This window comes from Micromys minutus (genome assembly GCF_963924665.1).
Source record: "Micromys minutus genome assembly, chromosome: X".
Lineage (NCBI taxonomy): Eukaryota > Metazoa > Chordata > Mammalia > Rodentia > Muridae > Micromys > Micromys minutus.
In genome coordinates, this window is record NC_137970.1 from 82,910,682 (window position 1) to 83,054,860 (window position 144,179).

The window sequence follows — 144,179 nt, forward strand, 5'->3', positions numbered from 1 at the left end:
TACCATATTTCCTGGACATTTAATGCCAAAATTATTTGCATAGATGTGTGTGTATGTATGTGTTTGTATCTCTATATTATATACATATAAAGGAATGCATTTCTATACATTGTATTTGTCTCTAAGGCATTGAATGAAACACAGTATAGAGTAAAATTTCAGTGCTACATTAGATTCTTCTCTTATAAGCAATTATTTTCAATGAGCTCATTCAAACCTGAAGCAATCCATGTAACATTTGTTATCATCCACCTTCTATTTTTTCCATCTTCTTTATGAGTATGTAGAAGATTTCCCAGATAGTCCTGCTGAAATTCAGATTTCCTAAGGTATGGTGTTTCTGCCATCTCTGCTTGTAGATGCCCAGTCAGAAAGGAAATGGGCTTAGTTAGGCATGACTTGCTTTTGTGAGCTCATGCTTACCTGGAGTTATTTCCGCTCTTTCGAAAGTCTCACAAATAACCTGCTTAACAGTGCGTTCTATACTGTTGCCAAGGACCAATGCCATGCTCACTGGTCTTGACTTTCCAAGATTTATATTTCACCCATACCCAATACTGCCGCCCACCTTCACTAAAAATTAAGCTATGTTTTTCTCTGTACCTCTCGCCTCTTCCCTAGGGCACGGTTTCTCAACTGTGATCACATCTTACATTTTCTCTCGGCTGCTTCAGATGTAATTTGTCTGGGCCTGGAAACTTGAACTCATTGACTACAGCTATGGACTCTCTTATTATCTCGTCTATCTTAGACTTTGATTCTCTTTCCAGTTCAAAGATCATGGTCTTTGATGGAGAGGTTAAGTAACTTGCCCACAGTCACACACCTAATAAATTGACAGAGCTGGGATTTAAATCTGCTCTCTCCTATCTGACTCTGCAGCCTTGATCTTCACCAAATGATTAGCATGGTCCATGAGGGGACTGAGTTTCAAAATAGGAGAGAGTTCTTCTAGCAAAAGGATAAAAGACAGGCTTTGGCAAGCAGGTAGAATTCAAATTGAATCTTAAGTATTGAGTATAATTGCAGTAAAAGAAGAAAAATGATATGTGTATGTGTAAGTAGGAACAATAGGTAGAATGAGGATGGACCACTGGGGAGAGGACATAATAAAGAAGAACAAAGCACCCTGGAATTGCGTCATGGATTACTTGGCTTATCACTAGGAACACTGACAGCACAAATGGTCAAGAGACAACCAGGATGTTCCTGCCTTCCCTTACAAAAGATTAATTCACACTCTGTTGCTTGCTAATTAATGTACCTGAAGGTTAGGCACAGTTTCTCTGATATATGAGAATAATAACAACAGACCTATTTTAGAGCATCAGTGTGAGGATTAATTCATATATCATTCTTAGAATTATAATTGAAGCTCAAGAAAAAAAAGTTTAGTTCCTGCTGCATTACTGCTGTGATTCATATATTCATTTAATAAGTGTTTTCTGGTACCATTATTTGTCAGATACCATGCTAGGTACATGAATGTAATGCTAAGAATCAAGAAACAGGATCTCAACCATCAACAAACCAAAGTTCATTGGTTTTCAGACTGTATTTATGTTGTTTAGGTAAAGTGGACTCATTTTCTTTGTCTAAAACTAACTTTCCTTTGGCATGTTCAATAGTGTTATTCTTTTTCAGTTCACACGGGCTAGTTTATGAATATAGCTTCGGAAATTGCTAGGATACACAATCTCATAGCAAATCCCCAGTTCTTCTGCTTTTTAACAATCTTTTTGCCTCCCACCCCCACCCCTTTCCACAATGTTCCATGCACCTTAGGTGCAATTGTGTTTTTTGCAGATGTATCCTTTGGAACTGGGCTTCACAACTTTGCATTTTAATTTGTTGTGGTCTCTGTCTATTGCAAAGAGAAATTTCCTTGATAAGGGGTGAAGACTATCCCTAACAAGGACACATATTTACATGTTGTTGTTAGGAATTATGGTAGTTTAGAAAATTAGTGGTTGCAGATGCTCTTCTAATAACCATGACTTCATTAGCACCATGTAGTTAGCTAGGTTTCTAGTAGCAGTTTCCCTTTTGTTGGGGGCGGGGAGAAACCCAGGAGGTCTCAAACCTATACAAAGAGTTGTAGGCAGCTGAGAAAATCTGGGAATGGGTGACATGGTCTTCCCCAAAGAACACAACAATTGACTATCCAACACACTTATCCGTAGGTACAATAAAGATTTGTATGTAGAATGCAGTTAGAAAGTGTACCTTTTAGAAAAGTGGCAGTAGTAGGTTCTCGTCTAGGGTCTTGATCTTATCAGGCATGGGAAATTTATTAGATTTACTGTATTAGGCACGGATTACTTCCTAGTAAATGAACTTTAAGCCCAGTTAGAGGACTGGTTACCTCTAAGATACAATTTGCTTTGTAGTACATAGCACATTCATACACTGTGAGAGCCAGTCCTCAGGGAGGAGGTTGAAGGTCACTTTCAGGTCAATTCCTCCAAATCTCATGTCTTAAATCTATGTTGTCTCCAGCAATGGAGTCTATTTTCAAGTTCTAAAAGAAAAACAAGGACAACAGCAATTAGTTTGTATTGTTTTGGGAGTGCCTTGTATTCTTAGCTAGCAACTTGAAAATAGGTTTCCCATGCCCGGTCCTGAAGGTTTTGTTAGATAGTGTGTGGCTCTTGAAGAGAACATTATCTACCCAAGTGAGAGAACTTCATTTAAATTACACACACACACACACACACACACACACACACACACACACACACACACACACACAAAATCTGTCTGTATATCTATATATATTTTAAGCAAACAAAATAATATTTTCCTATGATTTCTTCAAACACACTGTTTTATTTATAACTGCCCCCTCTCTTTCCCTTCATATTATCTTCCCTTGATCCTTCCCATTTAAAAACCACCCATTCCATTTTCCTAGTCCCCTTTCATAGTACCTGTATTTCACTATCTATGCCCTCTCTGGAGCTCTGATCCAACCACATACCCATATCATGGTCACTTTCACATCTTTTGTCTTAATATGGCCTTTTACAGAAATCTCTGGGGCTACTTGTATGGATACTTTAGATAGAACAGCCCGATATTTGTGGAACAAGTAAGTGTAAGTGATCAGTCTCTGTTCAATGCTATGTAGTCTGATGAAATCTATCTCAGTCTTTTGTGTCGTTTGCTTCCTCCAGCATTCAGCTTAGATGAATCATTTCCTCTATCCCAGGCATTTTCCAACTCTAGAGTATAAAACTAAGCTTACCCCATTGTACCACTGGTTAAGTGCCCACTAGTGCAGTATGGCTCAGCAGTGCAGGGAAGTCACTTTTGGCTAACTAGCTGTATTCCCTGCCTCTTTGGAGTTTGCAATCCTCCAGGGCCAGTAAAAGTGTGAACAGAAGCCACAAAGAGGATGGGTTGTCAACTTCCAAACCAAATAGCTTTGTGCCAATATGGGGTGGAGTTCAACCAAAACTCTGAGAGAGGGTAAATGGAATTTTTCCCTGTTTGGCATGGTTAACATAAAAATATGCTTCATTTGGGCAACCTCATTTAGTCAGGGGAAGCAATTCATTTGCCTTGTCATCCAAGGGTTCCAGTTTCTCAATGTGAATCAAAAGAAATCTGTCTCTAGTAATTGAAATTAAGAGTTACAGTGGCTGTTAATCTCTGGCCATGGAAAATCTACACACAAAAGTTCTTGATCACCAAGGCCTTTCCTCAGTCAAAGGGTAGTTTCCCCCACTACGTGGCTTTATTTTACCTGGGGCTTTGTGTTCCATTTCTCAACGCTAAACAAAAAAATTCAGAAATAAATATATTGGACTATGCTGAAATAGAAGTAGTACTGAGAAAGATTTGAGTAGAAGTATGTTTTTTTCTTTTATGTAAAACCTAAAGATGGCAACTCAGGTTGTTAAGGTTTTGTAACATAAACTATTACTCACTAAGCCATATAACTGACCAGGGGGTTGGGGGGTTGAAATACAGTTGCGTAGTTCTTGAGCATCAAAACTTTAAATGATAGCACTGTGTCACACAGTCAAAATGTTCAACACAGCTGCATGTTATTGTCTGCATCCTTACATCCTAACATAGAACATAACCAAGATAAAGGCAACTCCAGGGAAATAGTTCTGAGGACCAGCCTAGAGTGGGCAAAGTTATAAACATAAGACAAAGTGGGAAATCAAGAACAAAGATTATCCAGAACTCATGGCTGAGGAAACATGTGTAACATATAATGGGGATCAATATGCAACATTCCAGAACTTTCCAAAGTACAAACCAGCTATTTTCCAGTATTTCCTGTATACATACACTTTGATTCCATCTGACTTAAAAACCCCTTGAGGACAAAAGCTTATGAATGTACACATCTACACTTCTTATACTGCGAAACATAGGATGAGGGACCAAGTTAATATGTACCAAATACTTAGTAAAAACTACTAAGACATTCAGAGGGGTAAGAACATCAGCTTAACAAGAATTTGAGAGGTGAACACACATGCACACATGCATTCATGTGCATGAACATGCTCCACACATACACAGAGGGATGAGTAGTGATACAAAGTGGAAGATAGGAAGGGAGAGACAGGGAAAGAATATATCAAATAAATTCATTTTCTGGTCTAAGGGCAAATGATAGGAATCTGTCACAGTTGTACAACCAAGCTCAGATCTTAGGTAACTCATAGAATTAAGACAGAAAAGGGTAGCTTTGAGTTGCCATTAATCTAGGTGGTTGAAATAAAGACAGAGGATCAGAAACAGAATTTTGAAAACTTACCATATAGGGGGAAAAATGTCATTCATCTGGATTCCACTGATTTGGGTTAAAAAAAAAAAAAAAACAGGACAAAGGAAGACTATAGCCTTTTATCACAATATTGTGAAAAAGAAGAGTTTCTAAACTAATTAAGCCCCTTCATGCTGTGGGGAGGGATGGGAAATGAGGAAAGGACTTGTTTGACTTAGGTAAAAGACGTTTTTCCAGTTCTTTCCTTGACTTCTTTGGAAAGTTTATTAAACTACTTATAAGCCACTTTTGTCCTCCCTTTCCTTCTGCAAATATTTGGGAGTATTAAGAATTCATTTAAAAATCTAGAATTCTGACTTTTCACTATCTTAAATTCCTTTCTACTCCTCAGTTGGAGCCAAGAAAAGATTGTTATTTCAAAAACCCCAAAGTACTCTCTCTCTCTCTCTCTCTCTCTCTCTCTCTCTCTCTCTCTCTCTCTCTCTCTCTCTCTCTCTCTCTTCTCTCTCTCTCTCTTTCTCCCTCCCTCCCCCCTCTGTGTGTGTGTGTTAAATAAACAGCCTCAAGCCATGTAAAAAGGAAATAATAGAGTATCGCTTTAAAATATATATATATTTCAAACTTTAAAGCTGAACACTTTTCCTTGGCCTCTAAATTGAAAATAACCACCAACTGATAGGTGATTCAAAGGCCTTAAAAATAATTCATCTTCATTAACCACTCAAGTGTTTGAAAATTAATAGTTATTTTTGAAAAATATAGGTAATATTTGTAAGAAACTCAACTAGGAACAACCCTAGTTTTCAGAATAGATTGTTTGCCAAGGGCTGAGGATGAGCACTTCAGGGGATGGTAGGTATCCCAATGAGGGTCCTTCAGATGGTAGTGATCAGTAATATGACCATAAGGGGCGATACTTGGACTTACTGCGATGGGAATGTCTAGATCCAAATGCATGTATTCAGCTAACAATAAATAAACTCAGAAATTCCAGCGAGTGAGTTCTGTCAAAATCACTATGCTATCTTAGTAGAAATTTTATAAAATTATATCATAATATCTGAATACCCCAGAAACAACTCGCAGGTCATATGAAGCTCAAGAATAACAAAGGTCAAATAGTGAAAGCCTCAGTCCTTCTTAGGAAAAAAATAAGTGTATAGCACCCTCTCAGAGTGTGGTACACCTAGACCTTAAATCATTAATAATCCAAGAACTATGAATATAGCCTTGTGGCAATTTTTGGTATTCAATGATCATTATGCTTAATCAATACACACCAAGAAAACTCTTGACTATTTCCATGTTATGTTCTGTTCTACATGTACTTTATGCTTATGGTAACTAGTGGGATTTCAATGCATGCCATCAAACCTCTAAAAGAATTGCCAAAATGCTTTTTAAAATTTGTACATGTATCTCTCTTCTTTATATAAAGTTGTAAGATAAATGAATAAATAAATAAATAAATAAATAAATAAATAAATAAATAAGAAAATATAACAGTAGAATATCTATGATACCATAGTACAATTTTATATAATGTTACTACAAGGGAAAACTGAAGAAAGAGTAAACTGGATCTTGGTACAGTGTCTTACAACTAGAAATGAACATGCAAATTTTCTGTTTTTTTAATATAAAATAGACAATGTGTAGTGAGAAGATTGACCCATAACTCAAAAGTATGTTCTCTAATGAACAACTTTTCAAACGATATATGCATAATGCTCTGGTCATTTTTAAGTAGTTCATCTAAGAATTTGAGACACCATATTAAGACTTCCAGCTCAAAGAGACCATTCCCAAGGGAGCAGCACAGGTCACTGATCCTGGCTGAATGCAAGAGACTGGGAGTGTGGTGTGAAATTGGAAGAAACAGATTTCACGGTTGGAAGCCTTTCACTTTAGCTGAAATGTTGCAGGTCCTTCTGTTTCAAAATAGAAGACTAAACTCTACTCTCAAGATGTTACTACAGATTCCAATAGATTCTAGCCAGAAATGTCTATACAGGAGTTGTTGGACTCTGCAAAATGAAAGTGCAGGTACTTTTTTTTCAATTTAAAGACAGAAATTTAAGACAGAAATCACAGAACATTAAGTCAGGCAAAGCCTGCAGAAGTAGTCCTATATGACTATACATGTCATACAACTAAGAAGCAGACCATTACTTCTTGCTAGGCCTATGTGGCCATTTGAGGCCTATTCACTATGTAGTCATAGTGCTGGAAATCCCTACAGATTTTTGAGCACTGTCAGTTTAGTTTAGTTTAGTTTAGTTTAGTTTAGTTTAGTTTAGTTTAGTTTAGTTTACCAGTTCATTTTAGTTTAAAGAACTCTGGCTGTTATTTCACAGGATATGGGTTTGGTTCCAAGCACCTAAATGGTAGCTAACAACTATCCATACCTCCAGAATTGTGGGCTCTGATATCCTCTTCTAGCCCCAAGAGGCACTACACAAATGTGGTACACAAATTTACACTCGGGCAAAAACACTTGTGCACATAAAATACAAATCTAAAAACAATGGTTTTGAGAAATCCCTGGTGATAACCCCCTATCAAGAAGATATCTGCAACTGAACACCACCTTACAAGGAAAAATTAATTTTCTTTAATTGAGCCTCAGTTGTCATATTAATCATTCTTCAGGGTGAGCCCAGTGTGCAGCAGTAGATGACTAACAAAAAAGGAACTCAGTGGCCCTTTGGTTCATATTGCTTTGTTTGGTAGTTTTTTTTTGTCTTGTTACTCTTATGCTTGTATGTTATGGTTTCTGATTATGTGCCTTTGCGTTTGTGTGTGTGTGTGTGTGTGTGTGTGTGTGTGTTTCTTGTAGCTTTTGATTTGTTAATTTTGTTTGATTTTTTTACTTATTAGAGAGGGGGAGGGGAAGAGAGAAAGAGAGGAAGAAGGAGAGGGAGAGGGGGAGAAAGAAAGCATGGAGTTACTTCCGGGGTGGTTTGGGAGGAGCTGGGGTGGGAAAAAGCATATCCCGGATGTATTGTATGATTTCTTTTCAAAACCAAAACCCTCTGGTGATAGACAAATGAGACTGCAGCCACATTCCCAGCTCAGGGCAATTCTCTGAAAATGAAAAATCTCTAAGCATGACACAGTAAGCAAATACAGGACCCAAGGGTGCAGAGAAAAGCAAGCAACCCAAGCACCCAAGGACTTGAGTAATTGGGCTCCTTTAATTATCTGAGTTTGTTTGGAGACCGATAGAGTTCACACAAAATGCTGTAGAAGCCTCCAACCAGAAACTTTCAGTAGACAGAATAAAAATATTCCAGAGAATTTTTCCTCCAGCCACACAACTAGGAAAACATAACAAAAGCAAACATTGTATGGCAATACCAACCCTAATGCAAACATTTAATGGCAATACACACCATCCATGCATCTGATCATCAGTGCAATAATTGCTTGCCACCCCCCATGGGGTTCTTTGGACTGAGCTTGGCATATGTATGTCCTGCCTACCTATACATACACTCAGAATTTTAATCTGCCCATGAGAGTAGCAGAGCAGAGACCCGAACCTCCACCTCCATGCAGCTGCAAAGATAGTAAGCAACGTGGTAGAGGATGGGGCTAATAGGTTCTAATACTAAATACCCAATCTGGACCCTCTAAATCAACAGGATCTGTGCATGTATGAAGTCACAGAGACTGAGGCAGCACGGACAGGGCCTCCATAAGACAGCACGAAATGGGCTCCAAGTGCTGAAAGAAGTGAACATGGGCTGGCATTCCTAATTCCACATCTAATTGATAATCACATGCAAATGAAAAGTTAGTTTTCTGCTGGGTAGTAGTGACCCACTCCTTCAATCCCAGCACTCAGGAGGTAGGAGCAGGTAGAACTCTGTGAGTTTGAGGCCAGCCTGTTCTAAAAATCAAGTTCCAGGGTAGCAAGGGCTATACAGAGAAGCCCTGTCTCAGAAAAAAAAAGAAGGGAAAAGAAAAGAAAAGAAAAAGAAAGAGAAAAGAAAAGAAAAAGGAAGAGAAAAAGGAATACGAAGAAAATGGAGTTTTCTCCAAGAGGGTCTCACCGGGGAAACAAACAACTCTTAAGGGTAGACTACATGTCTAGACTAGGTGGCAGCAGAAAACGAATTCAATCGTGTCTTCAGAGGTCCATTGTTTCAATTTCATGGCTGGGTTTTTTTTTCCCTTTTTAAAAATATTCTAGCAGTGGGGGAGCATGTCTTTAATCCTAGCATGGAAGAGAAGAGGCAAAGGTGGGGAGATCTCTGAGTCCAAGGCAAGCTTGGTCAAGAGAGTGAGTTCCAGGAGAGCCAGTGCTACTCAGAGGAGCTATATCTTGAATTAAATAAATAAATAAATAAATAAATAAATAAATAAATAAATAAATAAATAAAGTAGCTTATTTCTATTTATTTTTTGGTGGAGGAGGAAAGGGTTTATTTCAGCTTACACATCCACATAACAGTTCATCACTGAGGGAAGTCAGGGCAGGAGCCTAGAGACACAAACTGATGCAGAGGCCATGGAGAAGTGCCACCTTCTGACTTTCTCCTCATGGTTTATCCAGCTTGCTTTCTAATAAAACCCAGAACAACAAGCCCAAGGATCACTCCACCAACAATGGCCTGGTCCCTCCCACATCAGTTTGTATTTTTTTAATTTGACATTTTCTTTATTTGCTTCTTGGCATTTATATATATATATAATTTTCTCTCATTTTGCCCTATGAGTCTTTTGTGTATGTATTATGGCTTCCAAGTTAGTGTTTAATGAAATTCCTTAGTGTGCGAAGGAGTCTGTCTTTGACTCTTGTGCCTTCCCTTGGGCCCTTTTCTTTCTATTTGTTTGGTTTTGTTTTATCATACTATACTATACTATACTATACTATACTATACTATACTATACTATACTATACTATACTAACGTCATTGTATTACCATCCCTTAGATGCCTGTTTGTTTTCTAATCAGAGACAGGATGGATCTAAATGGCAGGAAAGTAGGGAGAACCTGGAAAGAGCAGAGAGAGAGGAAATTATAATCAGCCTATACTATGTAAGAAAAAAAAGTTTTTTCAATAAAAAGAATTTTTAAATGAAAAATCTTAGTAAAGAAACAAAAAAATCTATGTTAACCAAAAGAAAACTTACATACACCACACACACACACACACACACACACACACACACACACACACACACACAATTTTAAATTCAAAAAGCTGAGTAAACCTCAAACAAAATAAACCTAAGAAGAGTGTAGAGCTTATAGCTCAGCACTAGAATGTGAGTTAGCATGCAGAAGGACCTTTTGTATTAGCTTTTGTATTAGCTTTTTTATCACCATTTCAAAACACAATAACCAAGGCAACAAATAGAAGAAGAAGGAAAATTGGTGGATGGGTTAGAATCCATGATGCAGGTGTTTGGAGGTAGTAGGTGGAGCAGTAGCTGACAGCTCACATTGTAATCAAAAACAGAAAGCAGAAAGACTGAGCTCAAAATTCTTTTGAAATTACATACTTCCTCTACCAAGGCTACACCTTACAATATTCCCTCAAAAGCCACCAAATGGGAAGGAATGTTCAAATGCAGAGACAAACTACCACATTTCCCCCCACATAACACTGCTCATATCACTATAATCACAAAACGTAATAGAAAAGAAACCCAGGCCAAGATAAACGAAATTAAATTTCTCAAAACTAGAAGTCATAGAAGTCTTGATTCAAAGGAGAATCTATATACATGTTAGTGTATGAGTCCCCTTTACATTTATCCTGTTTTCATTCTGTCCTCACCTGCTCATGATCTAAAAACATGCTCTGGATCTTGGAGTTAGTGACACATAGTTTTTGTCTTCAAGAATCAACATGCCTTTTTTTTTAAGGACACTTAGTACACAATGAATAAATCAGAGCCCAGACCAGGTAGACTCGATTCTTCCCTGGTGGTATGAATTTGTGCTTGCTCCCACTCTGACCTCTAGCTCAACTTAGAAAGATTACAAATGCGATGGTATCTTTAAACCGCTAAGAAAATCAGTGGGTGAACAGCAGCTCCCTGTATCAACTAATCTGATACTCAAGACAAAGCAGGAAAACTCCTCCTGGGTACTTTTGATTAAGCCTACGGACATTGCCCACCAATCACAGGGCAAAGGTTTCTCCCGTGTTGTGTAGCTTAGTTGTCACCTCAATAAGCTATATCTCTTTTAGGCAAAGCCAATCTTCAAATTCAGATTTTTCTCATGGCAGGTTCTGACTACTTGTGTCATGTGTCAAGGTTACCTGGGCCTGGATTTGGGATATCTGGGCCTTCAAAATTAACTTCTTTTTTTCATATATTCCATTTGTCCCTCTTTAGAGATTCCGACTCCTGAGACTTCCCATCCTTAAGGACATAGACACCTACAGGAAAAGGGCATTCACAAGTGCTTCTGAGATGATTGTGATCATATATCTAAAGCTTCCTTATGTGACAGGGACATCTCTTTGAGGAATATGTGAGTCTTGAGCTGGGCCTTTCAGAGGACAGAATGTCACTTGAGGCACGTGCAAAGGAGTTATTTAGAACTTTCTGGTTTGAACTCATGAGAAAATGTGTGATTATGTTTGGGATGGGTTTCAGATTCCATGCTGGCAAACAATGGGTGATCTGATGGAACAGCCTAAATGTAGAGTACATTTACATGAGATCCACAAGCTGGTATGTGGAGACAGGAGCCTGTTAGGACAAATATAGCTGTAAAGACACCATAGATTCGTTGGCTGGGCATCTGGGAATCCTGCCACTGGGTGGGGGTGGGGTGGGGGTGGGGTGTAGAATTTAAATGTTTCTGTTAAGTCCCTCTAGAATAGTCATGATAAGCAAGATCTCCCTAAAACAAAATGTGTACCCTGGGTTCTTTCCTCTCTATTGATTGACCTCACCTTTTCTAGCCTCATTCCTCATACATAAAGAGCCTTTGCCTCTTGTCACTGATGAGATATTTCTCCAAGACTACCTTCCCCAGGAACCATCCTTTTCTTTCTGCCCTTGTCCCTTTCCATCTAAGCACACAATATCACATTTTCCCCTCACATTACCAATCAAGAGACAAAGCCTCAGTAAACGGTAATGGTTGCTTATGCTCTAATAATGCTGAAATCTGAAATGAGGACATACGATTCCTTTGCTGGAAGCAGGGGGCTGACAGGAGACCTGAAGTTTGAAGATGGGGGTGGTGAGGATAGGGTGAGCAAGAGGTTAGGGGTGGAAATCTGAGAAGGTGGACTTTTGGTGACCTCCTCCTAAGGATAACCTTACTTATTTATGAACAATTTTACCACCATCCCTTATTTTATCCACCTTGTCCCTTCATTCCAGGATTCTGCCAGAGAGAACTATCTTGATTAAACAGCACTTCTATGTAGAGAAAAGTCCCAATTTGATTTGGGAGTAGAAAATCTTCCCATGCTGTTGAGGGCCCCACTGAACTGATCCTGCTGCTGTTCGAGCTCATTTCACAGCTCCCTTGGACACTAAAATTAACAGATGGGACACTTCAATAAGGGGCACAGTTGTCAAAAAACCACAGTTTAAATCAGTCACAGACAACTGTTTCATTCTCCACACTTGCCTGGGTGTAACAACTGCAAGAATGTCTCTGCTTAAATTACACCCAGTGACACCACAGGGAGAGAGACATGTCTAGGCTGCATTCATTTGCAGTCCTGACTGAGCTGCTTTTAGAGCAAGGACCAGCAGCTTTTCCACCATATTGGGCCACATTTCTGACCCAGGCTCTTTTTATCAAACCAGTGCCTGTGGCTTTATATATATGTAAACAACTGTAGTGTGGGGGAATGATGAGCGTCACGCAGAGAGGATGTAGTGGGAAATTAGTAGCCAATAACAGTAGAACTTGGTGACAACTGATAAAAAGAAATGGTGAGAAAGTTCTTCTATCTGTCATCCTAACCTATGGTCCTGCAATAATCGTTCTTCAGCTCTTCAGTAACGTGGTGCATCATTCACTCACTCACTCATTCATTCATTCATTCCTGCAAGCATTTGTTGAATAGTCACTCTGTTCAAATACTGAAGACACAGAAATGGATAAGTCATTCTTCTTTTGGGGAGTTTATAATCCAGTTTCTCTTCCTAGAAACTGAATTATTCATCTTGCCTAGAAGTCGCTGTGATTCATTTCACTAGATTTGGTTGATGCCAGGCACCTCACTGTATTGACTGGTTATATGCAGAGTTACAGAGAAAACTCAGGCTAGGTCTCTTGCTCTAAAGCTGCTAGTATAGTGGTATAGACAATAACAGATGTGTGTTCTTTTGTATTTGGTGTGATTAAGGGGCGTTTGGCTTAGATGAGCTTCTAGACAACTTCTAACTTATCTCTGATCTAGAAGACAGATGCCTCCAATTTGAGGAGGGTCAGGCCTGTGGATGAGATTCTCCCTGTAGCAGTAGGAGGCTGGTAAAACACGTGTTCTTTTTCTTTTGGGAATTCAAGATACTGAAACGTTAGTGAAATGAACCAGAGAGACCTCAGGTGAGTCTACCGTTCATGTGGCTTATGAGCTTTGGTGTTTATTAAGCTGATAGTCACCCTTTCAATTTGCTGTCACCTTGTCTTGGCAGTACTGGATCTGGGGGTCTCTGAAAGTCATAAGTAGTGCCCTAAAGCAGTTTCTCACTGTTAAGGAAATCTAATAGGAATCACACACTCAGCCAAGACAAAGCCACGGAGAGCTCAGTAAGCTATCATGTTTCTTCGCTTTTGACTGAAATTGTATTACCTCCATGTGGTTATCTCCTATGGATTAGAAGCTGGGTGAGGAAAACATTGGAAAAATGAGTTATTCTGTAATAAGTGTAGCTTTAGCAGATACAAATCTTTCCAAATGTGGTGCTCACAGGGGAAAAATAATAAAGAAAAGGATCCTTGGTGGTGAGGAGGTTGGAAATCACTAGCCTTCTCGTCTGGATGCCAAAGTTTGGCTGCAGATTCAAAGCGTATGACCACAGAATCCTGGGATTATTGGCATCTGACACCCCTGATGTGGTTCCTGTTGGAAAAGTAAACACACTCTCTCCGCAGCTTTCTAAAGTGTTATACATTAACCTGCTTACAAAGCTCCATTCATGGGGGGATAGGACTTTTTTTTTTTCCTTTTTGGATGGTGGTTTACTGTGTTTTTGTGCCTGCAGTGAAAAGAACATTTCAGAGGAAGCACAGACTTGCCTCAAGTCCACAAAGCTATGCCCTTGCCGGACAAGCACAGAGCTCCTTCTGACTTACAGAGCTGGAACAAGCTGTCCACACCTCTCCCCTTCTCATTGATGCCATTCATCAAGTACCTCTGAACAGGCTTGTTCCGTGAGCACACGCAAACTAGACTAATAATAAACGCTGGGCGTAAGTAAGGGAGATAGAAGTCTGTGGAAGATAGGGTGATTGAAAGGAGGCAAATGGGAAAGCCCTTTCCATTCTTTCCACAGCCTGAAGATTGCTTTGAAGGAGACTTAGAAGTAACACTGAGGAAAATTTAAGACAGGGTGGAGCTGAGGTTTCTAGAGAGAGAAAGCACTCCCAAGAAAACACTGACCTCAGCCTACAGTTGTAAAGAACTTTGAAAAAGTGCAATCCACATGACATGAGAATTGGAGTCTTTGTGTGTGTGTGTGTGTGTGTGTGTGTGTGTGTGTGTTGGGTGAGAGAGAGAGAGAGAGAGAGAGAGAGAGAGAGAGAGAGAGAGAGAGAGAGAGAAAGGGAGGGAGGGAGGGAGGGAGGTGCAATACATACCATATGGAATCACAAACTCAAACTATTCATTTCCTTATATAATTATCTTTTTGTGCTAAGAACAACTGATACTTTAAATTTTCTTATAAAAGATTCTATTTTCTTTTTATTATGTGTACGGGTGTATGTTTATCATGTGTATGGGTACTCGTAGAGATCAGAAATGTGTATCAGCTCACCCTAAGCTGGAGTTGCAGACAGTCGTGGGCCACCATAGGTGGTGGCTAGGAGCTGGACTCAGGTCTTCCAGAAGAACAGCCAGAATTCCTAACAGCTCTTTAGCTGCCCAGCTGACATGTTTTTAAGATGAAGAAAATGTATTTAAACTGGAAAGTGAACTCAGCAAGTATGAGGCCCACAAGCCACTGGTCTAATTAAATGATTTCTTCAAACTCCTTTGAGCTCAATATATTTGTCTTGCAGCTCTCTTGGAGATGAGCCTTGTCTTAAGTTTTGGGAGAGCATTTCTTTGTCTTTTCCTATTAATTTTGGGTTTCTTGAAAGAAGAGGCCTCATGTTTAGTTTTATTTTCTTTTAATAACCACATATTCTTTCTTGGGTTTTTCATTTCCATATTGCCTGCTTTTGTAGAGGTGGTTTATCATGAAATTTATGCAAAGAGACCACAGTCTAATGGAAAGGTCATTCAATTGTCATTTTCTGAATATGTAGCTATTGGCAGGCCAGTCCATCTATCTGAGCCTGTTTCCCATGTGTAATCACGAAAACAATGTCACCCACCAGTTTTGGTGAAGTTCGTTCTGGATAGGACATGACGGGTATGGCATACTCCAAGTGGCTCGGCAGGAAAGACACCCTGGGTAATTGATAGGCCTGTTCACTTGTCCAGTTCCACTGCAAAGCAGCCTGAGCCCCTGAGACTGAATTCCACTCTAAGAGAGCCAGGCACTTAGGTGGGAACAGGACTTTCCTATCTCTGTTCCAAGAGTACCCACAGTCTGGATTCATTAAGAGCCTCCTGAATCCCTCAGATATCCTAGTATCCTTCATCTCTCTCTGGCTCAAAGTTTCTCCTGTCATAATTCACTTCTTTTGGCCAGAATGTAAAACTTTCCTCCCTAGTCCGCCCTCCGATTTTGTTCTTCATCAAGTCCTGTTGATGCTACCTCCTCAAAATCTCAACTACATCACCTCTTATTTGTCTATATGACCACTACTCTTGTCTAAGCTGACACAATGCATCATCTAGACACCATGACATCAGCCCCCAAGGAACTTCTTGTCTCATGTTCCTATATCCCTCAGGCCCAGGATCCAAACCAATGCAGTAGGAGTGACTTTTAACTACACTTTTATCTGTTCCTACTTCAAACTCTTTTAATGACTCCTTGAGTGCTTTGGGGGGCAAGGGACCCAAATTCCTTCATTTAGCTCATAGGCCCCACATGTTCTGGTCTCCGTTTTTCCCTGTGATGTCATCTCTCACTACCCCTTCTCTGTCTTGCTGCACATTTGAACCATATTGGATTTCCTTCAATTGCTTCAACAGTTTTTTTTTTCCTTTCCCTTGGGGACTTCACACATTCCTTCCCCCTCACCTAGAAAATTTTCTTCCCTTCAGCTAACTATTCACCTTTCTGTTTCTGCTGACTTGTCCCTTCTGTTGGAAAGGATCTCCTAGCCCTGATCAGGTAAATCAGCTATCCTATGTGATTCAGGTGTCCTTTGTGCTTCGGGTGCCCTATATGATGCATCTGCTGTGTTATGCTTCTTGATGTCACAGCACTTGACACAATGTGCCACAATTAATGTCTGTTAAGATTTATTTGGAGTTCTAGGCTATATGTCACCATGTTTATTTACCCGCTAGAGATTAGCATGGGAACTGGCAATTTATTTTTCTATATTTTTCAAGGGAGTGATTCCCAGTTGAGCTTTTCAACATGGTTTCCAACTGCTCACTCTTGTACTACATACTATATAGGCTGCTCTGCCCCTACTGAAGGTCTTTCTGATCTCCAAACACGTTAGAAGTAGATCATGCCTCTTTGTCTTTGCTCATATTGGCATTGCTGTCAGAAATGTCCCATCTCACCCTTTGCCTAACAAACTTCAGCTTATTTAAACCTCAGCTCAAGTTTCACCTCCTGAGTGAAGCCCGTGCTTGAAGGGAGAGCCCTTAAAGTAAAGATTTATTCTACTTGGAGTAATTCTTAGCTCATTTTTCATCATTAATGCTTTATTACACTAGAGCTTATATCTTCCAGCCTTCATCACACTACTCCAACACTCTTTTGGGGGCTCTCAGCTCTTTGCAGCGCCTCCATCACAGTGTTTCCATATGGCTCTGGGGGCTGTGTGTGCCTGTGAATGTTTCAGCTTCTCCCTCCCCTAGATGATTGCATGGACATTGTGTGACCATAATTCTTCTCCCACCCCTGGCTCTTTGTAAGGGGGGGCTTTAGCTCATTTCTTCAATTAAAGTAAGACATAAATTCTTTCCCTTCCCCCACCTTTTGTCTTGTTCCTGCCAGTGTGCCCAGTCATTACTGAGACAAGCCAGGGCTGCTTCTCTTTCAGGAAACCTCGCTCTCCTAATTAGCCTTTGATTGGAAACAGTGCTATTTCAGCAGGCTGCTTTAAGGACCTGTTGGTGATGGGCAGCCAGGTCATATGGAGAGAGCACTTGTTCAGGACTCAGAAGTCCTCAGTGCTAGCCACCTCTGCCTCTATATTTGAGCACAAATATGTTATTTTTATTCCCTAGGCCTCCATTTCTCCTTTTTCTGAACAATGAGTGCTTTGACCTCAGTATTTTGCTACTGAAAGTATGGCCTATGGGCCAGAAGCCTAGAGAACTTAATGAGTAGCTCAGGAAAATGGCAGAACCTGATTTCCCCATAGCCTCTAAATCAGGCCTTTCATTTTCACAAGATGCTCCAGTGACACTATCCGTAGTAAAGTTTCAGGTGTGCTATACAATTCCCAGATGGAATAATCATCAACGCTGTGTACTTTCTCAGGCCGCCGGAAAGTCTAATGAGCTGGATTGAGACGGGATCCTGGCACTGGCCTTTTTAGTAACTCCTCCACGTAATCCTCCCCCACCAAACAACTTGGGGACATACTGGCCACAGTGGTTTATAAAGGCCTGTTCACCTTCCACACTGGCTCCTTTAAGGGCAGAGGAGGACGCGGGCCTTAATTCAGAAATGTAGGACTCACCTCTCTCTTTGTCCATGAAAGCATCCTCAGACTATTTACAGATACATAGACAGGGGAAAGAAAGGATTACAATGATTTAAGCTGATTCCTCTTGATTGGTGAAAATCAGCAGCCTGGGAGTTTTGAGGAGAAATTATTGTCTGGCTGTAGGCTGGCTGCTTGCAGCAGTGTCATACTGTACTGAAAATGGACTCCAAGTGAAGGGGCACTAATTCTCCCATACGGAGGTGGGAGAGAGCAATAAGCTTCTGAGGAAACCTGGGGAAAGCCTCTCTCCTAAACAAATCCTATTTTCCACAGGCTCAGTGCTGATGTGCGACCTGACAAGGGATGTTTTCCAGTTTCTGAGTGCATTTATGGAAATTCTTTTTTAGAAAAGTATAAAACCAAAAATCACCTTTAGTTACAGGTTTAACAAATCACCTTTATTTGGAAAGGGGGGCACAATTACATAAGATCAGGTCTGCCCTGGAAAGTTCAGGGTAGAAATTTGCCAGTTTTTCTTCATGTTTGGGTTTGTTTTTCTTATAAATATGCGTTAAGTTCCGTTGCTGGTAGGGTTTGGCTATGTCTGACATTTAGACAGGTGGAGGAATGTGGAAGGGCATTCAGAGGGTATTTTTCTAGGCAAGAAAAGAAGGGTAGACTGTGTCAGCAAGACAAGTGTGAATGAGTGTGGTAACGCCAAGGCTGAAGTCAGGAGGCAAGCTGTAAGAGTCTACTGAGCTGTCAAGAACAGAGGAGGCTCAGCAAACAGGGGGCATTTAGGCTAAATTAATCAAGTCTAGGTTTTCTCTATCCTGTTTCCCATTTCTTCCATATTCCAATTGGCCCACTCATTTCTGACATTTGGACATGCAAAGTCCTATAAATCACCACATCTCTATCCCTCTCAGGTCCCTAGCTTGAATCCTTGCAATAACAGGGAAGAAATATTCTTTATTTATGTAAGTTTTGTCTTGAATTTTAAAACCAACCTTTTAAAAAAAAGAACAAAAACCCCTATGATTATAAAAATCTTGTTTAAAAAAATGTAACAAGTCTCTTCAACCTGACTTTTAGGTAGAGATGCAAACAGTGGAGCCAAAGGGCTCATGAGACTGTCCGTCCTAGCTAAGTCTTTTGTTTGTAACTCTTTTCTTTTCTTTATCCCACTTTACTGTATGGATTATACTGTATGCTTTTCTAAAATTTAATTTAATTTTCTTTTCTTACTCACATTACATCCTGCTCTTAGGGAAAAAGAAATAGAATTCACCACAGCATACAGTTGGCAATCAGGACTCTCATGTAGGACTAGTTCACCTGGTTTTTACTCTCAGTTTCTGATTCAGTCTCTGTATAGAGGGCCTTGATGGTCAGCATTACCCACAGGCTTCTTAGGTGATGTTGATGAACTGTTGTTCCTCAATAGAAGGTTAAGAAAAGGAGAGGAGGGAGAAGATTGGGTTCTCTTAAGAAAATCTTCCTTCAAATACCAAAAACCTGGTTTTTACAACACAACCCTTATCCTCTCCTCATTGTCTTCATCCTTTAAGGCTAACCCACCATTTTCAGCAAACTGTAATTCAACAGAAAAGAGATTTTACCTGAAGCCATTGCAGGATTAGTTACCTTAAATATTGCTTAATTGGGATATTGGGAAAAAATATACCTATTTATTTCTGTGAACAATTTTTGCAAAAAGAATGTTTTCAATCACTAAGTTGGAAAAAGGATATGCTTCAAATCTAAATATAGTTCTTTCGAGTGTGTTGCTTCTGGAAAGACACACGTGCACACAATGTTCAACTGATCTTTCTCTTTCCACCAGAGACTGGTGAAGTTTGAAGAGATTTTTTGTTTTTATTTAAAGAGACGTAATAAGTCTAAATCTAACTTTTGCTTGAATTAGGAATACCAAGAAGTTTGATCTTGATCTACTTTGTCTCCACCAGACTGATGCTCATGGGACTCATTAAATACTGTGTGGGGGAAGAATTCCTAATCCTTTCAGTCCTGGGGAGTGCCTAGGGATGGTTCTTCAACAGTGGTTAGGTATGCATATAAGGCTAGCGCTAACAATTTTGTGGACAAAAGTGACACAGAGATCTCAGCCTCTTTTCTGTGGGCTGTTTTCTCCCACATGTTTCTCATCCAAAGCCTCGTGTCTGATGTGAGAAGTTAGTCATTATGGCCAAAGGTAATTCCAGTATTAATGAATTTAACATCTATGAGTCCCTTCTCCCACAGTGGTTGTGCCAGTAGCCTCTTAATGAACAGCATTTAAAGGAATTTTTAACAAATATTAAAAATCTTTCTACACCTTCTGAAAAGCACAGTAAGAAAAATTGCCTCTAATTTTGTGACACATACATATTTTAGCCAAAATATTTTAAAATATTTATTTATTATATGTAAGTACACTGTAGCTGTCTTCAGACAAAGGCAGAAATGGGCATCAGATCTCATTACAGATGGTTGGGATTTGGGCTCAGGACCTCTAGAAGAGTAGTCAGTGCTCTTAACCACTGAGCCATCTCTCCAGCCTCCAGCCAAAATATTTTTTTAAACAAAAGAGATTTGATTTGCACTCAACTATAGAAAGAGATCCAAGATCTTATATGCTGCAGACATGGTATGCTGTTAATTATGGTATTTCCATCATACATTGATTCTCAGCTTCCTCATCTATAAAATTAAGGGGTTGAACAATTTAATGTCTAACTTTTCTGCCAGCTTGGATATTTTGTGGTTATATGATCATTGGTCCAGTGATTGAAAAAAAAATGAGAATGTCAGCCAGAAATATTGAAATCAAATTTTATTTTTGGAAAATGACATTACACACATCTTGCAAATGTACACAGAAATCAAAATTCAATGGAGAACAGAGCTTGGGAGCCAAAAAGGATTGCAAGAGCAGCTCTTTGGCTGCCCAGTATTGAACACTGCAGATGTACAGTGCTCACAGTTCACAACACCTCACACACATGGGGGAACTTTTCTAGGCATCCTTGAAATCCTCAAACCAAAGAGCCCTCATCAAATTATGGTGGAGGAGATAAAGGGCCTGCTCTAACCAGCTTACATGGGCCTTGCCAAACATACCAGTCCAAAAAGAACAGTAAACCAAAGAAGGAAGTGTCTTCTTGAAACACTGCCTTTGTATCACTCAAAGTCTAAGGGTGTGCTAAGCGTTGCCTGGGAAACAGAGAACAATACATCTAAACTCACATCCTTGCCTTTGCTGACTGGGGCCAAGCTGAAACCCCCTGAGCATCCATTGCACATCTCTGTTTTGCTTTCCTTTTCCCCCTAAGAAACATTAGTCAACAAACCTCTGATGTCTCCAAATACCTCACAAGTAATGCAGGAATCGAGGACATCCTTGGGTTGTAGGATTCTAAGAATTATTCACTTCTGTAATGTAATCTGGCAGCCAAAGACAGTCCCAATTTGCCTCTGATATTTATGTAAAAGACAGCTGAGTCTTTGATAGCCATGTCTTTCCTTTAGAAATGGTCAATAACTTCTGAGAAATGGTTGTAAAATTCTCTTCATACACACCCTTTTTGGTTTATTTGCTCTTTGCTGACTTTACTTGGCAGGAATTCTTGGCCCCTAAATCAGTTATTTACAGTTAATGGTAAGATATCTGGGAGCAGGGAGTGGAGGGAGGGAAGAGGGCCACATGGGATAATATATTATTTTCAGAGGTTAAAATGAGTTATTTAAGAAATGTGATGTACAAGACCATGCATTTACTTTCCAAAGGTAGTCACTAGCAAGCTAACAACTCTAACACTACAACCACCAATTACAGCCGTTTTTCTACATGTACTCATTTCTAACTACAGCTATAGGGCAGAAAGGGTGGGCAATTTCCTTTTTTTTTTTTTTAACTTTCTCCCTTTGCAAATGGCCATAAAAGCATTTTCTGTACAAGTTTAATGGCACAAAAAGGTGACGAAAACATTTTAAATAATTTACTGCACATGAAAAATGCAAAATCCACTCTCAAACCATGCATTAGCTGGGTATAAGTTATAAGGGGTTGTTGGCTTAATGCTGCAATATAATACATTACCAAACATTGGATATATTTTAGCTTAACTTCTTACTTTCTCAAACCTCTTTACAAGAACTTAAAAAGAAAAGTCACTGGGAAAATAGGCAATGCATATGGTATTGCAAAGCAGTGACGTGGACATCCCAAGGGGTTCTGAACTCTGTTGAATTAATTAGCAGACTTAAGCCTGTTAATTACTCATACATGGACAGGCAGTCCTGGATCATGAACAGTTATTGTTAAAAGGAAAATGTTTAGGTAAATCTAGTATCGGAGGGACAAATATATTTCAACTAAGAATTTTTTGGCCTGTAGCCTGGATTTGTTAGATACTTTTTTTGACTTCAATTAACTTTAATTGCCTACCAGTTTAGCTTAAATAATTCAACAGGTGGTAAACACTGATCATAATGTTAGGACAGAACGCTTAATGAACAGCATTAAAATGCTTAAACAAATTGTTCCTGCTCCCCCACCTCCACTCAGTCCAACCAAATGGCAGGAACAATTACCTGTGGTCTCTCATAATATTATATTGCAGCTTTTCAAACTTATGAGCAAATTTAATGAAACCAACTAACAATAGTTTGCCAATTTGAATAAATGGGTAGACTATTTTTCCTGTTCAGCTGATTATTTATCTGAGCACATTACACTGCTCACAGAATGGCAGGCTGAAAAAGAAGCACAAAGTGTTCTGTACAATGCTTTCTTAGAAGGTAAAGACCTAAACATTCATGATCTGAAAGGACAACGTTTGAAAAGATCTGTTGGGACTAAAACAGAAAAGAAGAAAGGGCCAGAATCAGGTTGATTTCTACCAACGTACTTGTGACTGAACAGGGGTTGAACCAGAAATTGTTCTCTTCGATCCCAAGGCAAAACTTAACAGACTATGGAGTGGCATATACCTAGTAGTGAGGTGGGAAGAAGCAAAGAATTCCGAAGGAGGAGGGAGTACCGCGCAAGTCAAAGAATGGATGTTTTTGCTATGGACCGAGAGATTGATAGCAGAGTCTAAACTGAGAACAAATACAGACATCTAATTAGTGAAAGAAAACAGGAAATGGAATGACAAAAAAGCCATTTATTTCCTTGAGTTATTTCCCAGAATTGAGACATTCTGAAGCCTTCGTTCGGGTCTTTGCTTTAGTTTACAAGACTTTGTCTCTGACTTCTGTATTCTCTTTTTGACCTTTTTCAACTCACCTGCCTTCATAACCCAAGTTGGAAAGTGATGTGCTTTCAATTGACAATTTTCTACTTCCCTAGCTCCAGATATGCTAAATAGGAAAAAATTACTTCTAATTCCAGAAGATTTTAACTCCAGTAAACTTAAGAAACACTTCACTTCCCAATGATAGCCAACTTGGCCAAAGCAAGTGCTCCACACCAGCCCTTAAAGACGGGGCATACAAGTCACCACTAAGAAGCCTTTGGTGTGATGGCTAATGAAAATCAATTTGGCACCCAAGAGAGATGGAGACCTCTCTAAGCAAAAGGTAAGAACGAAAGGACAATAACCTATTCTTGCTCCAGGTGGCCATGTTTGAAAGAAGAGGAAATCCTGCATGATTCATGGAACAGTGAGTGGCAACACACATGTGGTTTTAGTAGGGCAGAGGCAGAAGAATGGCAGCCTCTGAACTCCAGACCAGCCCTAACATATTCTAAATGGCTACTCAATACTCAGTCTTCATCATCTCAGGGTTCCAGTTCCAAGTCAGGGGATCATAAGCCTTCCTATGCCCCCAAATGAGCTCCAAAATATACTTTCCCTACTTAGAAAGCCAGTTTGAGCCTAGAAGCCTAAACCTCTAAATATAGTGAAGGCAATATAGAACTGAGGCCTAGCTATGGATCCAAATGGCTCCATGTGTCCAAGAACAGGCTCCAACCATTGTTTAAAAAAGAAGAAAAGAGAAAGATTCTATGCTTTCTATTTCCATAGCAAACTAGATCATGAAGGAAGTCAGTAAAGCTATGCTGTCATCAGATTTCTGCTAGATAGGTTTTGATATAGCTGTTCCTGAGGCAATATTATCTCCTGAAACATTCTCACCAACACAGAAGTTCACTGGGGACCCATGGACATGTAACTGCTCCCATTCCATGGAGATAGGACTTATTTCCTTTTCTGTTTTCTAAATGAGAAATCCATTTGGAATCAAATGTGAGAGAAAATGGGGAAATCTCTATGTAGAATATTGAAGAAACTGGAGATGGAGACCCAGTCTTATACAAATCAAGCATTGAGTTACTTGCCTTAAACCTAGGCTGATAATTCCAGGATATAGAAGCTACACACCTACTTTATTATTCCTTGGTTAGTCCCAACTGGAGAGAAGAAAAGATAGAGAAGTTCCTGGACTTGGATAAATCTAGAAAGAGGTCTTTTAGAATTCAGTTAATATTCATTAGTTCCTTACTGCAAAGAAACCTACACATACAGATTATGTTGTCCTAACTTTTGTCATGGAAAGCCACACTAATGGGCTACACAGAGAGATAGAATATAATGTGGAAGGTCACTGTGTACTATTTTTGATATAGATGCAAGTATTTAGTGTCAGCCAGGGCACAATTTAGTGATAAAAACAACTTGTTTATGCCTGAAAATTGTTTGTACCAGGAGCATGACATGAGGGTACAGAGATTCAGGACAAAGACAAGACTTGATTCTCTTTCTCTAGCTTGGCTCACTCCCAGATTTTCAAGGAAATTGTTATTAGTAGAAAAGATAGCAAGACTAATTCTTTAAATGATAAAAAAGTCATTTTAGAAAGTTAGAATAAACAAAGCTAGTGCTCTGTTCTTCATTTCTTATTTTGTCTGCTCCGGAAACAAGTAACCACTCCCCTATCCTGGGAGGAACATGTGTGGCATGACATTGAAGGAAGCTGATAAGGGACAAAGTAGTCGTTTTGCATTCTGCATGGCTAGAGTAGGAGTTCAGAGGGCCATATGGAAGATTCCTCAAGGTAGGACAGCAACGCTCCGGTGCTCAGTGTCTCAGCACCTCCCTCTACTTAGAGTGGTCTGCAGGCCATGTGGATGAAGTAATGAGAAAGTGAAGAGGAAGGGCCAGATAAGATTGCTGTGTGGATGTCTTGCTGAGACTAGCAAAGTAGCATATGGATCTAGGATGTAACATGACCCTGGGAAAGAATTTTCAGGAGCCTCACAGAACACAACACTGGCTAATTGGGGGAAAAAAACTGGAATAAGAGCCAAGAGATATAGGTTCTAATCCCAGCATTGCCAATGGGTAGCTGTGTGACCTTAGGGGGAAATAAATTACTTTACATCTTTGTCTGTTTGCCTGGCCTTAAGAAAATGAAAAATTTGGAGCAGATGATGTGATCTTAATCCTCCTTCCAGCTAGAAAATGCTATAACTCAGTCTAGGCTAATACTAAAGTCTGAAAGGACACAAAGCAGTCAAGCTAATGGCTATCCTTTCCAAAAACCATTATGAGAAAAGAAACTTTCTCTCACTTCAATTCTACTTAGCACTACTTACGAAGTTAGTTGTTCAACCTAGCCCCATATATACATTCCCTTTTTTGCCCCTATTTATATTACTGTGGGGAAGAAAAGTCAGGAGGTAGGAACAAGCAACATGTTATGTGTGTGTGTGAGGGGGGGGTGGGAGGGAGAGAGAGAGACAGAGACAGAGATGGAGAGAGGGAGAGAAGGGGGAGCAGTTATGGGAAATGGTGGCAAATGCTTGCTGATCATGCATACTGAACTCGATGGGACCTAAATGATAAAACTGTATTAGAAAAAACTGAGAAGGAATACAGGGGAGGTGTAGGAGCTCGGTTCTAAAAGAATTTATTTTTGAGCCAATTTAAAATGAAATTATTGGAGACTTGAGTTTTCAATTATACCAACCCCTGTCACACAAAGTATCAAAAAAAGTTTTTTTATATGTATTCGTGCCTGTATATAAAGGAAAATTACTTTGTAAAGGTTTTTTTGTAGTTAACTCAAAGAAAGACAGAAAGGACACCGTTGTTATGTAAGAATGTCTGTTTGAAGAATACTCTACAGAAGATATGTACATAGTACTTTTTAGAGCTGTATTATGCTACAAGGAGAGAAATGCCCAGAGAATTGCCAAGAAGCCTGGGCATGAGGACTGTTGAATTTTCTTTGCTCCTGCACTTTCAGTAGGATCTCCATGTGTCATCCTAAATGAATACTTGGGACAACATGGGATTTGCTCAAAGAGCAACAACGAGTGTGCTGGAGGAACTGGCCCAGAGGTTAAAAATAGACCTCCTGCCACAATTTCTATCCATCTCAAATCGCCAATTTTCCCTAATTAACTCAAATATTCTGGGAGGCACTAAGAAATCACTGAGCTTCTAGAAAAAAATAGGGGCTGATTAAAATGGGTTTCTTAATCACTTCATGTGGGTATACCAATAAAGAGGGGGGAAGAGCAAAACCTCATCATTTTGGGTTCTTCAATGAGTAGTTTAAGCAAAAACCAGAACTCTCATCATCCCCCTTCTCCTGAACCAAAACCAAAAATGTTTCTTGTAATTTAGTAATTAAGGACATCTGAAATGTATCAAGGGGGCTCTAGCTACCCCTGCCATCCTACTTTCCCCTGCACATCAGCAATGCCACCAAGTTGTCATCAATCCATGTTGAGTTGTTTTATGCAGTATTTCCTAATCATGAATCAGCCTACACACACACACACACACACACACACACACACACACTAAATGCACACTCATTCTACTTAGAATGGAGGGACAACTGCATGTCATTCAGCAGCCAAACAACATGTCAGCTTTGAATGCTGCACCTTTCAAGCTATCTGAACAATTACAAAGAAGTAAAGGAAATCTTCCTATCTATTAATATCAAATGGAATTGGCATGCATGGCTTCCACATAAATTTAGTTGTCTTGGCTATCATGGGCTATTATTACAGAGAAAAAGCAATGTTATAAACCTGTACCTCAAGGACAGAGCTATTTCAAGTGATCAATCCTTAATAAAGAGAAATCCTTTCTAATGTTAAAGTCAAGTGAAAGGTCTCTGCATCTTAAGTATGAAATATTAGGATTATAGATAAAAAAGAGTTACGTAAAATATGCCATAACATTTCATTTAAAATATAATTAGAATGTCTGGTCCACATTGAAATTATTACTGAAAGTGTAACTGTTAAAAAGGTATCAAAAACCTGATTCTATTGAATTGGCCTCTAGTCATTGTGTTTCTCCTGGAGCTTTCTGTTTGGCAGTGAGAGCATGATTTCTAAACTACAGTATTCTTTTGCATTTTTTTTGGTCAATTTTCTACTTGTGTTTTTTAGACAAAGGAAGAAATCACCAGCTTATAAAAAAAGGAGCCTGAAGAGTTTTGCTCCTGAAATACAGACTTGAGTTTTTATAAAAAAGGATATGGTTTCTTGTTATAAAAAGCGACCAAAGGTGTCAGACCTGAAAACAAATTCTCACAGTGTTTGTTGTGTTGGTTGTTTACAAGGCATTCAATAGAACAGAGCTAGATGGATACCATACCATTCATGTTCTAACTTGTACGTTAGAAAGCCTTCTGGAGAGATCGAGTATGTGACATCATGTACCCCAAACTAATCAAATGCTAATTGATTCCAAATTTCCCCAGTAGAGGGGTTGACCAGGAATCCACTGTGCTTTATATAAATCCTACTGAAATTTGGGCAGTTTCCCCCTAAATTCTACCTCATCTCTTTCAGCTAGCCCTATACCACAGCCTTAAGCACATGGTGTCACATCATAAGTTGCTGGTGTTTCTCCATCTCAACAGCCAGAATGAATGCTAGACAATACACTGGGGGCTCAATTAAGAGCAAAGAGTGAGGCCAAGGATCTGACTTGCCACTCTCCTGAGATCCTCCAGCATGCTGAAGATACAGAGACAAGGAACACTTAGGGTTTTCACTTTTAGATCTGCATATGAAAGTTCTCCCCACACATAAACATTTTAAGTGATGTGTACGTAAACAGCCTTCCAGAGAAGAAAGACTGGTTTCCGAACAGATTGAGTGGGGAAAAATACAAAGGCCCCTAAGAATTCAGTAGAAAGGTCATGGACTAGCACATTTTGTAGTTCTGGAAAAGTCACTCAAAAGGATGGTCATCAATCTATCTCTTATTGGTAAATGTGAATTAGTGGCCCAGAAGAGAAGTCACAAGAAAATAAACCCTACATACTACAGAGTGTTTTGAAAAGCAACAACAACAACAAAAATTTTTAAGCACCAATAGCCTTGTTGGTCACTTGAGCCAAAGTATTCTGCTATAACAACAGGCTTTGATTTAGCCTATCGTCTTTCACATGGAATCGCCAAGCGAATCAGAGTCATCCAATGACAGTGGCAGGTACAAGTCCTGTAAGAAAAAAAGGGACAAAGTTAATTTCCCTTTACTTGGTACCTTGAGCTTTAAAATGGCTTTAGTTGTTTGAAATAGTGTTTTTCTAATTTTATTTTTAAAATAATTAATACATTCACAAGGAGCTTTAAAAGTATGTCCAGAGGTACCCCTGCATTATATCAATAAACTCGCTTCCCTAAAATGTAACATCTACCAGATTGGCAGGTTCTTATTTGGTTGTGTGTGTGGAAAAGTTTGGGAAGATAAAATATCTTCCAATAAAGAAAAGATATAACATTAGCTGTTCATGGGAGATTGGAAACTCTCTTTCATATATTTCTGGAAATGCAAGTGACTGGCTCTATACAGATGACTAAGTATATGCTTAATACAAACCTCAGATGCTCCTAATCGTTCAGTCCCAGATGATTTGCCCTTTGCAAGCAATGAGTAAAGGGCATGCTAGATTTGTCCGCTGACTAATAGACTATTGAAATAATGACCCAGTATTCACAGAACATATCAACAGCAACCTTTTACTGAAAACAATTAAGGGACTCAAACAAATCCTTCTGAATAGTGTTCACAACTGGCATACTTGTCCTACAACAAATACTAAAAGAGCAGTCTCTCAAAGAGCTATGATAATAATTCAGACCCACATTAATAAAATAAGAATCAGTACAGTAAACTTGCAAATACATTCCAGAGCTGGAAAGACTAGCTTTTGTAATTATTTTCTTTTACATTGATTGAAAAAATATTTATACTTTATTGTATATATTTTAAGTTTACAACATGCAGTTATCGGATACATATGGATAATAAAAATAGTTACTATAAAGAAATAAATAGCATCCTTAGATTCACACAGTTCCTTTCCTGTAGGAGAACAACTAAATCTACTTCATTCCTAGTCGTTTTATTAAATTCAGTCACTTTGTAGATTAGATTTGTAGATTGGTTCACAAAGCTTGTCGTCTACTATGTTTATCAAGCTTGCCTGTTATGTTGTATCCGTGATATACACACTGCATTCCCTCCAACCCTCTAGTCCCTCTAATAGCCTCTGTTCTGTTCTCCATCTCTAAATATGTGAACTTTTTTCTTTAAAAAATTCGACACATGAGTGAGATCATGGGATAGTTCTCTTTCTGTGTCTGGTTTATTTCAAAAGACAACTGTATGATCTGGTAATTACAAAAATGTGTTGATGGACATTTTGTTTATAAAGACATAATTTGCATGTTTATAAGAGGCCAAAAAAGGGGAAAAGAAACAGTGCTACCCTGTAGCAAAGATTTTAGACATAATTTAAATAAAGTCAGTATTAATCTGGATTGTATTAAGATAGGAATTAAACCATTCACTATAGAGGTGAATGTTGAGGCCCGAAAAGCCTGCAATTGGCTTTTACATTCTTCCAGATCCTTATTATTTTCTGAGAAACACCGACACAATTCACTAACTTGCAATACCCATGTCTTGTCTCTTCAGAAGATTGAAGAAAACAAAATGCAGTTACTGAGCTCATAGTTCATAAGATTTTAGAACTCAAGGGATATACAATTAAAGATTTTGTAAATCATATGACGGTCCCAAAGTATTTAATTTATTGACCTTCTATCTCATTATTCAATTTAAGGCATTAAAACTTTCATTTAATTGGGTTGAATTATCTTTCCTGATTTCATCAGTTTGCTTCATATACACTAATATAGTGTCCTTAATTGGCATAAACATATGTATAAATATATTTTCTGGGCACATTGACCCATTTCCCATGAGAAATTTTTTTCTAGTAACAAATTTGGTTGAAGTTCATTTTTTTCTAATATTTGTATAGCCATTATAACTTTAGTTGCAGATTAATTTGTATGTCAGATCTATATATTTGTCATCTGACTTATCTGCTATTTTGTATATTTTCATCTCTATTTTTCTATTTCCTTCATAGCTTTTTCATGTGATTTTACTCTCAATATATTCAAGTCTTTCAGTCATATTGCTTCTGCCTTAGACAACATAAGGGTAGGTGTTGATTTAAAAAAAAAAAAAGCACATTCTGCCAATCATAGTTTTTGAGTGCTTAATCTACTAATATTTAAAGTAATTGCTAGTAAATAGAAATTATATCAGGTATCTCATCCTTTTCCATCTTGTATGTTTTGCTCAGTCTCCTGTTCTTTGTTTTGTGTAAAATGCAGATTTTTCCAGTGTATTGTTGGTGTCGTTTTTCTTTTTCTTTTTTTTTTTTAGCATAAACATTTTTAATATATTTTTTCCATTTTTTAACAACTTTATTTTACAAAACAAAGATAAATGTACAGATTTTAAGCATTTTTTGCATAAAATTATACAATACATTTTTGTCAGTACTTTTTTTCAGATTTTAAAATAATTTTTACATAAAACTGTATGAATATATTTTTTAGTCAGTACTTGATTTTTTTAAAGGTTTGATAGTATGCATTGAAAACTTAATAGTTACAATGAGCATAAAGTACATGTAAGACAAAATGTAACATTGAAATAGTCAAAGTTTTCTTGTTGTATAGACATTTTTTTGTTTTGTTTTGTTTTGTTTTCATTATTTCTTGGACTTCATACTGGTGTCGTTTTTCTTGTGTTATGTTTTTTAACCTTGACATAATTATAATTGTTTGGTAGATATAATTAAATTAGATTGTTGTTGCAGACTTTACCTCATAAGAAATGAGGAGAGGACTAAGGGTAGATTTGTGAGAACTCTTGTAATTGCTGTGACTTTGAAAGTGTAAAGATGTGGGCTGTGGAAGGAGTCTATAGGAATAAAGTGAGGTATGAACTGCTTCTTTACCTCTATCAATTCATTTCCTATTTAAAGCTAGAGGGATATAAGGGAAGAACAATGTTCAGGAAAAGTAATTACCTCAGCATTCTCTTTTTGTTGATTTATATGTAGAAATACAGAAACACCCATATTGCTTAACAATACAAATAATTTGCACCTGATAATCATTTGCTTAGCCTCTTGGGGCCCTACAGAACAAAATGTTTGTAACAAATACAGCTGTGTTGGCAATACTACTGCGTTAGGGAAAACAAAAAGTTGGTCTTTCATCCAAGAAGCTTATAGTCCAAGAGAATTCAGGAAGGATGTTGGAGAAGCCCAGCTTCTTGTTAGGATTCACTATCCTTTTCAAACACACCCTGCAATTTCTTGGTAGTCTAACACTGCTCTTGCTATGATTTACAGCTCCCCCCACCCCGTTTGCCTCACCAGTCTTTTCAAAGCTTAGCCAGCCTTTAAGACCCCAGTTAAATAGGATCCCTGGGAAGTCTTTGCCAGCTCCCACCTTCCTAGAGTTCCCATCAAATGTTCTTCCTTATATAGTCCAAAACCATTTATATTCTAGCTAATTGTGTCTGTGATCTCAGAGTCAGGACCCTTTTTATTCATCAAACTGTCTTTCTGACCACTGCTAGGAGGGCAAAAGAAATCTGCAAATAGAAAAATGGTGTGTATTTAAATGATGTGTGAGATATATGTTCAGGTACTATGTCAGATATATTTTCTTTTTGCAGAATATTCTCAAGTTTAGAATTATGGGTAAAGTTACTAAACTGAAAATCATCATAATTAAACCAAAGAGCTTTTCTGTGTTTCTATATTTTTATACATCCTTAAACAGGGTATTATCTCCAAAAGCTGGCTTTTGTAAATATTTGTTAAATCTTACTGAGGCTGTCATTAATCTCTGTAACGTTTGCCCTCATCTCTAAACGGCTACATCTAATTGCCCTTTCTTTTTTACAGGGATATTGCAAAGATAAGCAAGAACGTGTCTTGTGAAAGGTTAAAGCAGTATAGAAATACAAAATGAAATGTTGTTCTCATTAACTACCTTAAGATGTACTCTGTGTCCATATTGCAGCCCTTGAGTATGCGGACTTTGGCTAACCCCATTGCAGCTGCATTAAAGATGATTCTCCATGAGCTGCCTAAGAGAAGCCAAGCTCTGATTACAGCTTAGAGGCCCAGCACAGCCATCAAATGTTACCAAGGGGATGCTAGGACTTCAAGATTGTTTCCAATTGCAAAGGAGAAAAGTGATTGCCTTGGCCACCTGCTTCCTGTCTCCACAATGACTCAAACCTTTCAGGTACACTTGGACTTAAATTCAGATGAGATCTGTTCTGGCCACTGCCCAGGGTGTTTGATGACCCAGGTAGCAAGCGGGGTAAAAGGACAAATGCAAGGCTCCGACCTGAGATTTGGAAGGACTGAGTCAAAAATCACAGCCAGCTTTAGCTTTATCCAAAAAGTCAGCCATTTCTGACCATGTAAATGGGATGTATATTTTCATTTCTAGAATGTACTGTCCTGAAAGATAAAATCTTAGGAATCCTTCCAGATTAAAAAACACTAAAGGAACACAGTAAGAAAAATGCAATACTTGATCCTAGATTAGATCCTAGACCACAAAAGGAATGTCGTGGAGGCAACTGATGAAATTTTAACACAAACTGTAACAGTTTTATATATCTGTTAATTAAATCTTACTACGTTGTGCCATGGTTATAAACCACTTTGCCCTTAGAAAACATATACTGGATATTTCAGTGTAATAGGGCATTATACTTGAAACCTAAATCTCAGATGACTCAGACAAATAGTAAAAAGTAAATGTTATATGCATTTATATCCATATAGAAGTAGAGAAAGGAACACAGAAAGTAAGTTAAATGGGGCAAAACTGAAATAAGTGATAAATGTGTATAAAAAATACAGTCTTTATTATTATTATAATTCCTCTGTAAGTTTTAATTGATAAAAATATTTTAAATAGTATGCTATATCAAGACCTAAATGTACATTTTATTTTAAAGTTTGACTAGAACAGTATAATATAATTTATTAGCTTGTGTTTCTGTCTTAAGAAAAATTAATCTTAAGAATACAATATCCTGAGAACTCCACAGAGAATAGTTTGACTCGGTGCTGCCACCCATGAGCTTTATCTAGTTCTTCAGTGACTAAAATTGTTTACAGAATTGAATGGGATACAAATAAGTCACACATGTCTAGAACTTCAACCAGGAGAAACAAATCTGACAATGCCAAAACTTACCAGAATGATTTACCAAGAATTAGTCCTCAACCTAAATGAACTGGATGTACATGTCAGGAAAGCTGAATGATACAGGTGTGCAGAGAAAATGTCCAAGCTGCCTCTGGCATTTTGGGAAAGGTCGATGGAAAGAGAACACTTCCCAGAAAGGAAGGTACTTGCAAAAAGTCATAGGGTACACTAAGAAGTGATGCAGTCTAAAAATATCTCCATAGAAACCACATCGTCAGAGACATCATCTTTGAATGTCTGTATTAACAAACCTTTCTACTTAGCAAATAATCAAAACCTGGCTTGAAAGTGGTTCTTGTTCATCTCACAACGTCTGGGTAACACAGAAGATATTCTGAAATCCTGAAATCCGATAGCTCAAGAAGGAGAATCCAAAGGGTTTGCTCAGGATCAATACCAGAAATTAACGGAGTCATTAAAGAAAAGAAACAGGCATTATCAGTAACAGGAAGGGAAAGGCCAAATTAAACAGGAAACTAAAAGCATGCTGTGAAGAAAGAAAAGACAAGACATGTGAGAGAGTGATATGTAATGAAATATTTTTAAAGTAATAGTTGTGTGTGTGTGTGTGTGTGTGTGTGTGTACACTTTTCTACACCACAGCACATGTATGAAGGTCAGAGGTCAACTTTCAGGTTTCATTTTATTCACTTTCCACTATGTGGGTTCTGGAGATTGAAGTGAAGTTTTTTGTGTTACTGACAAATGCCTTTTGAGTCATCTCTCCAGTCCTACAGTCCTACTCTTAAATATTTAACCACTGGCTTTGATATAACTTTTGAAATGTAAACACATGAACTATCCAATAAAAAATTAAAAATAAACAATTGGGTTTCTATAGGTAAAATGATAATCTGGATTTATTTGCTGGTTTCCTTCATCCAAATAGTTCTGCTATAACCAAGTTAAGGTTAATATATTACACACATAGTTACAAAAAAAACCTGATGAGTGTGTGCGTGTGTGGTGTGTGTATGTGTGTGTGTGTGTGTGTGTGTGCGTGTGTGTATTACTAAATACATAAATATGACCTGCTCAGTCTGTGTAAGGTAATGTTACTTTTATGCATGTATTCAGGACTGACCATTTGGTATTTGATAGCTGATTGCTGTGCTCTTCCCTGGGGAAGACTCTTCTGCTCTCGGCATTCCTTAGTTGCCTGTAGTTCTTTGTCTAAGATTGAGATCTCAAGACACTTCCCACTTCCATATTTTAAAAAAAAATCAACTCAAAGGTGAGTGTAAACTGACTCTAGCCTAGCACTGGTGGTGACCAGCATAGCATACTAGTTCTGTTGCCAATTTTGTTGCTCTAATAAGGTATTTTGTTATCTGGATTGATTCAATTTCCCTGTCTATATAAAACTTCATAGTATTATTAAAGTAACCTAATAAAATATTTCCATCTATAAAATCTTCCTTTCTGCTTACTATGATGGAGTTACATGGATGGTTAGACTTTGCAATTAGCATTCTAAACCATGACTTTGGGGACAGTAGACTAAAAATCCGAGTGGAATTTGTTTTCAAGTAATAATCAGAAAAAAAAAAACAGACTTATCCAAATTATAAGAAATTTAATGCTGTGAACATTCCAAATTTCCTACACAGGAGCAATTTCTGAGAAGGAAAATACTTGGTAATTGATCTTAGGAAATTTTTGAAGTGTTTATTAAATTTAGATGGTGTGTGTGTGTGTGTGTGTGTGTGTGTGTGTGTGTGTGTACTAGGCAAATAAAAACTCATGGAGTTTTATCTCCAACCCCTACACTTCTGTGATTTAATGATATACTTCTTTGGGCTAGCTAAGGTGTCAAAATGGTTTCCAAGTGTTTGTTTCCTTTCTGTGTATGCTGGGCAAGAAAATCCTTAGTAATGTTCACAGTGAAATGTGGGTCCATTTATTCAATGATATCCAGCAAATGTAAAGACAGTAATTTATTGCAACTTTAAACATGTGTAATGTTTTCTTGTGTCTGAGCATAAGTATGTACATCATATGTATGTAGTACCTGTGCACGCCAGAAGAAGGTATCAGATTCCCCAGAAATAGAAATAACAGGTGTTTGTGTGCTACATGGTAGGGGCGCTAGAAAGTGTGCCTACATCCTCTAGAAGAGTACTATATGCTCACAACTACCAGGCTATCTCTCCAGTCCTAACTCTGTGCAACTTTTACTGCTATATTTATATTACATCCTTTGGCTGGTGCCTAGTGACATAAGTTGCCCCCAACACCCCTTTTGCTATATGCTGGAAATGCTGAGGCAAGTGTTTTTGGTTTGCTTTCTATCATGGTTTCAGAATAAATACTTGAGACCATCATACTACTTTGGGGAAAATGCTAAAATGTAACTAAAAAATGTTAAAAGCAAAGGTTAGAGAAATCAATAATACTGGCTTGTTCCATGCTGGAATTCTTGGGACTTCGACTTAATAGAGTCAATAAAGGGGAACCTTGGCTTTAGTGTACTATTGAAGTACAATGGGTTAGCACCCCTCTAGCACACCGTTTAAGAAACTGAGTCCAAGGGGTTTTAGTAAGGTATAAGAGACATAATACCTTGTGCTTCCGCAGACTGCCAGGGCTCGTGGGGGTAGAGATAGGAGACTGCTTCGACTTAGGTGTTGAGAGTTGACTGCTCGATGTTCCATTTGCTGCCCCAAGGCAAGAAAAAAAAAGAATAAAAACCAACATATAGAAGAGCAGGTTCTCTCTTCCTAAAACACTAAGAAATTTCAAACAAGGTACAAAGTCAACACATCATTTGACAGAATCCAACCAAAGTGAAAAGAAGCAAGTTCTTCAAATATCCTAAGAACTTCCGTTCTTGGTTAATATGGTCCTGCGCAGCGCAGACACATCCATAATCACTGCCTTGCAAAGTGCTTCTCAGTAAGGGTTCTATTTCTTTTCAAAACGTTTTGATAATAATTACCAGGTTTGATCATCTCGTGTCTGGAAAGCAGTTAGAGAAAGTATTATTTTACTCTAATTTTAGGAGATAATTTTTGTACCTGACATTAAAAAGAAGAAATGTGGGTATTTTAGCTCAGGGCATATCCCCATTTGGATTCAGTTGAATAAGAGTGATGTAGAAGAGATCTACTATCAATCTCTGCTCTTCCTTATTCACTTCCTCTTTCTGGACTACCATGTCCTGGGTGAAAAACACCAGAAGGAAAAAAACTGAAAGGAGACGTGTCAGAAAGAAGAATTAAATAAATTGGAGGAGCAGAAAGTAAAACTTAAAGAAGAGGTCAAAAGGAAGAAAAAGGAACAGAAGAAAGAAGAAAGATATTGGAAGATCTGACATGAAGGCAAGAAAAATAAAGAGATTAGAATAAAAGGCTGAGAGCAGAGCAAAGGGCATAAAGAAACAGAAATGAACTCCAGATAATTGTGAGAAACATCAAGGTCCAACCGCAGTCTGTCTCCAGTCAAGAATATGGTGGAAATGAGATGATTTGCCTTTTGAACATTGGTAACTCTATTGCAATTTCAAGCTGTTTTCTAGCCCCTTGATAATTAGTATGTTTAATATGAAAAAAAAGAAAGGGTGTCACATGAAAATGGGATAATTAAATGGTTTTCCATGAGATGTTCTGCTTTCTTATGGTGAAACATTTTTAATCATAGGACCTATATTGCTAGAAAGATATTCTGCTGTGTGCTCTTAAAACAGAGGTGAGTGTCTCAGAAGTGGGAGATGGAGTGGGGCAGAAGGAAAGAGAAAGAACACTTAAGTAAAACGAAAGTGTTAAGTCTAAGAATATTGTGGTTAGGTTGGCAGAGATGGTTTAAACTTCTGTATCATGAATATTCCCTGAGGATATACCTCCTTTCTTCTATGTATGATAATGTCTACCTAGTTTCGAAAACATGTCCATCAACTAAAAAGAAAGTAGCACAGAATTTGCATGGCTGTGATAGTTTTTAATATTCATGTTCAAATGAACTGACAAATGACCACTTGGGCACTCAATTCCTTGAAAATTGTTCTTCCATGTCATTTATTCATACCATTAGGTAATAACTAATGAGCACTACCTATGAACCAGGCAGAGATTAGATATTGGTGTTTGAAAAATAAATACATAACATAGGTAAAATATATGGATTAAGGTCTTCCTTCACAATGTATTTCTAAGAGCCCAAAGGACAGAATATGAAATAAGGGGACATGGAAGTAAATAAGAAATGACAGCTGAATATTTTGAAAACAGAATCTGTACTAGGCAAGTGTCCAGAGACTGAAGGTAGATTCTGGGCTACCCAGCCTGGATGAGGAAAGGGATGGACAGAAGAGGGGTGCTTTTGCTAATTGTTGGGAGCTTTGTTTTTGGAGTCAAATTTATTCTGTGACAAACTCTGGAGCTACCTATCATCTATTGTGGTTTAAATTAGTTCATATCAATAAAGCTGGTGAAGAAATGAAATGGATACTTGCTAAGCAAAGAGGAGAGAAAGGGTATCCTAGGCACTAGAAATACATGAGACAAGAAGGTGTAAAAGAATATACAGTGTGTTTCCAAAGTACAAGTAGCTCACAGTGGCTCAAGAATAGGGTGGCAGGAGGAATTTCAAACAGATACAGAAGAAGGCTAATGATATAACCCAAAATTTGGTGGATCCCTTGTGTGACCTACTAATGCATTCAGAGTAAACCTAGGATATTGGAATAGTAGCAAAATTACTGGCTTGAAACAATGACAATAATTGTATAGTAGGGTCACCACAACATGGGGAACTGTATCAAAGGGGTCATAGCATTAGGAGGTTGAGAACCAATGTTATCGAGTGAATACCATGTTGCCTTTCATCTTCAGAGTGAATGGAAGTGACACCATTGACTGATAGTCTTCCTTTCCTCTTACTACCATTTTGAGCCCTCTAGGAATTGGGAAAGACCCTGGGAAGTACTCTTCCCTCGCTGACTTGTTTTTCCTGTTCCTCCTCAGAATCACAAAACTGTCTCACTGCTCTCAGCTTTACACACAGTCTAAAGCTCTCATTTTTTTCTTTTAGTAGAGGTCATTTTCCCCCTTTTGATAAGGTGTGTCAAACTAATTTCATCCTCTTTTGCTCCCTTATCCATATTTTGAAAACTAGGATTATTTTGACAAGGCACCAGAGGGAGAGGAAGCATAGCCAAGATTTGGGTTTATGGATTTCTGACTATGTATACTTCTTTTCTTTGTTTTTAGCTTTGAGGACATAGGCCTTTCCTCTTTGAAGCAAGTGCTCCTGGAATTTCTCCTTCTGACAGTTTTCTCACAGAGATGAGGGAGAAAAGGGCAAGTGATGGCAAAAGATTAAAAAAAAAAAAAAAAAAAAAGAGCCAAGAAGAAAGTAGTGGCAGTTACCAGATGTAGGGCTTACTGTCAAGAAGGCTTCTAGCCTATATAATCCTGTTCAAATTAGAAAGTGGTTAGCAAGAGCTTCCTTGCAATTAAGCAAACTAATTGGGCACATACACAATGTGGCAGAGCAATAGAACACAGGAGAGAGATGAGAGAGCATAGAATAACTACCCTCATGCCACAAATCTCTCTGAGAACTCGCTATCTGTGTTCTGCTGATTCCGTTAGTGAGTACTATTCAGCTGTGCATGTAGCACAGTTGCCAAACTCAATCCCACCTGGTCCTGTCTCCCAGGATTTGGGGGTGGCTGTGTCCTTGCTCCTGCATTCATCTTTATCCCCATTTCCCCTGTCAGTGCTACCTATCTACATGGAACAGGACATGTAAAACAGATCAATAGGTTGACATACTTGTATTTACAGGGATTTAAACACATCACAATAAAACAAAGAGAGCAGGATGCTCTTTCCCAGAGAACAATAGAAGGGCCCACTTTCAAGTGTGTGTAGTCAAAAAAAGAGCCAAAGGTGTCACCAGTCATGTAGCATTGAATCTGAGTTTCCAGGTGGTGTGCTCCCTTCTCTGGAGGATACAAACATCCCTGAAGACAATGATGTCTCTAAGCAGTCCCAAGTGTACTGATTAAAGAGTTGCTAGGTAGTGAGTAATACAAGTTGTATGGTACATTCTTGATTCAAATTCATTTGACCAGAATGGCACAGAAAAGAAAGGGTCTCTTGAATTGTGCCTTGTTTCTAACCCACAATGACTGGGTACTAAATTGACTTTAATGCTCATCCTCCTCATCCTGACCTGCTCATCCATTGCAATACCTTGAAACACACTTAAAATAAAATTTTCAAACATAATCCAGCCTACTCCCAAAACTGAATAATTCTACCCACCATTTGTTGTTGTATGGTTATACCTGAAACATTTTATCATATGTGACCTCACATGATTCTCTCCTTACTCAACAAAGATACAGAGACAGAGATTTGAAAAAAGTTGTCTAAAGTATATGACTCTTCCTCTCCTTTATAGATGGTGGCTTCAGAATTTGATCACACACTCAATTTCACAATTTCCTATGTCTCACCCACTGTGACCTTTGCATGATTTACTCTCAGCCTTACTCTTTGTATCTCCTTAATGCCTTACAGAGGAAGATCTCAGCCTATAATCTAGCCAGTTCCATGATTTCTCATTGTGAGATGTTCTAGACTTTCTTTTATTCTGGTCTAAATAGTTCCTGTTTCTGCTGTACTTACATAGAGACTATTAAAGAACGATATCTAAGAGGAGCCAAGATGGCTAATACTTACTTCAGAACAAAGCCAAAGACAGACCTATGGTTGTCACACATCCATTTCAAAGTGGTCTTGAGTGCTGTGTCTGGATTGCATTGGTTAATTGTTCCTGCTAAGTATAAATAATTGCTTTTGTTCCCCTTCCTAGGCTCATCCATCAAGAAAGCAAGATCTGAGTACCCAAAAAACAGTTCTTCATGGATGCATTCATTGGGCTGTTTCTCAAGCCAAATTTAATCATAGATTGTGAGATACTGTAGATTTACAAGATGACATGTTAGTTTTAAATCTAGTTCCCACTGTGTCTTCCAAATGACACAGTTGTGAATTATTTAAGTAAAATGGAGAAGAGTCTTACCTTGCAATATTTGTGGGTAGAACCTAGAGCTTCCCTTATAGTAGGCAAGTGCCTACAACTAAAAACTATCTATAATCAATCTTGCAAAATTTTCATACAAATTAGTTTCCTCAAAAAGGAGAAAATGGGGGTTCTCATCTTCCTGTAGGTCTGCCACAGATATCAGTTCCCCTTGGAGTGACATTAGGGGAATTCATAGAATATGTTCAGAGCAAGTCATTCACAGCAAAGACACCAACACCAACTTACCTGCAGCACTGGGTTCATTTCAGCACTAGATAATTACCAGAAAATACCCCAATATCTCTTGGCCTTCCCATACCCCTGGGCTGGAGGTGGGGCCAGGAGAAGGACACTGAGAAGCAAAGACCATGCAAAAGAATCTACATTAAACACACTGGGAGTCCGGGACCCTGCCTCATGAAGTAGAACTGTACAAAGAATGCCTGCTGAGAAGTAAAGATGCCTGGCTCTGATTCTGGATACTAAGTGGTTGTGTGACGTCGGGAAGAATTAAGAAACTGTACCTCAGGTTCTCAATGTTAAAAAATAAAACAACCTAGATAATTATCCTTCTGTAACTTAATTCATAGTGCTATTGTGATGGCAAGTAGAGATGATGAAAATGATTTTTTGCAAAATCCATAGTATTTAAGTTATGTGAAGAATTGTCACCTTGAATCTAATGTCTCTCAGCTAAAGAAGAAAGACAATCTTATATTGATTAACACAGTAAGAAGTCACTAGTCACAATGAAATGTGGCTAATCAGATTTCAGATGTACACATTAGGTATAAAATATAGAACAATTTCAAAAAAGTTAAGCATGTCAATGATTTCTTATATTGATCACATGCTGAAATGATTATCTTTGAGTGGATTAATAAATAAAATCTATATTAAGTTTGTTTTCTTTTAATTTTTAAATGTGACCACTAAATATTTAAATTAAACAATATGTATTGATAATTGTCATATAAACCCATTACTTTGTACAATTAGTTATACAACTTTCAAAAAAATCATATAATACACAAAGTTTGCATTATTATCATTTTAGTTCTATTAAACAGAATTAGTATGTCAGGAAAGTCAGGACAACCAGGGGAAGCTGTTTATGTTTAACAATGGACACTCCACTGATTATAATTCGTTCATAAAATCTTGCTGTTTTGTGTCCCTTGTCCCAAATGCTATTGAGATTATCACATATTAAAAATCCAGTGTGGTGGTGCATGTGCCCGTAGTATTAGCACAGGAGTGACGTACACAGGATAATTCCTGACACACGCTGGGCATTCTAGCTTAATCAGCAAGCCCAAAATCTTAGTGAGAGAACTCTGTTACAAAGCAAGGTGGAAAGGACCTGAGGAATGCATATAATTTTCTCCATACAAGAGTTTTTTTTATGTCTCTGAAATGACAGAATAAGAGATCATAAGGATACTGTTGACCCTGAAGGAAATCAATTGTGCCATGCAGAGGGCATCAGCCTTCACAAATAAAGTTAACATGAACAATAGGAGAAGAACACTCACCGTCTTGGTCGTTACCTGAGTCAGCTGGAGACTTGCTGCGGCGCATTGGGCCTGGGCTTTTAGCAGATGTCTTTTGAGGTGTTGGAGAAGCCTTTGGGCCAGCTGTGGCAGATGGATTCCCTTTCATGACTCTGCACTCTGGTGGTAAAAGAACATAAGAAGCTTAGAACGGAAAATCAAACTCTAAGCATACTACCAGCATCTCAAAACTAGAATATCCACTAAGTGGCTCAGGACAAGGTATTCCTCATTTTTTGTATGCATGTTTGTCTGTATGTGTATATGTACATATGCATATGCATTGTATATATGCCTGGTGCATGAAGAGGTCAGAGGCAATAATGGATCTCCTGGAACTGGATTTATGGATGATTGTGAATCACCATGTGGATCCTAGAAACCAAGCCTAAGTTTTGCAAGAACAACAAGTTTTCTCAATTGCTGAGCCATTTCTCCAGTGCTTTGGTCACAGTTTCTTAATTTTGCTCTGATATGAAAAGCAGAACCAAACAACATGGTAGAGGACAAACTTCTCTTCTGAGACCTCCCAGTTGATTCATACTTAAAAGTACACTAAAAAAACAGATGGAAGGTAATTGGGTCAACTGAACTTTTTAGCAAGCTGAATTGAGTGGACTGCTCATTTTTTGATGTTGTTCTACTTTTTATTTCTATTAATGGACTTTTTTTTAGTGATCAGCACCAAGAGCTGTAGTTTCATAGGGAATGGGAAATTGAATATTGCTTGAATTTGGTTCGATATTTTATGATTATTGGCCTATAAAAACAAACAAACAAACAAAACCCTGTAGAAATGACCACTTTTTAAAAGGACTCAATCTTGAATTGCTTTTGGCTTGCGGTTAAATTTTCTGATTTTTTCACATTTTACTCCTGAGTGGGAAATGTGTATTTAATATGTCTTTCCATTAGTATTCCTTCCTAGTTCTCTGTGTGGCTTAATTCACTTATCACTTGTACATGAAGTTCAAACTAATAGATGTTCACAATAGTAAACAATCCTCTAGAATCCTGAGTCACGACGTACAGAGAATGAGGTAGCAAGTACAAAGGTGGGAATGGAGCTTGATACTAAGAGTAGGATGGAGGAAAAACTTACTAAAATGTGAGACCATTACCATATACCAAAAAGCCAGATGAGAATGACTAGAAAAAAAAGGTGTATGTACAACACATGTGAAGTTGTTACTACAGAACTTCTGTCTTGATGCTGCAATATAGCTCGTATGATAGAGTATATGGTTCAAGAATTATGATCATAATTGGGGTAAATGGTAAGTATCATGTAGTATGAAGGCTTCTGGGAGATCCCGTTGACATATCAGTGTGTCATGTACACAGATACAAAGGAGAAATACTAACAATATCAGCTCATGGGGTGCCATTTTTTTAGTATTCTCCAGACCACATACACTCATGAAAATCCTAAGGGATGGAAAGGACAAGAAAAGCGAAACAAATCCCAGTGGTCATCATACTTACCATTTTCATCCAAGGAGAAATCATCTTGAGCATAGCGGAATTTTTCAGGACCACAAGCAATGAACACATCATCATCACCAAAGAAATCATGGAGACAGGTGACCTATGGAGAAAGAAGACATGCCAGATTGAGTAATTTATGTCCTTATAATAATAACTTCGTATGTTGACAGAGACACAACTTCACATCTAAGCCATCACCACTAACTCTCAGGCATCCACCCCCCTCAAATACCAATCACATTCAGTCTTAACTGTGATTCCCTGGTGAGTGAACATAAAAGTATCATTGTCTTTCCATGTTTCAGATATGGTCACCATGTCTCCACATAATTGAGACTAATATTGATATGATGCCCAGAAGAAGAGTCCGCCAGCATATGTTCCAAAGTACTCATGGTCTAGGCAAATTTTGTGTCTAGGCCAAGGAAGTGAGATAGATTGTCTGCAGCTTCTGATGTATAGACCTTGTAGCATACCCAAAGTTGGAAATTTCTCTCTTCAAATTCATGTGTTCTAAAGGGAGATTATTTTAAATTTTTGTTGCATGTACAAAAACTGGCCTCTCTGTTTAAGAAGTACTTGTACAATAATGAGGTAGAATTCCATTCCTCAATGAAAAGAGGAAATATATGTTGACCATTTTAAACCTCATCAATAGCAAATGGGTACCATAAAGCCATGTTTTCAGGACCGTTGCCTTTGAGTGTGATATGCATTGCTACTTTGGTTTGCCTGTTTGTTTGTTTGTTTGTTTGTTTGTTTTACAATGGAGACAGTCTCCCAGCTCCCTTCTGAACATATAAATGAGGGTCCCTGGGAAAGTATCTGGATTCCTGTAGCTGCACACTTCTCAGCTTTCCTAATTATATCTGCTAATCAGTCCAGCACATCAGGCAAACCCCAAGAGGAACTATGGAGTCAAAACCATGCTTATCCAACTTCTTGGCTTGTAAGTATGCAAAGCCTCTAATTGTTCAAAGAATCTCATTCAAGCTGCCAGAAAATGGTTTTCCAAAGGCACAGACCTCACAAACAACAGCTTGCTATGTGCACAATTTAGTATGCTGAATTTTAAAAAATGCTTATATTAATAACATCATCCCCTACCCAAGACCTCTTAAATCTCTTGTTTATCCACCCAAGATGATTACAAGACTTATGCAAAGTGAGAGATGCTTAAACATTACCTCTTACTGGTTAAGCCTCCCAATCATCTATGAAATGCCAAAAGAAGGAAGGGAGAGTTGGCTGACAGCCAGGGTCACTGGTATTAAGTAAGCTTCTTCCTAGTTATGAGCCTCATCTTCATCAAACACACCCATCTTCTTTTGAAGCCAGTGTGTCTATCCTTTATTAATTTACTATATACAATTGCATAATACCAATTAAAGCTACTATCGATTAATTAAGATAGGACTTAGATTGTCCAGAGTGCTTCCAAATCTGTTGTCTCAATTCAGACTCAGAAAACACTATTGTAGTCACATTATTTTAGAGATGAGAAACTTAGGAGTCAGAAGTAGTCCAGGTAGAAAATGATACATTTAAGCAAACAGATCTATCCAATATGCCTTTAACCATCCAGTAATATAGACACCTGCATAGGCTGTGGAAACTGGGAGATGGAAGAATAAGACTCACAGATATATCACAAAGATCACACAGCAATGACATTATACACATTGAAACAGAGCATGATTTGACTTAGTTTCAAGGGCAAGAGAGCATAGAGGTGTCATGCAAGCTATTGATTAACAATCATATTCAAGTGACTCAGTCTCTGGCTGACAATGTTGGTTCAACGGATATTCTTCATGTAGTCTGGGAATCAGTTCCAATAAGAGGTTCCAAAGTTAAGTGCTTTGAGCTCTGCTCTACATCTCCTGCCAATGTCTTTGGTCACTGGATTAATACAAATTGGAGCTTTAACTTTTATATACTAAATGAGTCTGCATTGTTTTATTGATTGAGGCTACCTTCATTTTTGTTCATGAGTATTAATGTCTCACCCTTAAACTTCCCTGGTTTATCCAGGAATTAGCCATTTCATTCAAGACCCAACTGCAATTTCAGGGACACTTACCTAGTCAGTCCATGCCACTGGACAAGAGATCAGGCCCATCCCTCCCTCTGAATTTCTTTATGGATCCTGATTAAGAGTTTATGATCTAATAACAATTTAGCCTCTGCTGTTTCTAGTTAGACTGAATAAGAAGAAAGGAAGGAAAAACAATAAAATATTTAATGGATATAAAATGAAAAGGAGAAAAAAGAATCAGCTATGAATGGGAACAAACACGAACATTCAGAGATCTTGAAAAGTAAGCAAAGCACAAACTTAAGAATAAGAAATGATAAATATCTACAAGTTCAGACATTGATTTTTCACAGAGCTATCTTAATGGTTAAAAATACAATACTAAGTACATGATTTTTCATCCGAGTTAAGTGCCATGTTATCTTATTCTGGGATAGCAAAGCAGTACAGAGTACTGGCTGTTACAACAACCCCATTCTCCACCAAGCCCAAGTCTCTCCCCTCCTCTCAGGCTTAGCAAAGAGCTTTTGGCTATCTCTCCCTTTGGGAATCGTATAAGAAAGGCAATGTTCCCTATGCTTTTGACAAACTCACAATGGTGTTCTGGCTTCAAACTCATTTATGTTGCAATCCAGCTGTTCAGCATCAGGTTTCTTGTGTGATCCTGCTCCCTATTTTACTGGCTTCAAAATATAGACAAACACATCTTGTGTGTGAGGATACCCAGTTTTTCAGAAATACTTTCAGTGTTGAGACACAGCAGCCCCCATCTTTGTTATATGAGAAAGTTGAACATTTTCCATCTTAAAAAGTGAGGATCTCAAGACTCTAAGAATCAAATGTTCCCAAGGATACACAGTTGGCTCATGAAAGACTAGCACTCAGGCCTTCTGCTTCAATTCAGAACAAAATAATTCAATTGCTTGGGAGAACATGACTCCCTAAAACTTTAGACAAGAGACTCTAGTCTCATTCCATGTCCAGTTCTCATTAGGCTTTCACATTGAAAAACAATTTCATCGTTAACTATATTTTTATTCCATGAACAAGAGAAACTTTGCCCATTAGTAAATTCTAAGTATATGGTAGAAAAGAGGGACAAAGAGAAGGAAGAATTTTAAAAAGAGAAAAAAGGAAAGAAGAAAAGGATGATAATAATGGGGTATGAGAAACAAATCTCAAATGAAATAATTGCTGCATGCCTTTTAAAATTTGTCTGGTGACACTATGACACCAAGTATACCTTGGCTCACACTAGAAACACATCACTGTCATTTTCTAATAGCTCTTTGAGACCATCATTTTTAAAAGAAAATGACAAGTTGGGTAACAGAATACTCATTGTGACATCACAGCATCCTTGAAGAAGAAAGGTCTTGCTGACGACAGCTCAAGAATAAGCTCTCTCGAGGCAAGAATACATAAGCATGACACCTACCTTGTATAATTAATCAACCACCAGAAAAAAATCAATAAAATTAATTCACATTAACATTGAACCATTACCTCAGTGTTCTTGCTTTGAAAAAAAGCAGGTGTGGGAAGAGGGAGGGTAGCATGGTTATACATTAGCATGAACAATATATTATTTGGATGGTTCAGTATCTTAAATGTCGAAGGCCAACTGGAGAAATGGAGGCAACAAATCACTGCTTAGAAGCAGTTTGAGTTTATTAGCTGTAAATGGAAAATTCTCTGTGTGACTTGATTTAGGGTTGATTAGATTCTCCATCCACATATTCCAGATAATGGCTATTCTTGCATGTGCCTGCTATTACTATATCCTATAATTCACTTACCTAATTCTTCAGAAAGAAGTGTTCTTCAGGAAGATTTACAAATCTGTGAGACTTGCTCTTGGCATGTGCAATATTTTTAGTGAAAGCGAAGCTCCCCCACACTGGTCATTGAGCACGTTCTCAGGCAAAGGGAGTATGTGAGAAATACAGAGACAAACAATAAAAGGTTCCTGCCTCCCCAGCTGACAACGTAATAAACAAGTGCGAACAACACAAATAATTAGAATACAACACAGGCTGTTGTTAGCACTGCTGTAGAGGCACAAAGAGTAAGAGGAAGCAGGGAAGACAAAGAAAACAGCAGAAATAAAGATTACTGTGGCCTCCCACAATCATTTATAGACATGACATGAAAGTAAAAGTGAGACTATCTGGGACTCTTGGGGGATGGAGACCACAAACAAGCTCAGAGTATACACGATAGGCTGGGAGAAAATGTGTTTATGAAACCCGTGAGTAGATATATGTTAATAAAATGTTTTAACTGAGGAAGACTTGACAGGGAAGACGACTGACAAGCTCAGTCTTGCAGCACAGACAGGATATAGGTTGATGGAAATAGGAGATGGTCTAGGTAGACGTAGCTATGGGAGCAAAGGGCAAGAGGCAGGAGGATGCCATTTTCTGAACAGCCTTAAAGAAACCGAGCTACCTCTTATTGACTAGAGTAATTGATTTTACCCCTCCCACAGTGCTGCACAGCATAACTGTCCAAATCCATATGCTAACCTGCTGTGCAGACAAGGCATCCAATTAATTGCCTCCTGGTAGAACTCAGGGTGAAGGGAAGGGCAAAGAGTGTCAGCGTTATCTATAGGGAGGACTAGCCCCAGTGGTGAGGAAATGGGAACCCCTGTGGCAAAGCAGACAAACCACATTGATTTCCCAGTCTTGCCAACAATGTGCCCTGGCCATAGAGTGTGGCTGGCAGGCTTTGCAAAGTGGGTTAATGAAAGATTCAGTAAACATTACCAGTGAGGCTTTCTAGAAGTTACTGCCACTTTCATTCTGGAACATTTCCTGCCGGCCAGCTCTGGACTGACTCCAGTCAGGGGCTGACCCCGACTTGGCTGCATATGCTATGCAATGTTTCTGGTTGACCCTAGTTTTCTTATCAAACTCTTTTTTCCCCCTTGGGGTTGTCTTCAAGTTTTGCTTGGGGGTTTATCATAACAACATTGGGGGAGGGGCAAGCAGCTCCTGAATTCTACAGTGCCTTTTGGCACAGAACTTTTTATTCAATATCTGCACTTCCCTAAAGCCTTTGAGGAAATAAAAACAATGGTACATGTATTTCTACAATGCTTTTTTAAAAACTGTTTTTGAAACTTTTCTAGGAGGGAGATTATTTGGGAAAAGGAATGCACTTAATAAAGAAGGTTGAAAGGACAGAAAAGACAGTCATAGTGGTTGAATATGGTCAAAGAACATTAAATGCACACATGGAAATTTTATATTTGCTCCATGACTGTTTGCTAATAAAAATAAATTGAGGGCTTTTTGCATTTAGTCTATCCTTTATTCTTTTCCCCACCACTAATTTTCCTCCTCCACAATGCAATCAGGAATCTATCTACGTCCCGCTCCACAAGGCTGCTCTTGCCAAGATCAAGAGTTACTTGCATCTTGTCAAATCCAATTCCGTTTTCTAGCCTCATCGTAACACCCCAGCATTAATGGTCATCAGGTGAGTAAGTTTTCCCTAAACACTTTGCCTTCAAATGACCTTATTTGACCTGGAAATTTTATTTCATTTCTTTAACCAATTCATAAAAAAGCCATTTCTGTTGTGTTTCAAAGAGCTCTAATATCTAAAGTCTATATATGCTCTTTCTCTTAATTCTTTTTTATGGCAATTCATTTCTTTGTGTGCTTACTATATTTTGTTGTGAGTTTCTATTTGGGTGATTTAAATCACTTGTAAGTTGTAGGACACAAAGATTGGATTTTTAAAATCACTTCTGGATTGGTTTTGCAACCATTTGCTTAAAAGCAATGCAATCTTTTTCTCAGCTAAAGCCTTTCTCTTGAAGCACCTTACTTCCATGGATTGCTTGCTTTTCTCTCTCTTTCAGCTACACCATGACAACACTGTCCATGTCTCTTACTTTCCTTGATTTACCTCATAGTGAAAGTCAGATTTAGTTTGTGGCCCATCCCATGGCCTTAGAAAACAATCTTGACAAGCTGACTGTGGAGTTGATACACATTTCCCACTATTTATAACATTCTCTGGCCATTCTCAACCCTTCTGTGGTAACCTGACTTATTCCTATTGCAAATAATACTAGACTAAGTCACTTTGATCTTCCAACACTAAAGCATATTAGGTCCCAATCTTTAACTCAGTGACTAGTTCCCAGAAAACCTTTTTGCAGATTCTTAGATAGTAAAATTCTGCAAGAAACTTTTGGAATATATTGTGTTTGAGGTCAACTGATTTTTCCACTGGTCTTCTTAGATAAATAGCAACTCTATTCCAATCTTGAATGTCCTCAAGGCAGAAATCTAGAAAGTCAGAACTCAACTGAGATATTGATGCTCAAATGTATCCTTTGTTCTCTCTTTATACTCATTGTCTTAGTGTGGTTAAAAAAAATAACACACAGTGGTTCTAAGTAGCTTTTGCTAATTTGCATTTGTTAAGGGCTTGCACTTTCATTACCTCATTTGGTTTATTCCCCCCTTTAATACATAATGCAAAAATGGGGGCCATCAGGTTAAGTGATATTTACAGGTTACAATTCTAGTTAGTGACACAGCTGGTACCAGACTTGATATAATGTCTTCCACTCTGCTACAGAGTGCCTGAGGCATACAGCAAAGGCCCCTGCTACATTAGACAGGGAAACCCTTCATAGGGAAATACGGGAAGAGTGTCAGGATGGCACTGGCTTAATAAAGAGGAAGCACATAGAGGAGACAGGAAGAAACAGGACATTCTACTAGATTTTACCAGGAGCTGGTTTATGAGTTAATGACCCGATCTTAGGTAATGCTGGCCCCTTGCAAACCTGGTAACCCCTCAGTACTGAGGAGTGGTTTTTCCTTAGGTTTCTTTTGCCATTTTCCCAACAGTCTATCTCAGCTCCCACTGGAAATCTCTCAGGCACGAGAACAGCTGCAGAGGTGCTGAAGTTAGGCTGTTGATTCCATGCCCAGGACTGACACCTGCCCTTCCATGGGGCCCTGGGGACAAGTTGGCTCATAGAAACAGGGACGAGACAGAACTCCATTCATCAGAGAGAACTGGGGTGGAAAAACCCTGCCTGATCCCTTGGCACCATTAAACTCTAAGGTTGGCCCTGAGCCCATACAATTTCAGGTTCTGTTTAGTAAGGTGAATTAAAAATGAAGAAGTGCATTTGTAGGGCTGATTGCAATAATCTATTGCATATGACAGCTATCTGTTGCCTCTTGTGATAATAGCATGGAAAAGGCAAAGTTGTGGAATCTAATAGGGTAAAAAAAACTATACTAAAAAAATTAAGATACATTGAAATTTATTTGCCTCTGGCTCACTGCTTTCTCTCTGGGCCAAGCTTCCTCTATTGTAAAGTAACAGTGCTCATCTGTCAAGGTTTATGTTTTCTTTGTGTCAAGAATCCTTGGGAGAATTTGACAAAAGCTATGGCTTCTCTCAAAGGGGAAAAAATGTGCCTAGATAGTTAAATTTCATTATAACTGGGAATGTGGTGGGGGAAGAGTTGTAAAGAATGTCCCTGAAGTCCATCTCAAGATTCTGAGAGTCTCTGGACTGCTTGATTTCCGAGGCCTCTTCTAGCTCTGACAGTATGAAGCATTCCAGGTTGGACACAGTTAATGAGCAGATAGACTCCAGCCAGAGCGCTGGCAGCTGTTGTGGAATCACAGAGGCTTAACTGTACCCCCCTTCCCAGGCTTCCTGAGTCTCCATTCCAAGGGAAGCAAAAGGATATAAGCTCATTCTCTGCAAACTACGTCCAAGGGAAGCAAAGGAGTGCAAACTGATTTACAGCAATGCAGAGACCCGAGTGTGCCTCGGGCCATTGCCTCCCAGGTTGCCCGAGTTTAACAAGGATACTGACTTTGGAGGAAGGAGTAGTCATGGTCTCTAAACATTTCTCATGCCTGCTTTTGGATAGCACAAAAAGCCTGACTGTTCAATCGGTAAAGGGTATAGAAGGCTACTGGTAATGTTCTGAGATTTTCCTTAGGAGCTTTTCCTTTGCAACTTCACATTTTGCTGTCCCTGCCCTAAAATGTCAAGGGAGGTACAAATCAAGAAGTTGCATCGGATTTTCAGCCAACGTTTCTGTACAAAACATATAAAACAGAGAGTGAATATCCTAAGTAGAGTTTAGCGAAGAGGACAGATTGCAGAAGCAGAGAAAGAGTACAGAGAAATCAGGGGAGATACGGTGGTATCACAGAGACATCAACAGTGTGCTCCATTACCAGTCTTTGACCTAAAGAAAATGGAGCTGCTGCCAGAATTCAGAATGGAGGAGGGGATGCTGGTTGTATGAAGCGGACTCGCTGTCAGCAGTCGTGACCTTTAGTAGAGATAGCTGGCGATCTCTCAGGCAGGGTGCCAGGAAATAGATAGCCTAATTTCACTGAGTTTTCTCCTCCTGGCCTACATTCAACTGGCCAAGAACCACTGTAATCAAAAAGGGAGTCTACTCGTTAGGTTCAGCTTACAAGGTCCTGCAGCAGTGAAGAATATGGCAGAGTGTAGAGTGTTCCCGGAGGGGGGTCTTGGAGCATTGTGTACAAAGGAGGAAGAAATTGTTGTGCCCCCGAAACAGAGAAGCAGTGTGAATGGTACTTGTACAATATTGTTTTGCATATACTATTCTCACCTCTTCTATATTCCAGGTTATGACAATCTCTTCCTTGATTTTTTCCTACCTTGGTTCCTGTAGTCCCTAAACTGCCCTGGCCAAGGTTTCTCTTCCACTTCTTCCCTGGCCTCTGGATTTGTCATTTCATCTGTTATTTACTTCCAGTGTAAAGGATGTGGTTGAATGAAAGCAGGAAAGAAGGGCGAATGAAGAAATGTAATAAACAACAAGAACATAAAGTGTATTCATATTGCTTTAGAATGCAGTTACCAAAAAAGCAAAAGATTGTTTACAGTTGTCTTCGATTTTGATGTGAACCATACAGCCTTCACAATGGCAGACTGGGAGCACACTAGCATTTGCACTTGAGTGGCTTAGGAGGGAATTCTGGCAGTTCCATTAACTGTAATGGAAGTGGTGAGCCAAAGTGAATGAAAGAACACTTCGGAAGAATGAGGTGTGAGGCATCTATACTTATCCCACAATTGCTGCTCAGAGAATGATCTAGAAAATGGTGAATCCTAAAAGCCTCAAGACCAATAATCATCCAAAGTTTAAATCTTCTAGAGCAGTGACATGAGGGAGAATCTGGAGAGCACTGTGGTCTTCATGACTTGGGGGTGTGCCGTTTGACAGTTTGTAAAAGCTGTGCGAGCCACGAAATACACCACTTTTCACTTCCCAGGGCATCTCCCTACACATGTTCCTATTGTCTCTTGCTATGTACTTTTTGACCCTTGGCCTTACTTCAAACCCAATAAAAGCTTATTTCCTAGTTCGCAACTGCTTTACTGGTTAATGACTCAGCCCTACATGCTCTGGGTTTTGGAATCTCTTCTAGTCTAGGCATCCTTCTAAGATTCGTGGTTTTATTACAAGCCTGTTTTACTCATTCCACTGAGAGACCAACAGGGCTTCAGGGCCGGTGATTACATTAAACCTGGTTCCCCCTGAATCTCTGTGAAGAAGGTGTCAGTTCGAGGAAAGAAACAAGTCAGTGCAAGACATACAAAGAGCAGCACGGGGGTGAGGGGAAGAACACACTGATTCAGCACATTTTACAAAGGTTTGTATGTCAGTTGACTATCCACAGAGGCAGGGAGATATCCTACACAGCAGCACTTTAGAGCCAGGTAAGCTCTAAAGAAAGCTGGGGGACAATCTAGTTTGGCTATGTTTCATGTGTCAGTCTCATGTGCCTGGAAAGTGGAATGACGAAGGACCTTCAAACAATTCCCAAAAGAATTACTATGATGGAGCTAGAACTAACAAATCTCTCGTCCAGAATTGTGGCACATGGGAGATTCAGTCACACACTGCAGTGTGATCAGGGACAAGCGGCTTAAATGAGCCATCTCGGGTTCTTTATCTGATAAAAGACAAGAATGCACTTTGACTACATGTGGGTTTTTAGTTTTGTTTTTCAGATGAGAACGTGAAAAGGTATTTCCTATGGCCATATCTTGAAAACCATCGATATTTTAAGACAAGCTATCATTGCTACTTCATAAAACACAAGCACCAAGAGAAACGTGTGAAGGAAATACTATTTTAGAGGAGGGAGGAATGAGGAGGGAGTGAGGAACAAAATGAGTGAAAAAAACTTCTGAGCAAAAGACATGTACATTATTTCTTTGTCCCCGTGGAACATCTGACTTTTCTACTTAGTAGTAGTTAAAAAAAAACATAATATTTTATAAAATATCTATAGATAAGGATCACTCTGAATCACTGAGATACTTCCAACATAGTTCAGAATTAATCACATAATCAAAATTTTATTCTCAATTTGTTCATTTATTGAATAAAATTCACTTAGTGGTCATGATGCTTCAGTCACTATTAGGAAACTATTAACTCACTGTTTGGAAGCAAATGCTATTAAGAAAGTATAAAGAAAAAAATGGTCCCTGTCCTCCAAGGATCCCTTTTTCTGATGGTTCTCATTTGACTTGCTGCCATTACAATTAACTTCTCTTCTTGTCTACAACTTATGTTTAGTCTTCCAGAAATTAAAATTTGGACACTGTTTATGCAATCATTGAAATTGCTTGCCTATTCCAAGTTTTGACTCAAAGCAGTTGCTATTCGAGCCTTTTAAGATTTTGGACTTTAACAATTAAATTCATACTCGTCAAGAGAGGATCTAGGAGCAATGCATTGGCAATGACAAAGGACTGGTTGCTGAGAAAGAGTCAGTTGGCTGCAGAATTTTGATAAGCTTGTTCATGCTGAAATGTGTGGTTGCTGTCCTGTCTAAGCAACCTCAGACCCCAAGACAGGATGCAGACCCCCCATGGAGGACCAGAACTGAACCTGATGTAATGACATCTCATGTCACCTAAAATCTGGTAAAATATATTGAAGAGCAATTATTGTTCTTTACCCTTTGCATCGAAACCATCTTTAGAACTGTTTCAACTCCTCTTAGATCTTCTTCACGTTCTGTCAATCTAATGAGCCAAATTTATTTAAGTTTCAGAAAAGTTCAAGTGTTTGAAGAACTATGGCTAATGTCGATACTAAAAGAGATTCTCTAACAACCATCAAAAAAAAACCAGGAACACCTAAGAGTGACACTAAGTAAAAGTTCTGTATTCCCCCTGCCTCACAGAAGGGCCTTTCTTTTTTACCCTCTAAATCCATTTTACCTCCCACATAGGGAAGCAGACCTAGTGGCAAGTTTCAGCAGGAATGCAGATTGAGGGATGTGTACAAGACAGAAATAGACTTCATAAAATGGCAACCAGTGTGATCTCCTGGAAGGCACTCAACTCAAACCTTTCCACTTTGAGCAAAGGAGTGTTGTTTACATTTGCTCCTTGAATGGGCTGCTGAGATCAGGAGTCCAGCTTTCAGGCTTTTAGCAGCAGATCAAACCCTTAGAGAATCACAGCCTGCTTCTCACTGCAGAAATTACCCAAATAAGTGCTAAGATCCACGTTGAAGGGACAAGAACCCTAGCTAGGCTCAACATACAAGATGCGATCTCTCAGTCTCAATAGCAATCAGGCCTATTTCATTTTTTGCAGAACAACTCCACAATATTGGGTCAGGAGACAAGCTGCTGGCTTTTCAATGTTTTTTTTCTTCACATTTACAGTAGCTCAAGGGTCATTTAACTAACACATAGTTGCAACAGAGTTTGGGTGAATTTCATTTTCCAGTCACTGGAGGCAAACCATTTTAAAAACTTCACTTGTATTTTCCTTTCAAATGTTGTCAAAGAAAATGCTTTAAAAATAATCTTTCATTCTTTTCCTAAGGTAGAAAATATTTTAATTATTGCAACATGTTTATTATTATGTTTCTGTATCCTCCTAATATGTAATACAGAACAGAATGCATAGTAGATTCTCAAATAGAACATACATATATGTTCTAAATATATTGATTATTAATATACTTTATTAATTCTTGATTAATTTCTTGGAATTTTTTTAATAATTTCAAAAAATAATTTCTTGAAATAATTTCCTGTTTTCTTATTATTTCAGTCATAAACATTTCCTGACCTAGGACTTAATTGGAATCTCAAAGGCAGCTGTGCATTTTTCTGGTCCCTTTTGTGCTGAGGCTCTAGCCATCCAAGTTCAGCACAGAGGAATCAAAGTACAGCAATAAGGAGAACATACAGCCAAAATGATGGGAAGGGAAAGAAGACATGAGGGCCATCTGAAATGCTGGCTGGGCCACAGTTCAGAGAAAACTGCCTTCTTAGACTTAGCTCTCTTTTTAAGCCAGGCCTCTGTCAATAACACATTTATTGGCCATCCTAACTTTCAGCCTCAGATTTGCCCAATTCAAATATACTTTTTCCAAGAAACAGCTCTCCTAGTCATGGCCCCTGACCATTACAAACAATGCTGTTGAAAGGTCCAAGTGAAAGAAGCCATTTTCTCCAAATGAGTCACCACCACCTGGAAAGTTCTTGGAAAATGGAAAAGAAGCCAGAAAGCTAAAGACAAGGAAATAGTGTCCTTATTTTTGCAAAACAGAAGTGTATCTTAGAAAATATAAATCAATAATTATCTTAATGTTAATATCCAGAAAGAACGGAAAATTATTATTAATGCATAGTTTTTAGCAGTCACTGGAAAACATTGTTAGTGGATACAAACAAGGACCAGAAAAAGGCACACCTAGCAAATTTTTCTTTCAATAAATGACATCTGGTTGTGGGAGAAAAGTCCATTGAGAAACACATTTTAATTACTGACAATGCTCTAGAGTAATTCCTCCCCTTAATTTTATTCCTGGCCACTAAGTTCCTACACTATGTAACAGTTTTTCTTAACATTCAACTTACTTCATAGGCTTGGGGTCTGGTAGCAGAGTGGAGGGGACAGTTAAGGAATTTGCAGTGTAGTAGAGGAAGTTGAATTTGGTGTTATACTTCTGTGATAGTATAGAAACGAGGCCTGTGTCTTCTATTTCAAGACTGGAAAGTATTAGCTTAGATATACTTCACAAAGTAAGTGATATTAGAGGTAATCTCCAAAAGCTGAGAGTTTTCCAGGTAAAGAAGAAATGCTGTGAAGTAGGAGACCACAGTTTTAGAAATCATATCTCGATTATGTATTTGTTGGCAAAGAGTTTTTGTATAATGAATTAGCTGTAATTGCACAGCCCTGCCAAAAAAGAAACTAATCAAATCACTGATGTTAGGTGACAAAATAAAATTAAGACTTAGAAGTTTTACAAAGACAGGACAGACAGACCAAATGAAAAGATGTTTTCCATCTCTCTAAATTCTGGACTACATTTAATACACTTAAATATCCATATTTATGTGTTAAAAATTCAGTTCAGTAAGATGAAATAAAATGATTACTAGCTGAAGCCCTTGGAAGCTAACTTATCTTCATGTTACCAGGAATCATCAGAGTGAAGTGTTAACAGTGTGGGGTGGAACAACATAGTGAAAAGGGACCTGAAATGTGAGGAGGGAAACTAAACTTTAGTTCCATCTACTCTAATAAGTAACAGTGTAGCTGGAGAATGTCACTTTGCCTCTCTGGGACTGACACTCTGAAGATGTTCTCCAGATACATTTGATTCCTTTTAGACTGCTTTGGGAGACAAAGAGGAAGCCGAAATGAAGATTCTGTAATTTCTCATCCTCTTTTTATTTTTCATTTCATTGACAGAAATCTTACTGTTGATAAGTTTAGGAACTAGGATTCTGGCTCAGATCTCATTTTAAAAGTACTCTATTGCAATATATAATAGTTTTAAGCACCTTAATCTAACATTGTAATCTTGGACTCAGAGGTAGAGTATGTGCAAATCAGTAAAATTAATTTCTATATAGTCCCTAATAGTTAGACAATATCTGAATTTTCTTCTATCCAGACACTATGCTGGGAGGAGCATTCACAAAAAAAAGAGTGTGTCATGGAAAAATGATTAAAGTGGAAAGCAATATGGGGATTCATATCATGTATTTAAGGTTACTTCTTCCACAAAACAGAAGATTGGGCTTAGAAAGTAACCATTTTAAGCATACTCAAATATTTGAAGGGTGATCCTGTCAAAGAGGATTTTCATTGTTCTGTTGAGCACTTGAAAGGTGGCCTAGAATTAGTGGGAAAAAAATTTCAGAACAAATGCTAGGTGAACATAAATATATCACAGAACACATGGGTTACATTTATCTCTTTATGTGTAAGTTAGAATTTCCCAAATTTGATATTTGTGTGTGTGTGTGTGTGTGTGTGTGTGTGTGTGTGTGTGTGTGTGTGTGTGTGTTTAAAAGATAATAAAGAACAATAGCTTCATCTCCTTAGAAATGGCCGTGCTTAATGGAGTTTTTGTTTTACTTGGGAAGTGAGAATTAGATGGCCCGATAAAATTTACTCTTATACCCTAAAATTGTTCGTGTTTCTAGAAAGAGAAATCATCACTCTTTCAGTACAGTTGAAGTTTAATTTCATCAATTGCATTAAGCTCCTAAACTGGTTTTATGAATCTAATCTTTAGGCCTGTTGGGAATTATCTCCTTGTAAACTGAAAAATCAGCCAATCTAAATAGCCAACTAAGCAAATAAACAAGTTATCTTCCATCACAGGCTCATTTGTAGCTTTGTGTTTCTTATGTAACTGGTTTTAAATCACTGATGCATCTCATTTATGGTAAACTTTACTGCTCCAAGGCACAATGCTGAGGCAGAGGTCGCCCTTATCATGGCTGACTTGTTCTTGTCCCTTGGTGAGTGATGGCAAACATAAGCTTGAAATTAGTGATACTCAAGCCAACTGCTTTATCCAGCCCCCGAGTTTATGAGATTAGCATGGTCTCACTGCAAATCGCTGGCTCTGGGAAGAAGCACTACTCTGATTAGTGGCAACTGTGGAACTGATATAGTTAAAGCATTCGAGGGTTTGGCTCTTGTTCCTGTACAGCAGAACTTGAGCCATGTGTGAGAGACTGCACAACTGGTCAGAATACCATTTGTGCTGTTAATAAAAGCAATAGGACCTTGAAAAATATTCAGAAAAGAGTAATTAAGAAATCCATAGAAGAACTGGGATGGGGTGGAGATCAAGGTTGGAAAAATAAGTAAAAACAGATGATTGAAAGAGTTAAGAAAGAATTATCACTTCAACTTCAGTCCAATTCCTTGAGAACACTAACTCTGTTCCATTTCCAACTTCTCTACGTGACCCCTGTCCACCCCCCCACACCCTCTATGTTCTTCTCATTGAGAGTCAGAGGAGTGATAACAGGGCAGATCCCCAAGACAATTATGACCCAATGTACTAGTATGCCTGAGTTTCAAATGTAATAAAAATGTGTTCCCCACACCGTTCACATCTCCTACCATTCCAGCTTCACAAGTTGCTTGTACCGTTTCCTTAGGCTCCAAGGAGCAAGAAGGATTTTTACCTGCTAATGGATTCCTGTCGTATAGACAATAGTAGATTTGAAATACTAGGAACATAGTAAACTGCTAAAGGAACCCTTCAACTTCTGTCTTTCTTTCTCAAACATCCTAGGTAATGGTACTATTGTCAGAGTTGAGCAAGGATTGTGCCTGGGGACAGACAGCCTTACTTAAGGCTGGAGTGTGGAGTCCCAGAGTGAGATGTGTTCTTTGTGCTGAGAATAGAGGTGGTGAATCACTTTGTTCCTCGGTTGCATTTTCACAATTCCCCTGCCTGAGTGTCTTGCTTTCCTCTGTTCACAGAATTCTCCTCAGGACCACAAACATTTATTTAAATTATTTACTGACCAAATGCTCGTTAGCTGCTAGCATTCGAGAGACTTTTGTGATAAGTGGAGGGAATCTTCTGAGGAACAAAAACAATATGTAACATGTTCCCATGTTGTTGACAAGACAGTTGGTGAAAAACTGATGGTAAGTGACCAAACTCGATCAAATCGATGTACATCTAAAACCAGCAAGGTTATCAAAGTGAGGTGTTTGGTACATATAACAAGAGAACCATTTTCCCACTCATCTCCTCCCCCTCAGCAGAACCCTTGCTCAATTAGGAAGGCAGAGTATCAGCATAGGAATAGACAGGGAAAAGGCTAAACTGTTTATGCTCTGGCTAAAATGTAGGAAGTGCCTTTCTCCAGCATTGCTTGTGGACCTCATATGGACTCTTCTGATCTCCACAACAGAACACAGGCAAAATGGGGAATGTAAGTAGATAGAAAAGGGGGGCTGTATAGCTGATAAGTTTAGTGAGGTCTGAAATGCTTCAAATCTACTGTTCTGTGGCAGACAGCATGGCTTCAAGGGCATTGACCAGGAAGGAAGATGTGTGGGACAGGATAAACTGGAATGATAGTGGGGACTAGAAAAGCAAGATTTGATATGTCCCAATTCAGACATACCCAATCTCAAAGACAAGTTTTGGTTAAGTCTTTGAAACTTTCCTGTGAGGGGCACAACCTACAAGTCTTCCAGATTTAAGATTATGATAATCTCCCTCCCTCCCTCCCTCCCTCCCTCCCTCCCTCCCTCCCTCCCTCCCTCCCTCCCTCCCTCCCTCTCTCTCTCTCTCCCTCCCTCCCTCCCTCCCTCCCTCCCTCCCTCCCTCCCTCCCTCCCTCTCTCTCTCTCTCTCTCTCTCTCTCTCTCTCTCTCTCTCTCTCTCTCTCTCTCTCTTATATATCATAAGGTTCTTATATAACCCACTCTACCTAGTATTTATTATGTAGACAAAGATGACTGTATTCCTGACATACCTGCCTCTACCTCTAGGTACCTGCTAGGATTACAGGCATGCATACCTGGTTCATGCTACTGTCCTCCACAAGCTTTGCATCTAGTTTTATTCTTTGGCCACTACTTATTATATATTACCTATTTCATGTGCCACATCTCCTTCTGCTTAATGCCTAACATTGTGAAAACCCAGTGAATAAAACTATTTGTAAAGGTCATGATCACCTAATTCCATCTTTGGCTTTCTCATGCATGCTAGACAACAGATGTTCTTAATGAAGATTAAGTGAAATTTAATGGTCCTAATTGCCATTTGCATGGGCCACAGATACCATCCAGTTCACACGCTGCCTTTCATGCTCTTTTATGCTTTACCACATAACAGGTTTATACGTGGCTGTAGCAAATCTGACTGGCAGTAACTGCTGGCTGCTCCGTGTTGAGATGCTGGCCCAGCAAAGGTTCAGTCCAGAGAAGCAGGCAAAAGTGGCGGCAACGGGGCTACATGTTTTGGTTCATACTCTAGCTGCTTTGTTTGGGCTTTTAGTAATGGCAAAAGAGAGTGACTTTGGTTTGAGATGAACACAGGAATTACCCAGGAACATTAAGGGTAGGCCTCCTTCCATGTTTTCTTTGCAAACCTGCTCCTGCCTTCACTGGCACATAAAGATTAAGAAAGGGATTGCGATACAAATGTAAGCAAAGCATGTGGGTGCCACTATTCAGAGGAGCGACAGGTTCAATAAAGACATGAGGAGGATCAAAGTTCTGTCAGTGACAAGAGAATACAAACGAAAACCAAAAAAACAAGATGCTATTTTTGATATATCTGATTGGCAAATTGTATGCAAGGTAGATAAACATATACTTCTGATGAATGTGTCAGAAAATTAAATTTGTGGAGTGATTTGGAGGGTCTCTATTCTCTTTCAGTAATGTTCCCACAGTCAAGTTAATCAGTAAGATCTGAGAACATTGTCATATTTCATGGGTTGAACAAAATAATAACTCCTGGTCAGGAGTTATCATTTAATGATTAATTAGTAAAATGTCATTGTGTGAATCTTCACAATCTAACCCATGTTTTCAAATATAATGCCAATATACTATCTTTCATTTGCCCTCAGATCTATATCTATATATATTCAACATAAATTTGACAAATGTTTCCTGACAGTTCTTTCTCTAAATCAGTTGATTTGGGATTTTACAATCCAGGAGTGTATTCTAGCTCCTCAGTACCAAAGCAATTAAACAGTAAGCCCCAAGTGTCTTCCCCTGACATCTGTGGACTAATGTTCAGATCATGGGTCAAAGAGTAAGGCTAGTAATCAAGAAATCCAATAAGGGCTGGAAAGCTTGCTGCCAGATGTGAGGCCTGCTCCTCCAGGAAATGTTTCACGCTACTGCATATCCAAAACTGCCCTAGGGTTCGGGGTGCAGATACGACTCTGAAATTTTATATTCTAACATCTACTCATGCCATAATACCCAGAGAAACTGCTCAGGAACCTAGAATGTAAAATCAGGGGACCACACCCCTTAGTTGAAGCACTGAAATAGACCTCGCACCCCTTATCTGTTCTGTCCTCACAGGCTGACTTTTCTTCTGCTCCCAGAAGGTGTAGAGAGGGAGAATTGTACAGTCAGATTCTGTGGCTCAGACTCCCAGTTCAAGGAGAGGGCTGAGTTCATTTCCAGAGCATAGGGAGGGTGGTTATCAGATTTCATTGTGTGAGCTTACAGCATGGGAATTTGAATTTCTGGCTCCCCAAACTCTCCCAGTGAGCCCCTGCCCTGGATTCCCCAGCTCTGAGGTAGCTTGTATGTCTGTCTACACGTATGTCTGTCTGTCAGGCTGTCTGGCTCATGAACCAGCACCATGGGAAAGCAAAGACAGGTTGAACACTTAATTTCCTCAGGGGCTGGATGGCTTCCCTGTCTGCCCATCTGGCCTTTTCCTGACAAGATGTTCCCTGGTTATTTGAAGTCTACAGACATTATGAAATTGAGCCAAGAGAGACTGACCCTGGTGTGAAATCTAAAGAGTTGATAAAAATCTCTTCCTAGCAGAAAAGGGAGTGTTGCAGGATATCATTGTGCCTTGTAAATAACCCATGCTCCTCTGCAAAGCAGGGCAAGTTCAGGCAGTGAAGCTTCCCCAATGGTTTCTTGAAAATCAGGACTATTGTGTATTGGGTCAGTCACTGGCCAAATGCTGGACTACTTCCAGTTGGCAATCAGGGGAGACAATGCTTTGCTGTGAAGCACACTGTGTAATAACTCTGCCACATGCCCACTCCCTTTGTCTTCTATAGCTTTCCTTTGTCCTGCATGTCTCTGGCATTAGGGAAAAAAAAATCTAAAGAAGTAACAAATGTTGGACAATTTGCTGTATAACAGTATGATCAGTGGTTCCTGGCAATTACTGTTGGTATTGTGAATCTCTGTGAAAGCCTGTCGTGATGTGTGTTTTTACTTCCAGAAATCACTGGCCATGCACACAAGAAAAACCGAGAGCAAAATCAAGCAGGATTTTTCCTGTTTTTTTTTTCTTTTAAACCCCTGATATCTTATTTTTCCAACTACTGACCTTAATGACATGTCTTTCTTTATGTAGGTTAGCCTAAACCATCATAATTTACACTTGGAAATTTTTATTCATCACAAGATATAAATTCTAAATTTGTGGTGGTAGCTAAATATGCTACTATTTTCTATCCAAGGTGTTACAAATTACAAAAACAGAGAGAAACAATACTTTGTACCATGACTGAAAACATGCTATTTCTATATCCAACTAGCATTTGCTCATAATTTAAAAAGGGGGTTGGGGGTCCGAAATTCTATCATTTTCATATTTTAAGTACCCTGTCAAATTGAACCTGCTGTGTGTGTTCCCACTGCATCATGCTAACTGTGAAGTTTCAGTGGCTTCATGGGAAGCTACATGTGGACAGAGAGACTCACCTCTGTCTTTGGAGTCTTTAGATCTGAGGCTAAAGAGACATGAGGCAATTCTGATACTGTAGGTCTTTATAAAGAAACAATGATTTAAGTGGATCAATCTAAATGGAAGAGTTTTCAGAACCCTAAGATAGCATCTAATTCTCTTCTTTATTAGCAATGATTTTTTTTTATTATAGGATGTCTGGCTTTGTTTGATCACTGTACTCAAGCATTTCCAATTTATTTTTTTCCAAGCAAAAATCCAATTTTGAAATATGTGACACCAGCTGTGATTATTATCAGTTAGATTTTAAAGACCATAAGTGCGTTTGTGGAAGGTTGAAAAATTAAGTACGTATGCCTTACTTTTATCAGTGTTTACCTTCCTGTTCATAGAGTCATCTCTTCTCCCATATCATGTGGGACTCCAGAGTCCCTTCAGTTAGCTATTCAATCCATCTGTATTTACTAGTTTAACACACATATTTATATGCAAGCACTTTATTGAATATATTTCATTTACTGTGCAGTTCACTTAAAGTGTTCAACTCAATCATGTCTAATGAGCTTACAGATTTGTGCAACTATCACAATAATCAATTTTAGGATGATCTTCTTGTTCCACAAAAAAAGAGAAAATTCTCTTGTCCCTCTTTTTTATAATCTCTATTCAAAAGAAGACAATCAAGTAATGTTCTCTTTCCATGATAATTTATATGTTTAATTAATGAGTTACTTTGATTTCTGAGTATTAACCACACAGCCTCACACATGCTAAGTATTATTTATATGTTTAATTAATTAATTCAATTTCAGGGTATTAAACATACGACCTCATACATGATAAGTATGTGCTCTACTACTAAGCTGAAACTTCAGCCTCAAACTCACCCATTTTATTACAAACCATTACAAAGTCCAGAAACCATTAGAAAACCTTCAATGAGGGCAATTGGTCCCAAAGAAGTTACTTCTAGATACTATGACAGACATACGAAATGGCTAAAGTGAAACAAAGATGTTCCTCCAGCTGCTACGGAACAAATCCTATCTATTAGCATTCACTTCCAAGTATTGGGTCAAAATGTATTGATTATGAGGTCAAACAAGCCACCATTACTAGATCATACCTCTTGGCTCAGTTCCTTCTCCCCGAGTCTGGGTTTTATGCCATATTACCAAACGAGGGAGAAAAGGCAAAGTATTTGCTACCCTCAACTCACCCTGTTGTGTGTTTTCCTAGTTTACAATATGAAAGACAAAAACCACATAAATATTTTAATTATTCCTGCTCCCACCTGAGGGTTGAGGAAATACCTGTGCCTCCGGGGATGCCTCCATTTCAGAGCTATTTTTCCAGGTGGGGAGTCTCTGAAGAGCATCCTTTTCTTGCTTTCCCATACCTACTGCAGTGCCCTTGCTTTTCTGGAGGCCTGTGTTTACTCCTGCAGCATCCTCTTTGTAACTGGCTCAAAAGAATGTGTCAGGCATCTATTCTGAGCCAGGCATTGTGCAGGGAAACAAGCTTACATAAAACTGCTTCACATTAATCCAATCTGGGCCCATCTAGACTTTATGAAAAACTCTGCTTTAAAGTGTCGCATCTCCACAAGACATAACCCCCCAAACCAAATATCTCTCTATTTAGCTAGGCCCAATACCTTAAATTCTCATTGATACTAGCTTTTGGTTCCAAACATTAATGACCCTGCCAATGACAAGAAAGACAATGTATATTCTTCCATTTAATAACCCTCTTGCTCCTCAGAGTAGTCAGTCCTAGAGTATATCCAAGAGAGAATGAGTATTTCAGATAGGCATAGTATGTTAGAAATATAAAGATGATAGATATAGGTCCTGGATTCTTGATGGATAGATCTGTAGATTGACCATATGGGTATCACTTAACTGCTAGTCAGAAAGAGACAAAATCTTAGACCTCACCTCAACATTTCCTGAATTAAACACACATAACAAAATTTGTGCTTGGCTGTTATGGACTTTTCAATTTGAGAAATACAGGTTTATAGCAGTGTTTCTCAATTTTGGCTCTACTAAATAATCCTTTGGGGTGTGAAATGAAACAGCCATATGTATATTTCTCATTAGAGTTACAAAGCTATTAAATCTGTTAGGACCCTTTCTGCCAGTTCCCTGTTTGGAGCCCAAATGCACTTATTAGAATATGGCTTCGAATGCCCAGAATTTGTTGCACAGGCCTGTGGTTTGTTGTTTTTATGGGATATTTTATATATTTACATTTCTAATATTACCCCATTTCTCCCCCTTACACACTCACTCGCCTCCCCTTGCTCCCATGAAGATCCTGCCACTCCCAACCACCCACTCCCACCTCATTTCCCTGGCATTCCCCTACACTGGAGAAATGAGCCTTTACAGAACCAAGGACTTCTCCTATTGATGCCAGAGAATGCTATCCTCTGCTACATATGCAGCTGGAGCGATGGGTCCCTGGGAGCTCTGAGAGGTTTGTTATTTATTGGCAATCCTATACACCAAGACTACACTTACCTTAGCAGTTATTTTCAATCTTCAATATGTGTTAGAGTCACCTGAGGTACTCAAAAAATGTAAAAACCAAACTAAGGGGAAAAAACAAGACTCAAACAGGTGTGTCAATACTCTATAATTCAGAGACACCTTCTGGCACTAATGTTAAAACAAAACAAAATGAAAAAGCAACATGCATCAACGGTGGTTCTATTCCTTCTTTGAATGCTTTATGAAAAATTTAAACATAGAGTGAAATATGTTTTATGTATTTCTACAATTAACATTTTCTCTTTTTTGCTTACCACCTTAACATTGTGTCTTATTTTTGATACATTAAGACATATTACTCTAAAAAATACACTTCAAAATGTCTGCAGGTATATCATGAATTAGAATTCAATATTTGGAGGCCCTATTGCTAAATAACCTTTAGACACAGTGAAATGCAAAAATCGTAAGAATACCAGCTGCTGAGTTCTGACAAATGTATAGAAATATAATAATGCAAAAAGCCTCATCAAGACAGACCAAATTCCTTCACTCTTCTTGCAATAAGTCCCCATCTTTTCCCCTGAGAGACAACCAGTGTTCTGTGCTAAGTTTTTCCGGATAATTCTAGTTCATAGCTATGGAAGGAAACCCTTTATATTGGGAAATTCACATTTAAGTTTCTTGGTGTCCTTAAGTTAACAGCTCTGGCATTTACAATCCAGAAGCTAAATCCAGCTCAAACAACAATATCAGTGAGATTTCAGTAAGATCACATGGGTGTACCCTCCTGGTTCTCCACCCACAAAGTATAAATAACAATTGTACCAAGTCCGGAAAGATGACTGAGAGACTTCAATCAAATCAGTAAGTCAATTGGTAAGAAGGATGGTACTTAAGAAGCAGCTACAGTTTGTTGAACGTCAAGACATTGACAAGAGTTATCTCATCTATGCATTCCTACTGTTATGATCTCTGTAACCTAAGGGGAAATGTTCAGAATGAGTACCTTTCTCAAATCAACTTCTAATACCTGGAAGGGCTTAAACATAGCTCCAAACTGGTATGACTCTAAGGACCACATTCCCACAGTTAACCATCATACTTTCCTTCCTCTGCATGAGGTAAAAAACATACTGCACATTTATTATATGTACCTTGTATTTTATATTAATGTATGCATATAAATTTGTCTACTATGCACACAGTCTATCCAGTTACAGCATCTACTAACTGAAAACAAGAAGGTTGTAACCAAAACACACACACACACACACACACACACACACACACACACACACGAAAGCCTAGAAATCTCAGCAGCCCAATGTTGTTGGTCCAAATCCTGGCATGGACTTTGAGAGCTATTGTGCTCTCAATACTGCCCTTCCAATTATTGCTTAGAAACACTGTAATAAAACTATCCATGGAAACATACGCTGACACAAAGCACTCGGGGACATCATCCTGGAAAGAAGTGGGAAACGCACCTTTCCTCATTAACACATTCAGCGTCTGGTGTTCTGTTCTGCAGCTATGCTGCAGTCACCCAGACAAAGGGCTTGCTGCAAAATTGGTTACATCATCAGCTTCGGTGCTGACAGTCTAGCCAGTAGCAGCATGATTAACATCTCCACAGAACCAGAGAATGGGCAAGACTGGGACTCACTCAAGTTACATTATACTGCCAGTCTGTTTAATGAATATTCTATTAAGTTGAACAATTATCCATATTCTGTTTAAGGTGCCTGTTTAGGCACATCAAGGGACATTTCCTGCTAAGTAAGGCAGCATCCCATGGAAGCATCGTATCACTCAGTGTCCCTGATGGCTTATTCAGAATATCAGTCTGCCTTCAGAGGTTGGATAATATTACTTGGTTGGCATGAAGAAGAGAATTGAATGTTCTGGGAAAGGGTGGTTGGTAAATGAATATCTAGTAGAAAACTCTAAAGCTAAGCTACAAGTTCTTTCATCACCACCAACCACCTACCAATGGTTGGTAAATAAGTTTTAAGATTTTGGACTCTCAGTTCTTCTAGCAAGCAGGAAAACTTGTGGCAAGAATAAATAGGAGTACCAAACATTCTAGCTCATAAGATCCTCTGGATTTTCAGAGTTCTTTCAATCATCCGAAGAATTATTGCACATATCCCTTTATCCAGGAAGGGAAATAAATTATAATTTAGCAAAGTGAGTGCCAAGGTTTATGATGGGCTCAGCAATCAAACGATATTTTCAATAGAGGAATGCTGACAACCCAGTGAATTGAAATTTAGTTCTCTTAGGGAAAGTCAGTATTTCTTTATCACAGAACCCATGGTCTTAATATCCCCAAGCAGAATCATGGTTATGCTATATATTTTCAGCTACTAGGTTGTGGTTGAAACACAGTCAAACTGGCCTTTCCATCATTACCCTTCTAGCAAAGGAGTTGATCAGTCCATCCAGATTTAAAACTGGTTTTTCAACATTTCTGTGGACTGAATTCCTCTTTCTCAATTTGTATCGATTGCTTCCCTTCTCTCACCTGTGTGGGGTTTTTTTTATTGTTGTTGTTTGTTTGTTTTGTTTTGTTTTGTGATTCACTCAGGAGTTTATTTGATTTTTTAAAAAATATATAATATTGCTCTTTAGAGTTCTTTGTATGAGATTTTTATCTAATTCACTCCCACTGAACACAACATGCCTAACTGAAATAAGGAAGAAAGGATTTATTTTGGCTTAGAGTTTGAGGGTGCAACCTGTCTCTCATGTCAGGGACAGCATGGGGACAGCATGGTGGCACTGGACAAAAGAGGGATCAAGGATAAGTCCCAAAAATATCCCTTCCCTGGTTTGTGATTCTCCAGATAAAAGATAATTATGTATGTAAATATTTATCAAAACTAAGCATCCTAGACTTTTATAACATTTTTCCTGTGTTATATGTTTTTTCAAGCTATAAAATCATATATTTTAGGGATGGCTTTGGTCTTCATTCAGTGTTATTCATACATAAAAATCATTCTTGCTGAGCCAAGGATAAGTTGCATTTCTCTTTACTCCAGGAATAATTACATGTTTCTGGGACATATCTGCCAGATACACTAAGAGCTATCATTAGGCAGAATCATTCCCTGGCTAAGAAAAAATTCTAATTTACCATGCATAACATAGATGAATTCAGGTCTCCTTAGAAGTAAAGTATTTTCCCATAAGATTCTTCTCCTTTTTTACTGTCTGTTATATACTAGGTAAATTACGGTAGTACTATATTATCACAAGAGTCCTGAGAATTAGGAATGATTCCTGACATGTAATAATTACTAAACTGTACCCACTCAGCATCACTGCATCTAATTTACAAATAAAAACACCAAGGTTCTAAATGACTTAGTAATGTATTTAGGGTCACAATACCTGCCCAAATATAACACTCCAAACTGGATGGAATCTGGATTCCTTCAACCTTGCTCTGTCATACTCAAGTCAAGTTCTTACATAAAAATCCTTCCTACAGAATTTCTGGCAATGAGTCCAACTTCCGCCAAATGACTCTGGAACTGACGTCTAGTAACACTAGTCTTTTGTTTTTTCTTGATTTTACAATTATTCAAGTCAACCACGATGGTGTGTACTTAGAATGCCAGGGATTGGGAGGCTGACAAAGAGGAGAATTCTCATAAAAGATTATATAGTGAGTTCCAGGTCATCACATTCAAATTCAAATAAATGTATATATGTATGTACTTGTGTAAAAGCTGGCTGTTAAGAATAGTACCTTTTCTATACTTTTTTGCACCTCTCCAGAAATCTCTCATAATTTCACAATAAAGAGATTTCAGTGCTTGATACGACAATTTGTGAATACTACTCTAGGTTTATGGTTATTTAAAACACCCCTTTTCATATTCATTCACATTGGCAGTAAGGCACTTGAAAGATGATCCCTAGCTCTTAGGTAAATACACACTTTATATCAAATCCTCTTTGTTAGGATAAAATACAGTTACTCAAGCTATGAGTACTGTTTCCCTGCTATTTCAATGCCAATAAGTGAGTGCATGCTGACAGGAGCCTGATATAACTGTCTCCTGAGAGACTCTGCCAGAGCCTGACAAATACAGAGGCAGATGCTCTCAATCAACATTGGACTGAGAATGGGGACCCCAATGGAGGGGTTAGAGAAAGGACTGAAGAAGCTGAAGGGGTTTGCAACCCTATATGAAGAACAATAATAACAACCAACCAGACCCCCCAGAGCTCCCAGGGACTAAACCACCAACCAAAGAGTACACATGGAGGAATGCATGGCTCCAGCCATATATATAGCAGAGGATGGCCTCATCAGGCATCAACGGGAGGAGAGGCCCTTGGTCCAGTGAAGGCTTGATGCCCCAGTTTAGGGAAATGCCAGGGCAGGGAGGCAGGAGGAAGTGGGCAGGTGGGTGGTTGGAGCACTCCATAGAGGCAGTGTGAGTGGGCATGGGATAGGGTGATTCCAGAGGGGAAACCGGGAAAGAGAATTACTTTTGAAATGTAAATAAAGAAAATAGCTAATACAAAAAGGAAAAAGAAAAAGGGAAAACTTTGAAGGAAAGCACTAGTCTATAAATAAAAAAGGCATAATTATACTCTGATCATCTTGGCTAGGTGTCATGATTTCATTGCCAAATTCATTAGGTTGTCTCAACTGGGGAACGAACAGGAAAAGGAAAAACTACTACCCAGCATCTCTTCCCTTGCCTATCTGTATTTCTCACAAAGATTTCTGTGTTTATACCACATTCAGCACCATGGACAACACACTGGGTGCCCGCGACCATGGTAAGCAAGCTGAGGGTGGTCATTAGTTCCATGAGCTGTCCTTTTTGAATCAGCTTCCCTTCCTTTCATAATAAGATATTTATAAACACAGTCGGGGATATTTTTATACTGAATTGTGAAGAATCAAGATTTAGGAAGGGAAAGTACTTTTCAAGGAAAAAGAAAAATATAGAAGCAAAGTTATCTCTAGGTCAAATCAATTTAAGCTTAGCTGAGATGTGTGTCTTAGTCAATTCTTCCTATACACTAGCACTCTCATTAAAGCCCATCTTTTGTCTAGTAGCAATATGAAACATGTACATAGCAGTCAGAAGACTTGCTGATTTTTACAGAAGCTTCCACACTGGTCTTCTACTAGAATTGGTCTTAGAAGACATTGCCAAAGTGAATATCTAAAAATAAAAAAAGTTATAAGTATAATGGAAATTGTTAAGCTGTATCATAAAGGCTGCCCTCTAGACTAATCTAGAACGAATTCCTAAGCAAGAGAATAAGAAAGCAAAGGCATTAAAAACAAAACAACAACAAAACAAAAAAACCAAGCAACAGGGCTTGCCATCCTTGAACACAACCTGATCGCTAATGTGGTCCTCTATAGCCCTCACACTCAGTGGTTCTTAAGTGTTATTGTTTCAAATTGCCAGGATGGTTGTGAAAAAAATAGATTGCATGCTCCAGCAAGCACCTAGCTTTTTATCCTAAAGATCTAACTTGTATTCTAATATTCAACATTTATAACAAATTCCCAGCTTTGCTGCTGCAGCTGATAGAAGGGGGAAAACATCTGAGAAACTACAATTCCAATCCTTTTATGAATTAGGAAATGCAACTGAGTCCTACAGGGCCAAGGATCTGTTCAAAATCCCTCCACTGATTGAGCCCATCCATCCGGTCCTGTAATTCCTGCTCCCTTGATTTGTATTCTTGTGTTTCTCATGGTGCACCTCATTTTAGTTTAATCACTTCTATATGATGAATAAATAAAAAGGAAGTTGAAAGTACTAAAACTGGAGTTTGACTTTTCTTTATGTGGCTCTATTGAAAGAAAAATATCTTCCTTTGGCTTCAGCCTACAGCTTTTGGCAGTACTAGACAATGAACTCAGGGACTCTCACAGGCTCTGCAAGCAATCTACCAGTAAACTACAGCTACAACCCTTGACATCTGCTTCCACCACACTGGTCCAAACAACCCTCGACTCATCACTTTCTTTTTATTATTTTTGTATCAATTCCATACAGCCTTCCTGCCAAACTAATTTTGTACAGATTAGGATTGACACATATATCAAATAAAACACAAGATACCATTTAACTGGAAGGTCTTATTGTTTCTATAGTGCTAATTTTTCAGACAGGATCTCATTGTGTAGCACAGAAGAGGCTCCCAACTCAGTAATGTCTTTGCCTCACCCTCACAAGACCTAGCATTTATGGGTGTATGCCACCACACACAGCTTGAACCTAAATGTCTGAGGGCATTTGCATCATTTAATTTTGCAGCTCAAATCTGAAAGAAGTGGTCAATTCATTACAATGGGAGTCAACTCAGCTCATGGTTCAGCTATGCTTTTGGTGCCTCAGGCAGGCAGTCAAAGGCTAAAAAACACCTGACCTCTCCACCTTCACTTTTAGCCTGCTCAGCTTGTTGGGGCTGTGTTGAGCTAGAGTAGAAAGGCTGTGATTTGAAGATTGGGGGGTGGGGGGAACAGCAGCACCACCAGCAGCAGCTGAACTGGTACTCCCCAGCAGTTTTTGTTTCTATGAAAAGTTTGATTCTGATTTCATGCCCTGTGATTAACCAAAACAAGAGGAAGACAAATAAAAATTCTGTACAGCTGTTTCACACTGACAGCCCTGACCTTCCCAGCTGAGGGTTCTTTGTGCTGAGAAATTGTTTCCTAGCAACCAGGCCTCGCAGCTGCCAGACTCCAAACACTGAAAGCATGACTTATAGAAAGGAAGCCAGGAGAAAAGGGGTAGGGTGGAGCCTGCATCAATCTGAGCTTTGTCTTGGGGTCTAATACTATACTATAGTTGGAGAAGATAAGCCCCTTCCTGTTGTGAATCAATGCCAAACCAGGCTGCTTGGGTTCGGCTTTCTGTCACCTCCACCTGCTTTAGCAATCACCCCTAGGTATGAAAATGAGGGGGTTTAGGGAAGGTGGGTGGGATAAAAGATTTTTCCCAATAATATCAAATACTGTGTGGTGAACGTGGCTTTTATTCTATAACAATGATGCTCATCTATCATATTTGATGATTGGATCCTTCTCTCTCTTCTCCTCCCATGTTCTCTCCTCCCATATCCTCCTTTCCTCTTCCTTCTCCTTCCCTCTCCCCCCTCTCTTACCCTCTCCTCTCCTCCCACCTGCCATCCTCTGCCTGTTTTTTTCTTTCTACTTCCTTCCTCTTTCTCCTTTTCACCACCTTTCTGTGCATGCCCAGGCACACACGCACACATGAGCACACACACACACACACACACACACACACACACACAAAACTACAGATACTATCACAAAATGGGCTAAAAGCACTTGTTTTACTCAGAACAACTTGAAATCTTGCTCTACTTAAACATTACATTAAGGGTGGTGCAGCAGAGAAGGGGCAGAGTTGTGAGAACATTAAGGCACAAGATGAAATGTTGAGACTATGTACAGTAACTGTTCTAATCTAGGCGAGCCTAAAGGACCAGTAATTGAGACTAGACAACTGCCTACAGTTCAAGCAGGGGTCAAGGAATCAATCAACATCTAAATAAAAGGATATTGTGCATGCAGAAGCTCTAATTGATCTCAGAAGGAGCCTATCCTCTCATTTTTGTGCACATATGATAGGGTTTGCTATGTGTCCTATGCTGTCCTTGAGCTCTATCTGAGAGCCTCCAGAGATTCTATAATCCCAGTGTGTATGTAATACCATGCTTGTGATCTGGCTTTTAAAGACATCACTGTTTAGAACATTTGGCCAGTGTTTAGAATCTATGAATGTTGAAATCAAAAATTTAGCTCACTGGATTTCAAACATGAGCATTTATGTGAATTTACCTTATAAAAATGTAATGTCTGAAGTCCCACACTGTAAGGTGCAAGTTAAGTCCTTAACATAAATTTTCTTAACACAACTAAATAATATTCTTCAAGTCACCAGTTAACTCTAAAATATCGAATTTTTCATTTCTGTTTTGCCCAGGCTGTGTCCTGCTTTGTTCTTCTATTTCTTTTTTCCCCATTTTTATTAGATACTCTCTGTATTTAAATGTTCTTCTTACTTCAAGGTGCAAGATTACCTTATCAATTTCTTTGAAGAAGCCAGTTAGTATTTTGTCTTTAAATCCATAGATCAATTTGGGAAGTATTGTCACATTAACAACACTTTACATTCACACTGAAGTTTTTTTTTAACACCTCTCACGTTTTAACATTGTCAGATATATATATATATATATATATATATATATATATATATATATATATATATATATATATATATATATATATATATATATATCATGACTTTATCCCTTTTGGAAAAACAATTTTAATTATTTGTGACTTAGTTAAAACTAGCTTATTAATCTCCTACCACTAATGTAAAAATCTCATCTTCTAAGAGATTAAATGGCTTCCCAATTGGTTGAACAACAAAATGATTGAACTGCAGTGTAAGCCCTGGCTCACTCACATTCAAAGGTGTCTTCCCCAGTTCATCCTTTCTTTGTTCCTGAAAAGAGAGTGTTTTGTTGTGTGTATTGGTTTGCTTTAGTTTAGGCTTGAGTTTGCAGACAGTATCTTGTTATATTTGCACCCCAGGCTGACATTGCTTTATGGCTCAGGTAGGCCTTGAACTCATTATATAATGGCAATCAACAAACTAATGTTGGAATTACAGGCATGTGCCACAGTGCACTAGTAAAATAAAGATTTTATGGGAAAGTTGTTCTTGAAAAAATTCTGTTAGGTTTGTGTTTGGAATATAATCCTTTTTACTCTTTTACTATAGTCTAAGCCTTATTAACAGTAAGTTTGACTGAACCTACTTAATGTCCTAATATTTTTAGCACTGTGGTTGTTTTTGCTGAATTTATCATAGTACAGATATTTGAGTAGCAATTATTTCCTGAGTCAGTATACTTGGAGAACCTAAAATGTAATATAATGATTTAGACAGGGTATAATGCTAAATGACAGTTCCAGTGAATGGTCCTTATCATAGCACACAAATCTTCTAGAAGAACTGTAAACAGAATTTGAGGTGCTGGAAAATTACCTGAGTATGCCAGTATGAGTATAAGGCTTTTTTAGGAGGGAATGGAGAGACTGGCATGGAATTATTCAGCATTGCCATCACGACTCAGGCATGTAGCTAGTCATTGTCTATTTTCTGAAGAAAATGACCTTTTCAGAACCTATTTTTATAGAAGAAATCTTCCTTTTTGAAAGAAAACTTTGCAAAAAGAAATATGTTTTTGGAAAAAAAAAGTAATTAAAAAACATTTTGTATGTTCAAAAAGATTGTGATATTCTATGGTGTTTATTTACAAATGGGAAATGTGTATAATAAGCCACAAGTCCTAGTAACTTGCTCTGAAAATTAGGATACTTGTCAAAAAAATGAAATCCAACAGAACACGTGAGGCCACCAGTTTTAGCCTGTATGGAAAGATATAGGTTCTTATTTCTAATCCACTCTAAAGGGCTTTGGATGATGCAGGAATATTATTCTGATTTCTTAATGTAGCTCTCAAGTGCAAGTCTTTGATTCTTGAAATGTACATGTAATCCAACTGCCTGCACATAGTTGATAAGGTTTCTGACACACAGAAATTCAACACAGGAATTCAGCTATGCCTCTGTGACAGCTGCTATGTGCTTTAACTCAAACAGATGAACAAAAGCCAGACTGGTTTAAGATGTTTCTAAAAGATTACAGCTTGCTTCACATCTGTGTTTGCAGGAACCAAATTAGCATGGACATAAACTTTAGAGATGGACTTTGCTCGATCAGTAAGCTTGCTATGGGAAAAGAACACTGACCTCGGGAGCCAAGAGATGTGAATTCTAGTTCTGGCTCTGCTATGGATCAGCTCTGTGATACTGGGTGACGTCATGTCATGAAATATCAGATTCTACATCTGTCAAACAGAGAAGACTGTTTAAACTTAACAGCATTTGAGTTGCTGTGACAATTGATAGGGAATAAAAAATAGTAGGAAGACGAGGAGAAAATCTGTTAACACTCTTCAGTTCCCTTCTTCCAGCTGTTATCAGTAGAATGTTTGCCAAAGCTCAGGGGGTACAGAGAAACTGCTATGCATATCAGATGGCAGAGAAGGAAACAAGCTTAATTAATCCCAATCATAACCAACATTTACAACGTGCTTCACATCTTACAGACCATTTTACACACATAATCTTCAATAAGATCCAACAGTAATATAAGATCCAATGGAGCAACATGGCTTTCTCAAAGGCACAGGCAAGAGAGAGAGAGAGAGAGAGAGAGAGAGAGAGAGAGAGAGAGAGAGAGAGAGAGAGAGAGAGAGAGAGAGAGAGAGAGAGAGAGAGAGAGACTGAGAGACTGAGAGAGATTGCAGCTGACACATCTTAATATATTCCCAGCACGTAGTGAAATGCCAGGCAGAATAAATGTTTGTTAAATTAGTGTATACTATTTCCTCTCTTCATTTTACAGATGTGCAACCAAAAGCCAGGAAAGGTAGTAAATATGCTGGGAAAACAGACCCAGAATATATGGAAGTAGCATTACAAGAGTATGGGAAGATCTCTGATATTCTCAGTATAGTTAGTACGAAAGCAAGGCTTGTGAATCAAGAAATGTCATGAAAGAAGGTAAGCAGACATCCAGCCTCATCTTGCTCTGTGTCATTTTTGCCTTAGGAAATCACACAATGAAAACAATCTCAGAAAGTGACAAATATAGCACAACAACATCATGTTAAATAAGGAAACGAGAAAATCCACTAACACCAAACTTCTCACTCTTTTACAGAAGTATGAGAGACAAAGAGTGCATCTAATTAAATACAGAATAGGTGGAAATCAGGATGCATCTTCAGGAGTAATTACCTTGGTTTTCCTGGCACTGCAGTGTGGTACCTAGAAACTCGTGCAAAATGGCACAAACCAAGAGCAAGGGAAGTCCCCGACCCTGACCCCCACCCAGGAAACAATGTCTCATAGTAGGCTAAAATTTCTGTGCTTCACTCTGCTTGCAAGCATGATTATGCACTCCCATACAGACAATATGCTTATACTGCATAAATAGCATCCTCTGCTAGGAATCTGTGTCCTCATGTTTTTTCATGGAGGAAAATGTAAATTTTAGGGCAGTTTATGTCATCTTTATTTACTGGAAACTCAGTCCAATAATCCATATTCTGGCAACTGAAATAGAACATGTATTGCTAACTCAGAGGCACCAGGAAAATGAGAGAACAATTCAAACATCATCTATGGTTAATATTTTCTGATTCTATTGCTATGTTGATCCCTTACAAATAAATTTTATGCTACTGAGCCCACTTTTATCTCTAAAGTTTTATAATCTAATATTGTTAGTTTGGGTCCTGATATTTCTTCAGCTCCCTCTCCCTCTCTCTCCAGCCTCAGCTCTTCCAACCATCCATTCAACATATATGCCAGATTCTAGGCAGTGCTCATGTTTTGAGGAAACATAAAGGGCAATGCCTATCTCCCTAATAGCTGTCTGTCTGGACACCTAAAATATCAAATACTTAGTTTGTGCCCTGCCATTTTCCCTTTATTATATTGTGAACACCCCAAGCCTGAGTATTTTTATTTCTGCTGCCTATATAGAGTAGAATAGTGCTGTGCTTAGCACTTATGAAGAGCTGCCAGGGATGGTTCTCATTAATGAAATCTACTATTGAGAATGACATGAACAAATTGGAAAAATGAGGCATTTTGCTTATTCTTTAGTTAAAGATAATTAAAATTGATTGATTGTCAGAACTGTTATGTGTATGAAGTTACTTCTAGACATTGCCAGGAGGTACATTGAGCTGAACTGTTTGCTCTTCTTCCAAATCCACATTTTGGAATCACAGAACTTTAAGTTTGGAGGAAATTAAATACATAGAATTATTCCATTGTGGAAAGAAGTTTGGGGGAGTTTAGTTTATTTTATAGACAAAACAGATGAAGATGAAGGGAGTGGCAACGATTTGGTATACATTAGTCCAGCTCTTTGGTAGCAAAGCAAGAGTCTCTAGGTTCCTTACCTAGAGCTGTTTTATTAATTGTTTGTTTATTGCTTTGTTTTAATTTTCAAGTCAGAGTTTCTCTGGGTAACCTTGGCTGGGCTAGAACTGACTTTGTAGACCTGGCAGGCCTCAAACTCAGAGAATCTACCTGCCTCTTTCTCCCAAGTGCTGGGATTAAAGGCCTATACTGCATTATGTGCTAAGCATTATCTATGACTCCAAACTGAAAGCTCTTCTCTGGTTGTCTAGCCTGTCTGCTGGTTCAATGTATGCCAACTTTATTATTCTTCCTAACCACGTGATCCAATTCCATAAAATAAAATCTCTGTATTTCAAAATACCCTATGGATTCTGCTTCTCTATAAAACTCTGATCAATGCAGAGTTAATATAATAAGCATGTTGGAGAGGAACATTAAGTTCTGTGGCTCTGAACTTAACAATAGTGCATTGTAAAGACTCCAGATTACTACAAAAGAACTTTAAGTAAATTCAGCCCAAAGAAATCAGAACTGTTTCAGCTAATAGGAATACTAATCACCACAGTTTTATCACTGCACAGTGTACACATATATTTTTCATCATAAATATAGACAATGATGGATCAATTTTAAAATGTGGATTTTGCAGTTGTGCATCATCTAGGTCATATTTTTAAAAATCACTTGCTTTTAGAATCTAGCATTTGATGACCTCTACTCTATTTTGAATAATGGAAGATCAAATTCTATATATTCCAAAGAGACATTTTTTAGACACTGCAAACCCTGAACAACCTTAATTCTCTCTAATTATATTCAGTCTGATTACTCTCATTTTATATTCCTACTAGCTCTGCCTCATGTATAAAGACTTCCAGAACCCATATCCTTTACACATATGCTGTATATATTACATACACAAACCTAGCTACTCCATACCATTCTGTTCTATTTCATGCTGGGGTTTGACAAGGGCAAGGGCAATATGGAACAGATGCTGTCACTCTTGAAAGCCACATTCAGCTGGAAGGAATAGGAGCCTATTGATTTAAACAGAGTTTTTTACTCTACAAGAAGGGAGGGGGATGATTGCTGTCTGACCTCAAGGTCTACAACAAGGTCCCTATAGAATAGACTAAGTCGATACAACTCATTGAACTGAACCAGAGCCAGAGCTGTTAAGCTAGTTGAAGGTGGGTGTGTGATTTTTTTTTTCTGCTAGGTTATAGCAATTGCCTCTAGAGTCCTGATTAAGGAAAATTTTAAATCAAGTATGGCTATGTAAAGTAAATTTTCATCAGAGAATTTCATTTAAATTCTTACCTTCCATATTAGTTCATCCCCAATTTAAATTTGTATTCACCATATTAGGTCCTCCTCAATCTCAACTTCCACATGGGGTTTATTGATAAATAAATAAAGCCAACAAACTCTTTATCAGTCAATATAGCAACAGTGTAGCATTCTGAACCACATGTCAGGCAACCTAAGTTGCTGCTGCTATGGAAATTTATGGTTGGGGTTGAGAGAAAAGTATCTGTATTAATTACCACTAAATACAGACATGGGATAAAAATAACTCATTCTTTTCTCTCTAGATAAACTGCAATAATTCATCTTATTGCTAATTAGCATTCATTCTACCTTCAGAGATTCCTTCTCCAGAGCTACAGGCTAAATGACAGCAATAATTTTGGCCTGGAAATGGATAATGCCCATGCCATCCATCAGCCCCTGAAGCCTCTTGTGGAAGATGCTGAGGAAGCAGATATTTATTCCCTACCTTGAGGCAAACAAGCCATAGAAAAAATGCCTATTAACAACAACATCTTACCATGATTTTTACACTGGACAGACTATATTAGAACTAGTGAAAAAGAATGGTCTATCTTGGTAATTCTGAATCATCAACTAGTAGATCCAAGAAGCTACCACTCTTTTGGATTGATTTCTCAGGCCAGAATTCTCATTCACTACAATAGAGCAAGTGGGCTCCTAATATGAGTCTAGGCATCAGATCGCCCAGAACTAATTACCCATTAGGATCAGTGGGTATGATGCCTGGACTCCATAATACTTTTGGGGACCAATAAGATATATCTGCTTTCTTTTCAGAATAGGAACAGATAAAGTTTAGTTGATAGAGCAATTGTCAAGCATATATGAAGTCTTGAGTTTGATCCCTAGTCCCCCCCCAAAAAAGTGAGTATATTGACAAATGACAGTAATCTTAGCTCTTTGGAAGTCAAAAGGTTCATAAGTTCAAGGTCATCCTCAGCTATGTAATGAGTTCAGTGGATTCTAGGCTACATAAAACATGGACTTCAGATTTCAAAACAAAGCATAAAAATATAAGTGAACTCTTAGGTTAAAGAAAAGTGTTTAAGTTCAAGAAGAAAAAAAAAAGAAAATGAAAAACCATTATGCTTAATCTTTACACACCAAGAAAACTTTGACTATTTCCAGGTTACATCTTGCTTTACATGTACTTTATGCGCACTGTAACCAGTAAGATTTTAATGCATACTATCAAACCTTTAAAAAAATTAAATACTGACAAGAATGCATTCGCATACTTTTATGTAAAAATGCTTAAAATCTGTACATTTATCTTTGTTTTTTAAAATAAAGTTGTAAAAAAATGTGTTCAAATGCATATTAATATATTCCCCTTTATAGTAAACACAATGGTAAGTTTTATGATGAAGGAGAGAATTCACAGAGACAATACTGCTTAAGACCAAGAAAGGCCACAATGCATTTCAAAGTATATCAAAGATTTTAGAGGATCTAGTATTTGAAGGATATCTTGCCCACTCACACTTCTCTCATTCATGAACATTTGGGAAAAGACAAACCTGAGATCCCAGCAGCCAACAAGCCAAACACTCGAAAGAGGATGCAAAGCAAGGGTGCACCCTCTTTAGGAAAAGTGAGAGGAAGTTCACCCATCAAGATGTGGAGGCAACTATTTTAGCTTTTCAGTAAGGCTCTAATGTCTTAGGTGAATAAGGCCAGAACTGTCCAGACATACAAATGTTCATATTTGAGTTCATTAGATGAGGCAGTCAATACGAAAAGGAAACAGGGCATACATGTGTGCATGTAGACATTCATTGACTTCAGAAGGTGCTAGTCTCTGTTCCCGAACCTTGTATGAAAACCTGTTATCTTGCTGAGTAGATGGTTCAGACTTCTGTGGTTTGACAAACTGTTGCCACCTGGAGAAATTTGGACTTGAGGCAATACAAACTATGAGGTCTAGTTAAGTAGTGTCACCTATGGAAGTTAATACTGACTAGCAAGCCTATTTGACTTCCCACAGACTCTGCAGCATGAAAGAGGTGCTGTTCTGTACAGCACAAAATCTAATATGGAAGTACAAAGCCTAGCAATTGTGGTTGCTATATCTTTAACACTGTGCTTAGGGAAGCCAGACTTTGAGGTTCATGACCAATGGAGTTTCCTAATATCTTTGATATTGGAGAACTGTAAGTATATCATCTAGAAAACCAGTCTCCTTTGTTCAGTCTCTATGATTCTAGAGGCTGTGTCAGAGATGAGTGCTCTCAGGCCACGTCTGGCCTATGGGAGGGTAGGTAGTACTTCTTGTGTTTGGCAATGTATGGGAGGGTAGGTAGTACCTCTTGTGATTAGCAATGTACTATCTAAGAAAGCCTTCTTGTTCCAGATAGTTAAAGCCTGTCAAAATGCAGTGGTGCCTGTTTTCTATGTAATTATTTCCCTGAACTTTTAAGGTTATTCTTTTTCAAGATGCTCTAATTAAAATGCAAATGAATACATAAGTAGAGGCCATTGTTTGCTTATGTGCATTCTACCATATGGTCGCCCATTTAAAAAGCATTATTGTTCAAAATAGTTTGAGGAATAATGTCTTAACCCAAATCAAGCAGGTTTTTTTGAAGATGTCCTTTTTGAGCATTCAACGAAATAATGTACTATGCAATGCCACCCCATTTATTTGACTATAGAACATTATCTTCAACTAATGTTGCTTATAATGTAATTTAGGAATTGTGCTCTAAATTGATTAGTGCTGATCTTGTGTTGAACGTTGAATTGTTAGAGGCTTACTAACTAAATCTCTATGGTGAAATCAAGGTCCTGAGAAAATCAGAACAAGGAAGAGTCTGAGCCATCCAGAGTTAGGGCATTAATTGATAATATAGACTGAGAACAATGCTGGACTAAAGGCTAGCTTGGCTTGCTAAAGTAAATATATGACATGAGGTATATATTTCAGCAACCAACTCCATATACCAGAACAAGAGAAAAGAGCTATAGAAGAATGGACAGGCACGTTTTGATGATTCTGGAGTATAAAGTGTTTCTAGGAAACCGGGTTTCTTACACTTACAACCAATCTTGGCTTAAAATCTATCTTCTTAGCCTCTCTGGATACATCTTCATGTCATTTCTGGTGGTCCTCTGCAATAGAATAAGTCTTTCATCCATTCCTTTCATGCAAATTCAGCACAGGGTCTTTGGAGTGGGTGCAACTTCTCATATATATTCTTGATTGAACTCAACTACTTGCCTGATTTTAGTTACTAACTTTTATCAGGCTAGTTTTAAATTTGTATCTCCAGCCTAGACCCCCTCTCCTGAAATCCAGACCTATATGTTTTGCTTCTAGAGTCTTTATTTAGATGAATCAAGGCCTCAGAACTCAGTATATCTAGAATCCAATTTATTGCCATGGATCCATTTACCCTTTTTGAATGACCCCAACATCTTAGGCATAAACCTTAGAATCACTGGAATCTTCTTTCTCCTTTGCCTATGATAAGTAGAAGTCTAAGAATGGCTGCCTCAACAATTCTTACCTTCACATAACTTCCTTTCCTTGAATTATCTTTATGGAAAAATGTCATCATTTTGTGTTACATGACGAAACATTTGATGGTTTTATTGGGATTTCTAATTAGTTGGCATTGCATCAATCAAAGGGGAAATAGTATCAGGACAGAAATCATTGAAATCTAAATATATAAACACTAAAACTCAGCAGAACAAAATAATGGACAAACCCTTAAGCAAGGTAACAAAAAACAGGAAAGAACCAAATTAATAAAATCACAACAAAAGTGGAGAACTCACAACACATAATAATGAAACTGAGAAAATCATTAGGTCATACCTTTTTTAAAAGAATAAAGTATTTTCCTCTTGCATATAATATACCAAAATTATACCAAGATAAAATAAACAGTTGAAATAAATATATAATGAGCAACAAGATTGAAACAGCAATACAATAAAATCTCCAATATTAAAAATAAATAAATAAATAAATAAATAAATAAGTCCAGACCCAGACCATAGTGTACTAGACTTTTAAAAAAGATCAAGGTTTCAGAAACCATTGTATATATTAGAAAAGGCAGGAATGGCACAGATATTTTTAGAAAGCCAGTATTACCTTTATACCAAAACCAGATTAAAATACAATGAAAAGTGTAAGCTAATCTCCTCAATGAAGAATATCTGCTTTTTCATTTCCATAAGTGGTACTGGAAAAATCAGATATTCATGAAAAGGAGATTGTAAAGCACCAGACTTTAAATCTGAGGGTTCATGGTTTAAGTACATGATCAGGCACTTGACTTTATAAAAAAGAAAAAAAGGGGGAGAGAGAATTAGAGAGAGAGAGAGAGAGAGAGAGACAGAGACAGAGACAGAGACAGAAACAGAGAGACAGAGAGAGACAGTGAAGAAGAGAGGAAGTTAATGGGGGTCAAGGTGGGGATGACACTGCAAAGACATACAGGTACAAATATGTTATTATGAAACACATTTCTTGTACAACAAATAATAATGCCAATACATTTTTAAAAATAAAACACATATTGCTGTCCAGGATGCTAAACACCCGCATATATCAATCATCCTTGTTCAGCACCGTGGTGCAGTGGTGCTGCCATGGTTCTAACACTCTCTCTGTTCTCTTACTTTTATCTGTGAATCTTTCTGCTCTTTACATCACCCACACTGGGAAGAAAGGAAAGACAAATAAATAATGCAAGTTTGAAAATCACCTTTTATCATGTCACACCAGACAGCAAAAAGGGTCTTAATATCAGAGCAGTGCACGTACCATTTAGAGACACTCTTACAAAATAGCAGACCCACTAAGGTGGCCCTGCAAAAATGGTGGCACGCTCTGCTGATCCTAGCACTCAGGAAGCAAAAGCAGGAGGATCTCTGAGAGTTCAATGCCAGCTCAAGCTCCAGGACTACACAGAGAGACCCTGTCTCGAAAAACCAAATCAACCAAACAAAGAACAAATCCTGAAGCTCAGAAAAGTAACATGATTGGCCCTATGCTATATAGTGGATAAAAAGCTAGAATCTGAGACTTGGAAATCCTGTCTAAGCTTCTTTTCAGCTGATGGAAGTGATTTGTCACTATGGGAGATTAGAGTACCAATTCAAATCTTTTTGAGTTAACCAGTTCCTGTCTCTATACTGTCCATATAGCATGGGCCCATTCATCTGTACATAGCAGTAACACATCCTGGTATTTCATAGCATCTTCCCTAAAGAAATTTTAACTGCTGCTTGAAGACACTGGAGAAAGATTTCCATTACTCATGGCCTGCACAGGTGGAAACTCACTCATCGTTGGACAGATAGTCACTTACTTAAGAGTTGTACGTTACCTTTTACACATTATTAGGAATAGTCAAAAATACCAAGGAATGATCAATCTTCATGCAACACTAAAAACCCATACTAAGAATAGCAGAGGCAAAGTACAGGAAGATTACTAATACTTAATAAGAGATAGACCAATAAATTGATTTAGTGATGAACTAATTGCAAAGATGGAGCATTGAACTTTGTTTTTTAATAGTGTGAGTTAATGTATGTGTGTGTGATGTGTGAATGCTTGTAATGTGTGTATGTGTGTGTGTGTGTGTGTGTGTGTGTGTGTGTGAATTGTGCGTGTATGAGGGGGCGCTTTTGTGGTATGCTTTATGTAAATACTTGTGATATGTGTGCATTTGAATGTCTATGCTATGTGTATGTGATGTGTGGGGTTTCGGTGTCCATGCTTGTGTGGAGGATGGAAGAAAATAGGTATTCTGCTCTACAACTCTCTGCCTATTTCCTTGAGATAGATTCTCTCAGTGAATCTGGGCTACAATCCATGCTTTTAGGCATCTTGTTGCACAGAAGGATGAGAAGTAGAAAGACACAAATTTACCAAAATTGCCAAGTGCATACCATGTGACTTTTCCTGAAACTTGAAATACTGCAGTATGCAATACATATCAGTAATTATGGGGAAGGACATACCTCTACACTTAAACACCCATTAGTCATTTTGATGTAGAGAAATAAACAGTTTAAAAACTATAATTGTTCAGTTATCAGAGACATTTAAAAAGGTAAGATTATGGACTGATAATAATCCACACTTGTCTTCTAATTGCAAGACCAAATGATCTTTTGAGCCAATAGAACCAGCCAGTGTTCCAATTCCCTTGGAGAATTTTTGTTATGTATTTTCAGATCTCTATGCTCAAGAGAATGGTGCATCTGTCTTCTGGAGATGCCTGGCTGCATTCTTCTCAGATACTAATATAGGTGGCACTTCAGTAGTGTAATTAATGACATGAGGAACCTGATTTGGAGGGGAACAGATGGTAGCATCTTTCTTGGGCTTATTTTAGAATCCCAAAATAGTTCTTTTCTCACACAAACCATCCATGGAACCAAGTTAAAAGAGCTATGTCACATGGAAAATGGAAATAACACTTTGCCTTAGTGTAAGGCAAAGACAATGCACCAGAACTTCAGCACTTTTCCCTTGACTGTCTCCTTTCATGTAATATGAAGGTCACTTCAGCTTCTATTCATCCAAATGGATGCAGAACACCAACATGGGAATATCTTTTAAAAATGAGTGGGACAAGCCATATCCTTAGTCATATGCATTGAATAATCAAGGCTGCATCATGCCTTATATAAATGTATATCAATTTGTAAAACCTAGTTTCGAAGTCATGTGTTTTCTTAGCCAATAAAAACTTGAGGGCTAACTGACTACTATGCTTGGTAAGCCAAAAGTAGAATGAATTTCAAAGCAACCAATTTCTGGTTCATTCCTTTGTCTTGAGAAGATCTTTTTTCCCCAAATGAGATAAAGAATGTCAGTTAAGAATGAAGGGATATGGAGGGAGAGTGTGATAGTTTAAGTATAAGATGACTCATCGGTTGGGAAAATGAGAAAAGTACTTTACACAGTCACTGACCTGCTTTCCATCAAGGGTGTAGAGTTTTTTGACGACTCCGGTTTCCAGTTTGATCGCTTCTGTGATGTCAGTGAGGACCTGCTCGAAAGAGTGGGCCGTTTTCTTGTTGAGAAGCACACGGACAGCCTTCCGAGGCTTCACCCCACTGCGAATGATGGTCACAAGTTTGGGCCGCACAAAGTCCTTGTTCTCTCTGGCTTGAGCACTGTTGCTGCTAGCCAAGGACTGGGGAGCTTTCATGTTGGCAGATGTCTTTACGTTGACAGACCAGTTGGGATTCACATTCTTGGTGTACTCAACCTTTTTAAAGAAGTTGTCTGAAGAACAGACATAGCTTTCCCCTAGGGGAAGAAATAAATGGTTAGGTGTTAAGTTCTGTAGTAAATATGCAGATGGAAATCAAGTATATGCTACAGTAAGTAGTATACTCATACTGAAATAAGGCTGTGGGCAAGATGCTGACATAATAACAAACCTTCTTACCTCCAGTTCCTAGATGGGTCCTCTGATGACTTACACAAAGTAATCAGCTAAATAACCCTTAGTGCAATGGCATAGCTGGTTGAAGAACCTTGTAAAGCTAAGGGTTATTTTAAAAAAAAGCACACACCTCTATGTATGATTTAGTAACTAGAGTTACCACAATAAATGCTTTACAGTTTCTATGATGTTCATTAACTTTCATGAACCACTAAGTATATTCAACTTGTATCTAGTTCCTGATATAAACATGTGCTACTTTTGCTAGAATATGACCGAAGGAAAACTTTCAATGTTGATTTGTTTTTATTTCAAATTAAAGTGAACCAAAAACAAAACAAAACCATCACATACAAGACATTCAGTAGACATTTGGTCAAAAGCCAACAAATCATCCTGTTGGGTTAAATAGTGAAATTATTGAAATGGGAAAGGTCTCTCTCTCTCTCTCTCTCTCTCTCTCTCTCTCTCTCTCTCTCTCTCTCTCTCTCTCGTGTGTGTGTGTGTGTGTGTGTGTGTGTGTGTGTGTGTGTGTGTGTGTGTGCGTGCATGCAGATGTGTGCACACATGCAAGCATATGTATGCATGCATAGGTGTGCACACACAAATTCGTTGAATGCCTAAATGTGTGTATAACTGTATTATTTTCTGCTTATCATACTCTAAATGAAGGAAGTATCTAAGTAACAACCCCTCCTCTCTACACACAGAGCATTCCTAATGTTTGCAAGTCTAGATCTTCTTTGGAAAATAAGTTCTTCTATTTCTGCTACCCCTTTCACATGTTTCTCCATCCTCCTAAGTATTACACACTACATCTGTGTGTTTGGTGCCATCTCTATCAGTTGCTTTTGGCTGCCCCACGTAATGAGTGGAAGACTGCATTGTGCATCCTGATTGAGTTGAAAAGGTCCAGTATAAGTTTTAGATTTACTATGGGCTGGGGAAAAATGACTAATAGAGTGGAAGAAATGCATTTGCCAGAAGCAAGAGGAGGGCATTAGGTGCCCGGAACTAAGAACTAAAGAAAATTGGAAGCAAGTTAGGCTCAGCCTGAGAGAGAAGTATATTGAGGGGGTAAAGGAGCTGAATTTGCTGAGTAAAGCACATTAGCCTCAAGGTATATGGAAGTTCATCCAGAGGTTGAACTGCAGAAAGAGTTATTTGATCGGACTTTAAGTCACCAGCAATAAAACTAAATACATAGACAAATAGATAATCCCTAGTCAGTGCAAAAAAAAAAAAATCAACACAATTAAAGTCTGATGGCTCTTTGGTCTCAGCAGGAAAACTACATAAACTACATAGGGGCATTCAGAAACACCAGACTGACAATTCATTCTCTTTGCAAATATTGGTGGCATCAATCTTTTAAGTATTTTGAATTAATAATTTCTCGGTTAGTGCTAAGATTCAGTGGCAGTCTCTAGGGTTTTGTTGAAGGACAAGTATGTGCATGTAGGAGGGAGGGTAGGACACAAGACTGCTTAGTCTCACTAATGGTATGTTACAGTAGGGGAGCCAAGACATGCATTATAGGCATTCATAGGCACTGGCCCTGTTTGATGCATATGTGCTCAGGTGCTGAAGACACAAGCTAAAAGAGACCCAAATTTGGTTGGTTTCGTGGCATACAAAATTCAACACAACATCAATGTTTAAAGACTAGGGTCTGAAAAGTGACAAAGAACAAAGGGACCCTTTCAGTTCCTCTATATATTCATAGACAACACCCCCAACACACACACACACACACACACACACACACACACACACACAAAATGATCCCTTGCCTCTACTTTGTCAATTGCTTCCCATAACTTTCCATACACTTATAAACTCTGTCAGACAAATGGTGGAGTGGAAGCATCCAGGGCTTTGTATTAATGATTTCACTCGCCCATGGGTTCTTCTGAAGTGTCAGCTGTGTGGCCCTCATTAGGGATCTGGACTTGGGTTTTGTGTGTGTTGCCCCCTCTTAAACCCCTAAGCCTCTGAACTATAAGTATGATTAACTAGCCCTGTGAAACTGAACATGATGGCAAATAATTAGAGTATCATATGGCACCCGAGAACTTTCCACAGGGCTCAGCACTCAGCCAAATCTATGTTGAGCACCTTCTGAGGGTACATTTTCATCGCTCCACTCTACTTTTGGCCTGAATGCATAGCAGTGGAAAAATAACAGCTGGTGTGATGTCAGTCAGATTGTGATTCCTGACACTTTCTAGTTGTGTGACCTTTGGCAAATTACCTGACTCCCTTGGCAACAGTTTCTTATTTTTGAAGTGTGTGTAGAGGAGGGGGGTGCTTATAAAAGCTCTACTTAATAGGGTTGCTATGGGGCACAGGTCCAGTAGTGGATAAAAAGTCCTGAGCCCAAACACTGGAGCATAGTAAACACATCATACGTTCTCATTATTATCATCAAGCCTCTAGTCTGGGGAAACAAATAACTAGGAGGGAACCAGAAAGATAAAGAGGAAGAAGTAAAAGCTGAGAGAGCAGATAGAACATGAGGAGGGAGCAAGTCTAAAGGAAAGCCAACAAAGCATCAAGATTAGCTGCCCATGACGTGCGCTGCACTGACTGCATAATGTGAGAATTGCTGTCAGTTCTTGTTCCGGTGCTTCAAAGATACGATTGCCTGTTGTAGGCTGGGCATGGTGGCACATGCCTTGAAATCTCCGTACTCAGGAAACAGGAGCAAGAAGATCTCTGTGAGCTTGAGGCAGCCTGCTTTACATAGTGAGTTTCCAACCAACAAAGCCTACCTAGGGAGACAAAGGGACAAAGAGCAGAGAGAATAGATGATAGATAGATTAGTTAGATAGATAGATAGATAGATAGATAGATAGATAGATAGATAGATAGATAGATAGATAGATAGATAGAGATGGGTGGGTAGAGAAATAGGTATAGAGAGATAAAGAGATAGGTGGATAGATAATTTCATGCTGCTAGAAAATAAGTCCCTGTGTGCTGCAAATAACAAACTTGAGGAGCCTATAGCTCACATCCAGCAAAGCCATTGTTGCCTACTGCAACTTTTGATGCCCACTTAGGACAAGCCATTTATGATGATGAAGAACAATGACTTAGCCGGACATGGTTATGCACATCTATAATCCCAGCACTTGCAAGAAAGAGGCAAGAGGAGCAGGAGTTCAAGGTTACTCTCACATACATAGCTACATAGCTGTCAATGGCCCGGGCTAGAGGAAACAAAAATCACAACAGGAACAGTTTTGCCTTGTAGCATAGCATGGTGGTCCATGTTTCTACATCACAGCACTCAGGAGGATGAAGAAGATGGATCAAATCCCAACCAGGCACTTAGGAGCCATATGGCCTCAGACATGTCACTTAATCTCCATAAGTCTTGACTTCTTTATCTATGGACTGAAGGCATTTCACTAGATAGTAGCTGGATTTTTTATGGACCTAAAGTCATGTAAAAATGAATTTCCTTCTCTTTTCAATCTCAAATAGGCTTGAAGAAATATTGTGGTAATCAATTGCTGAGAACTAGATACTCACCACCAAGAGCCTTCTACTTCTATTCTTGGAAAGACCTAGGTGTGTTGCTTTGTTATATATAAGGTTTCCTTGTTCTGACCTTGCAAATATTTCCCATGTCTATTTGCAGGGCCTAGCTTGTCCTAAGCAACCAGTTACGAAGCACTTGACTGGGTGAGGCATATTAAGCCTTTCCACAGCTGAGTCTCCACCCTGCCACAAGCTTCAGGGGTTATTTTCCACCCTCTGGGAATAGAGAAAGAAATCTGTTTCTCAGGCAAGCAAGGTGACAACTTGCTGGAATAAACCTGCTTTGGAATGAGGGGTAAGGGAGGGAAATGCTGGAAACACAGCCAAAAGCATAAAAAGGGATCAAATGTTAGATTGAAATGATCCAATGGGTACTCCTCTTCAGCTTTAAGAAGGTTCCATTTCCCAAAGAATCATATACATGTATCATCTCTTAATGTAAACATGTTTTTCCGTGGGCTTTCTCTTCTTTTCTGGAGATCCCTAACTAAAAAGAGAAAATATTAAATGATTTCTTTATTGCATTATTACATTAAAATAGTAAATGATGGCATTTGTATTACCATGCCCATTGATACATCAATTACTTCAGAATATCATAATACCACTGCTTTGGGGGATGACCTTGCTGTAGTGATTAGAGACTAAGTCAGTTTAAAGATGGTTTTATCTCATTGGAACAAGTAATGTGTGGTAAAGGAACTAGATAATACAGTGTCTCCCTATACAGTTCAATTATCCAGGATTGTCCAACTTTTAAGTATTCTTCTAATGTTCTACATAATGAACAGTGCTAAAACTTGTCTTAATACAAATAAACTGGTTAGTCACAAATATACCTTTTAAATTGATGAATGTGTATAATAAACATGAAGGTGAGGAAACACTAAGCTATGAGGAAAATAGAGAACAATTCTCTAATGAAAGATAAAGAAAAGGCAAGACAAAAGGAAATACCACCCATAGATCTCCTCATGAGGCAGCTGGGGATAGAGTTAATGAGGACCACATCCTCTGTGGCTTTTCCAAGACCCTTAGTGTATGCAAGAAGCTGTGGAAAGGTTGACATGAAAAATGAGGTTCAGACTCAAAATGTTTCCCTTGATGCTTTCCCCATCTAGTAACAGACAGTTCACCAGAGTCACCAGACAAAAGGAGTGGCAGCAGTGCCAGGAGGTCAGTGTGATTAGCAGCTGCTTTTTATATGATCTAATTTTAGGTTCAATATTTAATGTTCTGATTGTTTAGAAACAAAGTATGTTACATGATACATTCCTGTGAGATCTACAAACAAAGGGGAACAGAAAAGATGATTTCTACTTTTTGCATCGTTGTTGTTAATGGAAAGGACTCATCAAAATCACCTCATCCAATGCTCATAATACTCAATAAAGACTCTAAAAATGAATTGAGAAGTCCTAAGCTTGGAGGTCCTGTCTCAGTTGACCTAGGATGTGTTTTAAAAAACATTTGTTATTCCTTAATTGATTCTCAAAGCAATTGCTTTTGTTTGATGGATTTTAAAAAAAAAAAAAACTGAAGTTTTGGGTTTCTGCTGATTTTCTCAAGTTTCTATAGGTTAGAAGCTAACAAATGTGAATTTGAAGCAATTCTCATTTCCAATATTTCGACTGTAATCTGCTCCTGTAATCCTGAAATCTGATTCTCCACTAGGAATCCTTCCTAACATTCTCAATTTGAAGTTTAACAGGAAACAGTGTGCATTAATAATGTTTTTATTTTCTGTTCACATGATCCTAGAAGTAAACAGAGTAAAGAAGTTTCTGACCCCCTTTCCTAGATAAATATCTCTAACTAGTGAAATGAGAGACAAAAATCCTTCCCTTGTATTCCTCAGCCCGGTGCCTTTTCTCACTTAGCTCTATGTCAGTGGGAAAAATTATCACATTATCAACACTTTCTCAAAAATACCTCTGGATTTCCTCAACATATGACTGAAAACACATTGACATCCACCAAAACTTGGGCTTGCCAAAGACAAGAGGAATAAATTTAATCTATCCCTATTCAGATTCTCTAATGTTTGGAAACACATCATGGAATACCACTGCACCAAGAAAAGGTAGGTAGGTTCAATTTAGCAGGAACCATGAGAGCACATGTGAGAACAAAGCTGTGGTCTGTTTAAAATTTACACTAATTGCCTACACAGATGAAATTAAGATAGCTTATCATCACCCTTTTCTTAATACACGAATATACATGCACACATAGACATGAATAGGGGCAAGTGTACAAAATGGTGGACATCTGTGCAAAACAGTGTTATTAAATATAACATGTTTCACTCTTATTCAGAATACTATTTCTGTTAGTTCGGAATTCTGACCTAGCACACACAGTGGCCTTCAGATGTTCACAGATGATAAAATTAAAACAAACTTGGAGATTCAGTGTGCTTTGTTTGTAAAATATATTACAAAGAAATCCATCAACTTTAACTAAGACGTAGAATTGAAAGAAAGATGCGTACCTTATTGATCACTCTGTTGGACAGTTCCCTCAACTGAGCCATCCAGATTTGGAGTTGGCCCCAACCCGCCTCCTTTTATTTGAAGATATGCACTAAAATGATTAATCCTTTGATAATCAGGAAAGTCTACAATTAATGTTTACCTAACAACTTTGTATGTGATTAAATTGGCTAGACCTTCTCCACATAGATTTTTAAGGTCAACTATGTGGAAAACTCTTAGGCTTGAATCCTGAGACTCAGAAAGAACCACTATGTGCACATTGTATCTTATAAGGTGCCTGCCCAAATTACATCACACAGGTACTTTGAAAATCACAACTACATGAGGGAAATAAGACCGTTCATAAGGGAAACCTTCATGTTCCTTTGTCTAGTAACATAGGAAGCCTAAGGGCTTGTGGTACTCCTGCTATGTCACCAAATGTGCTATTTCCCTTTCCTTGAGGCTATCCTGTAAAGTACATATGAGTTAAATTGATCAAGAAAATTTAAATAGCAGTATAAAATATTACCAATATTTTCTAAATATTCATTAAGAAAACATATAGTTGAACAAGTTTTGTGGAAGATCTTGGCTTTTTCTGTTATTAAATATTTTTCAGCAAGCAACACATAGAATTCAGTAGCAATTCCAGAGTCTAGAGATAAACTGAAAGGATTTAGGCGGAGTGACTCATTCTTACTTTAATGGAAATGGTGTTCATTAAAATACCAGACATACCTACAGCTTTCTTTCGTATCTCTCCCAATGATCTCAGCCTCATGGACACGCCCTTAAGTGAGCTTCTCCAAAGCAACAGCTGAGCAGCAACCACTTACCTAAAAGTCTAATCCTCTTTGAACATATCCAGGAATTCCTACATTGGGGCATGTATTTCTAATGAATGGCAATTCCCAAATAATTTTGCAGTAGCTCACAGGAAATGTGGCCTCAGTATTTTATCTGTTAAACCAACTGTACATTCTTCCTTCTCCTAATGGTTTCATGGATTGCTTTAATCGTGCTACACAGTTACCTATGAACAACACCTAGAGTGAGTACCACAATTCAGATTTCCCTTTGTATACCCAGGCAGATGAGCACATTTAGCTAGCAAACCCATATACATTCCAACCTCAGCAGGGATGGAGCTCCATGAAGAATGACAGTTAAGAATGACTTTGGGATCAGCAACCTGAGCATCAGTCAACCTGATATTCTGGCAAACAAATAGCCTAGTTTATTTCAAGGAAGACTAAAAATGCAGCCATAAGCAAGGATGTCCTTTCCCTCCTTACCACCCACTTCTCACTAGTTGAGTTACCTTCTTCCAGTTCATCCATGCTTCCAATCTTCCTGGATCCATCAATGGTGTAAATGTAGCGCACTCCCTGAGGCAGGTTGATGTTGTCGGACAAGGATCGAGTTAGGTCAGCCAGCAACGCATCAAAACTACGGAAACGGTCAGAAGAAACAGCGTACACAATCCCCTTGAAGTAACGGTCCCCATTGCGGTAGAAACGTACCTTCTTGGCCTTCTTCTCATTACTTAATGCCTGCAAGGTTCTGGTTCTGTAGAAACTACAGTGGGCACTATGAGTGGGACTTGGAAGGCCATTCATCCGTGACCCTCTCATATTTCTAGATGCTTTGTCTCGTTCGTCAAAATGTCCAAAATCAAGTTCCATATTTTGGTGGAACCACAGCAACCTGATTGGTAGAGAAAGGGGCAGGGATAAGGAGAGGCAAAGAATAAGAAAGGGTAAGGGGGAAAAAAGAATTAAAATATTAGCCAGATTCAGAGCTGCAATCTGCTGCCTGTGAAAAGAACTGGTTGAAAAAAGCCTGTGACCCATCTGCTGCTTGTCCCTGACCTGCAGGAATATTGATCTTAATAGAGAAGAAGGAGGGGGCTGGGCAGTAGGCTGAGGACTGAATGGTGGGGAGGGGGGATAAGAGGAAGAGATAGAAAGGGTGGCACTTTTGGCACTGTTCCAAATTTGGGAGGGGGGTTTGAAATAGCTTGAAAACCTGGAGCTTATTGAGAGTGGCTCCTATCAAATTGTAACTTCGGGCAAAATACATTAAAACTGGCATCTGCTACTTCACACATGGCCACATGACTAACAGTTGTAAATGAATCCATAGCCTGACAAAATTCCCTCAAAGAGAAACAGGGAACTAGCCAAGGTTAGCATCTCCAGTACAATGCCTAGGAGGGGGGGGTTATATTAGTTTTATTCCAAGTCCTTTTATCCTGCTCTAATATGTGTATCCCCTCCCCCAGAATAAACTAGGATTCTCTTTTAAAGGGACAGCCTCCAGGGAATACCCAGTGTCTTTGTGCTATTCATCAAACCCTGTCCCCATCAAGCTGGTGCTGGTATATTGCATCCATAAGGAATAATCTGGGGACTAAAGGGGGGGGGGGAAGGGATTGTCGAAAAACCAGTTATTTAGCAAGCTATTAGCTCTGCTTTCCTCTTGATTCCATTTGACCACAGAACCCTTTTTCTCCTTTCAGGTGTTTCATCCCCTCCCCCGACCAATGCAGCGACACCTCTTAATGGTATAATTGTGAAAAGATTCCCAAATGGGTCCCTGAATAGCATATGGGACCTTCACAAGCGAGTACACCTTTCATTGTTCTGGGTTTCTCCCCTGACTGAAGGAACATTTTGTCCTCAAAGCAGGCAATTCACTTCAAACTTGTCTATTGCTTAGGTACATTGATGGAGGCAAAAAAAAAAAAAAAAAAAAAAAAAAAGTCATCTGTCAAGCTTGGATTTTAACCCCCCCAACCCATCCCCACCTGAAAACAAACAAAAACAAAAAAGACCAAAACAATGAAAATATGCAACCAAATAATACAGTCAAAGCACTGACTGCTTACAAAGGTAATAATGTGACATCCAAGAAACCAAACTATTAACATTCATCTCACAAATGGGGAAAAACGACTCACAAAGCAAAAGGGCTCGGCTGCTATATACTGCCACATCAAGATTTGCAAAGAAGCAAGGAGACGGGAGATAAAGGGGGACTGGTAGCTAGTATATTTGCCAGGCTTAGTCTCCCCCCTTTTTTCCAGTGTCACTATGACCTATGCTGAGCTCAGCATTGTCTCTGTCAGACAACCTGCAGTAGTAAGACCCCACCTCCCTCAGATGAGTAGCAAGCATTTTCCCCAGGCAGGCTGTGCAAATAAAGCTATGCTTTAGAATCAGAAGTGCTATTATTCTAAATTACCATCGTAGTGAAAACAAAGAAACAACAAACTCACTTTTCCAAAGGAAAATCCCAGGTAGAATCTTAGAGGACAAAAATCCTATAGAATAAGGCAAATCAAAGAGAAGAAAGAGGCGGACACACAGAGAAAGAAAGCCGAGTGCCTTGTGCTTTTCCCGTTTGACATCTGTTACATTCTGCTTGAAAATCACTCGAAAGCCCCACTCACCGGTTTTCTGCTGGTTGGGTGGAGATGCTGCGAGAAAGAAAACCAATCTCTCTATGCCTTTGTTGTCTGAGCTCCAAGCAAGAAATTCCTGCCAGGGTGGATAGTTGCCTTCTAGGTCCTAGTGCCTTGTCCAGCTTCTCCCCCGTAACTGAAGCTTAGCGAGCACCCCCAACCTCCTATGATTAATTACATGCTTTTTTTTCTTCTTCAATTCACAGCCTGCATTAACAACTAGAAAGGTTTCGTTTATAACCCACAGGAAATTGCAGGGTAGGAAAAAAAAAGAGAGATTGCACAGGCAAGCTCAGAATGCTCTAATGAGCAATGTGCTAGCCCTTTCTCTTAGAAAATTGCCAAATTTACTTGGCTACAACCTTGGCCTAATCAGCCTAGTGACTGAACTCAGCAAGCCAAATCAAGTTTCTTAGATATTAGAGCTCTTCTCTTTTTATCTTCTTCAAAGAATATAAAAGATCTGTAAATACTTTAACATTTGAGCTCGTGCATCCAATAGTGTTTTTTCTTTGTTTTTTTCTGTTTTTTTTTTTTTTTAATGAAGTCAGCAGGAATAGTAAATTGACAATACAATGGGAAATAGTTGCAGAAATCATGAAGGCTAGTATTGAAAAGTGGCACTCCTCCAGGTTTTTGTTCAGTTGTTTTGTTGAGACAGGGTCTAGCTTTATAGTCATAGCTATTCTGAAACTCCCTGTATAGCCTAGGCTGACCTCTAACTTGCCGAATATTTTCAGCCTCTGTTCTACTCCCTTGCTACTAGAATTTGCCAGCACTTAGGTCCCCAAACCCAGCATGTCTCCAAAACATTTTAGACTGAGGTAAACCATTGGTTAATGTTTCACCTTCCCACTCCTGGGCTTATGCCCAAAGGAGACTATACCCTACCACAGAGACACTTGAATATCCATGTGTATTGCTGCTCTATTCATAAAAGCCAGAAAATAGAAACAGTCCAGATGTCTGTTAACAGATGAATGGGTAATGAAGATGCAAGATACATGCACAGTTTTAATTATCCTTTGATAAAAAGTGAAATTATGAGATTTGCGAGAAATTCTGTGGAACTGAAAGTGTTATACTGGGTGAGGTGTCCTAGGCAGAGAGAGAGAGAGAGAGAGAGAGAGAGAGAGAGAGAGAGAGAGAGAGAGAGAGAGAGAGAGAGAGAGAGAGAGAGAGAGATCAAAAACGTGAAAGCAGTTCATAAGAAGAGAAGTAGGATTTAAAAAATGGGGATTAACGTCTAGTCAATAGAGTGGAATCTTCTATTTCTATAAAACTGGTCAAAAGCCTTCTATGTCTGAGGAGGTCATAAGCTCTTAGGATTACTGTTGCTTTGCTCAATGGACTTGTTCTCAAACTACCTTCTAAATGTTTATTATTCTACCTAATAGGTTAAAGATTAATACAAGTTTAGGGTTTCTCAGTCATGGTCAAAGAAATGCCTGTTCACGGTTGTAAACAGTTAACACAGACTCATAACCAGTCCATGTACTGAGAATAATTGAGAATAAGTGCTGGCTCAGCCTTAAGTGGGACATTTTGTCATCCCTTCTGAGGTTCAGGAACCATCACTGAAGAGGGAAGATGAAAGAATGTAAGAGCTGGAGGACGATGAAGGCTTTCTTCTGTACATGACAACCATGAACTCACAGTAGCTGCTGTTAATTGAATAAGACCAGTACAAGATCAGAACCTCAGCATTCCATTATGAAAGGGTTAGGAGTTTAGAAAGTCCCATCATACCCTGAGGAATTACTGACAGCTAATGGTTATGGGGGAGAAAAGGATTCAGACCATGGTCACACTAAGACCCAAAGATATGCTACCATAAGAATATCAGTCTGCCCCCAATGTCTTCTATACATTTCAGGAAAAAGGCCAACAAAATGGATTTTTTATGAAATCACAATAAGATGTAAAATTATAGTGAAAGAATATAAAGCTTGAAGTATAGCTAACAGGAGAGATTGATAGTAAATCAAGACATAAAGTACTAAGATTTATTATAAAATTATGACAGTACACATAATATAATTATAGCGTTGGCTTGCAAGACAGATTTTGGGAACCAGGAAGATATCAGCATCAAGAGGATCTTAGAATGGTAAATTATAATAATAAGAAAAAGGACTTTGGAGCCTGCCTACTTGATGCCACTAATTTTTAGGTGGTGGCCTTAGGTGAAAATATTGAGAGATGAGTTTTTTTGTGAAGTGATAAGGTCTTGAGTATCCCCTTCATGAGAGAGATTAAGCCTTCCTCTATTCACTTTTTTGAGATAGGATTTTATTCTATAGCCCTTACTGACCTGTAAATCACTATAATAGTCTGGATTGGCCATAATAATATGATAATTTTCCTGCCTCAGTCTCAAAAGTGCTAAAATTACAGGTATCAACCACCACTCCTACCTGGAATGACCACTCTTAGGAAATATATTGAGAGAAGGTATGAACATTTTTTAACCCTTCAATGAAGTTCTTGATCTTGGACTTCCTTCTCATTATAACAATAGAAGTGAATTTCTGTGATCTCTAAATTAACCATTCTGTTGACTTTTGTGATACTAGCAATGACTAAGAATCCAAGGGAAAAAACCCTCACACACATGTTAAAAGAACAGGAGCACCTATATCCATTTAAACATTCTTTGAAATAGTAAAATAATCGAAAGCAACCTAAATATCTATTTGTAATACACTAATCTTATCATTTTTTAAATATGAGATTCTGTAGACAATGGAATAAAATAAAGATGAGCTAGGTATAAGTTGTAGAATGGTGAAGTTGCTTCTAAGCATCAAATAGAGTCTCCTTTAAGTTGCACCCTCTTGAACTGCAGAGCTTTGAAAGATGACAGGGATTTGTTAAGCAACTTGGGTTCCTCCCATTATACACATTTGCATGAGATGTAGAATGGGGAAACAAGGTTGAGATTTTCTTCCCTCTGATTTATTCTCCCTAGCAACAAAAGTCATAGATGGCCAGGATTTTGCTTTAGCAGTATTACAATATCCAATTAGCAATTTCCTAAGAATCAATGGTCATTGTTGTAACACCTGTGAGTTCCTAATATCAGAAAGAATGTCACTGTTCTTGTTGGCTCCAGTGGTAACCTCTTAATCTGTTCCTTCTTTAATGTGATAAAGATCACAAATTCATTAATTTTATAAGTATCTTACCTCAATTACTTCCCCTTGCCCCTCTCTCTCCTCATTTTCTAAATCTTCCTCTTCCTCCTTCTCCCCTCACCTCTCCTCCAATCCTACTATTACTATAGGTTTTCACATATCATAGGCTGTCCTCAGTCTTCCTACATATCTGAGGCTAGTAATGAACTCCTGACCTCATAAGGTGATTATAAAAGAACTTATCCTTAGCAACAGATCACTAAAGATGGAGCTCTGGAATTTGGTATCATAGTCCTTGTGCTTGAAGGCAAGGTTTAAACATGGCATGTGGTAGTTTTAACATAGTTTTATACTAAGATAATAACCACAGGTTGTTTCTGACTATTCAGGAGAGTTAATATGGCTAAGTTAAGGTTTCAAATTTTCATCTCTCTACACAGTTTTATAACTGTTCTAAAATAATCTTATAAAATTTTAGTCACTGAGTTGGTAGCTTAAAATCAGACCCAGATTCTAAATTTGTGAGTGATTGAATTACAGCCTAAGTTGAATTTCAGTCTCTTCCAAATGCTTCTAAGAAACAGTCTTCGGAGTGAACAGACAGCCTACAAAATGGAAGAAACTCTTTTCAAGCTATATTTTAGTGCAAGGAAGGCTAATTTTTAGACTAATCTTGTTCAAACATTAAACATCACAAAATGTACACACCATAAATGTACAAAAGATCCAAGTGGACATTTTCAAACAAAGAAATACAAATAGCCAATGAATGGTTCCAATGTGTTCAAACACCCTTAGACATCAAAGAAATGCAAATTAAAACTACTTTATGATTCAATCAGAGCAGTTATAATCAAGAAATCAGACAAATGCTTGTGTAAGCATTGTGAAATACAAATGTAAGAAAGGGGAAATCCTTATATGCTGATATTAGGGGGTTTTAAACTGGTACACCCACTATTGGACCTGACTGAGCTACTACTCTAAAAGCACAAAATTAAGCAGTTATATGTCCCATCTATTCCACTTCTGAAAACATATTCAAAGGATACTGTACTATACAATAGAGATATATTTGTGCATCTATTTTATTGTTGCTTTTTTCACAATTACAAAGAAATGGAACCAGTTTAGATAGATGTCTATCAACTCATGATTTAATGAAAATGCAGTGTATATACACAGTTTATCAATCCATAGGTAAAACGTGAAATTATGAGACTTATTAGAAAGTGAGTGGAACTGAAAAGATACAAAATGAGGCATCCTAGGTAGAGAGAGTCAACAGTATTTTTTACTCTCATATGAGACTCTTATCTTATAGTGGGGGGGGGTCATGAAACTACAGAGGATCTCATAAGAAGTAAACTAGATGTCACAGGAAGGACAAGAAAAATGAATACTGGGAGTGGAAGCACTAGATGGAGTAATGGAAGCAGGGAGATAGGGAAAGCAGTCAGAGATGTCAACAAAAAACACGGTGTATATGGAAATTTCTTAAGAAACTCTGTTACTACAGTGGATGGAACTTGGGAACTTTTATGGAAGAAGAGGAGGAAGGATCGTGGACCCCCACAAGGATAGGAACTCCACACCAAGACCAACGGAGTCAACAAACCTGGACCCTTGGGCTCTCAGAGTCTGAACCATCAACCAAAAAACTTACATGGGATGGACTTAGGACTCCCTGATCATATGTAGCAGATCTGCATCTTGATATTCCTGTACAGTGTACTATAACCCTACAGTACAGGTCTGGAAAGAAGGCTCAGTGGTTAAGGGCACTGACTTCTCTTCCAGAGGTCCTGAGTTCAAGTCTCAGCAACCACATGGTGGCTCACAACCATCCGTAATGGGATCTGATACCCTCTTCTGGTGTGTCTGAAGACAGCTACAGTGTACTCATATACATAAAATAAATAAATAAATTTAAAAGAAGAAAGAGAAAATAGAAACTCTTGTTACTTTATTAGCTCATCTTAAAGATTAAACAAATGCATGCCAATATTAGGAAACTAGATGGTAAGCAGATACATATTATAAGTTTGGCACAACTTAAGATTTGATCCACTGTTAGACATATTCATTCACACAATAGTTAGCTTTCTAACTAGATATCCACGCAAACCTTACTATTGTTTTTGTATGTAAGCTTTGCCCTCTCTCTGTAAGAATGTGAACATTTCCCACTAAGGTACTGGTGTGACTGCATGAATTAGAACAGGGACATTTATATTTATTTGGATGAAAGTGGGTGGCATGAACACAAAACTAGAGTTGTTCTTGCTAGCTAATTCAGCCTCCTTTTTATGTCTGATGATGTTGGTCTTGCCTTAATAAAAAAGGAGGTAATAGGTTTATCAAACCAGATGTTGTATCAGTGGATGCCAGCTCTTTTTCATCTTATTTTCTACTAGTCTAATGTTTACAGATCTGTAAAAAGGGTTAGATCTCAGCACTGTTCAGTAAGTAGCCAAATGTTTTTTTTTTCAACAAACACAATTCTTAGAACTTGATATACAGTTACCATTTACTTTCTGGTGTTTATTGAAAACATAAAATGATTTAATTTTATTCATTTATGATTACTCTATATCTAAGTATACCTGTCTAACAGCAAGACATTATTTCTATCTTATTTTACAAGTACATTAAATCTAGATACTTTTAAATTAAGTGTATTTATTTATTCATTTTAAATCTTCTTCACTGTCCCCTTTCACAATCCTTTCCCCATCTTTCCTCCCCTTCACCTCTGAGCAGATGGTGGCCTCCCTGGGTATCCCTCTCACCCTGACACTTCAAATATCTGCAAGGCTAGATGCTTCTTCTCCCACTGGGGACAGACCAGACAGCCCACCTAGAAGAACATATCCTATGGACAAGCAACAGCTTTTGGAAGAGCCACCACTCCAGTAGTTCGGGACCCACATGAAGATCAAAATGCAGATATGCTACATATGATCAGGGAGTCCTAGGTCCATCCCATGTATGTTTTTTGGTTGGTGGTTCAGACTGTGAGAGCCCAAGGTCCAGGTTAGTTGACTCTGTTGGTCTTGCTGTGGAATTCCTATCCCTTTTGGGGTCTACAATCCTTCCTGCTATTCTTACATAAAAAAGTTCCCAAGCTCCACCCACCTTTTGGCTGTGGATATCTGTATCTGTCTGAGAGATCAACATGTTCTTTTCTACAAGCATAACAGTATCATTAATACTGTTAGAGACTGGTGCTTGTCGATGGGATGGGTCTCAAGTTGGGCCAGTTATTGGTTGGCCATTCCCTTCAACACTGGTACCTGCATTTCTTCTATACAAGATAAAATCGGGGTTAAAAGTTTTGTGGTTACTTTACCTCTAGATCTTTATCAGAATTTCTTCCATAAGACACATATGAACATCTCCACAGCAGGACCAGTACTGACAGGACCTGGCTGGTTTATCCTGTCTTTGAAACTCGGGCTTTATGACGCAACAAAACAGTGGCATCCACTGCAACTATAGCAACCCAGGCTATGACACAGATGATGGCAAGTCCCAATAGATGGGAGGAAGGGAGGAGAAGAGGGAAGGAAGAATGAGGAGGAAGGAGAGAAATGGAGACCGAGAAGAAAGAAGGGATAACAGAAGGAAGGGGAGAAACTGAGAAGGAGAGGAGTGGAAGTGGAAGGAAGGAAGGGAAGAAAAGGAAGGGGGTTAGGAAGGAGAGGTAGGGAAAGAAGTAAGGATAAAAAGAGAGAAAGGGAGTGGAAAGAGGAGAAAGAAAGAAAGAAAGAAAGAAAGAAAGAAAGAAAGAAAGAAAGAAAGAAAGAAAGAAAGAAAGAAAGGAGGAAGAAAAAAAGAAGAGACAAGGAGAGAATGAAAGAGGGAAAGTGAGTGAGGAAAGGGAGGAGGGGATGAGGAGAAGACAGGGGAGCAAGGTAGGAAAGGAATTAAAGGAAAGCAGAAAATGAGCAAAGAAGGAGTGAGTGGAGGAAGGGAGAGAAGGACTGAGGGGAGGAAAGAAGAGGAGTGAGGAGATATAAAGGAATAATGAGGGGAGACAAGAAGGGAGGGAGAAGGAAAGCAAGGAAGGGAAAGGTAACAGTGAAAGGAATAGAAACCAAAGGAAGGAAATGGGAAGAAAGGAAGGAGGATGAATAAGAGCAGAGCAAATTGGGAGAAACAGGACATGATAGAAGAGGACAGAATGGAAATGGAAAAAGGTGGGGGAAGGTAGGAAAAGAATAATTGGAGAGGGAAGAATGAAAAGAAGAAGGGGGAAATTAAAGGGGAAAAGGAAAGAAGGAGATTAGGAAAAGAAGGAGGGAAGAGGATCAGAGGAAAATGGGAGTTAAAAGAGAGGAAAGAAGAATTAGAGAGAAGGGGCAGTGGATATAAAGTGAAAAGGTAGGGAAGGGAGAACTGGAGGGAGATGGGAGGGAATATGCTCAGAAAGAGAAGGGAAGAAGAAACTAACAGAGAAAGGAAGAATGGAAGGAGGGACAGGAAATGATAAAGACCAGAGAGGAAGAGAAGAGAAGGAAGGGACTATCATAGGAAGAAAGAAGACAGGGATGGGAGATGAAGGGAGGAACAAAAGGAAAAGAAGGAGAAGAAAGAAGGGAAATTGGGGGGAAGAAAGGTTTGAATAATGGGAGGAGAGAAGATGTTCGGAGGGAAGGAGGGAATGAATGGTGGAGAAACCAGGGGAGGTGAAGAAGGGAGAAAGGAAAGTAGAAAGTGTGGGGAGGTGAGTAGAAAGGAGAAGAAAGGGGAGAGTGGAGGAAAGGAGGAGAGGAGGGAAGGAGAGGTGGAAACAAAGGAAGGGCAGAAAGAGTAAAGAAAGGAAGAGTGAAAGGGGAGGAGGAGTGGTCACTGGAAAGGGAGGGAGACGAGTGTAAAGAAAGAGAGGGACAGGAGGACAAAGAGGTAGATTGTGAGGGGTGGAACTGAGAGAGAGACCTAGAGGAGAGTGAAAGGGCTAGGGCATCAGAGTAGGATAACTGGCATATCCACTACCCTAAACATTTATCCCTGCTTTGTATAGGGAACATTCAAAATTCTATCCATTAGTTGAAAGCGTATGAAGTGGAAACTTCTAGTATCTTTGGAAAGTCAGTTTATGACATATGATGTACTGCTGGGGCACACAGGTAAAAGGCTGTCATGCTAAAGCAAACACATGAAAGACTGTTTTCCTGAAGCAGATACAGGTGAAAGGCTGTTTGGGTATAGCAAACATGTGAAGGGACGCTTGAAGGAGTATAATATGACCACACAGACAATGGGAGATGAGTACTGAGCATTGGTTTGGTTTGCTCTGTCTCACTATTCTTTGTTAAAGATACACATGTATTGGTTTGCCTTATATAGTATTGTTGAGCGCAGCTTGTGGTAATGCTGTCATTGAGAGAAGCTTGCCAAAGAATTTCTCATTAGTTCCCTGCACCTTCTTGCTACTTCTGCAGCATCCTTGCCTTTGGCTGGTTGGTGAGCCTTGTGGTTTTGTTGGGATTGAACTACAGCTGCTGGTTCATGTGTGGTGTCTGCCTACTGAGAGGACTTCAATGTAGCTCCAGGTTCATATCTGATGTTTGCTACAGAACTGAAGTACTGACAAAGAATACTGATCCCAACCCAAGTGAATTATTGCTAAACAGGTCCACTTCCCCCATATCCTAATAACGGTTCTCTTTCACTACCTCTTCTGGGTGGTGGACAAGAGGAAAGGTTGAACATTTATCAAAATAGGCTGCAAAAAAGTTGTGCCTACAGTGTATAATTAATTTTATCAACATTACCTGTCATAGTGCTGTAGAACAAATATTCAAATACTCATAAACCCATTAACTAGCATCTCTCTATTCCTATCTGCCTCCCCAACACCCAGTACACATACACACACATACACACACATACACCAAATGCATCCCTCTAAGATTTTGGTAGCTTTTTGTACCATACATTTCTTTCTCCTGCTTAATTGCTTGGGCTAGGATGGCTAGGACTTCCTACATAATGTGAAATACAAGTCATGGACGGGTTTTTGTTTGTTTGTTTGTTTCTCATTTTGTGTGATTCTGGCTGTGGATATGGTCTTTCTACACTTAATAGTATTAATTTTATGAAATGCTTCTTTATACCAACCGAGATGATCTCATGGTTTGTGTTTTTGATTGTGTTGATATGATATATCATGCTTATTGATTCAGATATGCTGTAATACTCTTCCGTTCTCAGGATAAGTTCCATTCTCAGGCCGTAAAACATTTCACATGTATAAATGGATTTGGTTTGCTAGTATTTTGTTGAGAATTTTTGTATCTGTATTCATTACATTCTGCAATGCCTACCTTGCCATATAACCATGTATCCATGAGTATGCACACATGTGCATTTTTGTGTATGGTGTGTGCATATGTGTGTGCATGTGTGTGTGTGTGTGTGTGTGTGTGAGAGAGAGAGAGAGAGAGAGAGAGAGAGAGAGAGAGAGAGAGAGAGAGAGAGAGAGAGAGAGAGAATCATCTGGTTTTAGTAAATAAATAATGCTGGCCATCAGGAAAGAAACTTGAAAGAATTTACTTTTATTTGTTCAAAATAGAGGAGAATGGGTAGCGATTCCTCTCCCACAGCCATGAAGACAACCAATATTGGACTTTTCTTTGTTGGGAAACTTTTTATTAGTGACTCAGTTTTGATATTTGTTATGGGTCTGGGTTTTCTATTTCTTCATGATTGAATCTCAGTCAGATAAATGGATCCAGGAGTTTATTCTTTCTTCTATATTTTCCATTTGCTGGCAAGTATTTGTTCATAATTATCTTTTGTATTCTCATAGTATTTCTTTTTCATCTCCTTGTTCAGCTCCTCTTCTATTTGAGTTTTCTCAAGTTTTCTTCAATAATTCATTACACTTTTCTCTTGTTTTCTTTGTCTAACCAGGATTTCATAACTTTGTATACCATTGCAAACAAATAATTTGTGTTTTTTCTGGCATTTTGTATTTTTAGGTTCTATTCCATTCAATTATTCTCTGGTTTCTATTACTTCTTTCCTTCTGCTAACTTTGTGTCCTTAAGTTGTTGCTAGGTAAATAATTTTTGCAATATAATTTTATGTGTAAATTTATTGGTATTATTCCCTTTCTTGGTACTGTCTTTGCTATATCTCATACTACATTAATCTACTTTATTCTTAAAATACCTGTCCCTAGAAATTGATAAAGAAAAAACAGTTTCTGAAGATCATATTCTTGATCATACAAGAGCATCTCAACTCTAATGAGACATCTAACCAAAGTCCAGCCTGGTCGATGGCATAATGGAGAAAGTGCAGACAAGAAGGGGTTACATGACAGTACAGGACGTCTGAGAGAAATTCAGGAGCCAGACCAGCTCTGTATATAACTCACTCTCATGAGAACAGACTCATTCCATGATCAATGTTAATTCTTTCTCAGGGTAGCTTCCTCAGTGAGCCAACAACCCTATAATAGGCATCACCTCCTAAATGTTCCACTTCTTCCTGATCTCCCCAAACTTCCATAGGAAGCTCTGAAGAACAGATTCAAATCATACCTAAAGTTTGGTAGGTTGCATTAACACTTTCATTTATCAAGAGTTTCTCATATCTTTTTTTAACTGCTCCATGAGACATTCTACAACATATTTCCTTATATTGGTTTGTATAAAATTCCTCTTGGAATTGATTTTAAGTTTCCTCTCCATAATCATGGAAGATACATAATATGATTAGTGTGGTGGTTTGAAAGAGTATGGCCCTTAGAGTTTCATATTTAAATACTTAGTCCACAGTTATCGGAAATATTTGGGAAGAATTAGGAGTTGTGGCCTTACTGGAGTAGATGTGGCTCTTTTGGAGAAGGTGTGTCACTGAGGAAGGGGCTAGATTTAAGATTTCAAAAGCCCAAACCATACTCTCTCTCTCAGTCTCTCTCTCTCTTTCTCTCTCTCTCCATCTCTCTCCTTCTCCCTCTCTCTATCGGTATCCTTCCCTCCCTCCCTCCCTCCCTCCCTCCTTCCCTCCCTCCCTCTACCTGCCTGCCTGCTGCTTGCATGAGGATGTAAATCTCTTAGCTTCATGTTATCTCTTCACAGCAACGGAACAATAACTAAGGCAATTAAGAACTTTTGAAATTTTTGAAGGTTGTTTTTTGCCCCAATTTATGGCTTAACCAGGAAATGAACCAAACAAGTAGTGTGTGTGTGTGTGTGTGTGTGTGTGTGTGTGTGTGTGTGTGTGCAGACTAAAAGGCTTCAATTTGTAGTTTTTGAAAGAAATGTTCAATAACTGTTCATTTAGTCCATTTGGCCTACCTTAGAGTTTGATGCTGATGTTGTCTTTTTTTAAAGAAGGTGGATAATCTGCCCATCTATTGAATTGCAGTGTGCAAGTTCTGAGCTGTTATTGTACTGGAATCTATCTCTTTCTTGGCTCTTATGTTATTTGTGTAATGTGCGTGGGTGGTCTGGCTTGGATTTGATAAATTTATGCTTGTAATATCCTGTTGCTGAGTCCTTGCTTTTGTCACATAACATATTTTCTTTCTTCTTACAGTGCACTACTTTAAGTCGACTTTATCTGATATGAGTACTACTTGATACTTATTTTGGCAAGTGCTTCCTACTTAATTTTGTTTTTCATTTGTATAAAATGACTCTTCATTTCTTCATTTTTAGCCTGTACGTTCTTACTAGTAAAGTTTGCTTCTTATAAGCAGCATACATTTGATGATTTATTTTAAAAAACACATTTAAACAGTACTTACCTTTTAATTTTAAAAGATATTATGTTTTCTTTCACAGTAATTGTTAATAAATAGCTAAATCTGCATTTTGTTCTTTTGTTTGTTTCTGGACATTTTGTATAATATTTGCTCTAATTTTCCTCCTTAATTTTTGTCAATTGCTTCTTTTCCGAATTAATAATTTTTTATTCTTTTCATATACATATAATTTTGTCATTATTTCCAAATGTGAGACCCCCCTAAGTCTTTATTGTGTGTCTGGTCTAGTAGTGACAAATTCTGTCAGTTTTTCCTGGTCCTAGCATTTATTTTTGAAGGCAGGATTTGCTTTGTGTAATATTCTTGGCTGACATGTCTTTTCTTTAAACACTGTGATTGCATTATCCAATTCTCCCCGGTCTTGTAAAAGTTCTATAGAGAAACCTGCAATTTCCTTCTCTAAAAAGTATTCATATCGGCCAGATTTTTTTCCCCATTTTTTTCTCCATTCCTTAGGGCAATTTCTCTTGTAAAGAAATGGATGCATCTCTCTCTCTCTCTCTCTCTCTCTCTCTCTCTCTCTCTCTCTCTCTCTCTCTCTCTGTGTGTGTGTGTGTGTGTGTGTGTGTGTGTGTGTGTTATGTGGAATTCAGAGGATGTAATTCTTTATTTCTAACAGAATTGCAAGAATCAAACTCAACTCTTCTGCTTTGGAAGGCAAAGGTATTTATCATTTTATCTGCCCCCAAAACTCATATATACTGCTAAATAACTAGAAGGGAATGTTATGTTAAACAAATCCCCCTAAAATTAAAAGGAAAAAAATGTTTGAGGGAGTAGAAATGCTAATATGCAGATTAAACAAATGTGCATTATTTCTGGTTTCTCTATACTATTCTGTTGATCTATGCCTTCACCACTATTAAGCAGTATTGATAACAATACTCAACAATATGAAATCAAGTAGACTAATTTTTAATCCATATTTCTTTTTTTATTTTAACAACTTCGTGTTAAAAAACAAAGATAAATTTACAGATTTTAAAAGCATTTTTGCATAACAGTATATGAATACATTTTTGTCAGTCCTTGATTATTTTAAAGGATTGATAGTATGCCTTAAAATCTTACTAGTTACAATGAGCATAAAGTACATGTAAAATAAGATGTAACCTGGAAATAGTCAAAGTTTTCGTGGTATGTAAAGATTAAGCATAATGATATTTCTTTTTTTTTTCTTTTGGCCTTTATTTTTCTTGAACTTCATATAGTCTGTAAGTTGTTTCTGGGGCGTTCAGAGCATTCCGGGGTTAGTATTCAATTATCAGTGACTGCATATTATGTCTGGGTTACCTCACTCAGGATGATACTCTCTAGATGCATTCATTTTCTTAAGAATTTCATGAAGTCATTGTTTCTGATAGCTGAGTAGTACTCCATTGTGTAAATGTACCACAATTTCTATATCCATTCATCTACTGAAGGACATCTGGGTTCTTTCCAGCTTCTGGCTATTATAAATAGGGCTGCTATGAACATTGTGGTGCCTGTACCTTTGTACTATGTTGGAGCTTATCTGGGGTATATGCCCAGAAGTGGAATAACTGGGTCTTCAGGTAGTACTATGTCCAATTTTGGTATGTTGTGTTTTCATTTTCATTAAATTCTAGAAAATTATTTATTTCTTTCTTTATTTCTTCTTTGATCATGGTATCATATAATAGAGCATTATTTAACTTCCATGTGTATATGGACTTTTTGTTGTCTTTGTTGTTATTAGAGACCAGCCTTAGACGATGGTGATCTGATAGGATGCATGGGAGTATTTCAATCTTCTTATGTCTATTGAGGCTTGTTTTGTGACTGATTATCTGATCAGTTTTGAAGAAGGTGCTGTGAGGTACTGAGAAAAAAATGTATTCTCTTGTTTTAGGATGAAATGTTCTGTAGATGTCTATTAATTCCTATTGGTTCATAACCTCTGCTAGTTTTACTGTGTCCTTGTTCTGTTTCTGTTTCCATGATCTGTCCATTGGTGAGAGTGGGGTATTAAAGTCTCCCACTATTATTGTGTGGGGTGCAATGTATTTGTTGAGCTTTAGTAGGGTTTCTTTTATGAATATGTGTGCTCTTGTGTTTGGAGCATATATGTTAAGGATTGAGAGTTCCTCCTGAAAGATTTCCCCTGTAATTAGTACAAAGTGTCCTTCCTTATCTTTTTTGATAACTTTTGGTTGAAAAATTTACTTTATTCAATATTAGAAAGGCCACTCCAGCTTGTTTCTTGGGGCCATTTGCTTGGAAGTATTTTCCTAACCTTTTTCTCTGAGATAGTGTCTGTCTTTGTCTCTGAGATGAGTTTCCTGTATGCAACAAAAGGCTGGATTCTGTTTATGTATCCAGTCTGATATCCTATGTCTTTTTATTGGGGAATTGAATCCATTTATGTTAAGAGATATTAAGGAATAGTGGTTGATGTTTTCTGCTATTTTTGCTTTTAGAGGTAGAATTGTGCCTGTGTTTCTTCTTTTGGTTTTCTTGCTTAGGTATTTTCTTGTTTTTACTAGGATGTAGTTTCCCTCCTTGTATTGGGTTTCCCACCTATAATTCATTGTAGTGCTGGGTTTGTGGTCAGATATTGTGTAAATTAAATTTTATACTGGAATATCTTGGTCTCTCCATCTATGGTGATTGAGAGTTTTGCTGGGTATAGTATCCTGGGCAGATACTTGTATTCTCTTAGGGTCTGCATGATGTCTGTCCAGGATCTTCTAGCTTTCATAGTCTCTGTTGAGAAATCGGGTGTGATTATGATTGGTCTGCCTGTATATGTTACATGACCTTTTTCCTTTATTGCTTTTAGTATTCTTTCTTTGCTTTGGGCACTTGGCGTTTTGATTATTATATGTCAGGAGAAATTTCTTTTCTGTTCCAATCCATTTGGAGTTCTGTAGGCTTCTTTTATGCTCATGATCAACTCATTCTTAAGGGTAGGGAAGTTTTCTTCTACGATTTTGTTGAAGATATTTACGGTGCCTCTTAGTTGATACTCTTCGCCCTCTTCTATTCCTATTATCCTTAGATTTGGTCTTCTCATTGTGTCCCGAATCTCCTGGACATTTTGGGTTAGGAGCTTTTTGGCTTTTGCATCTTCTCTGACTGTTTTGTCTATGTTTTCAATGTTGTCTTCGGCCCCTGAGATTCTCTCTTCCATCTCTTGTAGTCTTTTGGAGATTCTTGCATCTGTGACTCCGGAATTTTTTTTTAGATTTTTACCTCTAAGGTTGTCTCTTTTTGTGTTTTCTTTATTGTTTTCATTTCCATTTTAAATTTCTTCTTCTATTCCTTCATCTCTTTGGTTCTGTTTTCCTCTAGTTCTTTGATTTCTTTGAGTGTTTCTCTTGTTTCCTCTTTAAAAGCTTTTATTTATTTATGCTTTTCCTCCCATTCCTGTTTAAGGATCTCTATCATCATCTTGAGGTGTGATTTCCGGTCTGAGTCTCCTTTTTCTGGAGTGTTTGGCATTCTGCTGTTTGTTGTGATGGGAGAGCTGGGTTCTGGTGTTGCCAGGTTGTCTTGGTTTCCATTGGGTAAGTTCTTTTGCTTTCCTCTTGCCATCTTGTTGTCTGTGATTATATGTGGTCTTGTTGTCAGTGATTGGTTTCCATCTCTCCCGTGTACCTTGCATGTGTCCCTGGATCTCTGCTGTTTTGGGTGGCAGATAGCCTGAGCATTTGTTCCGAATGCAGGAACCTTCCAGGTGGAAACCGAAACCCTATGGCAGGGTTCCTGTTCCCCTGAACGAATGGGGGGGCACATTTTCTGCACACTCTGCCCAGACTTCTCTGAGTCCCGGCTACTTGCAGCCCAGTCTCACCATGCCTGCATCCCTGGATCTCTGCTGTTCTCGGTGGCAGATGGCCTGAGCATTTGGTCCTCACGCACGGGCCCTCCAGGTGGAAACTGAGATGCTACGGCAGAGTTTCTGCTCCCCTATACCAATTGGAGGGGGATGGCGTGCTTTCTGTGTGCTCGGCCCAGATCTCTCTGTGCCCTGGCTACTCACAGCGCAGTCTCACCAGGCCTTCATCCCTGGATCTCCACTGTTCCCAGTGGCAGATGGCCTGAGCATTTGATAATTTTTTTTCATTTTAATTTTTAAACTTATTTTAGCTGTTATAGGTCTGATTTTCCAGATAAATCTTAGGAGAGTCTTGTCTATATTAAACATTCTTGCACATTATATGACTTGTACTAAGTCCATATAATAGAGTTTTATAACTTAACTGAGTTTTCTGCACTATATATAAGACATGTGCATTGGTGAGTGTTGTCAAGAGTCACCTGAGAGAGGGGCCTATAGGCATGCTTGTGAAGATTAACTTTATCATATTAGTTGACTCAGGAAGATCCTCCCAATAGGGGTGGCACCATTCTCTGGTTAGAATCCTGCATTGATTAAATAGAGAAGAGGAATCAAGTAGCAGAATTCATTTACTACTCTTTGCTTGGCTCTAGGGACAATGTAACCAAGTGTTTCAAGCTCTTGCTGCTCTGTCTTCCCCATGATAATCAATTCTACCATGAATCAAAAATTAATATAAACCTTTTCTCCTTCACTTACTTGTCACGATACTTTTATCACAGCAACAATAAAAGGAATTGGAACATTATGTCCCACTTGGGGAAGAGATCTGCTCTCCCAAAATTGCCGCAAGAAGCTCCCTTGCATCCCTCACTGGCTAGTCAGTCTCCTGCTGGCTCAGCTCTACCCAACTTCCTGGAGCAACTCAAGCAGCATGATGGAAACAAAGGGGGGGCAGCACCAGAAGTGGAGGCTGTGGAAGGAGTTCTTGCTCCCTGCCCCAGTTCTCTCCCCTTCTGCCGGAACCCACACACCTAGCAGGACCAGACATCTCTGTGCGCAGCCTCTAGTACTAAGGCCCACAAAAGGGGAACTTTGAAAACCTTATATTCGAACAGGCTGACTTCATTGATGATTAATTTGAAAGGAACAGCTCACTGCACATGGTTCTATTTATCCCTAGACAAGTAATTGCATTTTTTGAAGATTAGATGGAACAATTTGAATGTGCTCACAACTATTTTCTGAATACATCTGAAAAATCACTTGGGCTGGTTTCTGCCTATTCCAGAGCTCTCTGTACACAGACCTCATTAAGAAAGAGCCTGTCTCACAGGAGTGCTGACACATCTGAGAACACAGAGGAGACCACCACTTCTGCTCAAATTCCTGATATAAGAGGAAACCTCCCAGAGCCCCCAGGACACTGTAGTCTGGGACAGGATCCTTCCTGTTTGTGCCTGTGCCTGGAGCTGACCCTGTGCTACAGCTTTCTACACCCACATCCCAGTGGGAGCAGGCAGGTCCTGCAGAAGAGCTGACACCTGAGAGCAAAGGTAAGACCACATGGAGACAAGCTCCAATCAGAGACAACAATATCACCTAACATCACAGATTACAATATGACAACAGGCAAAGTTAAGAACCTAAGCAATGGAATCCAAGACAACCTGGCAACATCAGAACCCAGCTTTCCCACCACAGCAAGTAGTAGAATTCCCAACACACCAGAAAAACAAGATATGACTTAAAGTCATACTCCTGAAGATTTATAGACAGTTAAAAGATGCTGGGGGGAGAGAGAGAAGTTTATGAAGCTCTACCTCCTCTCTGAAGAGCTATAGGCAGTTAATGGACAGTAGGAGGTGAGATTCCACTGCTGCTTGAAGATTTATATATGGTTAACCAAATGTTGAGGGGGAAGGCCTATAGAGTCCAAATTCCTTCCTATAGATGCTAAGGAAGATTCTATCCCTCAAAGATCTACAGAGAGTTAATAGTTTTTAGGGGAGGGGAAAAAATTTTCTGTGCCTGTTAAGAACCCCTTGTTCATACTTCTGTAAAGCAACCCTAATTAAACTCATGAGACACACACAAGGAAAACCCAAAAAGAGAAGAAGAAATAATTCTACAGAGCAAGTAGGTCAACAAGAGTTGGTGGGAGAACAGAGATTGTGACAAATGAATATAATCAAAGTCCTTTATATACATGTATAAAAATATAATGAACACATTATATGTAATTAATATGTGATAATAAAATTTATAAAAATTACAGTAAATTCATAGTAGTATTATGAAAAGTTTTTCAACATATTTTCATCATTGAACATAATATAGGTCCTTGCATTAGTCAGAGTTCTCTAGGGTCACAGAACTTATGGGAGTCTCCATATAGTAAGGGAATTTGTTGGTGACTCACAGTCTTTAATCCAACTCCCCAACAATGGTCATCAGCAGCTGTGAATAGAAGTCCACAGATCTAGCATATGCTCAGTCCCACAAGTAGAGTAGGTAGAGAGAGAGAGAGAGAGAGAGAGAGAGAGAGAGAGAGAGAGAGAGAGAGAGAGCCTTCCTTCTTCCAATGCCCTTATTGGAATATCTCAAACAGAAGGTGTGTCCCAGATTAAAGTGTGTACCTTTACACCTGGATCTGGAACTAGCTTTGTCCCAGATGACCTTGAACTCAGAGACCTCCTTGCCTTAGTGTCCTGGGATTCATAGCTACTATGTCTCAAGATCTCCATGCCAAGATGCAGGTTAGAAACTTGTATCTCCCAGCCTCAAAATCAGGATCACCGGTGAGCCTTCCAATTCTGGATTGTGATTCATTCCAGATATAGTCAAGTTGACAATTAGAAATAGCCACTACAGTACTGTATTTCTATTTTTACTTATTTTTAAACCAAATATATACATAAACATATATAGCTTTTAATAATCTAGTACATAATTTTTCTTAATTTATCATGTTATTTTTATTGTAGTTAGCAAGTTCTGATTTTTAACAAAATAATCCTTGTATGTAGGTATTTAAAAAGTTTCCTTTGTTACTACATTAATTCAAAATTCAAATGGTTTAAGTGCAATAAGGATAGACATTATTAGAGTAAATATAAAAACAAGACCAAACTCTATTTTGCCTAAACAAAAATTCTATAAATACAGATGCATTAAATGTCAAGGAATGAAGTCAGCTACAGCAGCAAAATGGAGAACTAGGAAATTCCAGGCCCTTTCCCCTAAAGAGGCAAAATAACGTAAACCTCAGCATATTGTGTAAGAAACACTGAAAAGATACATCTCTGTCAGCAAATGAAGATTCCAGTACCCAGACTGGATTACATAAACTGAGTTGTGGGCCAAAGGGGTCTCATGGGAATCCCCAAAACAACTCAGGCTGTTTCCAAGACTATATTTTTTTTTCCACAAACTAACAAGGCCCTATTGTGGAAGGCATCACATACACAACTCGCTGAAGATGAACAAGTCAAGCTGGAGTCTACGTAGAGACTTCAACCATACATGCTAGCATCTTTGGTAAATGAAGGTGCTCTGCAGGCTACAAAAGGAAATTTTTAAATGCCAACCTGACTATAAGCCCTTTGACCTACAATGGTATCCTACCTGCAATAAATGCTAGTAAAATGGTGGCTTAAAGCTTGTGGAAGTAACCAACCCAAATCTAGTTTGACTTAAGGCTCACTTCATGAGTTCGAACACTCAACACTGCTTGGCTGATCAAGAACTTGTCACTAGATAACCCAGGACCTAGGGTAAAACCAAATTCCACTGTTTGTTTAATTAATTAATTAACTAATTAATGTAGTAGTAAGATGACTTCAAATCACATTCTGCTATACTCACAGATCAGTGCTTTGCTCAGCCATTATCAGAAAAGCAGCATATAGGAATAAATGCAGAGATCCACAGTCAGACAGTATGCAGAGAATGAGAGAAAGCTTGGAACATTCAGTGATAAATGAAATGTCTCCATTAAATCCTCCTCAGGGACTGGGTCATTTGTATATATACTTTATATATAAAGAGTGCTGTCTGTGTGTGTTTGTGAGAGAGAGAGAGAGAGAGAGAGAGAGAGACAGACAGACAGAGAGAGAGAGAGAGAGAGAGAGAGAGAGAGAGAGAGAGAGATGGCTTCTAGTTGAGGTTTTTTATTTTTTTGAGGTTCCTGAGAGCAAACAAGTACGTCTGTTTCATGTGCCTTTTCTCATGTTCTTCTCTGTTTGTTTGTTGTGTTATATTCCAATACATTTACTTTTATTTTATATTATTACATTATGCTTTATTTTATTTTTTATTACTTTTTACAAGCTTATTTGTTTTCTAGTGAGAGACAGAAAGAGCATGGATAGAGGTAGGAGAAGAGATGGCGAAGAACTGAAAGTAGAGAGAGAGGAAACCATAATTGAGATATATTGTGTGAGGGGGGAGCTACTTTCAATAAAATTGGAAAAAAATACTTTCTAGGCAAATACAAAACCAGGTTAATTATCACCTTAGAACATGATCCGTATATTAGGTGTGTCACTCTCCCATGGTCATAATATAAAAGCTTTATTAATTTTCAGAAGATCAATAGAGAATGCCATCAATTCTATGGGCAGTGCCTGTCATTTCCTTCCTTACTTCTTAGTCACTTTATCCATAAGTACGAGCACAAAGCCTAGCACAGAGCACATGCTCATAAACAATTGTTTGATAAAACCTCCTTAAAACTATTATATATTATATTATTCTGGTTATTTTTTTCACTTCCTGGGTTGTAGATGGGTATTTATACTTTCTGAGAACTTTTTTCAAAATATACTCACTCACCACTTTTGTGTTAGTGTCTGTATGTGTATGATGGATTTGTGCAGATAGGTTCACATGTCATAGTACAAGTGACATCCTAGGATAACTCTGTGGAATCAGGTCTCTCTTTTCACCTTTACATGGATTGTGGAGATTAAACTCAGGTTACCAGGCTTATGTAGCAAGAGCCTTCACTCACTGAGCCATCCTTTCTGCCTCTGAGGATATTTTTAACTAGCCTTGGTAACTGAATCTGTCTATAGTTGAACATGTGCTCCCTGGAATTCTTCCTGGGATTTGACATAAGCCCATGGCCACATGTATTCCCTCACCCTTTTTAAAATGTTTAGCAAGGTTAGGTAAGCATCAGTATACTCGGTGTTACTCAATCTATAGATTGAGAATGTTCTGTTTTTGTCTAAGTAATATTTATAGGCAATTCCTCTCATTGCCTTTAGAGTAGCCAAGCTTTCTCCCAGACAAGAGGGATTAACATTTTACATTTCCTGCACCTTGCTAAGAAGTAATAAGTAAAAGTGGGTAAAGGGACCATATACAAAGCCACATGATCTTTGTTAAATTCTGGAGCTCTGAATGGTAGAAAAGAACAATCTCCCTCAAATTGTCCTCTGACTTCCATGTTTACACAGTAGCACCCCCCTCACATAATACAAATAATTAAAATGTAGAAATTTTTAAAAATGCATATTAAGTATCTGTGAAGCATGGGACCAAACAAGAGGATAACGAGGCATATAAATCAGTCATTTAATGAATGTGGAATGAAACCTACTTGTTCATAATGAATGATTGAAAAACCATATTTTATATGGCAACAATATAGGAGTTGAGGCTATGACTTCAGAAATCTGTCTCTTTTTCCATTTCTTCTTTCGGCTTCTATAAAGTCACATGCTGGAGTGGTGGGGTAGGAGAGGGAGGGTGGGTGGGGGAGCACCTTCATAGAGGCAAATAGGAGGGGGAGAGGGTGGGTGTGGAATGGGGATTTGTGGGGAAGTAATAAGGAAGTAGGATATCATTTGAGATGTAAAGGAATGGAATGATTATATATATAATATGTGTGTATGCATATATACATATATATATATATATATATATATATATATATATATATATATATATATATATATAATGGTGTTTCTGCGTAAATAATCATGGGGCACTTGAAAATGTATAAGCACCTCAATTATCTAGCCACAAACAAGTTATTTTTTCTTATCTAGATTCAGTTTATTCTGCTATATAATAGAGATAATATGGCAAGCCAATAATGAATTAAATAAATAATCCATATAAAGTTCAGGCTTCATAGTCAATATAATTAAACAATAGTTATGGCACAGAGAAGTATTTAAAAATTATGCTACACAAATGTTCTTGAAGTTTTATGTATGTCACCTATTACAAGTACCTTATTATTTCAAGAGCATAAAGCAACAATTTATTATTCTCATATATTCTGAGGTTTAGGAATTTGGACAGGACAGGGCATGGGGAGAGTAGTTTGTATCGGTGCTGCAAATTTTGGTCCTCTGGGAGAAGCCGGACTGTTCTCTAGTCATGTTCACTCAAATATCTCATAAGGAGATGGGGGTTTCAGTTGTTCATATTGAGTCCTTCTTGAGGGGTCTCTGCTTGAACTTGTTTTATTTGTGTCACTGCTTGTATATTTGAGGTCTGAAAAATTAAACGGAAAAGAAGCTGAGTAAACTTAGTCATGTGCATGCACACGGAAGTTCATAGACTGTGAATGCAGAAAGAAGTTAGGATTTAGGGTTTATGCAATAGCTATCTTAATGGAGAAAAATGAGCAGCAGAGGAAAAACTCTAGAACAAATGAATTTTAGAAGGAATGAAGAGGAATGACAGACCTCTGGGAACATAACAATCTACATTTAGATAAGCGAATGATTTCAGAAACTCAAATGCCTTCATTGCAGGAAGTTATGTCTGTTTTTAAATAAATTGAAATCTAAAATAACGTTGTACCTCTCCTGCTTTAATTGATCACAACAGTCAGTGCCCAGCTGAGATTAAAAGTGATCTACTGGGAGATGAGATTATTCCACTCTGTAGGAGCAACAGCAATCTAGATGTCCATCAACAGATGAATGAACAAAGAAAACATAATAAATATACATAATAGATTTCTATTTTTCCATACTGAAAGAATATTTATTTCATTTGCACAAAAATGAGTAGAACTGTAAGCAGTCATGTCAAGCAAATAAATCAAATTGAAAGACAATTGCCATGTTTGCATAATTAGGAGAATTTAGATGTATATGTAGATCATAGATAGATAGATAGATAGATAGATAGATAGATAGATAGATAGATAGATAGATAGATGACACAGAAGTTGAGTGGGATAGATAGATAGATAGATAGATGACACAGAAGTTGAGTGGGATAGATAGATAGATAGATAGATAGATAGATAGATAGATAGATAGATAGATAGATAGATGTGACACAGAAGTTGAGTGGGACAATTCGTGGGGAGAGAAAGGGGAACTGTGGGAATAGGGGATGATTGGAGAAGGTAATGAGGGAAAATATGTAAAAAGTACATGATATGATTGTGTGAAGATGTTACAACAAAACCTATTAATGTATACACCCATTTTAAAACTCAAAGAAAGGAGTGTGTGGGTTATGGTGTTGTAGTTGTAAAATACAACCACTCACATAATCCAGATATAAGGTTAAAATTGCACAAGTCAGAGTTTCCATTACCTAGAGACACTTAGAACTCTTATCACCAGTTAATGCTCTTCAAATTGATTGACCCTCACCAAAACAAAACATAAACAAACAAAAAACCCCGAATGAATCTAGTAATTTTCATAGATTCCTATGTTTGCTGTAACTTTAATTTATTTCAAAGCCTACTTTTAATTATGGTTCTTAAAAACGTTAACTTCCCTGTTACCACACCAACCACCAGAGGCATTGGAACAGAAAAGATATGTTAGGGAACCCTAACTCTAATTCTAACTGTAACACTGGGACCTGTTTAGAAATATTTATTTGGAGCAACTCCCATCTATGTTGTCTGGAAATCAGCAGTTTAGTTCAAAGGTCAGCAGCAGCAGCTCAATCCACTGGCCAACGCTTCATGAATATATCAGCCGTCCAGTTCGGTAGAGTCAGGATAACACACATGCATCAGCAGCTGTGGCACAACCTATGAGGAACAGCCAGGCCACATCCTCTGGACAAGTCAGCAGAAAGGGCCATCAGGAATGCCGGGAGAAGTTCTTGGCTCTGCTTCTCTTAGTAGAGCAAAGGTAAACAAAGATGCTACACTAACAAGCATTGTACAGTTAGCTCTATAAGCAAGCTTAGCTAAGCCTCTGTCACTGTTCACTGAGCCTTATTTATACTCCCTCTAAACATCGAGTGTCCACAGGTCTTGCCTCAGCATCATCTTGCCTCAGAACATGCATCTGTCTCAGCTGACATCACTCCATCAATCAGCCTGAGTCCAAGGAAGCAGCATGAAACCTCAGCACAGCGCCAGAAGTTTCTGGTGTGATTCTCTCTATGGAGTTCTGACAAATGGAGCTCAACTACTCAACATAAAGACATGCATGTCCTTAGTGAAGAATCCTTCATCACATGTTTTTTCATGTGATTGTGTTAGTAAAACATCCTTTCACCTGTGTCTGCTTTAGTGAAGAGTTCCGTCATGAACCTGCCTTAGCCTTTTGCCTGTGTCCACTTCAGTGAAATGCTCCTTCATGTGTTTGCTCCAGTAAAACACCATCCAACATATCCTACTTTCAAAGAACCTTTAAGTTTCTGCTTCAATTCTCCTTGGTTAATCAGCAATATCTGTTCAAATGAACCATGGAATTATTCATGCTCTACGTATTAAATCCAGAACAGACAGTTTTAAGCCAAAGTGACCCGGAATTATAGGAGGAATGAAATCACTGGTTATCTCAAATTAATTGTGATTCATCTCCACAAGATGAAAGACAGTTTAGCCTTACATGAAAATAATTGTTGACCACAAGAAGGTGAAAACTTGGAAATTCCCAAGAAAGCCAAACTGAAGATATCACCACTTTGATTGCAAAACATAGAGAAATTAATCCCAATTGACCAATAAACTTTCCCTGCTGGTTAATGTCCATAGTACTGGAATGTGGTATGCAGGTTACTGGGGGAGAATGTCACCCAGCACTGGACCCGGTATACTACAACGTTAACATGTCAGGCAAGTTGGCCCACTGGTGCAACAGTGGCATGATGGTTATGGGAGGTGAAGTGTCACTTGAGAGATTTCATGTCTGGCACTAGAGGTAGCTCATGGGTCCTAGTGAAGAGCCCCTGGTAATGTTTCACTAACTGTTTATGCAATCAAATTGCCTTCTAGCATTTATGCTTATATCTTATAAAGTTCTGCTCTTGTCCCTTGTCAGAGAAGTTTCTTTTTGCACTGAGTAGTGGTTAATACAGAGATCCATAATTTGTCAAAATGCCGAGAATATGTGACTGGGGGATGCAACCCTAAATAGGACATCTCTATCAGTCTCAATCTATTCCCAGTCAACGATCCAGGAGCATCACTGGGGAAAGAGTAAAAATAACATTAAGAGACAAGGATGGGGAGGAGAGCTATGTTCTGAATATGATGCGGCTTAGACACATTGTAGTTGACTCCATAAAAGCTGTACAGCAGTGATTCTCAACGTTCCTGATGCTGCGACCCTTTCACATAGTTCCTCATGTTGTATTGACTCCAAAACAAAACAACAAAAAAACTACTTTTATTGTTACTTCATAACTACTATTTTGCTACAGTTATGAACTTTAATGCTGGACATCTGATGTGACCCCTGTGGGGGTCATGACCCACAGGTTGAGAACCACTGCTGTACAGAATGAAACCTGACAAAGTATCAATATGAACTGGTAGGAAGTGGAAACCCTTTGGGAGGGGAGAATAGGCATAGTTGATGGATGCTGAGATACGGAGAGTCACTCTTCTTTTTTGTAGGTCACCACTGGTAGGTTGTTCATGCCCACAACAGATAATCCCATACTGTCCATATATTGGCAAAATTAGTTTGATTCAGAAAGTTATTAGTAGCAGTAATAATAAAAAAGATACATGAGTGTGGGTTGGGGAAGTCCTGAAAGTAGTGCATTAGATTTCCTCAAAGCACATTGCAGATGTATATAAAATATTCAAACAATAAATTTGAAAATATAGTTTATAAGACTGTCAAGTAATTGGAATCATCATTCCCTGGTAGACAGAATAGTACATTCATTTTGGAACACAATTTAGAAAAACAGTTCCTCAAGTAATTAAAAATATAGTTACCCTGTGATCCAGCAGTTCTGTTCCGAGGCATATACCAAGGAAATATAAAAATCTTTTATATATGCATACTGAATTATTCATAATAGTAAAAATGTAAATAATCCAAATGTCCATCAGTAAAATGAATAATCAAATGTGACAGAACCATATAATGGAATATCATGCACAAATCAAGGAAAATTCAATACTAATAAATGTTCTAATATGGATAGGCAAAACATTACATTAAGTAAAAGAAGACAGATATGAGTGACCACATACTCTATGAGTCCATTTTATGAAATATCCGGAATAGGCAAATGCACAGGGGCAGAAAATAGATTCATAGTATTCGGGGCCTGGGTGCATAAGGAAATAAAAGTAACTGCTAAATGATACTGGGCTCCTTTAAAGAATAATAAAAATATTCTGTATAACTCTACTACTGAACTTTATTCTTAAATCGGTGATTTTATAGTATGTTAATTAGATCTCGATAAAGCTTCTTTTGATAAAAGGAGTGTTATAGATCTTGGAAGAAATAAAAAAAATGAATCAAGCACAGCTCTTCCTTTATGGCTGTCATTATTTAATAGGAAAATTGATAATAAGTGTGTGTAAAAATAGTATTCCTGGCCCCATTGTATATCCTATCCTTGTCTGTCTTTCATTTCATTTGAAATTTACAGTGTTCTTTTGCATTTAGTTCATCCTTATATTCATAATATTAACTATTTTATGAGGAAAATCTCATCAGATGCCTGGCAATAATACAAAGTAGAAAATAGTCACTTCCACAAAACAGGTGCAGCTAAGAGGATGGGTGTGGTAGGGCACATACTACTGTTCTAATGCTCAGGAGGTGGAAGCAGGGGCGTATCTACAAATACAAGGCTAGCCTAGGCTAAAGGCCAACCTGCAATGCAGAATTCCTCGGAAAATAAAAAAGAGAAAACGGAAGTGTTAAAAAAAAATGTTCACAGCTCAAATAGAAAAGGAAAAAAAGAAAATTTATGGAAGGAGAGAACCAAAAGCCTTTGTTTGCTTGGAGTTCTTTCTCTTCTCATCAGACGTGAGGAAAGTAAGTCAGGTACATTAATGGATTGCAGAGGGACCTTGGAAAGGGCAACCAGAAACTGTATATTCAAAAGAAAGGAAATCTAAAACGTGGGTTTTGCTGTGAGTTCCCCTAGGCAGTGGTCTCACTGCACATAGCATGCGCTGGCGACTAATCCTAAGGAAGGCTGAGGAAAGTGACATGAGGCCTCTAAAGCTGGAGTGTGCCAGCCACCTGCATCTGAACAGGGCTGAGCATGTGGAAACGGGAAACTCTCGGTCCATTAAGCAAGCTTCTAGGAGAGGAGTCAAATAACTGTGAGGTAGGCCCTCCACATAGCAGCTTCAGCCTGATCTCAGCTGTTGCTGCAGTAGGCACTGGGTTCTCTGCTCAGAACTGTCAGAAGCATTATAATTAAACCTCCCACCTCCCACCTCCCTCTAACCAAAGCTCACAGCTGTGCAAGCAGAGCTGCTAAAAGAGTAACATATATTCCTAAATCAATTCAGATCCAGGAAGGGGGTGAAAATCATGCCACCTCCACAATTTCCAGAATAAAGAACACTTCTAATTGATGAGTCAGAGATTCCTAAGGCATGTTGGACAATAGAAGTATTTCTTGATACTGGAACAGTGTGATACTTTCTTATCATATTGTACCTATAACTATCTTATGATCTAGAAATTCAAACACTGGAATTTTATCCAAGATGAATGACAATATGTATGTCGAAAGACTTGTATATGCTTATTCAAAAGAAATTGTCTTCATAGCAGTTCCCATTGGAAACGCCTTAGTTGTCAATCAATAGAGAAATAGCTAAGCAATTTCTTACTTGAAGAATGAAATATTACTCAACATTAAAAAACAATGAACTACATATGTGTGCATGCTTACATTTATAAGTATTGTACATAATTTAGGTAAATATAAAATATTTATTTCCTGTGCCTTTAGTGTTTTTTTAATTTCTCCTCTCTCCCTCTCTTTCTGTATTGTTCTACAATTGAAATGAAATTATATCACTTTAAGTGATGCTACCCCAAGAACTACAGACTATTAAACACCTCAATACCAGGGGTGTTTGTTATGAGAAATATGTTTTTAAGTTGTTGGGAAGGGGAGTTCAAGAGACTATTCAAATAATGTAGTATATTACTTGCTCTTGGGTACCTCCTAGAAGTTAAAGGTATTATGAATAATATTTTTGAGGTATTTGAGTAAAGCTTTTCTGTAATTTCTAGGTATCCTAATCTCAGAGTGGATACCCTAGTCCTCTGGTTCTTACAGAATTCCCATCCCCTCTTCTACAATGTTCTCTAGATAGGTGTGGAAATTGTGTTATAAACGTAACTGTTTATTTAAATATAGAAATAAGTAAATAACTTCACGTGTTGAATTAAGAATGAAACAGAAAAACAATGTATGAAAAATCTTTACCTGAAATACTATGAAATCCTGTCTTCTGAACATGAGAGAGAGTGGGGGGGGGGGGGACAAAAGAGACAAAAATAAGCTGGGAAAGAGTTTGGTGGGAGGAGAATGAGAGGAAAATGGAACCAAACATGACCAAAATACATTATAATTATTTAAAGGCAATTCCTATATGTTTATAACAATATTCATAATCTGATAAGATAAAAAATATAAACATCCTTCAATGTGTGATAGATGAACAAAAATGTGCTACCTATAACTCTTAAAACTCTGTAACAGAAAAAAAATCCCAATATTAATCAATGTAGTAACTTAGGTTCATATCAAAGATAGGTTAAAATGTCAGCTTCAATTTTCCAGAATTAGTGATGTTTATTGCTATAGATGAAGAAACACCTGTAGGGATCCCTAGGCAAATAACAGGAAAAAAACACAACACAACTTTCTTAATACATTTTACATGTCCTACAAATCTTCAGCAATGAAAACCCAAAGAGCCAAAGAAAATTGCCTATTTTATGTGATGTTTGATGAAGTGAATATCTGTGGCAAACACTGATAGGACAGGAAGAGGTATATGATGTGAGGTAAAAAGCTAGCTAGAACTTTGGCAAGGTTGGCTTATTGGCATTCTTGTAGCTCACTGTCTTCCCAGAGCTTCTGGCACAAGAGAATCTTCAAGGGCATTTCATGGCCAGATTCAGAAAAGAACAAGCAAGGTAACTTGATTTCTGATTTACTGCTCCAAGAAAGAGATGCAAGAAGAGACAGGCCTTGTCATATTTATAGATCCTCAGGTTTTTTCCAGCCTAAAATAGTCACTATGGTCAAAGCACATGGTATACTTGTATGAAAATGTCTTTGTAAAACCCATCAATGTATACAGAGAATATTATCCTAGTTTGTTTTGTGTTGCTGTGATGAACACCATGATCAAAAACAAACTAGTGGGAGGACAGGGTTTATTTCATTTTACACTTCTTTTTTTTTTCTCTCTCTCTTACAACTTTATTTTTTTTAAAAAAAGAGGAATACATATACAGATTTTTAAAGGCATTTTGGCATAACACTATATGAATATTTTTGTCAGTACTTAATTCTTTTAGAGGTTTGATAGCATGCATTGAAATTCTGAGGAAACTCAGGGCAGGAATCTGGAGGCAGGAATGGAAGGAGAGAACTTGGGGGAATGTTGCTTACTGACTTTCTTCCAGGCTCATGTTTAGTTGCTACTTTTATAGTGCTCAGGCCCACCTGCTGAGGTGTGACACCTCTCACGGGGAGATGGGTCCTTCTTCATCAGTTAGCAATTAAGAAAATGCTTCATGGTGGAGGACACCAAGAAAACACAACCCACGTAATCAGTTAAGCAGGGCTCATAGAAAATCAGAGACTGAAGCTACAATCATGGACCCTGTGTGGGTTTGAGCTGAGTCCTCTGCATATGTGTTATGATTGCATAGCTGTGTGTTGAGAGTGGTGTGTTTCTAACTTTTCCACCGCTGTTGGGACCCTGGTTCCCCTAATGGCCTTGTCCAACGTTGATGTGAGGGTTTCGGTCTAGTTTTACTATAATATGATATAACCATGTTCAGATGATATCACTGGGAAACCCTTTCTTTCCTTATCTATTTATTTGGATCCCAAACGCTGGGTCTCCCCCTGGTCAGACCCTCAAAGAGTCCCTCCCAATCCCCACTTGCTTTCTCCTCTGAGAGGATGACCCCCATATCCCCTCACCCTGGCAAATCAAGTCTCTGACAGATTAGGCATATCCTCTCCCACTGAGGCTAAACAAGGCAGACATAAAGACTGAGCTACACGTCTGCTACATATGTGCTTGGGACCTACTTCCAGTCCGTGTATGTTCTTTGATTGGTAGCTCAGTCTCTGAGAGCTCCCAAGAGTCCAGGTTAGTTGACTTTGTTGGTCTTCCTGTGGGGCTCCCTTTCCTTTCAGGGCCTTGAATCTTTCCCCCAACTGTTCCGACCTCTGTCCAATGCTGTGAGTATCTGCACCTGTTCCAGTCTGCTGCTGGGTAGAGACTTTCAGAGGACAGTTATGCTGGGCTCCTGTCTGCAAGCATAACATTAATAGTGTCAGGAATTGGTGCTTTGCCCATGGGATGGGTTTTGAGTTGGGGCGGTTATTGGTTGGCCTTTCTTTCAGTCTTTGCTTCATTCCAGCACTTTTGTTTTTTAGACAGAACAATTTTGGGGTCAAAAGAATTGTGGGTGGGGTTAGTGCCCTTATCTCTCCACTAGGGATCCTGCCTGGCTACTGAAAGTGGCCTCTTCAGGTTCCACATCCCCCTGTTAGGCATTGCTAGCATTTCTGCTAGGCCCTACCCAACAGTTACCTAGCAACGGCCAGGTAAGAGCCTGGCTCACAACAAAAAGTACATTTGGGCTTTCACCAACCCTCCCCCCTCCCTCCCTCTCTCTCTCTCTGTCTCTCCATGTGTTCCTGGCTGGCCTCCTTTCTTTCTCTTCTCTCTGTCTTTCTCTGTTCCCTTTCTTTCTCTGCCTCCACTTCCCATGCCCCAAATAAACTTCATTTTATACCAGACCTGTTATATGGCTGGTACCTCTGGGAGTGGTGCCTCAGCATGGCCCAGCTAAGGCAGCCCCTCCCACCAAACAATGCAGCTGCATTACAAAGCATATCCAGCACCTTGGCTAAAGTCACTGCCTTGACTCCAGGGAGCCCTCCATGACCCAAAGAATTAAGCAAGAAGGAAAGCCTAAGCAAGAGTGCTAGAATCAAACTTAGAAGAGGAAATAAAATAGTCATAGGTGGCGGGGCTGGTGGGATGACTCAGCAGGTAATATTGTTTGCCATGAAACCCTGACAACTTAAGTTAATTCCTGGAATCCATCGTAGAAAGAAAAAGCCATCTTCTGAAGGTCAACCTCTTACCTCCACACACATGCCCAAGTGCGTGCGTGTACATGTGCACACACACACAAAATTAAAATAAAAAAATGTAGTCAGTGTAACATGGAAAATTTGCACAATTGTGTATGCAAATTCACATCAAATTTTAAAAGACCCATAGTTAACCATGCATAGCAATGTGGTCATAAGGAAGTGTTCTGATGTCTATGGACAAATTAAATAAATAACAAATACTCGGGGGTATGATCAAGGACATTCACTCCAATATAAATTTGTAAGCTCCATATGATAAGTATGTATGGCTCAGTAAAAATCTCAACTTTTGTTGAAAACTAATACTGACATGCTATAAAATATAGGCAACATCCCTTCCTTTAAAAAACAGAAAACAACAAAAGAAGCTTTCAAGAATCCAAGCCAATAGCTCTTGCTTAAAACTGACACATACTACATGCTTTTAGGAGCAGGTAAGAATAACAAGGGGGAAAAAAAACGCTTTTTACTAATCAAAGGCAAGGCTTGTTGTCTTTAAAATGCTCTGCAGAGCTTCACAGCCTCATTTAGGAGTGAAGGAGTACTAATTTCTCAGAAGACAGGAATCAGCACTTCTAGAAAGGAAAAAAAGAATGCAGATGTCTGTTTCAGATTCTCTTTTAAAGCCTAATGTATGAGCTCAAAATAAAAACACCAGCAAATCCCATAAGCCCTGCTCTCATTTACCATGTTCTGCTATTGTGTCTTTTATGGGAGTTAAGGCTCTCGTGCCCCCCACCACTAATGTTCCAAATCCTCTCTGTGTTTGCCTCCCATGAAAACCTGCAATAGTTTCCCAGATCCTAGCCTTAAGGTATGTCTTTGATCTTTGCTATGCAGGTGGTAGACTCTTGAGTAAATGGAAAGATCTAAATCCAGATAGGAATGAAGTGGCCTGAAGTCAATGCTTTTGTCAGAGGAGACTGTTTAAATAACTTCAGAAGCTTGTGAGAAGGTAGAGAGAAAGAAAAAGAGACCCATGCGTCCACTTTCTCAGCACACATTACGCAAGTGAATATACTAATAACACAGTGCAACTTAGACGAATCAAAAGTCTTGTCAACTCCAAATAAAAAAAAAATAAAAGCCAACTACATGTATTTTGCAGAAATATGACCATAATGTTCAGAAATTTGATCTTTTACTGTGTGTTCTAATTTTTAAGTATGCTTTAATTTTGAGGTTATTATGGAGTTACCTGCAGTCATTAAAAACAATAGAGAGGCCCTATTAAGTCCTCTTGCTCCAGTGGACACCAGAAAGGGGCACCGGATCCTCTGGAGTTATGAGTGGCAGACTGACACAGTAGCTACGAACTGAACATGGATCTCTACAAGAGCAACAAGCACTCTTGACAACTGAGCTGTCTCTCCATCCTCATTTAACTCCAACTTGTATACATATATAGTGTATGTATTATGAATTTATAGTCATTACTTCATTTTTATATTTTAAATTCCACAGAGAAGAATGGAGTTAAAATGCAAAGCTATTGGCTTTTATGCTTTCCTATATAGTTACTTTTATTCTTGAATAACTTCCATTGGTCATGCTGTAGAATTCTATCCCTAGAGGAGTTTTAATACCGTTAAAGTAACTTATTTTCCTTGCTAATTATAGGGCTATCCCAAACACCCGTTTCGTAGTAGGTCAATTTTGATATTTCATTTTTAATAGCTATATTTAATTAGTATATATTTATTATACATGGTACTGAACAACAGGGGGACATTTTACACAGGTATATAATGTACTTTGAGGCTATAGCCTCCCTTGTGGTACTTTGTTTTTCAAGAAAGTCGTCAATTTATTCTAAATGGCCAATTGCTCTGTATAGAGGTTTTGTAGTATTCCCTTGTTCATCCTTTGCTGTCTACAAGGTCTATGGTGATACTCTGCTTTGCTTTGTTCTTTGTTTTTGCTGCTCTTAGTTTTTGCTTCTTTGCTTGCTTAGGTTTATGAAGCAGTCTTCATGGTGTTGTAACCCAGACTAGCTTCAAACTCAGGATCTTCTTTGCCTTAGCCTGAGTGACTATAATTGGTCATATTTTCCTTTCGTTCTTAATGTTAATCTTTTCTCTTTGTGTTACTTTCGCTAGACATTCGCTAATTTCATTCATATTTTCTAAGAACGTGTGTGTGTGTGTGTGTGTGTGTGTGTGTGTGTGTGTGTGTGTGTGTGTGTGTGCTTGCTTTGGAGTCTCTTTAGACTCTTGATGTAGATTTGCATTTAGTTTGGTTAGTATTCTTTTTCTCTTGGTTATTTTTAAAAATATCAGCTTCATCCTCTTGATTGGTGGGTGTTTCTGAGTTCTATATATGTCTGACTTTCTATCTCATTCTAACAAATCTTGAGGGAGAACTACTGATGGTGTTTGCAGACTTGTCTGTCTTACATTATGTATTTTTCAGCTCCCTGGGTTGGTTAATACACATTTAACAAATACTATATTTTCCTATAGAGCAATTCTTTTATAGAGATATTGTGACTCTTTCTCTGATGATACACATACATTTTTATCTTATATGAGTCTTTCCTTTGAATTAAGATATGATAAACCTAGCCACACAATATTTTTTCTTTTCTTTATTTGTTCACTTTATATCCTGATTGCAGCTCTTCCTACAACTAACCCCAGTCTTCTCACATATCTCAGAGGAGAAGGAGAAGGCCCCCCTGAATATCACCCCACTCTGGTACATCAGGTCACTGCAGGACTAGGCTTGTCCTCTCCGACTGAGGGCAGACAAGGCATCCCAGTTAGGGGAATGGGATCCACAGGCAGGCAACAGATTCAGGAACAGCCGCTACTCCAATAATTGGGGAAACCACATGAATACCAAGCTTCACATCTGCTACATATCACACAATACTTTTGAATTGAGATATCGCTTGACTTTAAATAGAAAGTTAGCATGGGAGTGTTAGCTTACAGGAGATTCCACTAGGCTCTTCCCTGAAACCTAGTGACAGCCTAGATCATCTGCCACTACAAGATGCTTCATGTGTGCGCTGAGGATAGAAGGGCTGCCCTACTACTGCAGCTCCCCCTCCCTCCCTCCCACTCCTCCCCCTCTGTCTTTGTCTCTGTCCCCACATGTTCCCAGCTGGTTTCTAGAAAAGTGGTAGAGCTACAAGTTGGAAACAAGACTGACGATTCTAGTTTCCTTCTTCTTGCTGTGATAAAAACACTGACTACAAACAACTTTGGAAAGAACTAGTTTAATTCAGCTTATGTGTTTCAGTTCCATCATCAAGGGAAGCTAGGAGAGTAGTTCAAGGCAAGTACCTGGAGGAACTGAAGCAGAAACCCATAATGTTGAGGCATTGCTTATTGGCTCACTCCCTCTGATTTGCTCAGCTTTTCTGTAGCCTGCCTGCCTAGAGATAGCTTCACCCATAGTGGACTAAATCCCTCTACATCAATTAACAGTTAAGAAAATGCTTCACACTTGGCCACAGGCTAATCTGATCTCAACAGTTTTTTGTTTTTTGTTTTTGGGTTTTGTTGTTGTTGGTTGTTTTGTTTTATTTTGTTTTTGGTTGATGTTTGTTGTATAGTAGTGTCCTCAGAGATTGAAACATTCCATCTGTCAGCAAAGCTCTTTTAGCAGGAAGGTAAACAATTCAAAATAGCTCCAGGAAATCCCTGAAACTGACCAGATTCACTAGGCCCCTCCCTCTCAGAGCAAGCTACAAAACTGTGGAGCGTCTCCAACAAGCCAAACTAACAAAGACTCTGAGATCAGAGCAGCTGCCTGGAAAAAGCAGAAACCAGTCAAGCTGCCTAGAAGAGGTTTAGACCAGAGTCATGTGGGAAGGATCAAGCTGTGCAATCTGCTTCAGGTTTCCAAGCTTTTGTGAGCGATTACACATGCTGCAGTAGGCCTTGGCAATACAGCTGTCTTTGAATCATGTCTGCTTCTATATATAAGTAACTCCTCACCCATATCTCTCTAGCCCCAATAAAATGCCAAGTTAAATTTGGGCGGTATCTGAACTTTATTCTGTTGTGGATTCCCTCTCTGGGGTGAGTAGACAGGTGTGTCACACCTCCCCAGGAAAAGTTCTGTCACACAAGATTCCCTCTTCCCAGGTGACTCTCGGTTGTATCACATTGACAGCTAAAGGCAACTATGACACCAATTTATGATAATCTAGGAGCTCTAGGGTTTAAGGATCAGGTGAAAAAAAATAAGGTTTAAAGGTGCAAGGGAAAGTGATTTGGACATATAAGAAATAATATGATGTGATCTTCTGAATATTGCTGTTTTCATATCTTTCCCAAATGCTTAGCACAAAGCCCCTCGTTCACTATTGATTCTTAACAAATTTGACGAGAATGAAAACAATTTTCTCACTTATAGTAAGCTATAGATCTCCATGTTTTTCTTTTCTTTTTTATGTTTTGATCTTCATGTTTTTCAAAGGTTTAACAGTGTCTTTAATTTCAGCTTCCAGGGACTGATACAATCTAAAGAGGACTTGCTATATAAAGATTATGAACCAGTGTTCAAATATTTCCTGAGTCTGCTACTTGACATTTCACTGTGGCTGTCTTAATTATGTTCTGTGTGCCTCATTTTCTTCCTTTGTAAGCTGTGATCATAATACTACCTGTTATTCAAGTTATTGGGAGAAATTAATAAATCAAGACATGGAAAATGATCATTTCTTGGTATACTATAAACTTATGGAAATGCTAGCTGCTATTGTTACAATTACCTATTGCATATGAGTACCGCATCTGGCTTTATTAATATTGGTCATTTATAGCAGTTACCTCCACATAGTGCCTAAGTAACAGTTTTATTGACAATAAAAGCATTGTCCTAGAACTTTATATTTACGATCAGCTATCTTGCTCAGCTAAAAAAAAAAAAATGCAGAGATTTTCATCTGCAGGTTTTGAGAGTCAGATTACCTGAGTTCCAAACTAATTTTTGCTTTATGATCACAATATAAACGACAGGTTATTGGAGCTTATTAAACCTTGAATTTCTCACCTGTAAATTAGAGATAATCCCTGTATCTTAAACAATTCTTATGGGTCTTATGTAGGATAATATGTATATAATATATTGGCTAAAATGCCTAGCAGAAAGTAATCAAAGAGAGCAGGTGGCCCACACTTTAACTGTAGAGAAGTAAAGACTAGTCCCTCACCTGCTTAGAGAGTCGATGATCGTGTATTCATCAACTTAAAATCAATCCTCATGATGGAACATAAGAATTGATTCCCAAAATTTGTCCTCTGATCTCCACCTGAATGTGGTAGTGCACACAAATATTCCTCCTCAAAAAAGTCAGTAATCATAATAAATTGTTTCATAAAAATTTGAGTAGTTTCAATTTTAAAAACAAGAAAATAGAGGGATCAGGGGTATGGCTCAGTTGCTAGAGTGCAACTATCTTGTATCTTAGCAAGCACTGAGTTTAATCCATACTACACATAAACTAGGTACAGTGGCACAGTGATAATCTCAACACTTTAACATATAAAGGTGGGAGGGTCCAAAGTTCAAGGTTGTCCTCCAATAAGTAATGAGTTCAAATCCAGGCTAGGATTCATGAGTCCCTCGTGTATTCCATGCAATTAGATCACTCTGCTGGGTAAAGTATGGAAAATACATTCCTTAGGAAAACTAAAAAACAGATGGTTTTCACTTGGCTCCCTTTGATCTCCATTTTCTACAAGGTATATTCTTTTGATCCTTTCTGATCCTGAGGACCTAGTGTAGTAAGAAGCTATTCCATATCTCTTAGAAATCCGAGTAGCACTATGGGAAAGGAGATAGTCCATGTATGTGTTCTACAAAAGGAAGAGTCTGAGAAACGGGAAAGAGATTATGCACACCTAATTCTGTGTCATTGCTTATCTTCTTCTTCTTCTTTTCTCATCTTTTAAACCAAAATAAGATGTAAAGTGCTGGTGGAAGTGGACAGATACTTATAATCCCAGCACTCTGGGGCTGTGGTTGAAGGACTGTCACTCAGTGCTGCATTGAAAGAGTTTTGTCTCACATGAGGTAGATAAAAAAACAGAGTATCCTCTGTTGTATGGATTAACTTTACATAGCCTAATTTCTTGATGTGAAAAATAGCAATACATTTTATTCGTCCAAGCAATGTAATTACCAAATTATTTACAGTAAACTTCTAAAATGAGATAAATGACATAACATAATCAATTTTGTGGATTGATTTATTTGACTAAATCAATGAACAAAAGCAGTCGGTTGTGTTCCATGAGCATCCTTAAATATCCTTGTTCTATATGCCAGGTTCCTAGATGTAACCTCCTCTAACCCAAAGCCACTTCTGCCACTAAACACACATGCCATTAAGTAGGTTGAAACAAGAAAGCTTGTAATCTTGTGTGGACTCCAAACTACATTTGAAAAGGTATAGCAGTGTACTTATTCCACTCTAGGGTTCCCACAGCACTATATAGCTATTAGACACTGTAGAGTTTTATTACCAGTCCTTGCATTCAGAAACAAAGTCTATATTTGCTTCCCTTCTATCAAGGTGAGTTTGTAACTAATTCAAGCAGAATAATATGGCAATAATTATAGTAGATGACTTCCATTGTTAGGGTATATAAAGCTATCCAGCTTCTACCTGCTTCTTCTAAGATGCTCTATGGGAGGAAAGACAATTTCCATGTAAGAAACTTAATTGTTCTGTTAACAGTATCTCAGCTAAATCCAGTCTTATAGCCATCTCCACCGAGGCAGAGGACATGTACTGATACAATCTTGAATTGTTCATGTCATCCTATCTATCACTAAGTACTCTTGAATAACCACACTTTACACCATGTAAACAAAAGAATCACTCAGCAATGTTTGAAATAAATTTCTGATCCTCAAAATCTATTATTGTGAAATTGAGGCCGCAGTTGAATTCTAACTCATGCAGCTATTACAGATGTTTCTTTAAGACTTAAATATGTAAAAATTATGAAATAATAAAAGTATGTCCCAGGCCTCTAGCATATAACTAAAAAAATGCTTGGCATCTCCAAAGAGATAAGAATCTTTTTGTATGTTAGCAAGATGACTGATGGTTAAAGGGCCTGGTTTCCAGGGTAACCAACCACATGATGAGAGATTAAATTTTAAGCTCATCTTTCAGTCTCCCAAGAGGGAAGCAAAGCTGAAGGCTGAGTTGATCAGTGACAACGGCGTAATAAATTGTGTCTGTGTAATAAAGTCTAAAAACACAGACACACACACACACACACACACACACACACACACACACACACACACACCTACACAGGCACCCACAAAGGCAGAATCCAGAGTTTCCCAGTTCACAAATACACACCAATTCAATGAAGACAGAAGTTTCTTCATTTCAAGACATTTCCAAACCTTGTGCTACATTATTTCTCATCTGGCTGTTAATCTGTATACTTTCTTTTTTTAAACGTGTCTAGACTTGATGATTTTAGGTATGTGAGAGTTCTGCCTGCTAGTATGTATATGCACCATGTGTGTTAGTGCCTAGTGCCCTCAGAGGTTAAAAGAGGGCATTGGCTCCACTGTAACTGAAGTTACAAACAATTGTAAACCACCATGTGAGTGCTCTGAACTGAACCCAAATCCTCTACAAAAATAACAAGTTTTCCAAACCTTTGAGCCATCTCTAAATCCCACTTTCTATTTTTAATCTTTGTTTGTATGGGCCTGTATGATATGCTTGTATGATGTATGTACTTACTTGTCTGTATCTATATGGGCCTATGTATATAGAAGTCAGAGAACAACTTTGAGTGTCAATTTTCAGTGTGTGTGTGTGTGTGTGTGTGTGTGTGTATGTGTGTGTGTGTGTATTGGTCTGTAAATGTGTGGGTATGGATATGCCATGGCACTTGTGTGGTAGTCAAAGGACAACCTAAGTCAGAAGTCTCCCTGTGTCATGTGGGTCTTAGAAATTGCACAACACAGCTCAGCAGGCTTGGAAGCAAAGCCTTTACCTACTGAACCATCTCAATGATCCTCCCTGGTTCTACCAATTTTTCTAGCTGATTAATAATCTGAGAAAGGAGTAATGGGACCTCATAATTTATTTGTTTTGAAAATTACTGCATTATATTTTGATCACAGTTTTTCCTTCCTCATATCCTCCTAGATTCTCTCTACATCTCCAAATATTCATGTCTGATTTGTTCCCTCTAGAAAACAGTTAAATTTAAAAGCAAATAAATTTGAATAATAGTATTTTTAAAATGAAAAATCACAAGAAACGCATGCCTGTAAATTGTCCTAAAGGTCTTTGTATTTCAATGCTAATTCCACTTCCCAAAGAAGGGCTGCCATTTACTAGAGTCCAACTGAACCTTCCCATTTTAATTAGTAAAATAAAGGAAACCCAGTGACTGGGCAGGTGAGGGGGTGGAGAGAAGGGAGGCCTAAGAGGTCTGAGGTCAGAGAGGCAGAGGAGGTCAGAGGACTGAGGGTGAAAATCGTTCTGGCATCATGAAGTTTCCCAAGGACCAGCTAGACCCAGATGATATTAATTGACAATAAATAGCTATGAACATTAAGGATTTTATAGGTCTAGCATCTTTTTTTTTCTTTTTGCAAACCAGTGAGTTTATAGGGTTATTTATAAGAACATTGGCATGTCTAGCATCTTATATGAAGGGCAGTTTGTTTCTTTGTCTATTTGATGTAATCTTGTTGTGTAGAGGGGCTGTGGATTGAGGGTTGAATATATAAACCTGTATGAAAAGATATTGGGCTGTAGAGTTGTGATTGTGTGGGATTTGGGGGTACAGAAATACCCTGGGACAAAGGTGGAGAACAAGCAGTAGGAAACCACCAGGGAAGGGAGTTGTGCAGACAAGTTGAGATGGTCGCTCCGACCAGGCACAGAGGTGCATGGGGCTCTGTATCAGGGTCGGGCTCAAGGAGTGAGACCTCAGGGCTGGTACCTCAAACTATATTATAAGGTAGTTGTGTTAAAAACCGCAAGATACTAGTACAGAGATAGGCACGTGGATCAATGGAACAGAATAGAAGATCCAGAAATGAACCCTCACACATATGGTCACTTGATTTTTAACATAGGAGCAGTAAACATTCAATGGAAAAAGGACAGTCTCTTCAATGGTGTTGGTTCAACTGGCACTCAGCATGGAGAAGAATGAAAATAGACCCTTTCTTATCTCCTTGTACAAAGCTCAAGTGCAAGTGGATCAAAGATTTCCACATTAAACCAGGTACACTGAAACTATTAGAAGAGAAAATAGGGAAAATCTTAGAACACATAGGCACAGGAGAAAATTTCCTGAACAGAACACCAATTGCTCATGCTCTAAGATCAAAGATCGAAAAATGGGACTTAATGAGATCGCAAGGTTTCTGTAAGGCTAAGGACACTGTCAAGAAAACAAAATGGCAGCCAACAGATTGGGAAAAGATCTTTACCAACCCCACATCTTATAGAGGTTTAATATCTAATGTATACAAAGAACTCAAGAAGTTAGACAACAGAGAATCAAACAATCCTATTAAAAATTGGGGTACAGAACTAAACTAAAAGTTCTCAATTGAGGAATATCAAATGGCTGAGAAGCATCTAAGGAAGTGCTCAACATCCCTAGTCATCAGGAAAATGCAAATCAAAACAACCCTGAGATTCCCCCTCATACCAGTCAGAATGGCTAAGATCAAAAATTCAGATGACAGCTGATGCTGGCAAGGATATGGAGAAAGAGGAACACTTCTCCACTGTTGGTGGGGTTGTAAACTGGTACAACCACTCTGGAAATCAGTCTGGTGGTTTCTCAGAAAACTGGACATAGTACTACCTAAAGATCCAGTTTTCTACTTCTGGGCATATACCCCAGAAATGCTCCAACATACAATAAGGGCACACACACCACAATGTTCATAGCAGTCCTATTTATAATAGCCAGAAGCTGGAAAGACCCCAGATGTCCTTCACTAGATGAGTGGATACAAAAATTGTGGTATATTTACACAATGGAGTACTACTCAGCTATTAGAAACAATGACTTCATGAAATTCCTAGGAAAATGGATGCATCTAGAGAATATCATCCTGAGTGAGATAACCCAGTCACAAAAGAACAGATATAATATGCAGTCATTGGTAATTGGATACTAACCCCAGAAAGCTCTGAACACCCCAGAAACAACTCACAGGCCATATGAAGCTCAAGAAAAACAATGGCCAAAAAGTGAAAGCCTCAGTCCTTCTTAGGGAAAAAAAAAACAAATTTATAGTATCCTCTCAGAGTGTGGTACACCTGAACCTTAAAACATTAATAATCCAAGAGCTAAGAATATAGCCATATAGCAATTTTTGGTATTGAAAGATCATTATGCTTAATCTATACTCACCAAAATACTGACTGTTTCCATGTTATGGTCTGTCCTACATGTACTTTATGCTTATGGTAACTAGTGGAATTTCAATGCATGCTTTCAAACCTCTAAAAGAATTAAGTACTGATAAAAAAAATATTCATATAGTGTTATGCCAAAATGCCTTTAAAATCAGTACATTTATCCCTCTGTTTTTAAAATAAAGTGGTAAGAGAAAAAGAGAAATAAGCTGATCTTTTATTTTTTAATATTTACTGCAACACATGCTCCCTCCCCCCCAAGAGAGAAACAGAACCCATTCAAAACACAAAATTCAAAGCAGTAATATTCAAGTAAAAGACAAGTAATATAAAAATATAAATGCCCAAAGTAATATGAGACAAAATAAATCCACAAAACATTATTGAATTAATGTTGTCTTAAGTATATACTGCTAAGCATGGAGTCTGCCCTTAAGAGAGGTTTATACACTCAGTGAGACAACATTGGAGAAAATCATGTTTTCCTTTGCAAATGGTTGTCAGTTGGAGATAGATTCTTGGTTAGGAATGGAAGATAATGTCCATGTCACCCTTTCAGCACTGGGATTCTGGATCTCTGTAGTCCCTGAGCATGCTGTCACAGTCTCCATGAGTTCATATGTGGATCAGTTCTGCTGGGTCTGCAATGTTCTGTTTCCTTGGTGTCCTCCATCCCCTCTGAATCTTAACAGTCTCTCTTCCTTCTCTTCGACAGAGTTCCCTCAACCTTAAGTGGGAGGATTTTATGAAGACTTTCTATTCAATGCTGACTGTTTCAAAATTCCTCACACTCCGCAAGCACATTGTCCCGCTGTGAATCTCTGTGTTAGTCACCATCTGCTGCAAGACAAAGCTACTCTGATGAAGGCTAAGCAAGTCACTGGTCTATGAGTAAAGCAGAGTGACATTAGGACTTTTTTTTTTTTTTTTTTTTTTTTTTTTTTTTTTTTTTTTTTTTTTGCTGTGTCCCTTAAGCAGAACAACAGCATTTGGTTTTCCCCAGGCCCATGTGCTGGCTGGTTCTTGGCCACCAGAGCAGTATCAGTCATGGGTTCCATTTCTTGGAATGGAGCTAAATATAATCAGATAGTGGTTAGTGCCTTCGCCAGTGTTTATGTTGATGTTACACCACTGTATCATGCATGTATCATGCAGGTATGTTCCACTTTATAGCCAAAGTGCAGGAGATAAGATACTACTTGTGATTGGCACCTGAAGTAGGTGGACATACTTTTGTGACACTAGGGCATCTGTTTGTGTAATCTGTTAGTATTTTCTTGTAGATAATGTCATAATTGAGCTTAAGTATAAGACACTCAGTCGGTGTCCACTGAAGAAGTGGGTAATGGTAGAGACGAGTCCCTGTATAATTTTGGTAATCAGGGGTGAAGAAAAATACTTGTTTTTCCTCCTCTTATCCTCCTCTTATCTTCTAAGACAGAGGCACAAGACACCACCATATCAATGACATACTCTTCTTATATAACATAATCTTGGCTCTCTGGAATTGCCTCTCTTTTATCTCTTTTTAGCTCACTTTTCAAAACTGAGACCATGGCCAAATACTAAGGTAGTAAGGCAAAGTTGACCTGATCCCAGAGAGGGAAGAATAAAAAGAGGAAAATAAAACACTAAGGGCACAATTGATACTTCCTAGTGGCTTTGCAATGTGCAAGTGCCAGATGGATCAGGCTTTGCTTCTGAGATTGTTCTTGTCTCTCCTTATCCTGAGAATTTACCAAGAGACATATTCTGCTGCTTCCTCCTCAGCAGCACAGCTGCTTTCTCTAAGACCTTGGGAATACTGACTGTCACAGCCACCCCTCAGAGGACTCCAGAGGGCCAGTGAGGTTGGGGCAAACTGAATGAGGAAATCCGATCACCTGGTTTTCGGTCATAAACCTAAGATAACAGAAATAGAGCTGTTTCCCTCCCCTTAAGGTGCTTTCTCAGGTATTTTGTGAAATCAGTGAAAATCTCTCTCATGAGTTGATGTTCCTTATCATTAGTGGCTTCTTGCAAAAGACCGCAAAGTCATTTGCAGTCACATTGACATGTGTGTGGCACTAACATAGTTTGCTGAATATAGCTGGATTATACTGTGGAAAACCAAGTTTCTCTCCACGCTTCTGGAACTTGCTAGCTTAGCAAATTTTACAAATCACTTCCCAAGTGTGAGATTTCAATCTTTTTACAAATAAAATGAAGAGACTAGACTAGTAATCTTCTGAGGATCTTTATCCCCTAAAGTCCTTGGGCTCTAGTGAAACTGGCTACCTGATTCTACAGAATCTATTTGGGCCCACGGTTTCAGACATTTCAGTTCATCTTGGACTGACTCAATTGCTTTTAGGGCTGTTAACAAAACAGATTTATGATAAACTGATATTGCAGAAGACAGCTGATGAGTTCATGTAGCCAGGAAGCAAAGATGGAGACATAGAAAAGGACTATAAATAAGATGCACCTTTCAAAAGCATAGCCACGGTGATTTACTTCATCCAACCAGTCCCCACTTCCTAAGGACCATTTCAATTATGAATTCATCGATGGATGAATGCATTGCTATAGGAATACCCTCATATTCCAGTCAGTTCTCATTAGCATCACAAACTGGCCACCCAACCTCTCAAAACATGAGCTTTTGAGGGGGAGAACATCCTATGTGCAAATAATGACTATGCTATCACTTTCAACTTTTCTCCTGTGAACTTTTACACTTTATGTAATCTTTCATTAAGGTACGGCATGATGCCCTCAGCTCCTACATCAGTCACCCACACTCAAGGTCACACTGCTGGGACTTGGACAGCACACTGAAGAACAAAGCTGATGTATCATGAACAAGGAGAGAAATTGCCAACCTTCCTTCTTCTCACAGCAGTCAGCAAGACTGGTACTTTGTTACTTGTTTCTCTTACTCCATGAGTAGACAATTTTTCATTTGTCATCTCCTCAAAATACCCCTTTCTGTTTGCCCTTTTTATTTCATATTTTTGCTTGGTATTAGCATCAGTAGACTGCATGATGAAATAAGCAGGCACAAGAGAAGAGATAGGAAGAAATGTGGTGGCATGGATAAGCACATTTGGTTTCTTTTTACTGGCCCTTTGCAAAAGGTTTGTTGAAGGTGGAGGTAGAAATTAGTTTCAAAACAAGTTTGGGGATATTTCTGGATTTCCTGTCCCCTGTACTCATGGAAAATTCGGAGCACTCAGTATGAATTTATAATAGCATGCCCAGTTTTCTTGTGTGGTTTGTGGAAACTGGTCACATCGCTTTATAGCCACACCACATATATTTAAAGGCCATGGCTATGCAATGGGGTTTTAGCTCAAATGATTCAGAAAGTTGCTTCAATCGTTTACTTTGTCAGAGCAGTTCTGGTGAGCACTTTGAGAAATAGATGAACAGGGTAACTCTATGCCTTCTATTTCCACTCTCCAGGACTTTCAAATTAAGCAAGATTATTTTCCTTCCCATATTTAGAAGATAGAAGCTTACATAGAAGCTGGGGCGATATTCTCCCAACTCTGGGACCCTACATATCATCCAGACTTACTTTTCCCCACAAGGTTTCCATTCTCTCAGTTGTAAACAGAAGGACTGGACTGCCCCTGTCACACTTATCATGAAATATGATCCTTGACAGACAAAATGATAAATTCTGTGAACAAAGACTTCTGCTCTGAACATGTTTTGGAGCTTCTCTTACTTTCTAATATGAAAACAAAAACACATGATGAAAATATTTTTCAAGGGCTGAATAATATGGCTTTAGTAGAGTGCTTGCTTACCATGCAAGAAGCCCTGGGTTCTGTCACCAGCGCCACAGGTCTGGGTTTGTATAACTTATAAACCCAGCATGCAGGAAGTGAGGGCAAGGTGCTCATAAGTTCAAAGTTATTTTTGGCTACTGGGTGAATTAGAGGCCAATGCGAGGTACGGGTGGCCACATCTCACAGAGGGGTGGGGTAATAGAGAGAAGAAAGGAAGAAGGGGGGGTCATTTTCAGCTGTAAGGATTGAAACAATGCCTGCTCTAGTTTTCTCTTTTACTGAGAAACAAATCAACCAAACATTTCTCTCTGTCACTATGAGTTCTGGTTTCCCTCTGATACGCTTCTGTGTCTGTGTCCTTTACACTTGGTTGGTGACAGGAAGCAGGACAAAAGATCTAGGTGAAGGCAGCTGGAGTCTGGAGTCAGTGACACTCCTGTGTTCTTGGGTGTCATAAGGGACAATGATCATTGATAGACAATGAATGAGGCCAAGGAATAATGGGTAGTTCTTTTGAAGAGACAAGGTTTTGGATATTCGACAAGTTGCAGTCCCTTATGAGCCCTCTAATGTTAATTTGGGCTCCCCCTAGTCACAATGAGTTTTGTCAGTTATTGGGGTAGTCTAGTCAGAGTCTGAAAAGGCCTCCTGAATCCAGTTTTCTGTTTGTAGTCTGTGTGCCTGTCCTTCATTTCTTTCTTGCTCCTACTCAGGGTTGCCTAACTAAGTCATGGAGGACTTGGAGCCTTATTTTCCTTATGCTATTAAAAACAATGACTGCCTTTCGTCTCCCCAAATGCTAATTGTTTGTTTACTTCTCTCAGGTCAGGGCATATAGACTTCAGACCTCTCATCAATTCTCCAGTGTTTTCTCGCACCATCCTTTAGAAATAAAACAAAGAAGATGTAATATAAATCTGTTTGTCTCCCTCACCTCACTGAGTCCCTCCATTTTCTTTTTCATGATCCTGTACCACTGCTTAGGCACAGCAGGTCCTCAAGTTTTAAATAACAGTGCTGGTTCTCTGAGAAGAGAGTAAATGAACAAGGAGAGTGGGACAGAGAAAAGAGGAGGGAGAAGAGAGCAAGACACACACACACACACACACACACACACACACAGAGAGAGAGAGAGAGAGAGAGAGAGAGAGAGAGAGAGAGAGAGAGAGACAGAGACAGAGACAGAGACAGAAAGAGAGACGGGGCCAGCAAGATATATGGCTTTACAAATGAGAAAAAGATGGCGATAGTGAGAGGGGAAGCAAGTATATGTTAGAGAGAGTGGTAAAACCTGGCTTATCTGTCACATAAAAAGAAATCTCAGCCAGCTCCAACACAGTTGGCCATGTGATACGTATAAAAGCCCATATAAGGAAATGTCATTCAGCAGCTTAAGAATCCTTCTAACTCTATGCATTTTTCTATTCCATTTGAGATTTCTTTTTGCTAGAATTAAGGAGGAACATTTATTACTGAGAAATGACCTCCTCCAAGCCAGGAGAGGTTGGAATTAGGGTAGAAAAGAAGAGGGTTTTTTTTTTTAATTTGTTTTGCTTTTTTTGTTGTTGTTTGTTTTTGGTTTTAGTTTTTTAGTATGAAAAAACAAGCTGGTAGCCCAGGAACCTGAGTTGTCTTGTAACTGCAAATGAATTCTCAAGCAAATCTTCATTTTCTGACATTATTTTTTTTTCACTTGAAAATTTAGAAAGTTCTAACTATAAATCCCACTAAGTTTTTTTCTAAGATAACATAATAAATATTCAGTATTTAAGATGCTTTGCAAGGGGGGGGGCTTGTTTTGTTTGTTTTGCTTTGCTTGATTTTTTGTTTTCTTCTGTTTTTCTGATACAGTTGGAATTTGATTTCTCTGCAGTGTCTTAGTTTTAGCTGTCAACTTGACACAGACCAGAGTTACATGGGAAGTTTCAGTTAGTGGATTGCATCTTTCAGATTCGACTGTGGCTATGACTTTGCAGTGCTTTCTTGATTGCTAACTGATGTAAGAGAGTTCACACTAATGTCATCTCTGCTATGCTGGGGCAGATGGTTCAGGGCTGTGTAAGAAAGCTCTCTGGGTACAAGCTAGTGAGAGGGAGACTGGTTCACCATTCCTTCATGGTTTCTGATTCAGTTTGTACTTGAGTTTCTGTGCTTACTTTGCTCAGTGATAGACTGTGCTCTGTAACTGTGTAAGTCAAATAAACCTTTTACCATGTAAGTCAAATAAACATTGTTAAAATCACCATGTTTATCACAGCAATAGAAGACAAAGGAGAACAGTAGCTAATGCTGCCATCTTGTGGCCCAAAATATACTTTTGTTCTAAAGAATACCTCAGACAAGGGCACCAATGGTCATTTGCATTTTGCTACATTATTACACACATTTCTTTTATAGTGAAAAATAAAATTTAATGATATAATAATTTTCAAGAGGCCCAAAGTGAATATTACGAAGTGACAAGAATTATCTACAACTACATGCAACACTGTGAATAGGTTTCACGTATACAATGTTGAACAAACAAACCAAAATGAAAAAGAAAGCACAACAAATAATTCTTACAAAATATAAAATCTGGCTCCACATAGACCAGCAGAGAACCTGGGACAAAGGCCTGGTGAGGTTGTCCGTGAGTACCCAGAGTACAGAGGGTGCTTGGCGGTGCTTGTGGAAAAGGATCTTTTCTGGCCCACAGTAAGGGCCAGGCCTCTGTCAGAGAAAATCGGGATCTGCCCTGAGAGGC

At 38.5% G+C, this 144,179-nt stretch overlaps 1 protein-coding gene across 2 annotated transcripts; it reads right to left on the reverse strand.

Moving 5' to 3' along the window:
- Window positions 1-28,124: 28,124 nt before the first annotated feature.
- Window positions 28,125-94,687, reverse strand: DCX (doublecortin; the record flags this gene model as incomplete). 2 transcript variants are annotated; one of them, XM_080910946.1, is made up of 7 exons in its annotated part: window positions 28,125-28,181; window positions 35,855-35,949; window positions 41,878-42,000; window positions 43,366-43,468; window positions 85,984-86,324; window positions 93,814-94,199; window positions 94,532-94,687. In XM_080910946.1, the coding sequence occupies 7 exons, from the start codon at window positions 94,633-94,635 to the stop codon at window positions 28,125-28,127; spliced, it is 1,209 nt and encodes a 402-aa protein (XP_080767072.1). The 2 variants fall into 2 exon arrangements, with proteins under 2 accessions (XP_080767072.1, XP_080767071.1); XM_080910945.1 differs by lacking the exon at window positions 94,532-94,687 and having other exon boundaries at window positions 41,863-42,000; window positions 93,814-94,177.
- Between the last annotated feature and the right edge of the window lie 49,492 nt (window positions 94,688-144,179).